Below are 117914 nucleotides of genomic sequence, written 5' to 3' on the forward strand. Positions count from 1 at the left end.
TTGTTTACCCGTCTGCCCCAGCCTCGAACTCAGGTCCTGTATGTATCTAACTGACCCACTCTGCCCATTCATCGCCATTTACCCATTGTTGTCTTAGCTCTCTTGATCAACACCTGTGATTGCTTTATGCCTCTCTCTAATGTCAATATGCCTTGTCTACTGTTGTCTTGGCTAGTTCTAATTGTTTTATTTCACTGTAGAGCCCTCAGTCCAGCTCAAAATGCCTTAGATAGCTCTTTTATCCCACCCCACACACATGCTGAGACCTCATCTGGCTTAACTGGTGCCTGCAGAGACGAAACCTCTCTCATTGTCACTCAACGCCTAGGTTTACCTCCACTGTACTCACATCCTACCATACCCTTGTCTGTACATTATGCCTTGAATTTATTCTCTACCACGCCCAGAAATCTGCTCCTTTTATTCTCTGTCTCCAACGCACTAGACAACCAGTTCTTATAGCCTTTAGCCATACCCTTATCCTACTCCTCCTCTGTTCCTCTGGTGATGTAGAGGTTAACCCAGGCCCTGTAGCCCCCAGTTCCACTCCTATTCCCCAAACGCTATCATCTGTTGACTTCTGTAACTGTAAAAGCCTTGGTTTCATGCATCAGATCACTGCCTCATTGCCTGCGTCTATGATGGGTCCACGGTAAAACGACCACCCCTCATCACTGTCAAACGCTCCCTAGAACATTTCAGTGAGCAGGCTTTTCTAATCGACCTGAAGTGTTTTAGGGAGCATTTGATAGTGATGAGGGGTGGTGGTCGTTTGACCGCGGACCCATTACGGACGCAGGCAATGAGGCAGTGATCGCTGAGATCCTGGTTGAAGACAGTAGAGGTGTATTTAGAGGGCAGGTTGGTCAGGATGATATCTATGAGGGTGCCCGTGTTTATGGATTTAGGGTTGTACCTGGTAGGTTTCATGATAATTTGTGTGAGATTGAGGGCATCTAGCTTAGATTGTAGGACGACCGGGGTGTTAAGCATATCCCAGTTTAGGTCACCTAACAGTACAAACTCTGAAGCTAAATGGGGGGCAATTAATTCACAGTCCTGGAAGGATATTGACCTCATTCCGTCAGTAGAGAATGACTGGTTATTCTTTAAAAGTGCTTTCCTCACCATCATAAATAAGCATGCCCCATTCAAAAAATGCAGAACTAAGAACAGATATAGCCCTTGGTTCACTCCAGACTTGATTACCCTTGACCAGCACAAAAACATCCTGTGGCGTACTGCATTAGCATCGAATAGCACCCACGATATGCAACTTTTCAGGGAAGTTAGGAACAAATATACACAGGCAGTTAGGAAAGCAAAGGCTAGCTTTTTCAAACAGAAATTTGCATCCTGTAGCACAAACTCGAAAAAGTTCTGAGACACTGTAAAGTCCATGGAGAATAAGAGCAACTCCTCCCACCTGCCCACTGCACTGAGGCTAGGAAACACTGTCACCACCTATAAATCTATGATAGTCGAGAATTTAAATAAATATTTTTCTACGGCTGGCCATGCTTTACACCTGGCTACCCCTACACTGGTCGCCAGCTCTGCACCCCCCACAGTAACTTGCCCAAGCCTCCCCCATTTCTCCTTCACCCAAATCCAGATAGCTGATGTTCTGAAAGACCTGAAAAATCTGGACCCCTACAAATCAGCTGGGCTAGACAATCTGGACCCTCTCTTTCTAAAATGAGCCGCCTCCATTGTTGCAACCCCTATTACTAGCCTGTTCAACCTCTCTTTCATATTGTCTGAGATCCCTAAAGATTGGAAAACTTCTGCGGTCATCCCCCTCTTTAAAGGCGGAGACACTTTAGACCCAAACTGTTACAGACCTATATCTATCCTACCCTGCCTTTCTGAAGTCTTTGAAAGCCAAGTTAACAAACAGATCACCAAACATTTAGAATCCCACCGTACCTTCTCCCCTTTGGAATCTGGTTTCTGAGCTGGTCATGGGTGCACCCTCAGCCACGCTCAAGGTCCTAAACGATATCATAACCGCCATCGATAGGAGACAATACTGTGCAGCCGTCTTCATAGACCTGGCCAAGGCTTTCGACTCTGTCAATCACTGCATTCTTATCGGCAGACTCAACAGCCTTGGTTTCTCAAATGACTGCCTCACTTGGTTCACCAACTACTTCTCAGACAGAGTTCATTGTGTCAAATCGGAGGGCCTGTTGTCCGGACCTCTGGCAGTCTCTATGGGGGTGCCACAGGGTTCAATTCTCGGGCCAACTCTTTTCTCTGTATATATCAATGATGCCGCTCTTGCTGCTGGTGATTCTCTGATCCACCTCTATGCAGATGACACCATTCGGTATACTTCTGGCCTGTTTTTGGACACTGTGTTAACAAATCTCCAGACGAGCTTCAATGCCATACAACACTCCTTCCGTGGCCTCCAACTGCTCTTAAATGCAAGTAAAACTAAATGCATGCTCTTCAAACGATCGCTGCCCGTCTAGCATCACTACTCTGGACGGTTCTGACTTAGAATATGTGGACAACTACAAGTACCTAGATGTCTGGTTAGACTGTAAACTCTCATTCCAGACTCACATTAAGCATCTCCAATCCAAAATTAAATCTAGAATCGGCTTCCTATTTCACAACAAAGCATCCTTCACTCATGCTGCCAAACATACCCTCGTAAAACTGACTATCCTACCGATTCTCGACTTCGGCGATGTCATTTACAAAATAGCCTCCAACACTCTACTCAGCAAACTGGATGTAGTCTATCACAGTGTCATCCTTTTTGTCACCATAGCCCCATATACTACCCACCACTGCGACCTGTATGCTCTCGTTTGCTGGCCCTCACTTCATATTCCAAACCCACTGGCTCCAGGTCAACAATAAGTCTTTGCTAGGTAAAGCCCGGCCTTATCTCAGCTCACTGGTCACTATAGCAGCACCCACCCGTAGCACGCGCTCCAGAAGGTATATTTCACATCCCCAAAGCCAACTCCCCCTTTGGCCGCCTTTCCTTCCAGTTCTCTGCTGCCAATGACTGGAACAAATTGCAAAAATCACTGAAGCTGGAATCTTATATCTCCCTCACTAACTTTAAGCGTCAGGTGTCCGAGTAGCTTACCAATCATTGCCCCTGTACACAGACCATCTGTACATAGCCCACCCAACTACCTCATCCCCATATTGTTTTTTTTGTGCTCCTTTGCACCCCAGTATATCTACTTGCATATTCATCTTCTGTACATCTATAACTCCAGTGCTAAATTGTAATTTTTTCACCATTATGGCCTATTTATTGCCTTACCTCCCTAATCCTACTAAATTTGCACACGCTGTATATATATTTTTCTATTGTGTTATTGACTGTACGTTTGTTTATCCCATGTGTAACTCTGTGTTTTTTGTGTCGCACTGCTTTGCTTTATCTTGGCCAGGTCGCAGTTGAAAATGAGAACTTGTTCTAAACTGGCCTACCTGGTTAAATGAAGGTGAAATAAAACACCCGGACAGCTGATGAAAATATGTGTTTGTACAACCAAAGAATTTGAGAACAGTCTCAGTGTTGCTCATCTGCGTCCTCTCATGGGTCTTGAACAAACTGCAGTTTGGCGTTGTAACAGACTTCAGTGGGCAAATGCTCACCTTTGATGTCCACTGGCACACTGGACAAGTGTGCTCTTCACGGATGAATCCCGGTTTCAACTGTACCAGGAAGACAATGTGTACAGCGTTGTGTGTGAGCAGTTTGCTGATGTCAATGTTGTGAACAGAGTGCCCCATGGTGACTGTGGGGTTATCGTACGGGTAGACATAAACTACGGACAACGAACACAATTTAATTTTATCGGTGGCAATTTGAATGCACAGAGATACCGTGATGACGTCCTGAGGCCCATTGTTATCCCATTCATCCGCTGCCATCACCTCATGTTTCAGCATGATAATGCATGGCCCCATGTTGCAAGGATCTGTACACAATTCCTGAAAACTGAAAATGTCCCAGTTCTTCCATGGCCTGCATACTCACCAGACATGTCACCCATTGAGCATGTTTCAGATGCTCTGGATCAATGTGTATGACAGCGTGCTCTTGTTCCCACCAATATCCAGCAACTTCGCACAGCCATTGAAGAGGAGTGGGACAACATTCCACAGGCCACAATCAACAGCCTGATCAACTCTATGCGAAGGAGATGTGTCTCGCAGCATGAGGGAAATGTTGGTCCCACCAGATATTGACTGGTTGCTGATCCACGCTCCTACCTTTTTTTTAAAAGCGATGGCCTAATGAATTTATTTCAATTGACTGATTTCCTTATATGAACTGTTAAATCTTTGAAATTGTTACATGTTGTGTTTATATTTTTGTTCAGTGTATGTAGATATCTTTGGTAGTATAGCTACGTTTACACAGGCAGGCCAATTCTGATCTTTATTTTACAAATTTGTATTTTTCCCAATCAGATAAGCTCTGAAAAAGATGAGAAAAGATCTAATGTGGAAAAGATCATAATTGGGCTACCTGTGTAAAAGCATCCAAAGAATACAATATTTCCTTCGATAGAGTGATGCTGAATGTAAAAAAATGGCTCAACATACCCCACTCTCCCGAACTGTCAATAGAACTCCAGCACGTGTCATGTAAAATGGAAGATATTTTTGGGTCAATCCACAGTCAGGAGAATGACAGGTAGTGGTGACATGCCTGAGAACCACTATCGAACCAATCTTTATCCAACCAATCAGACAGAAGTGGAGAGAAGGGCTGTTTGAGGGTGTAGTGCAGAGTTGATGTGAGTTGATGCCTCTAAAGGAGGTTAGTCAAGTTCATTGTGTGTCCAGGCTCTTGATCCGGTGATATAATTGAGAAAGGAAAGCTCTATCACACAGCAGACACTGCAGACACTATTGGTGTCCACATCACCAACCAACTATCATGGTCCAAACACACCAAGACAGTCATGAAGAGGGCACGACAACACCTATTCCCACTCAGTAGACTGAAAAGATTTGGCATGGGTCCTCAGATCCTCAAAAAGTTATACAGCTGCACCATCGAGAACTCTGGGTCTTCCTTTCATGTGGCAGTCCTCATGAGAGCCAGTTTCATCATAGCGCTTGATGGTGTTTGCGACTGCCATTGAAGAAACTTTCCGTTCTTGAAGTGTTCTGGATTGACTGACCTTCATGTCTTAAAGTAATGATGGACTGTTGTTTCTCTTTGCTTATTTGAGCTGTTCTTGACATAATATGCACTTGGTCTTTTACCAAATAGGGCTATCTTCTGTATACCAACCCTACCTTGACACAACACAACTGATTGGCTTAAACGTATTACAGTTTTTTACAATCGCTAGGACCCAATACTTAGGTCACTTTTTCAAAACTCATCACACAGTTCTCCTAATCGACTTTCAGCTTGGCACGGCAGTTAATTTCACATCCAAAATGCACTAAAGCTACCAAAACACTTCATACATGTTTCAAATCAACTCATTCTTCCAAAACACTAGCAAAGGTTGTCACCCAACAAGCACACTTTGTCACTCATAAAACAATGACCTAAAAAACACTAACAACAGGTAGCATTACACAATGTTTTCTTTTGTAAAATGTATTTTCAAAACAAGAATGACACCTCTATACTGTTTAGAATTCACCACAGTATATGTTACAGGAATGAATCAGACATGTTGCAATATGCTTCAATATGTTTTATGTAATTTTTTGGCATTGAGTGATTCCAAAATACAAGAATTTGTATTTTCACCATCTACCGATACAGATACAGTAGCAATACTAGTCAACCCTGTCTTCTGCATTTGGCCACAGGTTCTCATCCACATCACATCTTATGTGATTTTGGGCAATACACCAAGGAAATTATCTTTTGACATGCCTGGTCCATCCCTGGCAATCTTCTGCAGATATGTCCAGGTATCCAGCATTCATTGCATCTAGGAGGGACATTTGATCATGTAGATGGTGATCATAAACCTTCCACCTCCATGAGGAAAATAATTCCTCTATGGGGTTGAGGAGTAGAGAGTAAGGTGGGAGGAAAAGTGACATCATCCTGGGATGGGCTGCAAACCACTGTGACTGCATGGGAGTGGTGAAATGCCACGTTGTCCCATGCAATTTCAAACGTTGTCCGATTTCGCCTCACTGCAACCCTTTCCTCACCTGGCACAACCCTTCCATAGAGGTCATCCAGGAATGGAAGGAGATGCTCGGTGTTGTATGGCCCAATTAGCGGATTGTGTAACAGTTTTTTACAGTTTTGATAGTATTTAATTTTTTAGATTTGGAATATATTTCATTACGGTATTACTGTAGAAATGTAGCAAATTGCTGTCTTATTCAATTTTGTGTTGTATTAGGTTTTGAACTTAAGTTTAACAGTTTTGAAAATAGTTTATAAATGTGCAAATTGGCCTGTAGGTACATAGAGTTTTGGTGGTGGTTGTGTCTGAGTGAGAAAATAAAAGATTTGAAAGATTGAATGTAGTCATTGAATAGTCATTGAATGCATTTTGTGCCAAAGCAATGAAAAATGACCCACATTTTAGCCCACATAGACTGCTGTTGTGCTTACTGTGTGAAGAGTTTTGAAAAAGTGACGTAAGTATTGAGAAATAGGTCCTAGCGATTGTAAAAAAAAAACTGTAAGAAGGCAAGAAATTCCACAAATTAACTTTTAACAAGGCACACCTGTTAATTGAAATACATTACAGGTGACTACCTCATGAGGCTGGTTGAGAGAATACCAAGAGTGTGCAAAGCTGTCATCAAGGCAAAGGGTGGCTACTTTAAAGAATCTCCAGACTGTGTCACACAGAGACTCTGTCACACACTGCAGACTGTGTCACCCAGAGACTCTGTCACACACTGCAGACTGTATCACACAGAGTGTTACGGTTTTCTTCTATATCCTCCTCTGACGAAGAGGTAGAACAAAGATCGGACTAAAACGCAGCGTGTTGATTGAGATTCATGTTTAATAAAACAAAGAAACACGAACTTACACGAACACTACAAAAACAATAAACGAAACAGCCTATCTGGTGCAAACTAACCGAGAGTACACATAGGAAACTAAGGACAATCACCCACGACAAACTCAAAGAATATGGCTGCCAAAATATGGTTCCCAATCAGAGACAACGATAAGCACCTGCCTCTGATTGAGAACCACTCCAGACAGCCATAGACTTTGCTAGATAACCCACTAAGCAACAATCCCAATACCACCACCAAAACCCCAAGACAAACACACCACAATTACAAAAACCCCATGCCACACCCTGGCCTGACCAAATACATAAAGATAAACACCAAAATACTTCGACCAGGGCGTGACACAGAGACTCTGTCACACACTGCAGACTATGTCACACCAGAAGCCTGTTGTGCCCCTGCCTGGTATGCCACCGTGCCAGCCAGGGAGGCTTGTATTAGCTAATGACATGCTCACAAGTTGCAAGAGCTTGCTATGCCGATCTGACCAACAATACAATTAGGGCCTGTTAACCAACAGGTTGATAGGAGAGCAGTGGGGTTATTAATGACTCCCACCAAACAAATGTCTGGCTTTGACAGGACAGGAGTAGGCCAGATAGAGAGAGAGAGGGACCGCCCAGGGTCTAGAGCGTCTCAACCATATCCCCCTGTTTAAGTATTGCCTTTGATTGTGTGCAGTCATACTGTCACAGGGCCCATTTTTATACTTTATAAGCTTTATGATGCAACTGGTGCCATTCATAGTTACCCCTGTTCTCTCTCTCTCTCTCTCTCTCTCTCTCTCTCTCTCTCTCTCTCTCTCTCTCTCTCTCTCTCTCTCTCTCTCTCTCTCTCTCTCTCTCTCTCTCTCTCTGTGTGTGTGTTCACGGGAAAACAGGGCCTCCAACAAGGTAACATTTTGATCTGTGGAAAACAGGGCCTCCAACAAGGTGACATTTTGATTTGGGGGAAACAGGGCCTCCAAAAAGGTGACATTTTGATCTGGGGAAAACAGGGCCTTCAACAAGGTGACATTTTGATCTGGGGAAAACAGGGCCTTCAACAAGGTGACATTTTGATCTGGGAAAACAGGGCCTCCAACAAGGTGACATTTTGATCTGGGGAAAACAGGGCCTCCAAAAAGATGACATTTTGATCTGGGGAAAACAAGGCCTTCAACAAGGTGACATTTTGATCTGGGAAAACAGGGCCTCCAACAAGGTGACATTTTGATCTGGGGAAAACAGGGCCTCCAACAAGGTGACATTTTGATTTGGGGGAAACAGGGCCTCCAAAAAGGTGACATTTTGATCTGGGGAAAACAGGGCCTTCAACAAGGTGACATTTTGATCTGGGAAAACAGGGCCTCCAACAAGGTAACATTTTGATCTGGGGAAAACAGGGCCTCCAACAAGTTGACATTATGATTTGGGGGAAACAGGGCCTCCAACAAGGTGACATTTTGATCTGGGAAAACAGGGCCTCCAACAAGGTGGCATTTTTATCTGGGAAAACAGGGCCTCCAACAAGGTGACATTTTGATCTGGGGAAACAGGGCCTCCAACAACAGTGTGTATATTCGGTCCTATATTGAAGCTTGTTGGTAAATCTGTTTTCCTTTCTGTGTGTTTGGAGTGGGACGTCTATCAGCAGGTGCATGGAGACCGGAGGTACAGAGCTCTGTGAGGTGGGGATCGGGCCCAGGGAGGACAGCAAAGCTCACATAAAAATAATTAAGAGACAGTTGAAAGGCATTTTGATTTATTATCCATCATGGAAATGTTGGCAGGAGAACAGCCTCTGGTGGCATTTCATCTAGTCTCTCTTTGATATAACTAAACCCCCTGGGGACATTGGGACATTTCCTCACCATTTTGATCTGCAAACTTCACTTCCCAACTGACAAGAAAAAGTCAATAAACACACTCATCAAACTGAAGAGCTGCCAAATGTTTAATGGTTTTGCAACTGAGAAACGTTCTGTTTCAAGATGTCGGTGTGATCTGTGGCATTTGGATTTTTCATAGAGGGGTTGACATAACGATTGATAGAGGTCAGTGGAGGCTGCTGAGGGGAGAATGTCTCATAATAATGGCTGGAACGGCGTGAATGGAATGGCAGCAAACACATGGAAACCATGTGTTTGATGTTGTTGATACCTTTCCACCCATTCTGCTCCAGCCATTACCACGTGTGCATCCTCCTCAATTAAGGTGCTACCAACCTCCTGTGAAAGGGGAGGGAAAGGAGGGAAGGAGGAGTAGGTAGACTAAGAAGATACAGTACACTCATAAAGAAGAAACTCAACCACTCCACCCTGAATAATAATAATAGTAGTGACAACACAAACCTGCCCAAAGGCCCAATGACAAAGACACTAGAGGATGTAATTAAAGTCTGTGAGTGCTGCTGCGACATTCCCAAGTATTTTCACGGAATCTTCCTCTCTCAGTACACATAGCTAGGTTACATGACTTTGTGCAGTGGATCACACGCACACCTGGGACTCAGGTGAATGGGGGTTTCACAAACACCTGCAAACACAGCCAGAAAATCTGTTAAGATGCCATGAAACAACCAGCCATAATGTAGGTCCAATCAAACATCAAGGTGCCATTCACTATGCCAATTATAAATGGGCGAGCATGGGCAATAAATATCAACTTTCTAAAATATATACCGTATATTATTCAGAGCTGCTTGTTAAGCAGAGATGCTGAAATGTTATAGACTATGGCAATAGACTGATGGCAATAGACCGATGGTGTCATGCCCTGACCATGCCCTGTTGGTTGGGTAGTGATAGTGATAGGGTGGGTCATCTAGGTGATTATTGGTTTATGTTGGCCTGGTATGGTCCCCAATCAGAGACAGCTGTTTATCGTTGTCTCTGATTGGGGATCATACTTAGGCAGCCTTTTCCTCATTGTGCTTTGTGGGATCTTGTCTACGGATAGTTGCCTGTGTGCACACCAGTAGCGTCACGTTTTGTTTGTGCTTGTTAGGTGAGTTTTGATTAATTAAAATATGTGGAACTATACGCACGCTGTGCTTTGGTCCAATCATTATAGCGATCGTGACAGAAGATCCCACCAACAACGGACCAAGCAGCGTGCTCAGGAGGAGATGGCATCCTGGTCTATAGAGGAGGTTGAGGAGAGAATAGCCTGGACTTGGGAGGAAGTATTAGGGAGGTATGAAAGCCTGCCGGGAAATAGATGGAGGCCACGAAGGAGGATCAACGACGACTCCGGGGTTCTCAACCAAGACGCAAGCACGAGAGGCAGCCCTCCCCCCAAACACGGGGTGGTTGTGGGAGCCAGGTTCCAGACCAGAGCCAACTCCCCGCACTTGCTTTGAGGAGCGTGGGACCATTCAGGCACCATGTTATGCGGTGATATGCACTGTGTCTCCAGTGCGCATTCACAGCCCGGTGCGCTCGGTGCCAACTCTCCGCACTTGCCAGGCGAAAATGAGCATCCCAGCCAGGACTCGTTGTGCCAGCTCAACGCTCCTGGTCTCCAGTGTGCCTCCACGGCCCTGTATATCCTGCGCCGGCCATACGTACTGTGTCTCCAGTGCGCCTTCATAGTCCAATACGTTCTGTGCCTCCTCTCCGCACTCGTCCTGAGGTGCGTGTCATCAGCCCGGTGCCACCTGTACCGGTCCCACACATCAGGCCTCCAGTGTGCCTCCACAGTCCAATACGTCCTGTGCCTCCTCCCCGCACTCGCCCTGAGGTGTGTGTCATCAGCCCGGTGCCACCTGTACCAGTCCCACGCATCAGGCCTCCAGTGCGCTTCCACTGTCCAGAGCTTCCGGCGACAGTTCCCAGTCCAGAGCTTCCAGCGACAGTTACCAGTCCAGAACCTCTAACGACGGTCCACAGTCCAGAACCTCCAACGACGGTCCACAGTCCGGAACCTCCAACAACGGTCCGCAGTCCGGAACCTCCAGCGACGGTCGGCGGTCCAGAGCCTCCAGCGACTCTTGGCAGTCCAGAGCCTCCAGCGACGGTCGGCGGTCCAGAGCCTCCAGCGACGGTCGGCGGTCCAGAGCTCTCTCTCTTTCCGTCTCTCTCTCACTCACATGCACTCTCCTGCCCTCTGAGGTATGTGTAATGATGGATAAGTGATACAGTGGCGTAAGAAGCAGCTCCAAGATGCTTGCTCAAGACAGCACGTTCCTGGGTTGTAGGCAAGCTTTAAGCAGGCAGGTGTGTGTGTGTTCCTCTTCCATCTCTCTTCTCTCCTATCTGCTGGACATGAACATGAACTCATAGCTTCAGTGAATGGGAGTCTCCCTGAGGTTGTTAAGGTTGTTAAAACCTGTCTAGGACATACATCCGGCTAGGGGAACGTTTGGCCGGAAATTGCCTGATATGTCATTATTAAAAGTAGGGGGGTAGCCTTAACAGGTCAGTACTGACTTTGAAGCACTTGTAAATTGGAACACAGACCACACACATTCCAAGTCTGAGTAACTACATTGACAAAAGAGCATAAAGTACATGGACAAAATGGTACATTTCAAGAGCATTTCTGTACTATGTGTCAGGTATAATTTACAAGCATGAAGGCATGAAACATCATTGAGATCTGCAGAGAACAGTGAGACAGTAAGAAACACTGACATAAGTCAAGTAACCATACGTTTAATGGGGATTGTGTTGCATTACATCCTGTAAAAACATTTTAGGGTGATTCCATGCCAGCGGTAGCAGAAAATATGTTTGGTTCTTCTCACATTGCCCTGGCAATTCTCACATTACTTATTTGGGAGGAAGGATGTTTGAAATGCTTTTTACATATGTATCACAAACCATTTTTAGAAAATCATAATGAAAGTGGCCAATTCAGGCCCTTTTTAGACCTATACATGCCTCCTGTCAGACCCTATGATCTGTGAACTGTACATGATACAGACAATATCTTGAGCTTAGAGGGCCTAAAATTGCCAATTTCATTATGATTTTCAAAAAATATGTTTGTGATACAAATGCAGAAAGCATGTTTAACATCCGTCCTCCCAATAAATTGACTATGCCAAAACAATCTGAGATACCAAAAATATGTTTGGAATCGCCCATTACTCTTACACCTGATATTGTAATATCCAAAGTAGAGACAAATAACAAGAAGGGGGTGTCAGCTGAAATACTGTTCACCTCTTGTATCCCTCCTTCTAACCTGGAAATCCACATGTCCTGTATCACATCGGAATCGCTTGATTATTATCATCATAATCACTATAATTCAACTCACTTCCATCTATTTTATGGGCTACTGTATACCACAGCTTAGCATTAGTCACAGCTAAGCATTATTTTGTGGACTGTTCAATGGCAGTGTTAGTCATTGTCCTGGCTATTACTCATGCTAGAGGAATCATCATGTAATGTAGCATACCTGTCCATTTACTCACTGCTCTGTTTCTCTCTCTCTTTCTCCCTCCATGTATACACTAAACAAGTTGGTCCACATGAAGTTAACAAGGGGAGAGATGGGGATTGTCAGCTCCCCACCCATGCATGTGTTTCATCTTATCTTTTCTCCTCCTGTCTCCTCTCCTTTCACCACTCTCCTCTCATATCCCTTGACCACTCTCCTCTCCCTTGATCACTCTCCTCTCCCTCCGCCAGTCTCCTCTCCCTCCGCCACTCTCCTCTCCCTTGACCACTCTCCTCTCCCTCCGCCACTCTCCTCTATCTCCGCCACTCTCCTCTCCCTTGACCACTCTCCTCTCCCTTGACCACTCTCCTCTCCCTTGACCACTCTCCTCTCCCTTGACCACTCTCCTCTCCCTTGACCACTCTCCTCTCCCTTGACCACTCTCCTCTCCCTTGACCACTCTCCTCTCCCTTGACCACTCTCCTCTCCCTTGACCACTCTCCTCTCCCTTGACCACTCTCCTCTCCCTCTGCCACTTTCCTCTCCCTCAGCCACTCTCCTCTCCTTCCATCCCTCTCCTCTCCCCCACCACTCTTCACACCCTCCACCCCTCTCCTACATCACTCTCCCCCCTCCCACCACTCTCCTCTCTCTTTCCACCACTCTCCTCTCTCCTTCCACCACTCTTCCATCCCTCTCCTCTCCCCTTACTATTCTCCACCCCTCTCCTCTCCTACACCACTCTCCTCTCTCCTTCCACCACTCTCCTCTCTCCTTCCACCGCTCTTCCATCCCTCCACCACCCTCCTCTCCTTCCACCCCTCTCCTTCCACCCCTCTCCTCTCCTTCCACTCCTCTCCTCTCCTTCCACCCCTCTCCTTCACCACTCTTCCATCCCATCTCCTCTCCCCCTACTACTCTCCTCTCCTCACTCTTTTCTTTCCCTCCACCCCTCTCCTCTCCCTCCACCACTCTACTTCTTCCCAGTTCAACACAATCTCACACTTGATTTGTGCAAATGTATACAAAATGTTGTCGTGCCTTTGGCATCATTAAAGGTGAAGACTTATTCTCTCAAATCAATTCTCTGTCATTATTATTATTACGTGATTAAACTAATCATGTAAATGTAATTAACTAGGAAGTTGGCAACACGGAAAATCTTCAGATTACAAAGTTAGAATTTTCAGAATATAACTCTACAGATATTTTAATATCTGATCAAGTCTTGTATTAATGAATTATTCTTTACCTCACGTCAGTCTCATCTGAACGTCGTAAATTATTGGTTATCTGCACGAACCCAGCCTTTACTATAAATCATCCATACACCAATTGGCCTAATCATTTATTTACTAACTAACTGTAACGGTTTTCTTGACTTGAAGGAGAGGCGGACCAAAATGCAGCGTGGTTTCTATTCATGGTTCTTTAATAAAGACTCTACACATGAACAGACTAACAAAACAAGAAACGTGAAAACCTAAAAACAGCCCTATCTGGTGCAAACACAGAGACAGGAACAATCACCCACAAACCCCAACACCAAACAGGCTACCTAAATATGGTTCCCAATCAGAGACAATGACTAACACCTGCATCTGATTGAGAACCATATCAGGCCAAACATAGAAATAGACAAACTAGACATGTAACAGAATGCCCACTCAGATCACACCCTGACCAAACAAAACATAGAAACATACAAAACAAACTATGGTCAGTGTGTGACAGTACACCCCCCCCCCCCCCCCCAAGGTGCGGACTCCGGCCGCATCTGTCCGCGGTGGCGGCTCTGGTGCTGGACGTGGCCCCCACTTCACCATAGTCTTAGTCCGCCCCATTGTCCGCTTCCGTGGCCTCCTAACCACGGCGACCCTTCTAAATGGCAGCTCGGGACAGAGGGGCAGCTCGGGACAGAGGGGCGGAAGCTCGGGACAGAGGGGCGGAAGCACGGGACAGAGGGGCGGAAGCACGGGACAGAGGGGCGGAAGCTCGGGACAGAGGGGCGCTTCTGGGCTGAAGGGCTCTGGCGCCTCTGGGCTGAAGGGCTCTGGCGCCTCTGGGCTGAAGGGCTCTGGCGCCTCTCGGCTGAAGGGCTCTGGCGCCTCTGGGCTGAGGGGCTCTGGCGCCTCTGGGCTGAGGGGCTCTGGCGCCTCTGGGCTGAGGGGCTCTGGCGGCCACTGGCTGACTGGCGGCACTGGCGTCCCCTGGCTGACTGGCGGCACTGGTGGCTCCTTGCAGACTGGCGGCACTGGCGGCTCCTTGCAGACTGGCAGCACTGGCGGCGCTGGGCAGGCGGGTGGCTCAGGCGGCGCTGGGCAGACGGGTAGCTCAGGCGGCGCTGGGCAGACGGGTAGCTCAGGCGGCGCTGGGCATACGGGTAGCTCAGGCGGCGCTGGGCATACGGGTAGCTCAGACGGCGCTGGGCATTTGGGTAGCTCAGGCGGCGCTGGGCAGACGGGAAGCTCCGGCAACGCTGGAGAGGAAGGCTCTGGCAGCGCTGGACTGAGTAGCTCCGGCAACGCTGGAGAGGAGGAAGGCTCCAGCAGCACTGGACAGGCGGGAGCACCTGTAGGGATGAGCCGGAGAGACAGCCTGGTGCGGGGGGCTGCCACCGGAGGGCTGGTGCGTGGAGGTGGTACCGGATAGACCGGACCGTGCAGGCGCACTGGAGCTCTTGAGCACCGAGCCTGCCCAACCTTACCTGGTTGAATGCTCCCGGTCGCCCTGCCAGTGCGGCGAGGTGGAATAGCCCGCACTGGGCTATGCAGGCGAACCGGGGACACCATGCGCAAGGCTGGTGCCATGTAAGCCGGCCCAAGGAGACACACTGGAGACCAGATGCGTAGAGCCGGCTTCATGGCACTTGGCTCGATGCCCACTCTAGCCCGGCCGGAACGTGGAGCTGGTATGTACCAGGAAGTTGGCTCAGGTCTCCTACCTGGCTTAGCCATACATAGAATGCCAACTCAGATCACACCCTGACCAAACAAAACATAGAAACATACAAAGCAAACTATGGTCAGGGTGTGACACTAATTAAATAATCAGAGAAATGCATAAACAAACAGTAGATATTGGTTACTAACAATGATAGGGAATATTCCCTCGTGGGCTACACCAATATGGCGGCTTGGTGGGCAAAGGGAAAGGGGTGTGGACTGAGAAAGAGTGGGAAAGACTAAATGGATTCATTACACAGTCTATAATTATATACATTGAAATGCTAATCCTTCGCACATGAATGTTCGCTCATTCGAGAATAATTGAAGTACATATTTACGGTGTATGTCATTGTTCTCTGTTGGAATCCGGTCCGTCTGCTGGAGAGTTCATCCGAGTCTCTCTCTCTTTTTTCCCCCTGAAGATCAAAGTTTTTCAAGGTTAGAAAGAATACTTCAGAGTACCATTCAGAAAAGTTCTGACAGAATAGATGTTTAGGCAGTTGTCGGTATTCGCATCACAGGTTTATATAATTTCCAGCTGCAGACTAGTAATTAGTATCCAAGATTTGCTCTTAATCTGTGGGGATCAATAGTCTCAGAGTTTCCAAGGGTGTTGAGAGGTGTTGGGTTTGGGCCAGAACTATAATTTTCCTTGATGGCCAAAAGGTTCAATTTTAGTCTCATCTGACCAGAGTACTTTCTTCCATATGTTTTTCCAGACTCTCACATGCCTTTGGTGAACACCAAACATGTTTGCTTTTTTAAGGCACTGTAATAATGATACAAGTTATATCACCTTAAAAATGATTTATTTACAACCCATGGGGTATAAGATGTTAGGAATAGCGGCATAGGTGTAATGCCCGGGATGTAGTGGAGGAATAAGTCAGGCGCAGGAAACAGAGAGTTCAGGGTAGCGATACTTTTAATTCATCACACAGGAGAAACCGAAGCCAACCCAAACAAATGCCCCAAAACACGGGGAACTAAACAGTCCAGAAAATACACACATACACGGACAACCGTGACCTACAGTCGTGCACAAATGTACACAGAGAATAATCCCGCACACCCAGTAGGCGGGCCGGCTGGATAATAAAGCCCCACCAATAAACCTAATTAAACACAGGTGTAACTAATAAACAGACAAGGGGGAAAAAAAGGATCAGTGGCAGCTAGTAGGCCGGTGACGACGACCGCCGAGCGCCACACGAACAGGAAGGGGAGCCACCTTTGTTAGGAGTCGTGACAATAAATATATAAATAAATTTATTAAATATCCTAACCCTAAGCTATGTTCAATGTCAGCAGCAATTTCCAGTGAGTAATGGTCCGTCTGAAGCCATTCGGCTATGGGTTTCACAGCCCTATAATAATGGTACAAGTTATCACTTTAAAAAGGGTATATTTACATCCTCTGGTGTATAACATGTTGGGCAAAGTGGTATGAGAGAGTCTGACAATATAACGCCTAACTCAGTTAAGTAAAAATACTTTAAAGTACTACTTAAGTTGTTTTTTGGGGTATCTGTACTTTCCTATTTATACTTTTGACTTTGACTTTACTACATTCCTAAAGAAAATGATGTACTTTTTACTCCATACATTTTCTCTGATACCCAATATTACTCCTTACATTTTGAATGCTTAGCAAGACAGGAAAATTGTCCAATTCACACACTAATCAAGATGTCATCCCTATAGCCTCTTATCTGGTGGACTCACGAAACACAAATGCTTAGTTTGTAAATTATGTCTGAGTGTTGGAGTATGCCCCTGGCTATCCGTAAATGTAAAATAAAAAATTGTGCCGTCTGGTTAGCTTAATTGTAGTGAACACGAACGGGAGACAGAGCTGATTTCAGCTTTGTAAAGGACCACAGGAGGAGGCAGGTAGCTGGGTCCAGGGGCAGGCAGAAGGTCATACACAGGAGGTCCAAAAAGGCAACAGTACAGGCAGGGAAAAGGCTAGTAACGTCGTCCGGGTGATCAGGAAATAGATAACAGGAAATCTGATAGGCTGAAGTACAAGCAGGGAATAGGCAAAAGGCATCGTTAGTTTTTGCCTGCCTCACTATCATACACGGGAGGATTAAATTATGGGAAAAACAGATCTCTGAATAGAAGTGTGTCACAAAACAAACAATACCTCACAATGATGGGGTGCAAAGAACTGAACTAAATAGTGTGTGATAAATACATACAGGTGCGTGAACAGGTGATCAGAATTCAGGTGATTGGGATCTGGAGAGTGAGCTGTGTTCAGGGGATCTACGTGTTTGAGTGTGAATTGGAAGCAGACATTACATGAATATAAGGAATTTGAAATAATTTATACTTTTACTCAGGTATATTTTAGCAATTGCATTTACTTTTGATACTTAAGTATATTTAAAACCAAATACTTTTAGACTTTTACTCAAATAGTATTTTACTGGGTAGATTTCACTTTCTATGAAGGTATCTTTACTTTTACTCAAGTATGACAAATGGGTACTTTTTCCACCACTGCCCTAACTTGACTTCAGTCTTCACCAATGAGAACCAAGAGGTGCCTAGCTTTTTCCCTCATGACTGGAAAAGGTCTCGATTCTAAGCCTAGAAAATCCTACATCCATCTCATTAGATCAGAACAGGATGGCTCAACAGTGATTCATATTATTGATTTGCATCCTAAAAGGACAACACATTTACATTATTTGTCTACCCATATGATGTGGATCATTGTCAAGTTATTAGATGTATATGCTTCAGTAACAACAGAACACAATTGTTCTAATAACACTTTAAACAACTCCTTTGTAAATGTGTAGAATGTGTTTGTTTTGGGTCCACACTGGTAAATTAGATAATCACAGAGGATTTTCTTCTGAATAACTGGTCAGGACATAGCATTTTCCATTCCGCTTCAGGCAACTTTGATGTAAGGCTTGATCACACCTGTAGTGACTATTTCTCTGTCACACCCATTGCTGCTTATTCATTGTTCACAAGATATATCAATGTAATTACACCCAACACAAGGTTGAAAAACAAAATGCTTCCCACATAACATAACTAGATGAGAGCTGGATGTGATCCCAACGCTGCAACCAACACAGCGGAAGAGAGTGAAATCTGCAACAGGCTCTAACCAGCGCTCATACGTGGCAAAGTTAGCAACAGCCGTTGCCATGAAAGTAGGCCTCTGGGCAGAGGCAGTAGGCCTACAATGCTGGCATATGGTGTGTTACAATAGCCTAAGTATATAACATGATTGACACGACCGTAATAATCATCATGAAACGACCTTGGAAGTGCCATATGTGTAAGGCAACTTAATTCATTATTTTACATTAACCTGTTTAACTGCATTAATATGGTTAATTGATCATAGTCCAGACTCATTATAGTTGCAAATACCATGCAGTTGCACCAGGGGAATTTAAACCAAACAGGTCTTCTGTTTCCCCACATGTATTAATTAATTAATTTCCCATCATGTAAATGTATCCCCATTCCCCAAACAAATACCTTCATCAATACCACAAAAAAACAGCCAAATCAGCTTTTTACTCCAATCTGGCAAACCTCATAAAATCTGACAAAAGCAAAAACAAGCAGAGAACACTGAGAACAGAGTGGTATGTCTGTGCATGCCACTCTGATATTTCCTGCCCTTATCTCCTGTACCATCTTGTCCTGCATGCAGGATTTAAGCAGGATTTAACACTACTACGTGCCTACGTACCATGCATGCCCCTCCTGTGGCTGGAGAGAGGGGGGTAAAGGGAGAGAGGGTGGGAAGAGAGAGAAGAAAGCAAAAACAAATGTCACAATATCCCCAGGCAAGCTGAGGCTGAACAGTAGCACATGGGCATTTTTTTTTGCAAGTGTTATAATTACAGCTGCTTTTAATTGGTAGGTGGCGGTTGGGAGCTGGCTGAGAATCAAATGGGAATAAACTGTTCACACCTGACAGACAAAGTAATAGGCCTGTTGGCAGATTGATTTGTAGCCCAGTTTGATGGGACACTGGAAGGTAAACATCTGAGAACTGAGAGTCCAGGGGCTTTCTACTCCATCACAATAGATACCTAATCACATATCTATACTACAGTGTAGTTAAAGGGGGTATACTCTTCCCTTAACCATTATAAAGGGGTACGCTCTGCCCTGCACCTACCATGTTCCTCCACACGGCCCATCCCTCAGTCAGTCGTTAACTACCTAAACATAACAACGATACTTACTTTTACTTTACATAATCAAACTACTGATTTGCTGCCATTCTTCAGCGGGTTGATACAGGGCCAGGACAGAGAGCACTGGGTTGATTGACTGTATTCATCTCCTCTCAGGAGCAGGAGGCCTGCAGGGGGTAAAGTGAGGGGATGGTGCCAAGCAGTTAGTTAGACAGACAAACATAACGTTGCCTCCCCATATATGTTACTGTATAAGCTACTGGAGGAGGAGGTGGAGGTTGTTTTTCTGTTTGGGATGCTTGCCTTGTAGCCCCTGAGTCAGAGAGCTGAGGTGGGGTGGGTGGATGGGGAACACCAGGGCCCTGCGGGGACGCTTGTTTACTCAGGACAGGTAACACCCATGGGCATACACAAGCACACCAAAGCAGGGAGAGTCTATATGTTTATCACTTTCTGACTGTCACTCCCTCCCTCTCACACGCATACACATACCTACATCAGGTACCATACATAAACACACACAGGAACACACACACACAAACACTCAGTAAGGCTGAGTATTGCTCCATCGCCATGTGTACCATTGTCCTTGTGGCATGGAGCCCTCAGAGGTCGTGACCTGCGGTGCTGTGTCTCCTTGGTGGTTCCTTGTCACAATCTCCTGCTGTGTGGGGCGGTAGAGGCTCACAGGCCACCGGATTATAGCTTCTCCTTCATACAGCACAGGCAGGACAGCGACTGCACTGCAGTCAACATCACTCTCTCTCACACACTCTCTCTCCCAATCTTTTTTTCTCCCACACAATTATGCAAAAAAAAAAAAGAATTCTGAGCATACACAGAACGAAATAGTGTCAACCCAACATGCACGTGATCAGTTGAGATCAGGAATATTGTCAAAGAACACCCTTCCCAAGTAAACCACATTATTGTCCGGACCTGTGTAGTTTTGTAGTAATCACACACAGCATTAGCACCTATCAGGTCATCAAGCTTCTATTTTCCCCCTGCGTGTAATGAATCCAATGTGTCTGAGTCTTGGCATGTACAAATGATTAACTGGTGGTGAACACAACTGATTAAAAGATAAAGCCTTGGCACACAATGACTTTCAGCACTACATATGGTGGGTAGTGCCTGAGAGACCAGGCCTCCTCACGTAAAGAAGATATTGACCTTTTCAGTTCATTTCCCTCTTGCATACTCACACACACATCTCCCACATTGCACCTCCTATAAAGGCTAAATGTGGAAAAGAAAATGTGATGTCATGATGTGTGGGTGTCACAATTACATGGGTTACAATGGTAAATTTAAGTTCAATGAATTCTAAAGCTGAACCTAGAAACATATTGTGTACTGTTATACTTTGTTTGTTCACAACAAGTTAAACGGAGTAAGTCGGGCGAAGGACCACAAACCCCAGCGGTTATGAGAGAACTTTGGATCTGAAACACATGAAACAGAGAGGTGTGAGTGAGGGGCAAAATGAGTGTTGAATTTCACAAGCGGTAACCGGAAAGCGGTAAAAAAACTATCACAAAATGCTTGTGTGAGGTGAGAAAATAATCAGCAAAACAATAAACTCATATTGCTGATGATAACAGTCAGGACTATTGTCAGGACTCCTCATTTATCTAACGTTACTGAAATCTATAGCTGCTCACCTTGGGGCCACATCCTCAGAGCTGGTGTTGGGGGACCCGTAGAGGAAAGCTGCAGCCCCTACCACAGTATAACGGATGTCAGGGGTTCTGACACAATACACAATACTATTAAACCACATGCAATGACTCAGAAGACTGACTGTGTGATGATGGCCTTGATGATGGACTTAGTCACTTTGCTACCGCTGACTATTGCTATAGGAAATGTTTCATAGCACACATCATTACTGATTGATCCCTTTGACAAGTAGAGCTAGACCTAGTCTCTCGTGACTTATTTGGTTGTGGGTGCAGAGATGAATCTACAACAACATTGCGAGTCAAACCCCCAAACAGTCATAGTAGTGATAACACACATGTGTGAGTGTGTAGGCTGCTCGCACACATCCACCCACTCAGTAGCCAGTGGTGTCAGACATCCTGCCTCAGTAGGGTGAAAGGTATTGTTATGCTTGAACCGGGTTCAGTCCATTACTCAACAGGGCCCTGGGGATAAGTCTTCTTAGAAAAAGTCCAAGAAAAACACTGCATGGTGCCTGGCCACAACACCACACTCTCTCTTCCACACACTGTCCCACAGACTAACAGAATGCACACAAGATGAAACAACTCAGACGAGATTGTTTTGACCATCCTGTCTCTGTAGTATCACTCTTTTGGCAAAGCAAGAATGTTGAAATTATTCTAGGTAATTTAGTACATTTTCTGTGAGAGTAAATCTGCACATGGCACAGACCTTGACAAATATTAACACTTAAAGTGTAGGCCTAATACTACAAATATTAGGCATATTGAGCATTTGTGCTTCTAACATTAGTTAATCTATTTGCTTAGAAATATCCCTTTTTATTTGCTATTTATACAATAAACACAATTGAAGAATGTAGGGAGATCTTTCTGTAGGCCTATTTCAATATCTTACGATATTGAATATTTAATGTCCGTTTCTTTTATGGCCAAACACTGATTGAAATATGCATTATAATGCGCTGGATTATATAGAGGAAATCCACATTTGAGTCTGGCCAATCTCTGCAAACTGTTCTATTTACACAACAGTAGCGTGCTTCCCAAAAAACGGTCGGTGACTGTTTTGATAAAAGGGGTGACCCGCGAGGTTGGCTGATGCCTCCCCTGCTCTCTCTGTACACAACCTCGCGACCCTTGGCACAGCCAGAGAAAACACAGTCTGCACGCAATGCCGGGTCTGTGGCACAATGATTAACCCGTAAATGTGCTGTCAATCCGCTTCGTAGCCTGCAAAGCCCGCTGAGAGTTGGAGGGGGTAGACGAGGTTCATTTGTTTCATGGCTCGTGTTGCGTGTCAAGCATTATATATCTTCTTTCACTGTGTTGCTGTATGTCTGTCTTTGTACACGCGTTTCATATTTCCTTTCTTTATGATATCTCCTCTTTATTTTTTTCCCTCCCACAGTTTGAGTCAGCGTAAAAAAGCGCATGGCAGCTTCGTGCGTGACAGAAAGATGGATGACCGAGAGATTTCCGCACGCAACAATTGTTTTTCCCGGTGAGTATTTTGAACTTTGGCTTGCATAAGGACAGAGAGAGACCAGGACTGTTAGCTCAGTTACTAATGTGGTATTCACTCCAATCCGTGAGGGGAAGGCGATACAATATGGGGACCGGACCCCTCCTCTCCCTGTTCGGAACCCCAGCATGCCTGTTTGTGCACTTCGAGCCGGCTGCGGGCGCGAGCGAGGCAGAATGTTGCTCAATTACAGTTTGTGTATAGTGTAAGTGATTGCGTGTTGACTTACTCAAGCCAGAGGGGGTTTGTATGAGGTCACAGTCACACATTCATGAGTAGTGTCGTGGCCTACATTCGTAGAAAAAAAGGTTCCAAATGGGTTCTTTGTAGATGGATAAGGTTCTACCAATAACCTTTTACATCTGAATGAACCCTTTTTGGAAGACAAGGGTTCTTTGTTAAGCAAAGAGTTAAACCTAGAACATTTTTCATCATAAGAGACGATTTTGGAAGAAAGGGTTCTTTGATGATTCTTTGGAAGGCAAGAAGTGTTCTACATAGAAATCTTCTGAATCTGTATCAGCTATTTTATTGTATTTTTTCATTATTTTAAATTGTGCCTGAACAATAATGTTTGGAGTAATGTAAACCAGTTTTTAATCTTCAACATCAGGAGTTTGAGTAATCAGCTAAGTTTTAAAAGATAGCTGTGAGAATCGTTTTAACTGTATATGGGAAGATTTATGCATGTACTGTATCTGGTATTCACTTAATCATTTTATATATACAGTACTGACATAGTTGATATCTTTGCCATGATTTCTGTTTTTCAAATTAGTATTTTCTGTGAATTTACTGAGCAGAAAGTAGGAGAATAGAAGGGAGTATGTATAGTATGGTACACAGAAAGTTGGCCAGTTTTACCTAGTGTTGATTTTTCAGTGTAAAATGTCTAGTGTTGATTCAGGAGTTACATTCAACACTCAGTAGTGTAAAATAACCCTGTGTTGGTATTAATAAACAGAGTTGAGTGTGAGAGTCATTTTTATCTGTGTGGAGTAAAAACATTCAAACACACCCATCATTATCATATTTCCCAGCATGCTCTATTGCAAGTTGATTTTCAGAATTGTTTGTTTCAATGTCTGTATTTTGGCATGCATATTGATTGGTTGATTAATCTTATGCTACACAAAGATAAATAACATACATTTTATAAACTAATCCAATCTGTTAGTATTTGTACTTACTGCACCTGTTATTGAGATGGTTGTCCTGGTTTATCCAGAGTAACTTACAGTAGTGAGTTCGTATAATTTTTTTGTACTTGTTTTTTATTTGTGGTGTTGGTCCCCATGGGAATTGAACCCACAACCCTTGCGCTTCAAGTGCCGTGCTCTACCAACTCAGCCACACAGCTGATTTCCCACTGATCGATGCATCGCTCCCCGCACTTAAAAATAACTACACTTTCTTCCTTCTTAGAGTTTGGGCCGTCTTCAAGTCCAAAGAAAAGACGGAGGCAAACCCTCTCAGATGATCATCCCTAAAACCTAAAACATCTGCATAGTGCATAGTAGGAGGTGTCATTAGCTTTTTCAGGGTAACAAGTACTGCCCTAAGGGTTTACGTTACTCCATAGAATTGGTAATAACAAAAGTGGTAATACAGTAATAACATGGTAATAAAACACAGTAATAACATAGTATAAAAAGTAATAACATGTTAATAAATAAGTGTTGTGTGCTTTGGCATTGCGTGTATGAACAATGGTGATATTGTCTCTCTCTCCCCTCCTGTCTCTGTTCATGCATGTTTTATTTTGCTGAGAGTTCAAAGAAGACACTTCCAAACCTCTGGTAGCACAGACTGTTCTGTCTAGTGTTTACAGACTAGAATAAAAGACTGAGAGATGAGTGCACCAATCTGACCTGTCACCTGAGTGGTTAATTGCTCTAACTACCAGTCTGTGTACAGGGGTTAGTTGACCTCCTCCATAACATTCACAAACAACAACACGCCCTCACACACATGCAAACCCACTCACGAAAAATGCCCTCACACTCACACACACATACCTGGTTTGAAGGTGTGTGACAGGTGTTTGGTTGTTGCGTGCCAAAGAACTGAAGACTTCAGCTGCCTTTACAGTCATTACTCAGAAAGGAAGATTCTTCAAGGGAATTTCAATTTGCTGTGGGCTAAACAGTGTTTTGGTTATGATGTGAGCTCTGTAAATGGACATCATGGATGTATGTGTGTGACCCTAACATGACTAAATAACAGTCTACTCTAACATTTCTTATTGATATTTGTCACGTTATTGTCCTCAATGGCTGCCCTATATACATAGACTTGGAATCACTGGCCACTTTAATAATAGAACACTAGTGACTTTAATAATGTTTACATACTGCTTTACTCATATATGTACAGGATATACTGTATTATATTCTACTGGATTTTAGTCAATGCCACTCCGACATTGCTTGATCTAATATTTTATATATTTCTTAATTCCATTCTTTTACTTTTAGATGTGTGTATTGTTGTGAATTGTTAGATACTACTGCACTGATGGAGCAAGGAACACAAGCATTTCGCTACAACCGCAATAACATAAATATGTGTATGTGACCAATACAATTTGAATTGAATTCCATGTAATTGCAACGGTGATTGTTAGATAACCGAACCTGCGTTGCAATAAGAAGTCATGCAAATTGTTGGAGGTCATTGAGCAAGTCACTAATGATGAGCAGAGAGTGGCGTGTAAGCCATAGCCATATGAACAGAGAAGCCTATTTCAAACGGGTGTGATCCTGATGATGTTTACGTTGAATGCTGGACTTGTATGGAATAATGTCCGTCCCATGGCCTCTCACGCTATCGTCTCCCTCTCCCCTCACAAAGCTGTACGTAATGCTTAGTGTGATTATATACTGTGTATGCTTAATAAATCAGCCTTTGACTGTGTCATGCTGTAGCAGTCAACAGTCTCATTTGGAGAACTTGACTTTGTTTTTAAACAGCTCTTTGAAATGGCATAAAATGTTTTCCAAGTTCATACGCGAAGGTTATGCAGGTCAATTGGTATTTGGTGGATTTAAGCAGATGACCTCAGCCATGCCTGCGTGAAACCTGAGTGGCAGATCGCATGACTCCAAAGGCCAAGATCCTCGCATTTACAGAAGCTGTAGCGTGCGAATATGTGCACCTCCGTGAAAAAGAAAAACTATCACGTCCTTCGCTCTTTGTTCTGCAGCGTTTAAGACCCTTGTCTTTCCAGGGGCTGCTGCCTTCAATTGACTGACCAAGCAGATTTAGGATTGTCCCGAAGACCATGCCCACCCCTCCATGCCGGAGCTCCGCTTTCTCACTCGAACTGCAGGAGCAGGGACGCTGCGCTGAGGTGCAGGGGCGGTGAGTGGGCGAAAGCCCAGCGACTGACATTATCCATCATATTGAGTTTGGCAATTATACGGTGTGTAGGCCTATCTCGAACAAAAAAAGCGATTTAGAGCGTCTCTCAATGTTCATATGCCTCACAGTGGAAAATGTTGTCTATTGTTTTTCTGAATTTAAATTACACGTTGCGTCTTATCTTGGCTTTGGAGTTACACTACACTTTCCTCAAAAGCCTGCACATTTTGGGTTGCCTACTAGTTGTAATCCAGGATTCCAGGAATGATCATCCAAATGTTTAACTAATTAGGAAACGAATGATGAGGCTCTCTAATAGCCACACATTCATACACTGAAATCTGCACTTAAATGTCTTGAGACGTCTTCAAGTTGAATTATGCTAATGATTTAAATTGAACAATAAAGTTAACCCATTGTGAATGATACAGTCCTACAACCCCAAACCGAATGTATAACTGTTATGGCTGTTGAAAGGAGCGGACCAAGGTGCAGCGTGGTGAGTGTACATGTTCTTTAATTAAGAAAAGAAGCCAAACACTACACTACACTACACTACACTACACTACACTACACTACACTACACTACACTACACTACAAAACAAAACAAAACAAAACAAAACAAAGCAAAACAAAACCGTTAGCTTAAGACTAAGTGCCATAAAGAAAGTCAACTTCCCACAAAGATAGGCGGAGTAAGTATGGTTCCCAATCAGAGACAACGATAGACAGCTGTCCCTGATTGAGAACCATACCCGGCCAAAACATAGAAATAGAAAATCATAGAAACACAAAACATAGAATTGCCACCCCAACTCACGCCCTGACAATAACACATTAGGTCTTGGAAGTTGAAATACAGGCATACCGCAAGACAAGAAAATAGAGGCATATTGTCAAGTAGACAAAAGCCAATTCATATAAATCCATTTACATGATGAAAATTATGATATAGAAAACAACTTAAATAAAACAACAAAAGAGATAAGCGAATGCTTAAAATATAGCCTAATTAACCATATCTGTCTTCAATAAAAACGTAATAAAACATCCATTCCTTTTCTATGGCCTATGCCTACAAACCAATAGTAAACCATTTCAGCATGTTTATTTGTATATGGACAGGCCATTGTGGCCCGAATGATAGAGACATGCGTGCATAAAAATGGTTTGGTTAAATGTCTAATTATGCATGTGGATATTAATTTAGGAATTTGTCGAGTGAGATTTCTCAGCAACAAGTTATGTTTATCAATCAAAGCATATAGGCTAACAGCCAGGCTAATATGATGCTGGTTAACAGGAAAAGCTTATATGTATCCAAAATACGTTGTTGAAATAATATAATTTAATTCTGAGTCGATAGGCTCATTACCGCTGTTTCAGTTCATGGTCCAACTATGTTGGAAATCCCTCGTATTGCTGTGCAGAGTCGATATATATTCACTGTCAGTAGGCTATCTGGAATAGGATGTACATTTCCTATAAGAAGAGAGACTGTAAGGGTAATGATGAACTCATTCACCCTTTCACCCCTGCAGTGCTGACAGAATACTCCCCCACCCCCACACCCCAGCATCCTTAACCAAGGGCTGGGGGAGGCGAGGGCTTGGCCAAAACGCTCCCACGCAACTTGGCCAATCATTAACTTGACTGCTAACAGGTACACGCACGCAATGGCATTTGACAGTTTTTATCACGACTTGTTTCAAAACAGACCCCGCTCAGAATGGTGTGTTGTAGATGCTGAGGTCTAGAAGACTCGATTCTGGGTCTTAATACATATAACTTACATTTGAGTAAGTTCCAATTGGGATATTGATTAACACAACAGGGATCCGAAGTCAAACACTTTGGATAGCTTACACAAGCAGACAAGACAATATAGTCTCTTATCTCAATCGAATGTTTTATCCTCCATGACACACTTGATAGGTTGGCTACATTTGTTTCCTATAAGTTAATAAGACGCACACGTCTTCCCATTGTCCTTATATGCACCACTGTTATACTGTTGACAGGTTGGTTGAGTGAGATTTATCAAACTGTCAAAGATGAGTCTCTTGATTAAAAGTACTTCGGGGCTGTAAATTCTCCCGCTTGGGATAGGCTACACCTTTGCACGCTATCGAAATCTGTTGCAATGAGTAGGCCTAAAGGAAAGATTGCCAAAGGGTTTATGACTTAATAACCAATGCGTAACAGTTTCCTGTTAATTAATTTATGGAACAAGTATTCAAAGAAGAAATGTTGATGTTTGCTAATAATAAAATATAAAAATGAATACCACTGGAAACAGACTAGACACTGATGGTACATTTACTTTTGAAAATATTGTGGGCCCAAAGTGATTAACCTTGTGTCCTTAAATTAGTTGTGGAAGAGTTCATGTTCAATAGATCATTGAGAATAAATATTTGGATCAGGCCCTAAAATACTGTCATCCTTATACAATGTGCTTTATATAACTGTTTTCATGAATATGTTCCATATACTTTTAAGATAAATAGTTCATAACATGATAAGGAGTGGATGAATTGCCTTTTTTTCAATATGGCTTATTAGCCTACTGCCTACCATAGCCTGCAATATTAAGCCCAATACCATAACATTCATGGTAATAAATTAATAATAAAATACATATAAATATTTAGGCCTAAACAAATAAATAAACAAAAAATACAAATATAATTACCACATCTATAACATTATAAGTAAAATATGTAGTATGATGAATAGGTATGATAGTGATTATAGGTCTACATCTACATAGTTGTGCTTATGATTATGATGATATATTATGATTAAAAGTTAGTCTGATTGTATTATTGTATTGTTATTACACAATAACACATTTAACATGTGCAAATATAATCGGTGATCATTCCACAAATCAATGTATTCCTCTTACCTAACTGGCTTCTTCTGTATAGTGTGTTTTATAACTCCCTCCAACAGGCTAATGAACATCTGAAAAGAGACTCATCCAATCATTCTGATATGAACCTAAAATCAAATCTAAAAATGTTTAAAAATTCAAAATGTAAAAAAAGAACGTGGAATAGCCTACTGAGAATGACTTGTTCGAAAATTAAATATGCAGTCTATTATATTTCTCTATGGTTAGACGTTCTAAAATATTTTTATAACAAACTATATGACATTTTATGTATATCTTTTTTCAATAGGACCCATCAATGATATATCAGTGAAAGCATGCACCTCTAGAAAAAAATCTTGCTCCTTAGACGTTTCTTTTTATTATAAAGGCAAGCTTACATTGTATATACACTACTCATTGATGTTTCCGCTTGATATTTTATTACACCTCTCCTTCAGAGGCAGCCGCTGCTGTTGGCAAGCCAAGAGAGAGCGAGCGAGGGTACGTCACTCAGACATCAACCAATGGAGCTGAGAAGCGCTCTATAAAAGAAGTTCCCATTCTTACTTTTAAGTACAGAGAAACGGAGTTATCTTATAGCAAGAGAAAAAGCTTGGTATAAATATAACATCAACTGCAAACTTCTTCGATCTCCCTGCAAGTCGGCTCATTTGGCTCATAACGGAAGGTAATAAAAATGACTAATTCTGCATGTAATATATTTACATTTAATAAGGAACAATGAAACATATGTTGGAATAGCAGGTGTCTTTTTGTTGTGAATGAAGTGTCGAAATAACATTTATTAATTCGTTTGCGCATAATATTAGTACAGTTTTTTTCTTCTTTTTTTTCAATATAGCAAGCTCCAACACGCATTATATACTGTTATCTTGTACCGTTTATTCTTGAGTCTTCTTTTTCGTATAATCTATTCGAAAAAAATTTGCGTACGTGTAGGCAATATAACAGTTAAGGTCTTCATTTTTATTTTATTTTTTACACTATACAGCCTTTTATGTAGCCTATGTTTAATGGTACGAGACTGGTAGAGTAAGGATGTTTGCAAAAGCGTGAAAGGTGTGAGTGCACCATGCGTAAAATTCATGCAATTTTCGAACAATGTTTTCAAGCAATGTTTATTACTCAGCTGGAGTGTCTTTCTCGCTCACTATTAATCACCAAAACATCTACCTCTCTTTACAGATTGTGCAGAAGCCACAAATAAAACATACAAATGGTTCTCATGATACTACCCATTATCGGCTCAGTCTCTGTGTCTGAGGGGCTGGTGGCCATGGTAACACTATGCCTGGTGTACATGATCATGAAGTACATGCACACAGAGATCCCAGAGGGACTGAAACGGCTCCCAGGACCAAAGCCCCTGCCCATCATCGGGAATGTGCTGGAGGTGCACAATAACCCTCACCTCAGCCTGACTGCCATGAGCGAGCGCTACGGCTCAGTCTTCCAGATCCAAATAGGGATGCGGCCTGTGGTTGTTCTGAGTGGCAATGAGACAGTCCGCCAGGCTCTTATCAAGCAAGGGGAAGACTTCGCCGGGAGGCCCGATCTATACAGCTTCAAATTCATCAACGACGGCAAGAGCTTGGCCTTTAGCACCGACAAGGCTGGGGTGTGGCGCGCCCGCCGCAAGCTAGCTATGAGCGCCCTCCGCTCTTTCGCCACCCTGGAGGGATCGACCCCAGAGTACTCCTGTGCCCTGGAAGAGCACGTCTGCAAGGAGGGAGAGTACCTGGTAAAACAGCTGACTTCCGTCATGGATGTCAGTGGCAGCTTTGACCCCTTCCGCCATATTGTTGTATCGGTGGCCAACGTCATCTGTGGAATGTGCTTCGGCCGGCGCTACAGCCATGATGACCAGGAGCTGTTGGGCTTGGTGAACATGAGTGATGAGTTTGGGCAGGTGGTGGGCAGCGGCAACCCTGCAGACTTCATTCCCATCCTTCGTTACCTACCAAACCGCACCATGAAGAAGTTTATGGATATCAATGACCGTTTCAACACCTTTGTGCAGAAGATTGTCAGTGAGCACTATGACAGCTATGACAAGGTAAATAATACATTGCATCATGTTTCAAAAAATGTTTGATCTATTGCTGTTTGTTGTCTGTGATACTGATTGTCCATTGTTCTGTTTTCAGGACAACATCCGTGACATCACTGACTCCCTCATTGACCACTGTGAGGACAGGAAACTAGATGAGAACGCCAACGTCCAGGTGTCTGATGAGAAGATTGTGGGCATTGTCAATGATCTGTTTGGGGCAGGTGAGTTGAGTTAAAATAACGCAACAGTTATGCTGAGTCACTCCATATCATTGAATTTTTTTTACATTTGTAGGATGTTTTAATTACGCAATGCGGCTTCTGTCTCCCTCTCAAGGTTTTGACACCATCAGCACAGCTTTGTCATGGGCTGTTGTGTACCTTGTGGCTTACCCAGAGATCCAGGAAAGACTGCATCAGGAACTGAGTAAGTTGAAACTTGCTAGTTTTAACAGATAGTTCTGTTCCCTAAATGAAATGAGTCATTCACAGAGATCCTATAAATCAGTTCTATATGTAATTATATGGAGTCATGATTCAAAATATTGTGGCTTACTGACCTGTCACTACGCATCCCATTCTTTTTTGATAACCAATGTTCTCTATTGTCCTCCCAACAGAGGAAAAGGTGGGAATGATTCGCACTCCCCGTCTCTCAGACAAAATCAACTTACCTCTGCTGGAAGCCTTCATCCTGGAGATCTTCCGGCACTCTTCCTTCCTGCCGTTCACCATCCCACACTGGTGAGTTGCACTTGCATCTGCTAAAAAACACAAATGTACAATATCAGCCAAACAGACATTTACAATATCAGCCAAACAGAAATTTACAATATCAGCCAAACAGACATTTACAATATCAGCCAAACACACATTTGCAATATCAGTTACACATTATAGACACATATGGCATGGTCTGACTCTGGTATTGTCAATATTTTTTCAGCACAGTCAAGGATACATCGCTCAATGGCTACTTCATTCCCAAGGACACCTGTGTCTTCATCAACCAGTGGCAGGTCAACCATGACCCGTGAGTAGGATTTTCAAACTAAAACTTCTCAACTCCATTACTATGCAACTACTGTGCAACAACAGTGTTGTTACTGCAGTAATTACAGTGTTACTACACAGGTATAACAATAAGCTAATGTAAAATGTTACCTTTGTGCTCTTCAGGGAGCTGTGGAAGGAGCCTTCTTTATTTAACCCTGACCGTTTCCTGAGTGCTGATGGCACAGAACTCAACAAGCTGGAGGGGGAGAAAGTGCTCGTATTTGGCATGGGCAAGCGCCGCTGCATCGGTGAGGCCATCGGACGCAACGAGGTCTACCTCTTCTTGGCTATCCTGCTCCAAAGGCTGTGCTTCCAGGAGAAACCTGGGCACCCGCTGGACATGACCCCAGAGTACGGCCTCACCATGAAGCACAAGCGCTGTCAGCTGAAGGCTAGCCTGCGGCCATGGGGGCAGGAGGAGTGAGGGCCATGGTCACATTTATGATTCTCAACATCACTATAACTGATTTATAGTTAGCCCTACATACTTGATGGCATAAGCTGAGATCAGATATAAAAGCCAGAGGGTACATTTTCTCTCTAGGAAAGACTGGGCTTGACATAGGAGACTTAACAGTGAGGGAAAACTGAGTCAAATTGTAGACCATTTGAAATCGATAAAATTATAATCTGAAACACGGTTTGTAGATGGATTCCAAACAAGTGTTGAATTGGATAAAGGACCTTCACAAACTCATAGAGGTGATTGGTTTCTATGACCAGCATACTACAGGCCCTACTAGAGTTTGTCAGGTGTTTCTTCAGGAGATATCAGGAGAGACTATAGCTGTTTAGCTGCCTTTTTGTTCTACATCATCGTGTTTTACTTCTCCTCTTGCTTTGATCACAGCTCATATACTGTATCAGATCGCTTTAAAGAGGATGAATCTATAAAACATACACATAAACCCATGGTGGGGTGTTAAAGAGCATTGTTTTTAGTTCCATGTTTGGGTATAATTTTTTGCTACATATTTTTTTGTGGCAAAAATGTTACAACCTACATGATAAAGTGCCTGTTCCCGTACTTTTGAGTTATTGTTCAGGTGGTCATAGATCACAGGCAGTTGAATGGATGTATCCTCCCATTTCTAAGCTAGATATTTTTTATTCCACTGAATAAATCAGTAAAACGTGGACACAACACACTGAAGCTATGTTTGTATGCCACCAACATGTGATTGATTGTTTGTGTACATATTTAAGCCTAGATGTATTTTGGAAAGTCCTTTTTTGAAATGTGCCTAAAATGTGTATATATTGTGGTGACTTATTATGGTGGCTTTGTATGACTTTATCAGGATACTAAAATACGTATGTATTATTGACTGTGTTATAAATGTCAACATTTTATGATGTAACGAAGGACTCTTGTAAACTAAAGCCCAAACTGTACACACTATGCATTGTGTTGTTGATAGCTATCTAGGTAGCTACTGAAATAAAAGTTGAAAATGAAAGAAAATCAATTAACTTGTGCTCTTTTTCTTGAGTGTGTTGGCCTATCTCATTGGCAACCCATGCAACAATTCACAAGCTAATATACACAGGCCAACCATTAGGAGAGGACGTCGGTATTTGGCTGACCAAAGAGTAAATCTGTGACACTACTAGATAAGATAGGGTTGGATATCATCACTTACCTGTGTACAAGACTTGGACTTCTACTATAAAAACAATCAGCACACAAACTGAGCACGTTTTATGAGTACATAAGCTATAAACTTGCCATTGGTGCAATGATTTAAAACAACCTTTGTTGGCATTATAAATAATGCCTTAATTGTTTATAATAATTGCATTTACCTTAATACACCTTTGCAGCAACATGTGCCCTCATTGGTGCCCCCCTCCCGCATAAACAATGAATGAACGCTGGTGGGGAAAGCTAAGGAAGTGACGTTGTGAACAGGAAACAACACTGATTCTTCGAGTTCAGAAAGTTTTGTTAGCAAACTAGCAAATTCATCACAAAAAACTCATCATACACAAAAACAAGGTATATTCTTTTCAATTTTACCTGACAGCGTTTAATGAATAACAAAATGGTGGAGAGGATGGCTATATTAATAACCGACGTTAGCCATGATCTCTGATTTAGCTACGCTAACGTTATTTAGTCAACGTTACCGTTCACAGCAATTTGCCAGTAGCTACCTATTTAGTTAGTTAGCTAGGTAGCGTTAGCTAGCCATCTTCTCGAATGGAACAGCTAGCCAATTACGTTATTTGGTTAGTTAGCTAGATACCGATTTAACACAGTGATAGCTAACTAGGGTATTTGACAGCTACATTGCCAGTTTGTTTCCTACCTACCTAGCTAGCTAGCTAGCTAACGATGTAATTGCCAGAGTAGGTAAGTGATAAGTGAGTAGCCAGTTTACGTTAGATAGCTAACGTTAGTAGTAATCTACAAAAGTCGATGGTTACCCCCTGCTGTTAGTCCATTGTATAGCTAATGTAACTGGTATGGAACTCATATTTTAGACCTGTAACCATGTCCTTAGACTGTGTTCCACCATTAATGTCTCATTAGTCAGAAAGCTATAATGTATTTGTGAAGTTGTTGTCTGTCTTCCATATATGCCTAGATCCAGAGAGAATGGCTGCAGACTGGCTGGGAAGTCTGGTGTCAATAAACTGTGGACCAACCCTGGGCATGTACCAGGGAGAAGTGTCATCTGTGGACCAGACTAGTCAGACCATCTCTCTCAGACAACCTTTCCACAATGGGGTCAGGTGCCCTGTCCCTGAGGTCACCTTCAGGTAAGGCTTTCACATGGTGAAGTACAGAAAGATTAGCTTGCGTCACAGATTTCAGGAAATAATTTGCGGTGACAATGACATAGGAGTTGGCATTTGGCAAGACGGCACAAACAGATCTGAGACTCAGGCTACAGACATACTAGTTACATTCTGTGCATTGATCTAGTTATTTCACAAAGACATAGGGGCCTACTTATTTGTTTTAAGCAATCTGCTGTTAACATGTCAATGTTTACATTCTGTGCAGTGCTATGGACATCAGAGAGCTCAAGTTCCTGGATATCCAAACACAAAGTGGTGTCAGCAGAACCAGTGCTGGACAGGGGATCTTGTCTGATTCAGGCGTCATATCTTCAGGGCAGAGTGGTCAGAATAGCAGAGGTGGTTACCCTGCCAACAACACCCATTGCACCACCGCTCCTATTACCATTTTACGCAAAGGTGAGATGAGAGGACTAGTTTGGGAGTTTTATTTTTCAAACTGGTTGCAAGGCCTAGACGCAACATCCCCTCAGGTAACAACAATTGTGCTGGGGGACTTTTTATACACTGGTGGTGGAACACCACCTTCTATCAGCAGTTCTCCAGAAGCCACAAAGAGTGCTGTCTGACTGAGTGCATTTGAATAGGCCACAGCCTTTCTTCTTATGTACAGTGCAATCGGAAAGTATTCAGACCCCTTGACTTTTTCCACATTTTGTTACGTTACAGCATTATAAAATGGATATAAAAAAATCTACACACAATACCACATAATGGCAAAACAAAAACAGGTTTTTAGAAATGTTTGCAAATGTATTAAATATCAGAAATACCTTATTTAAATATTCAGACCCTTTGCTATGAGACTCAAAATTGAGCTTTGGTGCATCCTGTTTCCATAGACCCCCCCCCCCCCCCCCAGTCTAAACTGAGCAATCGGGAGAGAATGGCCTCGGCAGGGAGGTAACCAAGAACCCAGTGGTCACTCTGATAGAGCTCCAGAGTTCCTCTATGAGGAAGGACACTCCATCAATCAGCACTCCACCAGTCAGGCCTTTATGGTAGAGTGGCCAGACGGAAGCCACTCCTCAGTAAAAGGCACATGACAGCCCACTTGGAGTTTGCCAAAAGGCACCTAAAGGATTCTCAGACCATAAAAAACAAGACTCTCTGGCCTGAAGAAACCAAGACTGAACTCTGGCCCGAATGCCAAGCGTCACGTCTAGAGGAAAGAGACAAATGAAGTGTACAGCCTGCGAAAAAACAAAGGAGGGCTCATGCCTTTCAAGCAACTTTTTTTCAAGTCATCATTAGTCGCATCGTGCAGCCTTACAATGTATTAAAAATCAAAACATATAGCCCAACGTTTGTAGAACAACTAAAGTTACATGAATAACTCTAAATTAAGCATATAGGAGTAGCTATTTCTTTGTTAACCGCTCAACACAGAATAGCCGCACGTGCGCACTCCCTCAAATCATTTGGAGAAAATATTTATATTTTATTCAGCTATGTTCAATTGTATTCTTCATACTATAAAATAATGGCACAGAATTCTAAGCAAATCTTGTTGCTAAATGAACTAGTGTAGACTACAGCTATTTGGCATATCCAGATCAGGGCCTAACATAAGAATAATTCAGAGTATGTGTTTCTGTTCTTCTGAAATAGACTACTTTTTCTTCATATCATGTTTCTTTAGACCTGTTTAAAATAAATAATAGATTTATTGTGAAGGTGTAGGCTATATTACATGGATTTATTAGACTTTTTCTAAAGGTCTGCAGCAGTGGCTTGTAGGCTATGTGTGGAAGCCAGGAGATGCTAAATGTGTTTGTTAGTTAACGGTCAATTACCGTGAGACCGACCAGTTATTTGTTTGACAATCACCGGCTGATTAAATTTCGTGACCGCCACAGTTCTGGTCATGTAACAGAATGTGGAAAAAGTCAAGGGGTCTGAATGCACTATATATTGCACCAGACTCTTACACCATTTATTTAACCTTTTTATTTAACCATCACACTCAATGACTACATACATTTTTATCTCTGCCTCTGTTGCTTATGTGTGCTAGATGTAGGCTAATGCATTTGACCTGCACTATATTTAGCCACTTCATGTGTTTACTCATTGAATTTGGTGCCAACTGTAACAGTTAATCCCATTTAGAAAGTACACTCAACACATTATCACATTGGGAACGAGGCTATTTCTCAATTATGACATGTTTACATAAGACAGTTTAAGCACAGCCATGAACGTATTTCCCGCTATCTGTGATTATAGAGCAGAAAGTTCTCATTGTTGATCTTTTTCCTTATTCAGTGACAGGAGGAGATGTGAAACTACAAGTATCAGTGTCACATGTAAACCCACTCACTAATCTCTAGGATCTGCACAGTTTGTCAGCAGTCATTGAAGCCGAGCCAACACATTGCTTCACCTGGCATTTTTAAATATTTTTGATTATAGTAACATTTATGCACTTGTCTTTTCTGAGAGACACCTAGGCTCTGTGGGTAGGAAGGGAAAGGTTACACTGTTTTACCTGACCGGCACATTCATACATTTAGAGCCTTTGTTTCTTTTGTTTGGTCCCTGCTCTGTTATTTCTGTTTATCAGACACAGAAATCCCTGCAGTGTTTTGGGCACAAATGTTTTAGTAAATGATTAACTTTGATGTACTATGAGAATACTTTTCTGTCATTTCTGCCAGGTAAAATGACCACAACCATAATCAAATCAAATTTGATTAACAATACAACAGGTGTAGGTAGACCTTACAGTGAAATGATTACTTATGAGCCCTTAACCAACAATGCAGTTAAAAAAAATATGGATAAGAAATAAAGTAACAAGTAATTAAAGAGCAGCAGTAAAATAACAATAGCGAGACCATATATAGGGGGGTACCGGTACAGAGTCAATGCGCGGGGGCACCGGTTAGTTGAGGTAATATGTACATATAGGTAGAGTTATTAAAGTGACTATGCATACATGATAACAGAGAGTAGCAACGGTGTGGGGGTGTGGGGGGGGGGGCAGGATGCTCTCGAAGGTGCCGCTGTAGAATCTTTTGAGGATCTGAGGACCCATGCCAAATCTTTTTAGTCTCTTGAGGGGAATAGGTTTTGTCGTGCCCTCTTTACGACTGTCTTGGTGTGCTTGGACCATGTATGTTTGTTGGTGATGTGGACGCCAAGGAACTTGAAGCTCTCAACCTGCTCCACTGCAGCCCCGTCGATGAGAATGGGGGCGTGCTCGGTCCTCTTTTTCCTTTAGTCCACAATCATCTCCTTTGTCTTGATCACGTTGAGGGAGAGGGTGTTGTCCTGGCACCACACGGCCAGGTCTCTGACCTCCTCCCCATAGGCTGTCTCTTTGGTGTTGTGTCATCGGCAAACTTAAAGATGGTGATGGAGTCGTGCTTGGCCGTGCAGTCATGAGTGAACAGGGAGTGCAGGAGTAGACTGAGCACGCACCCCTGAAGGGCCCCTGTGTTGAGGATCAGCGTGGCGGATGTGTTGTTACCTACCCTTACCACCTGGGGGCGGCCCATCAGGAAGTCTAGGATCCAGTTACGGAGGGAGGTGTTTAGTCCCAGGGTCCTTAGCTTATTGGTGAGCTTTGAGGGCACTATGGTGTTGAACGCTGAGCTGTAGTCAATGAATAGCATTCTCACATAATGTTAAATTTGTCCAGGTGGGAAAGGGCAGTGTGAAGTGCAATTGAGATTGCATCATCTGTGGATCTGTTGGGGAACTATGGAAATTGGAGTGGATCTAGGGTTTCTGGGATAATGGTGTTGATATGAGACATGACCAGCTTTTCAAAGCACTTCATGGCTACAGACATGAGTGCTACGGGTCGGTAGTCATTTAGGCAGGTTACCTTAGTGTTCCTGGGCACAGGCACTATTGTGGTCTGCTTAAAACATGTTGGTTTTACAGACTTGGACAGGGAGAGGTTGAAAATGTCATTGAAGACACTTGCCAGTTGGTCAGCACATGCTCACCGTACAAGTCCTGGTAATCCGTCTGGCCTTGCGGCTTTGTGAATGTTGACCTGTTTAGAGGTCTTACTCACATCTGCTGCGGAAGGCATGATCACACAGTCTTCCGGAACAACTGGTTCTCGCATGCATGTTTCAGTGTTATTTGCTTGGAAGCGAGCATAGAGGTGGTTTTGCTCGTCTGGTAGGCTTGTGTCACTGGGCAGCTCTCGGCTGTGCTTCACTTTTGTAGTCTGTAATGGTTTACAAGCCCTGCCACATCCAACGAGCGTCAGAGCCGGTGTAGTACGATTCAGTCTTAGTTCTGTAATGACGCTTTGCCTGTTTGATGGTTCGTCGGAGGGCATAGCAGGATTTCTTATAAGCTTCTTATAAGTCTGCTCCTTGAAAGCGGCAGCTCTAGCCTTTAGCTCAGTGGGGATGTTGCCTGTAATCCATGGCTTCTGGTTGGGGTATGTACTACGGTCACTGAGGGGACGATGTCATAGACGCACTTATTGATGAAGCCAATGACTGATGTGGTGTACTCCTCAATGCCATCGGAGGAATCCCAGAACATATTCCAGTCTGTGCTAGCAAAACAGTCCTGTAGCTTAGCATCTGCTTCATCTGAACACTTTCTTATTAATCTAGTCACTGGTGCTTCCTGCTTTAATTTCTTGCTTGTAAGCAGGAATCAGGAGGATAGAATTATGGTCAGATTTGCCAAATGTAGGGCGAGGGAGAGCTTTGTATGTGTCTCTGTGTGTGGAGTAAATGTGGTCCAGAGTCGTCCCCCCCCCCCCCCCCCCCTCCCCCCCCCCCCCCCCTCCCCCCTCCCCCCTCCCCCCCTTGGTTGCACATTTAACATGCTGATAGAAATTTCGTAAAACGGATTTAAGTTTCCCTGCATTAAAGTCCCCGGCTACTAGGATCGCCGCCTCTGGGTGAGGGTTTTCTTGTTTGCTTATGGCGGAATACAGCTCCTTCAATGCTGTCTTAGTGCCAGCCTCAGTCTGTGGTGGTATGTAAACAGCTACGAAAAATACAGATGAAAACTCTCTAGGTAGATAGTGTAGTCTACAGATTATCATGAGATACTCTACCTCAGGTGAGCAATAGCTCGAGACTTCCTTAGATATCGTGCACCAGCTGTTATTTGCAAAAATACATAGTCCGCCGCTCTTTGTCTTACCAGATGCCACTGTTTTGTCCTGCCGGTAGAGTTTATAACCAGCCAGCTGTATGTTGAATGTATCGTCGTTCAGCCACGACTCCGTTGAGCATAAGATATTACAGTTTTAAATATCCCGTTGGTAGTTTAATCTTAATCTCGATTTTTTTCTACAGAGATTGCATGTTTGCTAACAGAATGGAAGGAAGTGGGGGTTTATTCGATCGCCTACGAATTCTCAGGAGGCAGCCTGCCCTCTAGCCACTTTGTCTCAGCCACCTCTTCACACAAATAACGGGTATCTGGGCTTGTTCCCGAGAAAGCAGGAAATCATTCGCATCGGGCTCCTCAGACTCGTTAAAGGAAAAAAAGGATTCTGGTGAGTAATCGCAGTCCTGATGTCCAGAAATAATTTTCGGTCACAAGAGACGGTAGTGGCAACATTATGTACAAAATAAGTGAAAAAGTAAGTTATAAACGAACAAAAAAACACAATCGGTTGGGGACATGTAAAACGTCAGCTTTCTTCTCCGGCTCCATTGTTACATAAAACAGCGACCAATTTAAAATAGCTACTTAATAGTTATCTGCTTAATCAGTCTAGTTTATTTCTGTCTGTCTGGTGAACCGTTGTCCTTTCCTCTAGTCTATGGTTTCACTAGGTTACTGTTAACAAGCCTGTGCGTGGAAGCATCCTGGCACTGTTTGCAATGCTGTGACTTCCCCAGATTCCCATAGCGTGCAAAAGGCTTGTACCAAAGTTCCTCTTTACAATACGTGTGTGACTAAGATCAATAAACATTCCCCCCTCGCTGTGTCTGCTCCTAAAGAGGTTATGCAAGGCCTGGCTTACGTGCCCTTCTGTTCTCAGTATCCTCACCCTCCCTCTCTCCTGCTCAGCACAGGACCCCCCCACAGGAAGCCATGTTGTCCCAGTGGCAGTGCGCTTGGAAGGGGCCAGGCCATATCAATTGTGGAAGCACTGTTTACCTTTGGATTTTTTATTTTAATCTCCAGATTCTTGGGCCAACAGCCAAGGGAGCTAATGCACAAATTGCATGAGCCTGAAGTTCTGAGTGGCAGGGGCTGGGCTGACCCTTTCACATCAATGCCATGCCCCAAACCAGCCCCTTAGCAGGGGGCCATAGAAAGAAAGGGAGGTGGGGTTACGGACTACTTATTCAAGAACATGGGCTGTACAAATGATTTGTAATTATCTGACAGTATTTATGGGAGATTTAGGATGGGAATGTAGGAATTAAATGAATTATGCATAGTCCTCTGCAAATCGAGTGGATTATCTTGGATCCAAACAGACCTTGATAAATTAAGAGGGTAATTGGGGGAAAAAATAGCTTAAAAAAAATAAAAATGAAATCCATATAAGCATGTTCCTATACATGCTATCAGTCCTTTGTTTTTCCTGTGCCCCTGGTACATACCATTAAGTGTACAGTAAAGCTCTTCCTTTCTGTTCTTGATTGGACTGACACACACACACACACAGAGGGAGTTGTTGCGGGTGACTGACATGGTTTTCCTTCTGTCAGTCTTACCTTGCATGTGAAGACATTTCTCTCCACACAACACAGCAACATGTTGACAAGCCTCACACGCTTTCACAGCACGCTGTCATTCACTTCAGTTTTGCGCCTGTGTGTTTATCTCACCGGTGTCATTGTGATTCATTTTCCTGTACGAGTATTGGCCAACATTTGCTTGTAACATGTGTAACTTTAGTATGGGTCATGTTTAATCATTGTTTGAAATGTAGTTCACCGTGTAGTTTCAGTCAATTATTTTTCACATGGCTCAAGTTCATGTTTTGTTCAAATATCTCAGCTCTCCTTGAGCCTAAGATTCTTACACCTCTCCACATTTTCACATCAATTCTATCAGACACTAGTACTAACTTGGTGTTCATTATTCTCTGCTTGACTTGGAGCATTGCCCAGTGCATTCAGGCATCTGATTCACTGAGATTTACAATAGACCTGTAGGTAATTACACTCTGTGTGGTCTCATTGTAAAATGTTTGCCTATGTTGAAAAGCCAATGCACACATATGAACAGATTTTTTTTTTTAAGCAGTCCCTCACTCCCCTCCATTGTCGAAAATACATTGATATAGTAGCAGGTCTCGGATCAGTCGGTGTGATCGGGTGACAATGCCATTGTGACAACAGTAGTGTGTACGTGACTTGACTGAGAGTCTTGGTGTGTATCTTGCGTGAGAGCCTAAAGTACCTAGCTGTCAGTGTGACACATGCGTGCGGCTGTGCCTCTCTCTCTCTCTCTCTAGGTTAGCGTGAGACCTCATCACAGTTAGGGTTGAACACCCGGTTTTTCCAGTTATTTTTTTTCCAGTTGGTTCTTTTTGATTTGTTAGTGCGCCATGCATGTATCTAAACATTGTGTGTTGAGGATTGTTTGTTGGTAGAAAACTACTAGCCTGTATTATTAATGTGCTATTGATGTTGCTTGTTATATAACTGTAGCTCCTGATACAGCCATAGGATAAGATCAGTATTGAGGACACATTAGAGAGCAGACTGGAGTCCTGACAGAGATTAATGGACTCCAGTCTGAAATATTACCCTCTTAACTGGGATTAATGTGCACCATAATTTCTAGTCAGGCTATAGGCATATGTATTGTAAAAAATAATTTGGAGTTAATCATCCTCCTAATGTCTTGATTCATATTCTTCAGGTCCTCCAGCATCATCTAGTAACCGAGGGCCAAACCAGGCCACGCCGAAGAAGAACGGAGTGAAGAACGGAGGAGGTGGAGGGCAGATGAGGCTCGGGGATGACGAGTGTTTTGGTGTTGACATGGACGAGGGTCTGGACACAGACTTTGACTTTGAGGCAAACCTGGCACTGTTCGACAAGGCAGCCGTGTTCTTGCAGATTGATGGCACAGATTACAATGGGGTACGTTCCCGTGGTACGCCCGGTGGCGAACGTGGTACACCCACACGTTACCGTCACGACGAGAACATCCTGGAGGTCAAACCAGTCATCTACCGGCAGATCACGGTCCCACAACACGGGGGCAAAGAGTACTGCACTGGTAAGAGAGAGAACACAACACATTGGCTCCATTCACATTCACCATGAGAGAGAGAGCGCGCACCCTCCTCCATTCACATATATATCACACATCCACATCTAGAAACCTGCTGCCCTGAGGGTTAGACAGATAGAGCACTCTCCATTCACATCTGTCATCACACATTCACTTCCAGAGGCCTGTCTGCCAGTGCCCTTAGGCCCTGAGTGTCTCTCATCCCAGCCGCTGGATCTATTGAGGCTACAGTAGACCCATGGGTTTGGCTAAGCGAGCCAGACTAGTGGAGAGACAGGACATTGTGTACAGTTCTAAAATAGGCCTTAAACTAACATGCAAGAAGAAAAATGCCCCAGTAATTGGACGCAACCGTGAGGAATTACAACGGTGTCGGTATTCTCAGTGAAGCCCATCGGGCTGGAGATGTGATGGGGGAGAGATATAGGTTCCGGTCACAGCCCAGCCCGTGTGCAGCGTGCGGTGAAGAGGCTGAGCCTCTCCCTCTCAGTAATCACTGCTTGCTTCTCCCTAAGGAGTGACACACCCACCTAATGAGCTAGTCTTCTCTGTCCATACAGATACTAGAATGTTTTTCGTGTAGCTCAGAGATGGGAAAACCACTGTAGATTGGTGACTCATTCAACCAAAGAATCGGGATTAAAAACATCTTTTTTTTTGTCCCTCTGTAAAATTAAAAGAATTGATGACCGACACAAGTTCTACCCTCAGGATGTTTTTTGTTGCATGCGTGTCTTGCGGACCGGTGACAATGATTGTTGTGTTTCCTTTGGAAACTAGTTGAATTCCCCCTCCATGTCAGTGACTTTAGACAGAAATAGTGTAAGTTCTCAGAGTGACAGTGTGGGTCTAATGTAGGCCTACCTCTTGTGCTTCTGTGATGCAACACTGAAACTCTTTGCTGGGTGTGGGTTTGACTGTCTCCTATAGGCCAGAAAGGGCCTCTCACTTCCGCAATGTGCTGGGCTGGCTGGGATCCTACTCTGGTTGCTCTTTTGATTGTGGCAGCAGGTGACTTTTGAGCTCACTGCCACACCACACCATGCAGTCCCAGTCCATCTCTGGGAAGAGGAGCTGCTCTTCCACACCTCAACAACACTCTTTATAAGTGTGTTATATAATTGGTTTCATACAGGAGATAAGTGAATGGCACACTATGCTAGGCCCCTGGCCTGGATTCCAAGGTGTGACAAGAAGAGCAACACCTATCACTCTGGCTCTGCTGGACCAATCACTACACTGTAAGGATAGGGGATCAGTACCAGTCAAATCTGGTTTCTGGTGTTGGCATAAAGTGGTATAGGTCTTAGTGGAACACAAGCACACACACACACACTCACACACATGCTTGCGCTCTCATTAGGGAAAAGAGGATAGCGATGCCAATACCATCGCTATTAGTCATAGAATGCATTTTGTGCCCCCATGGAGATAGGAGTGTTTTGCTTCTATTACCAGCTGACTAAATACTCCCAGACGAAGATATTACACTGATGCACCTCGCTGGATAGCTTAATCCACCACATGACTCACTACATGCATGTGAGCCCTAGCCTCAAATAGCCCGCTACACTACAGTACATACTGTACCGACATACAGGTATGTGCAAAGTGCAGCAGTTCTTAGAAAGGGTTATGACGTTGGCACTTTTTTCTAAGAAGCCTAACATGGCCGCCAGCCAGCGTTATCATGGCGACAGCAGTGCAGTGACTATGAAGACAACAATGCGGGCCAGGTGGCCATTAAAAGCCTTGCCCCTGGTGCTGAGAACTGGGAGCTGAATGTGGACGCTTTTCTCTTTTTACCGAACGGGCTGGGCAGGTCTGCTACCTCTGCCTCTTTCTGCCTGAATGCTGTCATGCTAAGCCCCATCCTCTGTACCTTGTAATTATCAGACCGCTCTGAGCTTTACATAAACAGCACCTCTCATAGTCACACACAGGTTACCACTCAAATGGCACCCTATTCCCTATATAGTGCTCTAATTTTGCTAAGGGCCCATAGGGAATAGGGTGCCATTTGGGATGCAACCACACTACATGTGGAACAAACCCTTACCCTACTCCAGGCTGCTCTCACCTGAATCCATTCCTATCCACTGTAAACATTTAAATCAACAACATGAGACAACAGAAAAGGGGTTAGGAAAACAAATGTTTGGCGTTGGGATAACATATTGTCTGTCTGCACATAGACATGTATGTGGTGCATCATTGGCCTTATTATTCAGTTTAGGTGGAAAAGGCATAGGTCTACTCTCCTTTGCTAATTCCTATGCGTGTTAAACCACTCCTCATCTACACGTTGGCACCTTAATTGGGGCGGACGGGTACATGGTAATGGCTGGAATGGAAAAAATGGAAAGGTATCAACAACATCAAACACATTCAGTTTGCTCCGTTCCAACCATTATTATGAACCTTCCTCCCCTCAGCAGCCTCCACTGCAACACATGTACTCAAATCTCTTCACTGTAAACACACTAAAGCCACAGAACAAATCACTGCCCTGCAAACTACCTTTGAATTAGAGAGTGACAGGAGAGCGAGCTGAGAACAGGTATTTTATTCACAACTATTGATTCCACTGGTCCGGTGGCATGAGAGCAAATGGAACTTTATATTTAAATTCTTGTACCTTTTTCTCCCTAATTTCGATTTTGTCTCATCGCTACAGAGCGCGATGAGCCAAGTAAAGCCGCCCGGCCAAACCCTCCCCTAACCCGGACGATCCTGGGCCAATTGTGTGCCGCCCTGTGGGACTCCCAGTTGTGACACAACCTGGGATGCAGTGCCTTAGACCGCTGCGCCACTCAAGAGGCCCTCAAATGGAACTTCCTAATCAATTGACCTGCATTAATCTTAGTTATGAGGGCTGAGGTTTTGGAGGGTCTGGAATGTTAGAGGCTCACAGCCCCTTGGTACTGCAGCAGTAACAGGCCTGTAGTCTGGAGGGGCCTTGTGAAACCTCGCTCCTTGTTCTCTCTCTCTCTTTCCCCCCCCCCCCCTCCTCTCTCAGCACCAGCCCTAATCACCCATGGCCCGCTTCCACCCTGCGTGTGTGTATTGATTTCAGCTTCAATGTTGTCATGCTTGAAGGATTGCTTCCAGGTCAGTTTATTTTACTGCGGCTGTGTGCTCCTGGCTACCCGGTTGAGCATTGCGTGTAGTGGAGTGTGAGAGAGAGAGAGAGTACACCGGATCGGGGTGGGGTGCTCTAGCAGGGGAATTCCTTACAAACACATCTAGCTGGGGGGGATGGTCAAAAGGCAATTCGATCATAGTGCAACTCCCACCTCTCTCTCTCCCTTTCCCTCTCCTCAGTGGCAGGTTGCATAACAAGGAGAAGTTGACTTTGCTGTGTGCTTTTCGCTCACATGATTGTCCGAAGAACGGCGCAGCAGTGTAGACTGGGTTTCTCCCACCCCACTGTAGTATATTACCTGTCTTTGGATTGGAACAGTGGGAGGGATGTGGAGATACGAACAGGAAAGGGATAAGGTTAATTTCACCCAGGCACGACATCCGTCTATCTGCTGTTTGCAGGTGTGTGTTTGCATGTCACACTGCGTGTGTTATGCCCTGAGTGATATGCCTGTGTGTTTCTGATAGCTGCATACGTGCCTGCATGCACACAATACATGAGGAGCGAGGCCACGCTGAGCACTCAATAGCCAGGCCAACACTTACCTGCTTCACTATCAAAGGGATATTGAGCCGTGCAGCCCCTTTAGCCAGTCTTTGTTCCTCTCTAGACTAATGTGCCATGGGCTATAGGTAGAGATTAGCACAGGGCTCTTTAAAGGGCTCTGTGAGCAGCTACCAGAATAATGACATGGTTGTGGCAGTACCTAGGAACCATGTTCCCTGGGCTGGTCTTTCCTAGATATCCTCTACTGTTGTTGAGACTCAGACTTGACCAGAGTAGTAGAGATATAGATAGATATCTATATAAACACACACACACACACAGTGTATTCGGAAAGTATTCAAACCCCTTGACTTTTTCCACATTTCGTTACATTACAGCCTTATTCTAAAATTGATTAAATATTGTTTTTCCTCAATCTACACACAATCCACCACAATGACAAAGCAAAAACAGGTTTTTAGAAATGTTTACTAATTTACAAAAAAATTGAAATATTAAATTTACATAAGTATTCAGACCCTTTACGCAGTACTTTGTTGAAGCACCTTTGGCAGCGATTACAACGTTGAGTCTTCTAGTCTTCCTGACTAGTCTCCTGCTGCTGAAAAACATCTGCACAGCATGATGCTGCCACCACCATGCTTCACTGTAGGGATGATGCCAGGTTTCCTCCAGACGTGACGCTTCGCATTCAGGCCAAAGAGTTGTTGGTCATCGGGTTGTTGGTCACCTCCGTGACCAGGGGCCTTCTCCCCCAATTGGTCAGCTTGGGTGGCCAGCTCTGGGAAGAGTCTTGGTTTTTCAAAACTTCTTCCATTTAAGAATGATGGAGGCCACTGTGTTCTTGGGGACCTTCAATGCTGCAGACATATTTTGGTACCCTTCCCCAGATCTGTGCCTAGACACAATCCTGTCTCGGAGCTCTACAGACAATTCCTTTGACCTCATGGCTTGGTTTTTGCTCTGACATGCACTGTCAACTGTGGGACCTTATATAGACAGGTGTGTGCCTTTCCGAATCATGTCCAATCAATTGAATTTTCCATATGTGGACTCCAATCAAGTTGTAGAAACATCTCAAGGCTGATCAATGGAAACAGGATGCACCTGTACCAATCAAAAGTTTACCTTTATTTTTACTATTTTCTACATTGTAGAATAATAGTGAAGACATCAAAACTATGAAATAACACACATGGAATCATGTAGTAACCAATAAAGTGTTAAACAAATCAAAATATATTTTATATTTAAGATTCTTCGAAGTAGCCACCTTTTACCTTGACAGCTTTGCACACTCTTGGCATTCTCTCAACCAGTTTCATGAGGTAGTCACCTGGAATGCATTTTTTTTTTTTCAATTAAACCTTTATTTAACTAGGCAAGTCAGTTAAGAACAAATTCTTATTTGCAATGATGGCTTACCCTGGCCAAACCCGGACGACGCTGGGCCAGTTGTGCACCGCTCTATGGGACTCCCAATCACGGCCGGATGTGATACAGCCTGGATTCGAACTAGGGTGTTTGTAGTGATGCCTCAAGCACTGAGATGCAGTGCCTAAGCCGGCTGTGCCACTCGGGAACCCAATTAACAAGTGTGCCTTGTTAATTTGTGGAATTTCTTTCCTTCTTAATGCGTTTGAGCCAATTGGTTGTGTTGTGACAAGGTAGGGGTGTATACAGAAGATAGCCCTATTTGGTAAAAGACCAATTCCATATTATGGCAACAGCAGCTCAAATAAGCAAAGAGAAACGACAGTCCATCATTACTTTAAGACATGAAGGTCAGTCAATCTGGAACATTTCAAAAACTTTGATAGTTTCTTCAAGTGCAGTCGCAAAAACCATCAAGCGCTATGATGAAACTGGCTCTCAGGAGGACCGCCACAAGAAAGGAAGACCCAGAGTTTCCTCTGCTGCAGAGGATAAGTTCATTAGAGATAACAGCCTCAGAAATTGCAGCCCAAATAAATGCTTCACAGAGTTCAAGTAATAGACACATCTTAACATCAACTATTCAGAGGAGACCGAGTGAATCAGGCCATCATGGTCAAATTGCTGCGAAGAAACCACTACTAAAGGACACCAATAAGAAGAAGAGACTTGCTTAGGCCAAGAAACAAGAGCAATGGACATTATAATGGTGGATATCTGTCCTTTTGAGATTTTTGGTTCCAATCGCTGTGTCTTTGTGAGATGCAGAGTAGGTGAACGGATGATCTCCGCATGTGTGGTTCCCACTGGGAAGAAGAGTATTCAGGGAAAAGCAGCCAACAAGTACTCAGCCTACGTGGGAACTCCAAGACTGTTGGAAAATCATTCCAGTTGACTACCTCATGAAGCTGGTTGAGAGAATGCCAATTGTGTGCAAAGGTGTCAAGGCAAAGGGTGGCTACTTTGAAGAATCTAACATCCTAAAATATATTTTGATTTGTTTAACACTTTTTTTGTTTACTACATGCTTCCACTTGTGTTATTTCATAGTTTTGATACCTTCACTATTATTCTACAATGTAGAAAATAGTAAAAATGAGTGTGTGTGTGTACACACAGTTGAAGTCGGAAGTTTACATACACTTAGGTTGGAGTCATTAACTCGTTTTTCAACCACTCCACAAATTTCTTGTTAACAAACTATAGTTTTGGCAAGTCGGTTAGGACATCTACTTTGCATAACACAAAAATAGTTTACAGACAGATTATTTCACTTATAATTCACTGTATCACAATTCGAGTGGGTCAGAAGTTTACACACAAAGTTGACTGTGCCTTTAAACAGCTTGGACAATTCCAGAAAATTATGTCATGGCTTTAGAAGCTTCTGATAGGCTAATTGACATCATTTGAGTCAATTGGAGGTGTACCTGTGGATGTATTTCAAGGCCTAACTTCAAACTTAGTGCCTCTTTGCTTGACATCATGGGAAAATCTAAAGAAATCAGCCAAGACCTCAAAAAAATTGTAGACCTCCACAAGTCTGTTTCATCCTTGGGAGCAATTTCCAAACACCTGAAGGTACCACGTTCTTCTGTACAAAAAAATAGTACGCAAGTATAAACACCATGGGACCACACCGCTCAAGGAGACACATTGTCTCCTAGAGATGAACGTACTTTGGTGCAAAAAGTGCAAATCAATCCCAGAACAACAGCAAAGGACCTTGTGAAGATGCTGGAGGAAACAGGTACAAAAGTATCTATATCCACAGTAAAACAAGTCCTATATCGACATAACATGAAAGGCCTCTCAGCAAGGAAGAAGCCACTGCTCCAAAACCGACATAAAAATGCCAGACTACGGTTTGCAACTGCACATGGGGACAAAGATCATACCTTTTGGAGAAATGTCCTCTGGTCTGATAAAACAAAAATAGAACTGTTCGGCAATAATGACCAATGTTATGTTTGGAGGAGAAAGGGGGTGGCTTGCAAGCCGAAGAAGATAGATGGCATCATGAGGGGAAATTATGTGGATATATTGAAGCAACATCTCAAGACATCAGTCAGGAAGTTAAAACTTGGTCGCAAATGGGTCTTCCAAATGGACAATGATCCCAAGCATACTTCCAAAGTTGTGGCAAAGTGGTTTAAGGACAACAAAGCCCTGACCTCAATCGTATAGAAAATGTGTGGGCAGAACTGAAAAAGCGTGTGCGAGCAAGGAGGCCTACAAACCGGACTCAGTTACACCAGCTCTGTCGGGAGGAATGGGCCAAATTTCACCCCAACTTATTGTGGGAAACTTGTGAAAGGCTACCCAAAACCTTTGACCCAAGTTAAACTATTTATAGGCAATGCTACCAAATACTAATTGAGTGTATGTTAACTTCTAACCCACTGGGAATGTGATGAAAGAAATAAAATAAGTCACTAGTATTATTCTGAGATTTCAAATTCTTAAAATAAAGTGGTGATCCGAACTGACCTAAGACAGGGAATTTTTACTCTAAGGTGTATGTAAACTTCTGACTTCAAGTGTGTGTATATATAATGTGTGTGTGTCTTGGAACTGAGTTTTCACTCAAGTCAAACTGCAACTCTCCCACACACACTAGCCATCATCATTGCACACAGGTGTACCAACGAGTACACCTTAACCACCTGTTTTCAAGTTTCCCCTTTGTCATGGTGTTACGCACGCCTCTATGAAGAGGGAACGCAACACCCTGCTACAACTAAACTCTCCGTGAAGCGAAAAAGGTATGGACTGTAGGTGCAAGTAAGGATGACAACAGGCAGAATGTGGTACCGTTTACAAGGACTTTATTCCTTTACACGGTAATATGGGGAAAAGGGGCTGGACGGAACCAAAGCAAAGAAAGTAAATCTCAAAGCCCCCCCTCTCCTATCTTACCTGCCTACCCACTACTTACCTAATTTAGCACCACCTGGTGCCCTAACCAAAATACAAGGGGTGGTCCGCCCAGGTCTTACCTAGTGTGCCTAGACAGCGAATATGCTATGGGTATATGTATGCCCGCGGGCCTCTTGCCTAAACACTCCCAAGGTGCCTTCCCCTTCCCCCCTGGGAACAAATGAAACAGAATATTAAACAATTTCACAAACAAACTAAGAAACAAAGGACGTCAAATAAGCTAAATCTGAGCAACAAACTCACAGAACATACCACTTTCCAGCAATGTACTCCCAGCAAAATCAACCTCTATCACAATCAATCTCAGCAATCCCTACCTCCAGCAAAATCTCTCTAGCAAAATCTCTCTAGCAAAATCTCTCTAGCAAAATCTCTCTAGCAAAATCTCTCTAGCAAAATCTCTCTAGCAAAATCTCTCTAGCAAAATCTCTCTAGCAAAATCTCTCTCCAAAAAGATCTTCCTCCTGAACAGAAGTCTGGCTTTTATATAGCTTCAGAAGGAATGGGTAATTGTAGACAGCTGCGTCTTGACGAGGGGGCGGGGTCAGCTCTCCAATTAGCCCTGGAGTCGACCAATCAGCTGCTTGAGGGATTTCAGGAAGCCATTTCCTAAAATAAACACATATAAATACACAAACTACAACACATAATCTGGGGAACGTAACACATGGTACCTTTACGTTTTGGGTGAGTCCTCTGAGGTGTGACGGTAATGTGTGTGTGGGCCTGGGGGGCTGCTGCTGGTGTCTTTCTCAGCCAAAAGCTCTGGTTATGGGGATGCTGAGGGATCTCAGCAGGGATGAGCTGGAGCGTGTGAACCCAGCCCCTCCAGAAGGCCGTGGTGGATAGCTAGGAGAGGCAGTTCACAGTTTGCATCCTCATGTTTGTCATATTTTGTAAAAGGCTGCCAATCTGTTTGTTGTTGCGTCGGACAACAGTGACAAATGAGGGGAAGAAAGGAATCCTTCCTCCCTCTGTGATGGGAAAGAGATCAGGTCAAGGGAACTGGCTTTCCCAAGGGAACTGGCTTTCCCAAGGGAACTGGCTTTCCCAAGGGAACTGGCTTTCCCAAGGGAACTGGCTTTCCCAAGGGAACTGGCTTTCCCAAGGGAACTGGCTTTCCCAAGGGAACTGGCTTTCCCAAGGGAACTGGCTCCTCGCGTGAGGGGGATGTGCTGCTTTTACATAAACTCCTACTCCTTGAAAATTTCCTGTGTGTGTGTGTGTGTTTGTCCTCATCGTGAAAGTTCATGCTGTTGGTGAATTAGGCCTTGTAGTTCCTTTTGATAATGTCTAGTCACACTGATTATGAGGATTCTATACAGTTCTATTTTTAGTACCATTTCCATATATTTTGGGGGAAAATCTGGAACTTTAAAAAAACTTCTAGTCTCTTCTCATAGCTACATATATTATAATCTGGCACAATAACAACTAATACATGTTTATTTTACCATCTTGTTTCTCTCGCTCCTCTGACTGTAGACTCTGGCCTGGTTGTCCCCAGTGTGTCCTATGAGCTTCACAAGTGTCTTCTGGCCTCAGCGGAGCGGCATGGCCTGTCTCTGGACCGGAGGCTAGAGATGACTGGTGTGTGTGCCAGCCAAATGGCCCTCACTCTACTGGGGGGCCCCAACCGGTGAGTGGCTGGGTGGGCTCCCTCTACGGTGGTGACATCACATCACATGCAACAGGCTTCATTGATATCAGAGTTGTGTTCAATAGGCACAAAACTAAAGAAAATGGTTTGAAATGGGGAGGTACTACAATATCTGAACTTGCCCAATAAGAAATGTTAGTTTTTGCTTTCAGTTCCAAGACATTTTGCTACGGTGTGCCCTAATGAACATGACCCAGGTTTATACAAACATGCCTTTGTCCTCCTATTTAAAAAAAAAATTTGTTTCTTGTATTGTTGCCATGGTGATAAACTGTAGTGAGGTGTATTAAACAGGCAAATAACCTTGGGGTGCTCCCTGTAAAACACTGATCAATGAAACTCTGGATGTATTGGCCTATTAGAGGTTTTGAAGCCACCGGTTGGACATATTGGTAGTCCTCAGAAGAAGCAGTCCTCCATAGGAATGAATGGAATTATATGTATTTTGGGAACGGGCAGAAAGCCAAATAATGCTTAGATTTTTTTTATATTCAAAAGCTTGAATAAGTAGCTACTGGTTATCCAATGTGATGCAACCGTAACAATATTGCACCTTTTAGCTTCAGCTGAGAACCCCTCTATTTGTTGATTTTAATTTTACTGTCGGATTGGATTTTGTGCTGCTCTTAATGAGGGACTTGTTTCCGCCTGTGAGGAGGCGTTGCTACAGTTCAGGGATATTCTAACGGGTAGTGGTATGATGGCTAGCTAGCTGAGCCCTTGTCCACGCTTGGCTAGCAGAGATAGCTAGCTTACAGACCTGAGGGACAAACAACCTGACCCAGCAGCAGCTGCTACTCCATCTAAGCCAAAGAAACTGAGAACTTTGGAGAGCTGACAGGAGAAAAGGGAAAACGATAGAACCCGGGCCGAAACTAGAGTAAACCTCGGATTTGCGTTCACACAGTGGAGAGAACAATGAGAGTTGAAGGGATTCAAAACTGACAGTTTCCAGTTTTTCAACTGAAAAGGTAAGACATTGTTAGGTAGATAATAATCTTTCTAGATATAAAGTGAAATGATGGTTTTGATATTTAGTTATAAATATGTATGCAAGTGTTTATTTTGGATTACTTATTTTGATTGTTATTTTCAAGCCACACATCCAATAGTTTGTAAACTCAGCAAAAAAAGAAACATCCCCTTTTCAGGACCCTGTCTTTCAAAGATAATTTGTAAAAATCTAAATAACTTAACAGATATTCATTGTAAAGGGTTTAAACACTGTTTCCCATGCTTGTTCAATGAACATCCTGTGGCGGACTGCAATAGCATCGAATAGTCCCCGTGATATGCAACTGTTCAGGGAAGTCCGGAACCAATACACGCAGTCAGTCAGGAAAGCTAAGGCCAGCTTCTTCAGGCAGAAGTTTGCATCCTGTAGCTCCAACTCCAAAAAGTTCTGGGACACTGTGAAGTCCATGGAGAACAAGAGCACCTCCTCCCAGCTGCCCACTGCACTGAGGCTAGGTAACACGGTCACCACTGATAAATCCATGATTATCGAAAACTTCAATAAGCATTTCTCAACGGCTGGCCATGCCTTCCGCCTGGCTACTTCAACCTCGGCCAACAGCTCCGCCCCCCCCGCAGCTCCTCGCCCAAGCCTCTCCAGGTTCTCCTTTACCCAAATCCAGATAGCAGATGTTCTGAAAGAGCTGCAAAACCTGGACCCGTACAAATCAGCTGGGCTTGACAATCTGGACCCTCTATTTCTGAAACTATCTGCCACCATTGTCGCAACCCCTATTACCAGCCTGTTCAACCTCTCTTTCATCTCGTCTGAGATCCCCAAGGATTGGAAAGCTGCCGCAGTCATCCCCCTCTTCAAAGGGGGAGACACCCTGGACCCAAACTGTTACAGACCTATATCCATCCTGCCCTGCCTATCTAAGGTCTTCGAAAGCCAAGTCAACAAACAGGTCACTGACCATCTCGAATCCCACCGTACCTTCTCCGCTGTGCAATCTGGTTTCCGAGCCGGTCATGGGTGCACCTCAGCCACACTCAAGGTACTAAACGACATCATAACCGCCATCGATAAAAGACAGTACTGTGCAGCCGTCTTCATCGACCTCGCCAAGGCTTTCGACTCTGTCAATCACCATATTCTTATCGGCAGACTCAGTAGCCTCGGTTTTTCGGATGACTGCCTTGCCTGGTTCACCAATTACTTTGCAGACAGAGTTCAGTGTGTCAAATCGGAGGGCATGCTGTCCGGTCCTCTGGCAGTCTCTATGGGGGTGCCACAGGGTTCAATTCTCGGGCCGACTCTTTTCTCTGTGTATATCAATGATGTTGCTCTTGCTGCGGGCGATTCCCTGATCCACCTCTACGCAGACGACACCATTCTATATACTTTCGGCCCGTCTTTGGACACTGTGCTATCTAACCTCCAAACAAGCTTCAATGCCATACAACACTCCTTCCGTGGCCTCCAACTGCTCTTAAACGCTAGTAAGACCAAATGCATGCTTTTCAACCGGTCGCTGCCTGCACCTGCATGCCCGACTAGCATCACCACCCTGGATGGTTCCGACCTAGAATATGTGGACGTCTATAAGTACCTAGGTGTCTGGCTAGACTGCAAACTCTCCTTCCAGACTCATATCAAACATCTCCAATCGAAAATCAAATCAAGAGTCGGCTTTCTATTCCGCAACAAAGCCTCCTTCACTCAAGCCGCCAAGCTTACCCTAGTAAAACTGACTATCCTACCGATCCTCGACTTCGGCGATGTCATCTACAAAATGGCTTCCAACACTCTACTCAGCAAACTGGATGCAGTCTATCACAGTGCCATCCGTTTTGTCACTAAAGCACCTTATACTACCCACCACTGCGACTTGTATGCTCTAGTCGGCTGGCCCTCGCTACATATTCGTCGCCAGACCCACTGGCTCCAGGTCATCTACAAGTCTATGCTAGGTAAAGCTCCGCCTTATCTCAGCTCACTGGTCACGATGGCAACACCCATCCGTAGCACGCGCTCCAGCAGGTGTATCTCACTGATCATCCCTAAAGCCAACACCTCATTTGGCCGCCTTTCGTTCCAGTACTCTGCTGCCTGTGACTGGAACGAATTGCAAAAATCGCTGAAGTTGGAGACTTTTATCTCCCTCACCAACTTCAAACATCAGCTATCTGAGCAGCTAACCGATCGCTGCAGCTGTACATAGTCTATTGGTAAATAGCCCACCCTTTTCACCTACCTCATCCCCGTACTGTTTCTATTTATTTACTTTTCTGCTCTTCTGCACACCAATATCTCTACCTGTACATGACCATCTGATCTTTTATCACTCCAGTGTTAATCTGCAAAATTGTAATTATTTGCCTACCTCCTCATGCCTTTTGCACACATTGTATATAGACCCCCCCTTCGTTTTCTACTGTGTTATTGACTTGTTAATTGTTTACTCCATGTGTAACTCTTTGTTGTATGCTCACACTGCTATGCTTTATCTTGGCCAGGTCGCAGTTGCAAATGAGAACTTGTTCTCAACTAGCCTACCTGGTTAAATAAAGGTGAAAAAAAAAAAAAAAAAAAAAAAAAAAAACCATAAACAATTAATGAACATGCGCCTGCGGAACGGTCGTTAAGACACTAACAGACGGCAATTAAGGTCCTTAGGACACTAAAGAGCCTTTCTATTGAAAAACACCAAAAGAAAAATGCCCAGGGTCCCTGCTCATCTGCGTGAACGTACCTTAGGCATGCTGCAAGGAGGCATAAGGACTGCAGATGTGGCCAGGGTAATAAATTGCAATGGCCATACTGTGAGACGCATAAGACAGCGCTACAGGGAGACAGGACGGACAGCTGATCGTCCTCGCAGTTGCACGTGTAACAACACCTGCACAGGATCGGTACATCCGAACATCGCACCTCCGGGACAGGTACAGGATGGCAACAAAAACCTTTCTGAGTTACACCAGGAATGCACAATTCCTCCATCAGTGCTCAGACTGTCCGCAATAGGTTCAGAGAGGCTGGACTGAGGGTTTGTAGGCCTGTTGTAAGGCATGTCCTCACCAGATATCACCGGCAACAACGTCGCCTATGGGCACAAACCCACCGTCGCTGGACCATACAGGACTGGCAAAAAGTACTCTTCACTGAAGAGTCGCGGTTTTGTCTCACCAGGGGTGATTGTCGGATTCACGTTTATCGTCAAAGGAATGAGCGTTACACCGAGGCATGTACTCTGGAGCGGGATCGATTTGGAGGTGGAGGGTCCGTCATGGTCTGGGGTGGTGTGTCACAGCATCATTGTCATTGCAGGCAATGTCAACACTGTGCATTACAGGGAAGACATCCTCCCCCCTCATGTGGTACCGTTCCTGCAGGCTCATCCTGACATGACCCTCCAGCATGACAATGCCACCAGCCATACTGCTCGTTTTGTGCATGATATCCTACAAGACAGGAATGTCAGTATTCTGCCATGGCCAGTGAAGAGCCCGGATCTCAATCCCGTTGAGCAAGTCTGGGACCTGTTGGATCGGAGGGTCAGGGCTAGGGCCATTCCCCCCAGAAATGTCCGGGAACTTGCAGGTGCCTTGGTGGAAGAGTCGGTTAACCTCTCACAGCAAGATCTGGCAAATCTGGTGTAGTCTATGAAGAGGAGATGCACTGCAGTACTTAAAGCAGCTGGTGACCACACCAGAAACTTACTTTTGATTTTGCCCCCCCTTTTTTGTTCAGGGACACATTATTTCATTTCTGTTAGTCACACGTCTGTGGAACTTGTTCAGTTTGTTTCAGTTGTTGAATCTTGTTATGTCATACAAATATTTAGTTTGCTGAAGATAAGCGCAGTTGACAGTGAGAGGACGTTACTTTGTTTATTAGCTTTTGCAGCTTATTAGCTGACTTTGACAATGTTATATTCAAATGAAAAAAAAAACTTTTAGCTTCACTAGTTAGTCCTAACTAGCTACCTAATTTATGTGTGTAACGTTGCTTGACCTGTTTGATCGGAAGGGTCTAGTTTTAGAACCTGTAATTTCATCGGCTGGATTTTCCAAGATTCATTGACGAAACGGTGTCAACTTCACGTCTCTTCTTGATCTGAATGCCCTGTCTTTAGTCAGCTGTTGTACAACACCACATTCTAAAACTATCTAGTTTTGTCTCCTGTTGGCTGTTGTATCTGAACTGGACTTCATTGCTTGACGTCAAAGCTCTTGAAAATATCTTTAAACCTGAAATATTATTTTTCAGTCATGAAAGGAATAAATTGCCATCAACACCAAGCAAGCCTGTTTCCAGCCCCATCATCGTTGAGTATTGAAGCAAAATCAGATCGGTAAGCACAGACTTTAGCTAAATATTTTTGACCATGTTGTCTGTTCCATCATGTTGTTTCCCCTAGCTAGCTAAGAACAATAAGTAGCATCTTTTAATGCTATGCATCTATCTAGCTAAGCTGTTTAGGAAAATGAACTGCACAGGATTTACTTTCATTATTGATGACATTTTAGCCCAACTGCATAGAGATGTTACTATGTTATTCCCCGTTGGAGCTGTCTGGCTGAGATGTAAACAGACAGCCCAGATTCCAAGAACACAGGATGAGATGTTACTATCCTTTGTGCAAGCACTTCCAAGAGTTAATGAACAGTGAGCGTGGTGAAATTTGGGGAGCGCATCGTCAGTAGTGTACCTTTGGTTCCTAGGGTGTTTCGGCCTTTCAAACTATACACCCTCCCCAAAGGCGGCCAGCGACAGGGTGATCAATCCTACGCTTGCGTCCCATTCCCAATTAGTCATAGGAGTTGCCTTGTTGTTGATAGCCAACATCCCATGGGACTATGCATGGCAAGGGCGTCCTCCTCCCTGAGTCAAGCATTGTTGACCGCATACCTCCTGGCCCTCTCACTTCGGGGCCCAGCTGGGGTCTTTCCTCTTCATCCAGAGCCACTGACTGCTGCCTTCTGCCGCCTCCGATACAGCTTTGATTGCCGAACGCTGGCTCTGGCCCTTAATTCCCAGGTCTCTAAGCAGTCTGGTTGTAGATGTTGCCACAAAACCTCTGCAGCCCACCTCCACTGGTCGGACATCTGTGTTCCAGCCATGATGCCGTGCTTCGGCAGCTAGATCAGCATAGCGCAGATGTTTTCGCTCATAAGCCTCATCTACTGAGTCCTCCCAGGGTACTGTGAGCTCAATGATAAAGACCTTATTGAGCGAACGGGACCAGAGCACCATGTCAGGTCTTAGGGTGGTGGTTGCGATCTCCGGAGGAAACACAAGTTGCCGGCCAATGTCAGCTAGCATTTTCCAGTCGCGGGCCAAGCGCAGCTGGTCTCGCTCTAATGGTGTAGTGCCGCTCTTCGGTGGTTTAGCCCCTTCGCGGACAACGTTTGTCCGTAAGGACTGTGATGCTGCTGTGGGTGGTAGGGAGTTGGTGGCAGCTCGCTTGTCCTCCAGGGTGGACGCAAGGTTTTTAAGGACTTGGTTGTGACGCCAAGTGTAGCGTCCTTGGGTGAGACTTGTTTTACACCCTGTGAGAATGTGCCTGAGGTTGGCTGGCATGGAACAGAGGGCACAGTCCGGATCTTCACCATATCATTGGTGAAGATTAACTGGTGTTGGAAGGACGTCATATGTTGCTCTGATGGAAAAGCTCAACCGCCTCGCTTCCATGACCCACAGATCCTTCCAGCTGATCTTTCTCTTCTCCACACTGTCCCATCGAGTCCACTGTCCATGTTTGGCAAGAGAGACTGCCTTGGCCCACCTTGCAGCCTCCTCCTGATGGCGTACTTCCTGCACTACCATCTTCCGCCGCTCTGGTACAGTGGCCTTACTCCAAGCAGCACGGCTAGTTAGCCCAAGGCCTCCCCTCCCTTGCTGAACATGACCCACAATGTCAGCATGTCTGAGGGCTGCTGTTGCCTCCTGGACTGCTTTTCCTGGCCTCCATTTGCGCCCAGTTGCCAAGGTCAGTGCATTGTTGCTCACCACTGGGTTTCGAGATTCATTCAGTGTCATCTGGAGCCTGGTTTTTGCACACTTGAATTCCTCTGTTAGACTGGTGAGGGGCAGCTTGAGGACACCATCTCCATAGAGGCCTATGGTGGTAAGGCATCGTGGAACTCCGAGCCACTTCTTAAAGTAGCATGTGACTCCTCTTTCCATCTTCTCCACTGTTGAGATTGGAACCTCATACAGTGCTAAGGGCCACAACACCCGGGGTAGGAGACCAAACTGCAGACACCAGGCCTTTAACTTTCCAGGTAGCTGGGTGTTGTCGATGGACTGTAGGCTACTACTGATGTCTTTGCGCAGCTGTTGCACCTGGTCTTTGTCCTTCAGGCTTGCATCATACCACCTTCCAAGGCTTTTTACCGGCTGCTCAGACACTGTTGGGATTTGGTCATCTCCGATTAAGAATTTCAGGTCAGAGAGTACTCCCTTCACAATCGAGATGCTGCGTGACTTGGATGGTTTAATCTTCATACGGGCCCAGATTATGTTCTCCTCGAGTTTTCTGAGCAGTCTCCTGGTTCATGGGACAGTGGTGGTCAATGTTGTAATGTCGTCCATGTAGGCTCTGAGTGGAGGGAGGCGGAAACCAGAGTCGACTCGCTGTCCACCAGCAACCCATTTTGAGGATCTGATAACCGCCATTGTGAATGCCAACGGAGAAATGGTACATCCCGCCATTATACCTACATTCAGGCACTGCCATGAGGTGGTGAAGCAGAACTGCAGATCCTGGAAGTACGACTTCACCAGGTTTGTGATGGTGTCCGGTATGTGGAAAAATCTGAAGGCAGACCACAGGAGTTCATGGGGCACAGAGCCAAATGCATTGGCGAGGTCAAGGAAGACTACATGGAGGTCCCTTTTCTCCACCTTGGCCATTTGGATCTGGTGCCAGATCATGCTGGAATGTTCCAAGCAGCCATAGAACCCTGATATTCCAGCCTTCTGTACAGATGTATCGACGTACGCATTCCTTTGCAGGTACTCGGCCATCCTCTGGGCAATGACCCTAAAGAAGATTTTACCCTCGACATTCAGTAAGGAGATTGGGCGGAATTGGCTGATGTTCACTGCATCCTTCTCCTTAGGGATCAGGACCCCGCCTGCCCCACGCCACACTTTGGGTATTATCTTCTTTTGCCAAGCAGTTCTCATAAGCCTCCAGAGGAACCTCAGGACGTCTGGCGCGTTCTTATACACTTTGTACGGGACTCCATTTGGCCCCGGGGCTGATGCTGTTCTTGCCCGCCGAACTGTGTTTTCCACCTCTTTCCATGTCGGAGGGCTGGTCTCAATATGATGTTCCGGGGGTTCAATGGGTGGGATATCTGATGGGATGGCCAGATGTTCATGTCGCTTTGAGTCAAAGTTTGTTGTTCTCAGGTGCTCCTCTACGTCTTTCTTTGTTGTTTTTAGAGCTCCACTTTTTTCCTTCGTGAAGAGACTTTTAAGGAACTTGAAGGGATCTTTATAGAATCTAGTTCTAGTTTGTTCTTTCTTCCTTCTGCGTTTCCGTAGGTTCTCTGCTCTACGGAGGGATGCCAACCGGGTTTTGATGTCAGCCTGAAGTGCCTCTATGCCCTCCTTTTCCACTTCCGAGGCCTTCTTCCACTGTTTCTTAAGCTGCCGCCTTTCTTAAACGAGGCGCTTGATTTCTTGTTGCCTCCTGGAAACTGGTGGGGTTGGAACCTTTCTCCCGCCTTTTGCCTCTTCCACTCCAAATCTTTCTGTCCCGTACTCATAGATGATGTCCCCCATCCTCTCCAACTTCTCCACTGTGCCTCGAAGTTTCTTGAGGGTCAAGGTAAGGTCAGTATTCACTGTTTCTCACAACTTCTTGTCACTGGCGCCAGGCCACTTCACATACGGTCTGTGCCCTGGTAGTCTCCTCTCGACTGCAGTTCTGGGAGGCTGGGTGAGTTCCACTCCTGTTGTTGGTTCCACCTCAGTTGCTACTTCGGTGCTTGAGTTTACGTCCTCCATGACAGTGGTACTGATGCACTGCAAACTATGGTTTGCGTCCAGTTGCTGTGCTTCATTCGACTGATTTGATCGCTTTCGCAGAAAGTAATCAATGCGAGGCCTCTGTCTCTCTTTACCCAAACACCCCTTCTTCCCCTGGTGGATCCTCAACCCATGGTGTGATGTAACTTTCCTCCAAACACAGACACATACCTGCATCTGTTTGTGGCCCACTGTTGCAGCAGAACTTGTGACAGTTGCTGTGGTGTTCTCTTGTGCTGTGCTCTCATTACTCGTAGTCGTTTCCGGTCTAGTCGTTACCATGTTGTCTGCCGATGAGTCATCTTCCGCCCCCGCTCTCGCAGACTCTAGGAGTATTCTCGTATGTTGACCAAAATATATACATGCATTGAGTGTACGACTGTAACATGACATTACATGAAATGACTGGAAACATGAAGTCCTCATTCTGTCTAATATCCTACTTCTCCCATGAATGTATTTACTCGGAATATCTAAGACTGATGGTTATCAAAGGCAATTATTTCATAGTTGTCAAATGGTAAAATTGTATTCCAAATTGGAATTGATGGGGAATGTTTTATTTGATGTCTGTCTAGGTCAGGGATGGGCAAGTCCAGTCCTCTGGGGCTTGATTGGTGACACACTTTTGCCCCAATAGGTTACGGGACTCATCCGATGGCATTGAGGAGTTTACCACGTCAGTCACCGACTTCATTAAGTGCATTGATAATGTCGTCCCCACAGTGACTGTACGTACATATCCCAGCTAGAAGCCATGGATTACAGGCAACATCTGCATCCGCACTGAGCTAAAGGCTAGAGCTGCCGCTTTCCAGGAGTTGTACACTAACCCGGAAGTTTATAAGAAATCCCTCTACGCCCTCTGGCGAATCATCAAACAGGCAAATTGTCAATACAGGACTAAGATCGAATCCTGCTACACCGGCTCTGACGCTCCTTGGATGTGGCAGGGCTTGCAAAACAGATCTGCGTTCTTACAAACATGAATGCATATCTTTTAAGCAGGAAGCAGGAGAATGGAGTTATGGCCTGATTTGCCTAAGGGAGGCCATTGTATGCGGAGTAAAGGTGATCTAGAATTTTGTTGCACTCTACAGTTCTGCACTGATGGTAATGAAAATCTATAAGACAAAATACTCACCAAATATTATTCTGTCTTTCAGCTAAAGGAGACTACAATAAGTCTTAAATGTGGAGTGTCTACGCATTGAAAACTGCACAGGACTACACCTACATCCTTGAACTTCAGGGAGCAGTGTTGAGAACACTGGGTTCTCAATTGTGGATACCAAGGGGAATGATACTGAGATCAGATGAGCCAAGACTCCCTGAAGTGCCACCACCAACAACGGATGACCTGCTACAACTTTGAGGAGACGTTGACCTGCAACACAGGATGCAGCTTTGAGCGGGGAAGGACCTGAGCTATCCGTTTAGTCAGACTTGGTCGTTCCCGGGAAGTGTGAAAACCTCAGAAATGTTGTTCAAAGAGTTGGAACTACAACCAAACATATAGAAATAAGGGATGTTAGTGTGGGCAACAATAAACTTGTGTGAGAAACAAAATTTGTGTATTCTTTATCTTGCAAATTGGTGTCATTATTGTATTTTTGGAATGGTTTTAGAATGATTTACTTAACTGTTCTGTTTTCCTGGATATGCTCTTGTCAGTTTTCACTTCAAATTAGCAGACCCACAGGTCACAGATATCCAGAAAGATGGCTGGACCACAGTGGTGTAAATACAGTACAAAACAAGTCGGTCTGATTACACAGATCAGGTCAATTAAAGTTTAATTAGGGAAATGAACAAAAATACAAGGTAGTATCTTTAAACTTCTTGAAATAACAAAGGCACTGTGTCATGAAAACCTTCTGATAAAGTACTGAACTGATGTCACCCAGACCAAGGACAAAATTAAAAAATGACTTCTAAAAATGTCACCAAATTGAGTATTTTTCTTAATTGGGATCCAAATGAAGAATAAAGTACAGTGTTGTCATGGAAAGTGTTCAACTGTTATGTAAACATACTTGGTAATAAATAACTGAAATAGTGCAGTTGTTAAATGGCAACAGTTTTGTTGTACGGTGCAGGAGTCTCCCTGCAATTCAGGCAGTTGCACCAGTGAGATTGTCCGCGTTGTGGGATGTCTGGAGATCCTAGGATAGCTCTCCGGTACTCCATGATATCAAAAGTAATTCCAGTTAGACTGGAAGCATGAACTTAATTACAGCGTGCAGCCAAATGTTGTGTGATATGTTGTGAAACAGGTGAACAGTACCACAGGTGAAAGGTTTTTACTAACCTTCATCTCAGCCAGCCTCTCTTCTTGCAGTCGGGCAGATCTTTTCAAGTTCTTTCTGCAGCCCTGCCTGTGCCCCTGGACAGGCTGCGGCTCTTCAAAACTGGAATCCTACAGAAAAAAAACATGTACACAACACTATTAGGATTGTATTGTAATGTTCACAACATTGTGTTTTTTTAATGAATAACCAATATTGATTTTCATGCAGAAGGGTCGAGTATCACACTTCTGCAATCACTGCACAACATCTTCATATGTAGCAATAGCTCTCGAGAATCAAGGGGCCATCCCAATAATGTTATTAGCTCGCTAGTATAGGAGTCCGAAGGGCAATGGAATGAATGCATAAAGTCAAGATTATTTTGCATGAATGCAGGTCTATGAAGTCAAAAACAAAACATTTTACAGTGCTTTTTGTAAGTTAACTTGCTAACTATCATCAGATTGCTATTTAACATTGTACCAGGCATGGCAATTCACAGTAACTATTCTCAACCTGCTAGCTACCTTGACATTGCTAACATTAGCTGCCTTTCTGGCTGAAACAACGAAAATATTTTTTATTCTAATATAAAAATTTGGATTATTGACGGCGTATAAAAAGCCCCCTAGGGGGCCCAGGAGAGAGTTTGGGAAACCCTGCACTAGATAACACAGGAGGTTGGTGGCACCTTAATTGGGGAGAACGGGCTCATGGTAACGACTGGATCAGAATCAGTGGAATGGTATCCAATACTTCAATCACATGGTTTCCAGGTCTTTGATGCCAGTCCAGTTTCTCCTTTCCCGGCCATTCTTATGAGCCGTTCTCTCCTCAGCAGCCTCCCCTGCTTGATAACACCGCCACAACGGATGTTGATGCCAAGTCATCCCATCTGTGACTACCGATGAGTACTGGGGTTTCTGGGAAATCGGGTTAAAATCTTGAAAGAATACAGCATTCTTGCCAGAAGGGTCTCCAAAAACATCTGTACACACAGTTACACAGTAAAGATTTAAGTATATATTTTTTTGTAGTGGGGACAATAACATTATTACTTTGTAAAAATGATACTTTACAGAAATGTTTATATATATTTTTTGTATGGTTTTGTTTAGCTCACAAAATATAATAAAAAAATAATAGAATAAACATTGTAAAAACAAATGTAGACATTAAGAAATGATTAACATTTTTTACAATGGTGGGGGAGCACCAAAATGGAAGCGTGGCTTCAAAACAGTGCCCCCCCTGTTCGTCATCTAGTGTATCTAAAAATTCATTCTCACTGTTAAGTCAAGAATGTCTGACAGGCTGTGAATCTTCCATTTCCCCACTGCTTTAGGCTTTTTTCTTTGTGCGTGTGAAGGAGTCAATGCAAACGCCATATTTATGATGAATAGACAGTAGCTTTAGCAATTAATCATGACAGCCAATACTTTGCATGGAAAGGTGTAGCAGCCTATTGAAAGCGTGAGGTGTTTATGGACACAATGCTCCACTGATCTTGATTACAATGACTGCAGATAAAGGCTTCCTCTGGTGTTTATGCTGTAGTTGAAGAGTTGTGTTTTTATAAGAAAGGGAAACCCTTCCATAACAACCAGTTTATTACCCATGCACGCCTGAGGTGATGATAATGCTCCTTTTGTTTGCAGTGTGTGGAAACTGCAGATCATGATGTTCAGATCAGTCATGATTGTATTCTGCACAATTAATTATCTCAATGAGGACAATAAAGTTTGTCTAATCCACCAGTAATCACATATCCCAGGCCTTGGCTTGTACTATTTGTATTGATAAGAAATCAAAATAAGACAACAAAATCACATTTGTCTCTTGGATGTCCCCAGGCTGACACCTAAGAATAATCACCAGCGTCCCACGGTGGCCCTGCTGTGTGGCCCCCATGTCCAGGGGGCCCAGGGCATCAGCTGTGGACGGCACCTGGCCAACCACGAGGTGGAGGTCATCCTCTTCCTTCCCAACTTTGTCAAGATGCAGGAGTCCATCACCAACGAGCTCTCTCTCTACAGCAAGACCAGCGGCAAGCAGGTGGCCAGCATCAAAGGTACCGACTTATCCTGACTAACAGATTTGTTCTCTGTTCACAGATATTATCAGCTTTTGAAATCATTAGATGTGATGAGACTGTAAATGGAAAGGTAAATGAACTGTAGATAGTGAAGATGGTAAATCCACTTCCTTGTGTTTTTTTTGTTCGCATGAGCTGAATAAAAAGTCCATTGTTTTCTAATCTAGAGTAGACACTTCCCTCTGTTATATACTGAACAAAAAATATAAACACAACATGCAATAATTTAATAGATTTGACTGTTTATATAAGTAAATTAGTTAATTGAAATAAATTCATTAGGCCCTAATCTATGGATTTCACATGACTGGTCCAGAGCATCCCAAACATGGGTGACCTGTCTGACTGTGCAGGCCATGAAAGAACTGGGACATTTTCAGATTCCAGGAAGTGTGTACAGATCCTTGGGACATGGAACATGCTGAAACATGGTGATGGAGGCGGATGAATAGCACGACAATGGGACTCGTCACGGTAACTCTGGACATTCCAATTGCCATCGATAAAATGCTGTGTTTGTTGTCCGCAGCTTATACCTGCCCATATCATAACCCCACCGCCACCATGAGGCACTCTGTTCACGACGTTGACGTCAGCAAACCACTCGTCCACACACCAAATTCTCAAAAAAACATTTGAGGCAGTTTATGGTAGAGAGATTAACATTACATTCTCTGTTAACAGCTCTGGTGGACATTCCTGCAGTCAGCATGCCAATTGCACGTTCCCTCAACTTGACATCTGTGGCATTGTGTTGTGTGACAACACTGCAGATTTTAGAGTGGCCTTTTGTCCCCAGCACAAGGTATAGCTGAGTAATGATCATGCTGTTTAATAAGCTTCTTGAAATGCCACACCTGTCAGGTGGATGGATTTTCTTTGCAAAGGAGAAATGCTCACTAACAGGGACGTAAACAAATGTGTACCCAAAATGTGAGAAATACGCTTTTCTTTTGCGTAATGAACATTTCTGGGATCTTTTATTTCAACTCATGAAACATGGGACCAACACTTTACATGTTGCATTTATATTTCCGTTCATTATAGTTAGACACAAGGCAAAATTAGCTAGACACTGTAAAATCTGTGTTGCTTGTCTGCTTTTAACAGCGGTACACTGAAACAATGTTGCCCTCTGCTGGAGAAGCTTTCAGTTCAAACCCTGATCTCTGTCCCTCTCTCTCCTCCCAGACCTGCCTGTCAGCCCGGTGGACCTGGTCATCAACTGTCTGGGCTGCCATGAGAACGGCTTCCTAAGGGATCAGGCCTGGTACCTGGCGGCTGCGGACTGGGCCAACCAAAACAGGGCTCCAGTACTCAGCATTGACCCTCCAGTGAGTGGCCAGAAGCAGGCCGTGGAGGCCAAGTGGACCCTGTCTTTGGGCCTGCCCCTGCCTATAGATGGTGGGGAGGCTAGGGTCTACCTGTGTGACATCGGGGTGCCCAAGCAGGTGTTCCAGGAAGTGGGCATCAACTACCATTCGCCCTTCGGCTGCAAATTCGTTATTCCTTTACACTCTGCATAGCAGGACCTGCTACAACCAGCCCTGGTTGTGAACAGGATTTTGTTGTCATTCTAGTGGAATACAGAAGGCCTTCTTAGAGGGTGATGTGTACAGTTACTGAATAAAGGTTATGGGGGAATTTCAGAATGTGCACTTAATTGTATTGCTGGTTGGTATATGTTTTTCCTTTGCTCCCGGTGGACCCCTGGGAGTATATCGTGGGCCACGGGAGAATGGTAAAGCTCCAAGAGGAGGGCTTCCTGATAAGGGCTGTGTGTGTGTATTGCCCTCCTCTAATAGCCAGTCTGAGTATGTTATGTTTACAGAGAGCTGACTAACCACTAGGAGTCGGTCTCTATCTATAACCCCTGACCATGTGACCAGCCCTGGGTCTGAGACATAGTTCCTGTTTCCTACTGTAGATTGTGTGGACTGGAGACCACAGGACCTGGCTGACCCAGTGCCCCAAAGCAGAGCTCAATCTCTCTCGCCTCTCTGGGAAAAGCACTATGATCTGAATTGGAGGTTTTGGTTGAAATGCCATATTCTCACTAAATTCAATTGGTGTGTTTTTCTTAAATGGCACTTTTTGGTCAACATCGATTGTAGCGATATTGAATTGAAATGTGTAATTTAGCTAGCACTAGTATCAATTCGAAACACACTAATTTGTTTGTCCTCTTTTCTCTATCTATGAAAATGTTTTAAGAATTTGTCTGTTTTTGAATATATGGAAAACGTTTTGGATTTGTTTGAGTGCATATATTTTCTAAGCTGCATCTGGGCTATATTTTTAACAACACTGCAATGCAAGATGTAAAGTGGTGCTCAACACTTTTGTTTCAGTGTATTTGTGTTACCATACAAACATAGTTTCTCCGTCTTTTACACTTCTCATATGAAATCATATCTGTTTGACACCTGTCAGATAAGGCCACATACAGTCTTATAATAGTTTACACGGGTATGCATATGTATCTGTTAAGTAGCTATACACAGTAGAAAGGTACACATGCTCTACCTCTGCTGCCGTAACTGTATTCTTGCTTCAGGTTTTGTAAACATGTAATTTGCCAAGCAGTACCATTTAGTTTACACTGAGTATTACAGCATTTGTCAAGAAACAAAACATTTAAGTTACTTTTCCTATTAGTAGCCATTGTACAGTTTTTAATTCACGTTCAGATAGGCTTGGGTTTGGGTTTATTTAATTTGTGTTGGCAATATGCCATTTCAATTCTGAACACAAGCGTTAGATGTGTAGCTAAACAGAGGGGCCACAGCGGATCTTTAAATTCGCTTGAGCCAGACTTGGATTTGTGTGAGACGTTCGGTGGTTGTGTAAACAGATCTGTGATTGCAGACCTGTTTGGTCACGTACTGGCCAGGATGTCTGAATTATGTTTGCAAACGATTAGCCATTTTTGCAAACACTCGGTGCATCTTAGTATGGAGTGCAGACCAAGTGTTTTAGGGAGCTTTTGTGAATGGGTTAGATTTAGGTTTGGCTATGTTTCTCCATGGGCATTGAGGCTGACTGCTTTCTTAAACTGTATTATACACTTTTTTATTCTAAATACAATTATTGGTGTGTTTGCACATGTTTACTTTCATGGGTAGTCGATGAGGATTGATCTGAATTGATCGGGTTACAACTTTGCAAACATTCATTTGCAAACATTCATATGACTATGTCTTGCCTGTGTATCTGCTCTACATTTCCAAACGACTAAATCAGACTATTGTTAATAGTGCATATATAGTGAATCAATGGCATCTGTTGCCAATTGTGTTCTAGCTGGTAGGACTGAGTTTTCATTTGTTTTTGTTTATCTCTGGTAATGTTGCTCAATAATGCTGTGTTGCTCAACAATGTCGCGCAATGAGCTTTCTCACTTATTACAAGTGTATGTAGCCTATTTTTGTAAATGTATGCCATCTCACTTGCAGTATCTGTAGTAGGCACTGCAGTATTGACATAACATGTTATGATGTGAGAATAGAACAAAAAAATGTATATTTATAAAGCATCCAAATCACTTATTTTAGCCTAGTTGTTGGGCTCCTTGAGGCTGCTGCTGTTGTCAGCTTTGAGAGGAATTGCCATCAGATGGCCTGTTCCTGCATGCGATGCCAGAGAGTTATGGATGCTGAGGTGAGAAGTCTTACAGGAGATTTTGTGTCACCTAAAAGTGCTACTTTCAGAAATATTTCCCATGGAAATGATGGTCTTGTATTGTGACACTCCAGCCCAGACAGATATATTTTCAAGTGATTTATGGTCATATTGTTACAAAAGATTTGCCAGAAAACAGGCCATGTTTTCACACGGCCAGTTAGTCATATTCTTAAGGACTCACAGTAATTGTTTTTGGGAAGTGTCCTCTTGGTAGCTAGCAATGGGATAGTGGCTAATCTCATGATGTCGGAACTAAACCATTTTTGTTTGATCAAGTCATTACAGATTTATTTTTATTTTTTTATGTTGTTTACTTAAGTTTATTTTTTAAGGAATTGGTGTGTAAACTGGAATAATAAACGTTTTCCTTTATCATAAAGGAATTTCAGCAAGGCAGATGAAGCATGTGACACCACAAGTATTTGTAACTGTGTATGCAGGTCTGGTCCAAGTTGACACTGTTCTGTATACTGAGATCAAGCTTGAGAATTCTTGACTGATAAACATTAAATGTGACACTGCATAGAAAATATTCAATTTTTTCAATTCCATTTCAATTGCTGTTAACCTGTTTGTTGTAAAAAATTAAATAAAAAGACCACTTCATCCATTTTTATATAGAAAATACAGGGGGGCAGAATGTGCCACATGCACTACTTTTGTAGGAATTGAATCTTGAGAGCACATTTGATTTATTTAATTTGTGTTATAGCTAACCCACAGACCACATCTACAATGTTGTTTTGGGTGGAAAAACGTTTGTTACAAGATCATGTGTGGGAGTGTGTATAGTAATTGTTACGGTTCTCCAAGCCACACTTTTTATGAAGCTGCGGCAAATGTACAGTGTTTTTGTTTATTAAATGGACATGTGGTTACTCTGCACGTTTGTGTTCACATATCATTTGTATGGTGGGAGTACTGAGGATGTATTTTCACAGGTTGTCCACCAGATGGTTCTATGTAGCCACAACCTAAGGAAGCTACAAGGTAGCCTATGTGCTGTGCTGGGTGATTGAGCGATGTCAAAAGTTTGCCTCTGGGAAACCCAGCCATTTTTAATGATGCTTCGTGCTGGCAGCTTTGAGATGAATGCATAAATGCAATAGATGGCAAAAGTCATTAGAATTGATACTGCCTTGGAGAAGATCAAGCATTTAATTCAAATTGTAAAAAAAAAAATAAACAAAAAAGAGAGTTAATGACATATCAGTAGTGGAGGACCATAGCATTAGGTATTCTTCTCTCGATATATTTTTCCTGCAAACTGCAACTTGGCCGCATTCTGTTGGAGATATAATTTTTGCTTCCACATCACTGGTTTGACCACAAGGTTGTACTCACAGCGCACACGTCTTCAGTCAGCTGAAATTCCCTTGTGTGTTGCTGACAATAAATTAGCGCATGCGTACTGCTGCAGGTTGGAAGGAGGGGGAGGCCATCCATTTCATTTACGAGGCCTGTGCGAACTCCGCATAGAGCGAGCGTCCAATTGGGATATTCTTCTTTTTACTTCAGACAAACTGGATGCTCGCAATAACATACAGCATCTTCATGGCCTGCCGCTTTAAGTTGTAAAGACATTTGGTCAACATAAAGCGATAGCTTACGGTGAGTTGTTGTACACTCAAGCAGTGTCTCTAGCGCTGTGCTGCAATACCATCTCAGCCCGGAAAGCTTCCCAATAATTTGAAAGAAAATGTCAAATTAGGCGGTTTTGTATTTTTGTAATTAGTTTCTTACAGCCGTTATAACTACATCTATTAGCTTAATATAATTCCAAGTGTTTTTTTAATGGCTCCACCCATTTAACCGGTGCTATTAGCTAGCTACATTAGCGACCGCGTTCCTTCGATCAGTCGTATTGACTGACTGGTGCCGGGACGAGAAGGGTCATCCAATTGATGGAACCAACGGGTTATTTGACGGGGAGCCGGTCTGAGTTTTCTGTGTTGTTGTGGCCGCTGATAGCTCAGCAATAACGACAAGCAAGACAGGACGTGGGTATGTTACTGTCCGCAAGGCAGTGTTACTGGATGCCTGAATTATACTAATCGCCTGGGTTCGTGCACAGCTCAATCTAGTTACACCGTTGTGGGTGACTGGTTCTGTGTACGTACTAATATCTGTCAATTTGAGATGTGTTAATTGTTGTCATTTAGGATGTTGTGGTAATCAATCCTCTATCTACACATGTTTTGTAATATTGTTGTCCCTAAATGTTGCAATGTATCGCGTGCTGTGACATGTCTGTCCGAAACCATGTAGCCTCAACTCACTGCTGTGCCACATTTCGCTACAACCATGTAGCCTCAACTCATTGTTGTGCCACATTTCGCTACAACCTTGTCTAAGTCATTATGAGCCGTAGCGATAATCGGAAGCTATAGGATTTGGTTAGTTCCAGATGTTTTGATTATCTTCTTGTGTCATTGGATAGGCTTACATGCAATTGAAAGTATAATATTGTGACAGAGCACCAGAATCTCGTTGTACTTGGCATGATGTGCTTTCAGTTAAAATTTTAAAGAAACAGGAGTCAAAAGTCTAATGAATGCAGTGTGAAGTATTTGGATTACTTTTTAGGGGTCATGGGCGGTCACATGAACAATTTGGGCATCACAGAGGAGTAATTAACAAAATCACTTCTTTGCCTAACAAATGCCCCATCTTCCCTATCTGGTTATTAAGTGATGAAATGATCAGCTACTGTAGCTTTGGGTTTTCCATTAGAGAAAAATCGGTTATCAAGATGGTGGGAGGAGATGATCCTGGCATTCATTATCCTCCAAGGTATTTGGAAACCAGACTGCAACATGTTTGGGAATCTGTATGTTGTCTGAGCTAGGCCTTCTGCTGCCTTGTTGGGGTGTCCACCTGGTGCATGGAGGCTGAGTGAGTGTTTGCATCCCAATTATCCCAAAGTGTGCTCTTGTGCTCTCTGCTCCTCAAGGTAAGTGAACAAGTGTGCACTTAGGGCATAAGGATAGGCTGTAGAATTGGTATGCAGTGAGTGAAGACAAAGCTGTCCTCATCTCTATCTGTAAAGGCAAGCAGGCCATCTACTGATACCCTGATGAAGGCAGTTGTTGAAAGGCACTGTTTAAAAAGTTTGCTTGCAAACTTTCATTGTGCTACCCAGAGTTGTAGAATAGATAACGTCATGAAAATGACGTGCATGCTTCCATGAGGCAGAAGTCAGCGTGTTGTGATTATGGATGGCCAGATTGCTTGCAAGAATGACAAGAAATGACCATATGGGAATTGTAAGTGGCTCATTTCATCTTATTGATCCCATGTCTTTGTTTTGAGGTGTTTTAACTGATTTTATGTTGGTGCTAATATGGCTGAAATTCTCTAGCTAGTTAACCAACAACTGTAGCAATGCATTTGAGACAACTGCTCATTGTGTAATTATTTTATAAACATTGGACACAAAATATACACGTTGTCTACCCTGTCGGTTTGGCTCCATAGTTGAGCTTGCCTCAGGTTTTGTTCCTAAACAACCAACCAGTCTGTCATTCACTTTGCTCCAGTGTTCATGCACCTTGGTTTGATAGTGAGATAGGGACAGACCCCACCTACTGAGGCAGACCATGCAGGTACGGAATACATCGACCACACTAACCACCTTCCTCTGCTCTTTGTCAATAGCTCACTCTGCAGTATTGATTGACTGACGGTAGATTGCATTAGCCACTGCTGAAGAAGACTAGAGGTGTCAGCTGACGCTAATTTCTGCTCTCCCTTGTCTCTATGTAGTATTTAGTGTCTCAGAGCTCAGCTTACACACAGCAGGAAGGGAGGTAATGGCTGCTGCTCTGTCTTCCGTACACTCTCTCATTAGACATCTTTTTCTTTTTTCCCATTTTTCTCCCCAATTTCGTGGTATCCAATTGTTTAGTTAGTAGCTACTATCTTGTCTCATCGCTACAACTCCCGTACGGGCTCGGGAGAGACGAAGGTTGAAAGTCATGCGTCCTCCGATACACAACCCAACCAAGCCGCACTGCTTCTTAACACCGATGTCATCCAACCCGGAAGCCAGCCGCACCAATGTGTCGGAGGAAACACCGTGCACCTGGCAACCTTGGTTAGCGTGCACTGCGCCCGGCCCGCCACAGGAGTCGCTGGTGCGCGATGAGACAAGGATATCCCTACCGGCCAAAAACCCTCCCTAACCCGGACGACGCTAGGCCAATTGTGCGTCTCCCCACGGACTTCCCGGTCGTGGCCGGTTACGACCGAGTCTCTGGTGGCACAGCTGGCGCTGCAGTACAGCGCCCTTAACCACTGTGCCACCCGTGAGGCCTCTCATTAGACATCTTAAGCCTGGCCAACAGGCCAAGGACCCTGACCTTTAAACAATTGCCACATTCTATTATTTTCTTTCTCCTCTGAAATGCATGTTTTGTTTTGTAGATTTGTGTAGTCCTCAATTGAAAGTGGCATTAAGATGATCTGGTGGGCACTAGACTAGCGTACCTAGATGTTCCTGTTTTTATTCCCTTTTACCTCCATCCTCAGTCAGTTTAAGTTGGCTTGGCAAAGTTGCTTTTAGAGGAGAAATGTCGTTTTGAGATTAATGAGTTGGTTAGTTGTTACTTGTGTCTGAGCAGTGCCTGTGCGGGTTGTTAGGGGCCGGGAAGGAAAATTGCCCCACACCCCCTGCTGTTTCGTTCAACAAGGCACATCTGGGGCATGCATTTGAGCTACATTCTGTTTCTTGAATATCTAGCAGTAAAATGGCGAGAGAAGCAGCCTAGGCCTAGATGGTGTTTGTTGACATGCACTCTGACCCCTGGCTTCTGCATGTGGTAGATCATGCTAGGATCAATTGAAGTTATCCAATCAGAACCATGTCATACTAACATAACACATTTATTAGCACCACCATAAGTGTACTACAATGCACTATAATTATTTTCACACACTGCAATCAGTGTGCAGCTTTCAAAGAGCCTGGCCTTGTAGCCATTCAGCTTCATATTATTCTGTCATTAAAACAACCCTGGCACTGTGGTCTCTATGTAACATGGGTGAAGAGGTGGCAGAGAGCCATATTAGCCCTGCTCTCTTTTCTCCCTCTGGTGCTCCTATGTCTCCTTCTCTCTGTTCAGCAGCTGTGGAAGGAAGGAGCAGTGTTGGGGTCCACAGGGAGGGCGAGACCCCTCCGGCCCTGCCTACCGCCCAACAGAATGGGGGCATTGTGGTGGTGGTCTGAGTCACAAACACAGTGGGCTAGCATCTCCATCTGGGCAGCGGCTGGCAAGGCAGGCTGCTCCTTGAGAGGGGCATGGATCTCCTGCTACTGGGCCTGCTGGACAGCCACAGGGACCTTCACACTTCTAAGGAGAGCACAGCTGCTGGCCTGACACACACACACACACTGAGACCCAGTGAGACACTCACTCCCTGCTGAGAAACATTTTACACCAATCTGACCCAAAACCCAGATTAGAATAACTGCCTACGGTGTTATTTGTGTAATTGAGTGTTTGCGTTGGTGTGTAAAAGCACACATCTGCTTTACTTCTATAAAAGGTCCTACACAGATTTTGGTAGAATGTGGTTATCGTTTTAAGACACTCACAGGTTTACTGACTAAGAATCACATTCACACCACTACTTTCAGTAACTGTTGCCTTCCCAGGTCAACAGTGTGTGTATGTCACCGAGAAAGGGTGACATGGTGAGAATGCCCCCAGAGGTGAGGGTAGTTAACTTGACAAGCCGACAGCAGCGCTGCCTGCCATATCTGAGACCTGCTGCAACCCAAACCTTTGTTTTATCTCAGTAATCTCTCTCAACAGGAAGTGATGATTTAAAGACAGCACTGAGAGACATTCCACAGCTCAATATAGTTGACAGATTTATAGGAGAGGTGATTGAAGTTGTCACTGAATGCCATCTATCCCTTGATGCCTTTCTCTCCTATGTTTCCAACCTGTTTTAAGACACAAACCTGTTTTAGAGAACCATTGCGACCTCCTATTGTGTTAACTGTCAGGTGGCCACAGTTAATTATTCAAATGTTGGGCTTTGGAAGGCATCAGTAAGGGTTTTGTTTGTGGGAGCTGATTTGAATTAATGAGCAAAAGATAAATGTTGAGCCGATGGGAACGTAAGGTCACTTCCTCCTCCAGACGGAGCCATGCAGAAGGGCTCACATTAAGACACTGTTACATATTGGGCTGGCTGTGGCTGACTAACCTGACTGACTGGCTATTAAACTGATGAGGATAATGGCTGACCCTTGTTTGGCATCATGGACTCTGATCGTGGCATTTGATCTGGGAGCGGGCATATCATAGAAATGTTATCAGTAGCTAGGCATAGCCTATACCTCAGCCATATTGAGTGTTTTGTCAAATTGCTCTGGTCTGGGGGGGCTATGCCTGTTTTAGACTTTCTATTTTTGTTGGGGATGTGGTATTAATAAGTGACCCTCATTGTCTTGTCCACACAGGGCTGAGGTTGTTCTGGCCCTGTGGTCACCAAGCTAGCAGGAAGTGTTGTGAAGTCACTGCAGGGAAGAGATGTATGCTGCTTGCCTGTCCTGTATTTTAGCCTGGGGTTTCCCCTGCTTTCCCCGCACTTCCCTAGGAGCAGCTCTATGGTAGATGTGTAACTTTGGATTTTAGGAGCCCTCAATGAAAGGGAGAGAATATGATGTTGGTGGTTATGTAACTGATGGGGCCGTGGGGGGTAGACTCGTATAGCCTAACTATACTGTTGTTGTTGACAGACTGGCCTGTTTGTTTGGAACACGGGATAAGTCCTAGATGATACATCTGTCTCAGTGGGGAAGCCACCTCCTACTTTCATCTGCTGTTTTATGGATTTCAGGCCAACTTGGATAAGCTAACTTCAAATAAAAACCAGCATCAAAAACAGTGGCATTCTCAACAATGGATCAGTAGATGCTTATAAAAGTCTACTTCACACCATCTTTGAGCTCTTTGATAATAATGCAGATTACAGGCTAGGTTTACTTCCTGAAAGCAAATAGGCATATTTGTCCTGATATGATTTCAATAAGGATTTTATCAGCTTACAAGTCACCTCTGAACTTGATGTAGCACGTTTGACTCAACAGCAGTCCAATCAGGCCAAAGGCAGCCCTCATCCAAGGGCTAGCTGGCCAATCAGGGTGAACCAAGAAGAGCTCAAACGAGAACATTTCCTAGGAAAACAAGGAGAACTTGCATCAGCTATTGATTAATACAAAAGGAGGACCATTGCTCTGGTAGTCTGAGCATGCTTAGTGATGTGCTTGTCTGCAGTCTATCTTTCAGACGACTCTGCTATGGTGCCATTTATTAAGAAAAGCAGCACTAGTTTAATTCTCTAAAAGCTCTCTTCAGTCCTTGACTGGGGTACTGTGTGTCAACTAGCAATGTCATTAACACTATAGTTACCATTTGCAGTAATTGTTACTACTTCAAACGCAATTCCTGGAACGTCTTCAATTTTGAGTATGCTAATTTGGTTTCCTGTGTCTAAGAAAAATAGCTTCAGGAAATGAGTCGACTGTCAGACACTGCTCTTGTAGTGGTTTATGTCTGGTATTGGACAGGCCTCCTAGCTGGGGTAGAGAGCTGCTGTCCAGTCTGAACAGTGCTGCTCTGCTATTTACACACACACACAGCATTCTGCTGACCGGCTGCCTAGCTGTTGCATCTCTCCAGGCCTTTGCGTTACTATATCAGGGTCAGCTTTGGGGAAAATAAACCCCTGCCGTCGCCTGTTTCTCCTCAAACAACTCCTCTGAGCCTCTGGGAAATGTAATGTGCCAGACAGTCATTCTGTGTGTTCTGACCCTGGTAGATGTTGATTGGTTTGTTTTACAGCATTAACCTCATTGGGGTGAGGCAGGGACTTAGGTAGAGTTTGGGTAAATGTTAAAGCTCAGACACACCTGTAGGATTGTCAAACGTTTGCCTGCCGACAGTACTTAGCATCTCTCAACAGTGTCGGCGGTCAATCCCTTTTTTTGTGTTGTCGTGTCTTTGACTTAAGTGATTAAGTGATATGACATGCTATTCTATAAATTGTATCCGTAATTAATATTACCTAATTGAGCTAATCATGTAAATGTAATTAACTAGAGAGTCAGGCACCACAAAATAATATTTATAGAGCTGTTATCTTCCGAATAAACTCTTAAAGACCTAGTAATATTTTACATCAATAGCAGTCAATATTAATCGTCATAATTCGGTCTCATCTGAAAGTTGTAAATTCTTGGTTATCTGCATGAACCCTGGCTAACAATTTGAATCAGAAATACAAAATTGGGTTTATTTATTTACTAAATGCCTAACTAATCACACAGAATTACACATACACATAATTAAATCATAACTTGATTACAAATGACGTCAAAGGAAAACGTCCCTAGCGGGCGGAACAGATATGACAGCTTGTTACACAAAAGAAAAGGGGCTGGGTTTGAGTGAAAGAGCCGGAAGACTGAGGAACAAAGGGAAGAAGCTGTGCTATTGTAAATAGAGTATCTTATGCATTCTAAATTACTGCCCATTTGGAAAAGGAAAATGCAATATTTACTCTGAGCTGCTCTTAGGTAGGTTGGTGGTAGATGGGAGGCCGTGTTGCCCAACCGAGTCCTGTGTCCTTTGAAGAATGTCTCTGGTTGTCAATTGGTTACGTTGACGTAACGTTGTTGGGTGATAGACGGGATACTTTCTCTTCCTTCCTAACCCTCGTTTTCAGTGGCTGTTGCTAACTCAAAGGCTAGGAGGTATCACTTCTGTTGTGAATAAGAGTTCAAAGTTCATTCGCAACCAAAGCTAACACTGTTGGCTTCATTCTGTAGTTATTATCTGAACCATTCTGACATAGGACCGTCGTCCTCGGAACAGGAGGTTATACTGTTGTCAAGGGCTTATATAGGAAGGGAAAGGAGGGCGTGTTTGAAAAGTTTTATAGCCCATGTCCCTTCACAGGGGCGGGCCACTGATTGAGCAGAGCCCTATCTTATGAAAACCCAAATCTCACATTTTAGAAGCTAAAATCACATTTCATCCCATCACAAATAATTTCATATTCAAACATTTAAATTGAACAACAATTCCATGTGAATCCGATAACTGATGTGTAGACTTTCCACTAGAGTTTGTCGTCTTATCATTGATAAGAATGTCTCAGATGACAACCGAACTGACATCATATTCATTAAGTACCACCGCATATGTTCAATTGGTCTGATTACCAGAATATAGTACATTTCCCCCCACCTTCTGATGTTCCCAGAATCTCTGTTAACCAAGGGTTTTGCAAATGTAACCTCAGTAGGGAAGAGCGAGGAAAAAGGGGGGGAAGAGGTATTTATGACTGTCATAACCCCCCCCCAGGCCAACGTCATGACAGCGTTCACACAGCAAAGACCTTGGAATTCATCAGCCACTCGGCCTTAAAATATTCCAAACCAGAAGGTTGCAGTAGCATTGTTTGGCAATGAATATCTGTGCTTATGGTCTAGATTCCAAGCTCTGCGCTAATGTTCCTTTTTTTTAAATATATATATTTTTTAATCCCTTGTTGATACTAGCCACATGGCCACAGCTAGATAACTACCTAGCAAGATGATGATGAAACAATTTCATTCACTCTCCATAATCCCATTCTGCAGTGCCAGCCCATAGCCAAATGTTTTGCTAGCTAACGTTAGCATATTTGCTAGCACATCAGTGCAGTGTCCTTAACTAGCTAACACGGGCAGCTGTTTAATGGAAACGAGCTAATACATTGTGATTTAATTACGTCAATACTAAACTCAACAAAAAAAGAAGCGACCCTGTCTTTTAAAGATAATTCGTAAAAATCCAAATAATAAATCTTCATTGTAAAGGGTTTAAACACTTTCTCATGCTTGTTCAATTAACCATAAACAATTAATGAACATGCATCCATGGAATGGTCGTTAAGACACTAACAGCTTACAGACGGTAGGCAAATAAGGTCACGGTTATGAAAACTTAGGACACTAAAAATGCCTTTCTACTGACTCTGAAAAGCACCAAAAGAGATGCCCAGGGTCCCTGCTCATCTGCGTGAACGTGCCTTAGGTATGCTGCAAGGAGGCATGAGGACTGCAGATGTGGCCAGGGCAATAAATTGCAATGTCTGTACTGTGAGACGCCTAAGACAGGTAGACAGGGCGGACAGCTGATTGTCCTCGCAGTGGCAGACCACGTGTAACAACACCTGCACAGGATCGGTACATCCAAACATCACACCTGGGGGACACGTACAGGATGGCAACAACAACTGCCCGAGTTACACCAGGAACGCACAATCCCTCCATCAGTGCTCAGACTGTCCGCAATAGGCTGAGAGGCTGGATTGAGGGCTTGTAGGCCTGTTGTAAGGCAGGTCCTCACCAGACATCACCGGCAACATCGTTGCCTATGGGCACAAACCCACCATTGCTGGACCAGACAGGACTGGCAAAAAGTGCTATTCACTGACAAGTCGGGGTTTGTCTCACCAGGGGTGATGGTCGGATTTGCATTTATCGTCGAAGGAATGTGCGTTACACCGAAGGTTGTACTCTGGCACTGGATCAATTTGGAGGTGTAGCATCTGTTATGGTCTGGGGCGGTGTGTCACAGCATCATCGGACTGAGCTTGTCATTGCAGGCAATCTCAATGTTGTGTGTTACAGGGAAGACATCCTCCTCTCTCATGTGGTACCCTTCCTGAAGGCTTATCCCGACATGACCCTCCAGCATGACCCTGATTTCCTGCAAGACAGGAATGTCAGTGTTCTGTCATGGCCAGCGACAAGCCCGGATCTCAATCCCATTGAGCACGTCTGGGACATCCGGGAACTAGCAGGTACCTTGGTGGAAGAGGGGGGGTAACATCATCTCACAGCAAGAACTAGCTGATATGGTGTTAAGTTTGCTGAAAATAAATGCAGTTGACAGTGAGAGGACGTTACTTTTTTTGCTTAGGTTAGCTGCAGTGGTTAGCTAGCTTGAAGGAAGTTGGTAGTGTTTTGTTCATTGCGTCTGTAGACTTAGCTAGCTACCATCCGATGGCCTACATTGTATATGAAGTGTGACTGTCTCATCTGTAGACGTATGGAATTTTTTTTATGTTGGATTTTTACTCTAGACCCACTTCAATTTGCTTACTTCCCCAATAGGTCCACACACAATGCAATCAATGCAATCGCCATCACACTGCCCTATCCCATCTGGATGAGGAATACCTATGTAAGAATGCTGTTCATTGACTACAGCTCAGCATTCAACACCATAGTACCCTCCAAACTCGTCATTAAGCTTGAGATCCTGGGTCTTGACCCCGCCCTGTGCAACTGGATCCTGGACTTCCTAACGGGCCGTCCCAAGGTGGCGAAGGTAAGAAACAACAGCTCCGCTGATCCTCAACACTGGGGCCCTACAAAAGCGTGCGTTCTCAGCCCCCTCCTGTACTCCCTGTTTACCCACGACTGCATGGCCATGCACGCCTCCAACTCAATCACCAAGGTTGCAGATGACACTGCAGTGGTAGTCTTAATGACCAACAACGACAAGACAACCTACAGGGAGGAGGTGAGGGCTCGCAGTGTGGTGTCAGCAAAACAAAAGAGATGATCATGGACTTCAGGAAACTGCAAAGGGAGCATCCCCCTATACACATCGGCGGGACAGTAGTGGAAAAGGTGGAAAGTTTTAAGTTCCCTCGGTGTACACATTACTGACAAACTGAAATGGTCCACCCACACAGACCCGTGTGGTGAAGAAGGCACAACAGCGCCTCTTCAGCCTCCTGAGGTTTAACAAATTTGGCTTGTCATCGAAAACCCTCACTAACTTTTACAGGTGCACAATCGAGAGCATCCTGTCGGGCTGTATCACCGCCTGGTACGGCAACTGCATCACCCACAAACGCAGGGCTCTCCAGAGGGTGGTGAGGTCTGCACAATGCATCACCGGGGGCAAACTACCTGCCCTCTAGGATAGCTACAACGCCCAACGTCACAGGAAGGCAAGAAAGATCATCAAGGACAATAACCACCCGAGCCACTGCCTGTTCACCCTGCTATCATCCAGAAGGTGAGGTCAGTACAGGTGTATCAAAGCTGGGACAGAGAGAAGCTCTTGAACAATCTGATGGCCTTGAGATAGATTGAAAAACAGCCATCTCTAGTACAGAGAGGGGCGGCTGCCTACTTTCAGACTTGATATCATTGGCCACTTTTTAATAAATGGAACACTAGTCACTTTAATAACACTTTTAAGAATGTTTAAATATCTCATGTGTATACTGCATCCCACACTATCAATTGCATCATAGCCGAACTCACTACCTCATCCATATATTTATATATTCTTATCCCATTCCTTTACTAGATTGTGTGTATTAGGTTTTATTGTGGAATTGTTGATATTACATGTTAGTTACTGCTGCACTGTCGGATCTTGAAGCATAAGCATTTCGCTACACTCACAGTAACATCTAAGAATTTGTTCTTAACTCACTTGCATAGATAAAGGTTAAATTAAATCTGCCAACCATGTGTATGTTATTTTTATTTCATTTAACTGCAGTGCAATGCTTTGTCTTGAGCTGTCATGCATTGCAAAGCACATAGCTAACAGTCTAGCTATGGTTCCATTGTAGACATGGAAATGCCAATGGCCTGTATTTATGTTAAGTCTGGACCAGTGTTTGTGAATGAGGTTATCTTCACCCACAGTATGTGAGACTATTGTACAGTCATTAACAACCTGTTGGCCTTGTCTCTATGCTCTCTGTTCCACAGGGCTGCCTGCAACTGCTGCCTCTGCAAACATTTGCAGGTTACTTTGCAGAAATCCTCTCTAAGCATCTCTCACTATGCTTATGATCTCAGATTTTCACACACACATTCTCCGATGGCCTCTTTTTATGCACGTCAGACAAAAACAGGCCTCTCAGTGAAGCACACATTCCATTTCTCACCCTGGGGAATCTCATGTAGCCTATCCCTCTTCTCCTAATGGGATCAATTCTGCTTGCCACTCAAGTCACTTCAATACAGTCAGTGGGTGTAGGATAAGATGTTTTCTCCAACCCTACCTGTCTTCACCCCCTTGAGCATTGAGACATCTGCTTGCTTTTCCCCCCTAATATTGTTAATGTGTTAATGTTGGTTGCTTGACATTCAAATGAAGACTTGTCCACACATTACTTAGTGTCTTGGCACATCTGTGTGAGGAGACTGCATGCAGCCCCGTGTGGTATTATGTTATTGAGAGAAGGATTCTTTATATCAGTAATGATGAATGGTTTGCTTCTGAGATGAGTTCTTCACAGCTCTGCTCATACAAAGTCGGTATTAAGAAAATAACTGAATACCAACGCATACGATGCACGCGTGCCTGTTCTGGTATATCTTTGTGTGCATCTTTCTGGCTGTGTGACAGTATGTTGAGTGTGATCTGACTTGATGTGGGCTGGGTGAATCTAGGCCATATGTAGAGACTAGAGGAGATATAACACACTTCAGCACACTGTCCTGACCTGGAGCTCAAGGACTTGCAGTGTGGCACTCACTAAACCCTAATGTCTGCACCATATATGACCACTTTCATTTCCCTATCAAGAATGCGTTGTCTTCATTACAATGAAGCATGTTTGTTCATTCTGATTTTAATTTGTTGAATATCTTTATTGACATTCTTTGTCTCACAACGATTTATATTAGATGTATTGTAGCCTACCACAATTTCCTTTTATCTCATCAGGAGTCTAGTCTGTCTTTTTAAAGAAGATATATGAGGAAGATAATTCAATACCACTCAGTGTGAGCGTGCATGTGAGACTCTGTCGAGGGAGCTAATGGAAGTCTGTTTAGGGATTCATTATTCGCAGTGCTGGCTGGTGTACAGTAGGGTCCGATGGCCGCGGGGTGTGGCTCCATTGTTCATGTTTAGTGCCCGAGTGAAACAACTCTCACGGGACCAGTACAGAAAAGTATGAAAATGTATGCACTCGACTAGAGGTCGACCGATTATGATTTTTCAACGCCGATACCGATTATTGGAGGACCATAAAAGCCGATACCGATTTTCTTTAAAAAAAACGTTTTAAAATTTATTTATTTATTTAACTTACATTTTTTGGGTGTAATAATGACAATTACAACAATACTGAATGAACACTTAACTTAATATAATACATCAATAAATTCAATTTAGCCTCAAATAAATAATGAAACCTGTTCAATTTGGTTTAAATAATGCAAAAACAAAGGTGTTGGAGAAGAAAGTAAATGTGCAATATGTGCTATGTAAGAAAGCTAACGTTTCAGTTCCTTGCTCAGAACATGAGAACATATGAAAGCTGGTGGTTCCTTTTAACATGAGTCAGAAGTAAGTAATAAGTTTTAGGTTGTAGTTATTATAGGACTATTTCCCTCTATACAATTTTGTATTTCATTAACCTTGGATGTTCTTATAGGCACTTATAGGCACTTTAGTATTGCCAGTGTAACAGCTTCCGTCCCTCTCCTGGCTCCTCCCTGGGCTCGAACCAGGAATACAACACAGTCTGTCAGTTGGAGATGAGTGATTTGTGTTGTTGTACCAGGATCCTGCTCTGCTAAACCCTCTCATTGCTGTGTGTGATGAGGCTCTTTGTCACCTATTACTCTGGCTTTTCCTGTAGACGGAGTGGGGAGCTGTGCAGTGCGATGAGGCACATTGACTGAGGCAGGCAGACTGCTTCTCTGCGTGTTTAAGACACTGCAGCAGTCTATTTGGCTGCTAGTGCCGGTACCCTGCTGTCAGGACCGAGCGCAGTCATTTCTATCTAACTCGCTTTCACACTGTCTCAGCCTCTCAAATCCCCTTTCATGGCTCAAGCTCCTTCTCTCAATTTGTCTCTGTTCAAGGATCTCCTTCGTCACCCACTCCTCTCCTTAGTGTGCATTCCTCCCCTCGGCCTCCATGCTGCTTGACAACTAGGGGTTCCAGCCCCCACCCCCTCCAGCTGTCTGCCCACCTTCCCCAGAATTTCCTTTGTAGCATCTCTGACAGTCTGTGGGTGGAGAGAATCCCCTCATGTACACACACACACACACACACCTACCTAATGTATGAAATAATGAAAAGGAATGCAGTCTCACTTTGCCTGGATATGCAGAGGCTATAAATAGAATGAGATTAGCAAATTGCCTGCATGTGCTGAGATTCAGACAACTGCTAAGAGAGCTGCTCTGCAGCTGCTCTGCGGCTGCTCTGCGGCTGCTCTGCGGCTGCTCTGCGGCTGCTCTGCGGCTGCTCTGCGGCTGCTCTGCGGCTGCTCTGGCTCTGCGGCTGCTCTGGCTGCTAACACAATAGACGGTCGCGCTCGCTCTCTCTTTCGTCTGCAGCTTCTGAAGGGAAGGGGTTTCTTGCTGCCTTCACCTTTTATGACGTGCTGTCAAAATAGGCTACACATTCACTCAGATCAACCCCCTCCATTTCTTCTGCATGATGTACTGAACTCAAGTGCATACTGCTGCCTACCTGTCATTCCTGTGAGACTTTCTGACACTCTCACTCCACACCATGTTTTTCTACAAATGGAATAGAGGATGGGGAATTTATTAGTGATGGGGGGGGGGGCAGGTTGATATACAGCTGCTTATCACAATATTATTTTGGAGGATATTTTGATACTTTGATGCCGTGTGTGTGTAGCCTAGGCTAAATAAATAATGCAAATAAAATGTATATATTTTTTGCATGATTTATTTAGCAAGGTAGAGCTAGTCGGCTGTACCTCCGCCAAAACTCCGGTATGTTGAATCCTATGGCTTGTTCTCCATAATATTTTAAAATGGGGAATCAACATGTTTTCAGCACTTGTATTTCCATGACCGATCAAAACTTTCTCATGCAGTCTCTTGTTTCTCTGCAGCAGTGAGCAATATGTTTAGAACATCAAATCGCACTATTGAATTGCAATACATATAGAATCGTAATACATATCACATCAGCACCTAAGTATTGAGATAATATTGTGAGTTCCATGGCAATTCCCAGCCTTAGAATTGATGGTGTTATATTGGAGGTACTAAATGCCCAGTGCAGTCATAAACATGCTTTTGCTGTATTATATAGTTGAAGTTGGAAGTTATTTTTTTGTTTTTTTTTGGTGTGTTTTCAAATATTTGTAAACACACAGAAGAATGGTGTATAGGTATACAAGACAGGTATACAATTCTTATCTAAACATAAAGGAGCATACAGGAACAACAAGACCCAGAGTTCTGGGTGCAAAACAAATAATACAAATCACGACATACAAAACAAGGACACGTAGAAAGAAAGAGGGAAGATGTCCGTGTCCCCCCCCCCCCCCCCCCCCAACTGCTCGGGTGGCAGGGCCAGCACATGCTGCCCAAAGGTAGATTAAAATATTACAATTGAGAGTGCGTTAATAAGTACAAATTCACAGCGCCGACTCGTCCAAGTGGGAGAGGAAAGGCTGCCAGATTTGATCAAATGTTGATAATTTATTGTTCAGAATATATCAAATTCTTTCTAAGTGTACAGTGTTTGCCAATTCACTGAGCCATAATTTGGTAGAGGGCGCTTCCCTCTTTTTCCAAAACAACAAGATGTTTTTTTTGCCGAAATGAGACCGTACGAGATTAGTTGTTTTTGGGGGTTGGTTAATCCGTTTAGGGACTCTGATACTCCCAGGATTATCAGAAGCGGGTCTGGATCTATTGAAGTCTCCAACTTCAGAGAGGATCCCAAAAATTCCACACCAATAACCATGCAAGCTAGAGCATAGGGCAAAGCAGTGGAGTAGTGTACCCTGCCTGCGCAGCCTGACATTTATCACATGTAGGGGATGTATCAGGAAATATCCTATGCAGTTTAGTTTTGGAATAGTGTAATCTGTGTAATACTTTGAATTGTATGAGACGATGTCTGGAATTAATGGAGCATGTGTGGATATACTCCAAGCTCTCTTCCCAGTCTGCCACAGAAATGTCAGTCCCTAGCTCTTCCTCCCATTTTGCCTTGATGGCATCTGTAGAAGGTGTGCTAACAGATTGAAAAGCATAATATAGACGCGATATCAGTTTATCTGAGGTGGGGCATATTTTTATGCATCTGTCAAACATGGAAGGTTTAGCATTCCCAAATGTTGGGAGGTGTTTTCTAACGTAGTCTCTAATTTGTAGGTATCTGAAAAAATTACTTCTGGGAAGATTATAAGTTTCCCTCAGCAACTCAAAGGAAGCAAAGGTCCCTTCTATGTATAAATCCCCTATGGTACTTATCCCCAGCTCTCCCCATCGCTCAAAGGTGTTATCAAGGTTAGAAGGGGCAAAGGAGGGATTCCTGGCGACAGGGAGCATGAATGACATTGGTCTAAGCTCAAAGTGGACTTTGTTTCCAGATTGGAACTGTTCTATGTATAATAGGATTGTTACAATAAAGTGACATCGCCAGATTGACAGGCGACAAAATCACAGCGCCAATAGAGAAGGGGTGACACTCCTCACGCTCCATAGTAAGCCAGCTGGATGCCGGAAGTGCGTCAACGCGGAGGTTAGCGGCCCAGTAATAAAATATAACATTTGGGAGAGACAATCCTCCTTCCATCTTGGATTTACAGAGGTGTTTTTTACCTATCCTGTGTGTTTTATAATCCCAGATGAAAGGATTGATATTGAGTCCAGTTGTTTATGAAAGGATTTAGGTATGAATACTGGGATGTTCTGATATAGGTAGAGCAGTTGTGGGAGGAAGACCATTTTAATGGCATTAATTCTTCCGAGCAGAGAAATTGAGAGTTCTCCAAAATAGTATGTTAGCTTTGAGTTTTTGTATCAGAGAGGGGAAATTCTCTTTAAATAGTAAGGAGTATTGTTTGGTAACTACAATTCCTAGGTAGGTAAATTTTTCTGAAGAACTTAAATGGGAGATGTTCTAGCCAGGAGGTGTTTTGCGACCGTATGTGCATTAATTCACTCTTGTTCCAATTTTATTCTGTATCCCGAGAAGGTGCCAAACAAATTGATCACATCAAGAATAGCTGGGATACTAGCCTGGGGTTCTGTTACATAGAGGAGGATGTCATCTGCGTATAGGGAAATCTTATTTAGAGTATCTTTAGTATTATAGCCGTGTATTGCTGCAAGAGATCTAATCGTCTGAGCGAGCAGTTCGATAATTAGGGCGAAGAGCATAGGCGACAGCGCACAACCCTGCCTTGTCCCCCTGTTAAGGTTAAATCGGGGTGACAATGATTGGTTAGTGAGTATTCTGGCACAGTGGTTCCTATATAAAAGCTGGATCCAATTTATGAACTCATCTCCAATATTACATTTCTGTAGGACCTTGAATAGATAGGGCCACTCAACTTGGTCAAAGGCCTTTTCGGCTTCGAGATGACGGCAAGGTCCACGTTGGGTAACCTCTGAGAATACATAATATTGAAGAGGCGCCTAAGATTGAAGAATGAGTTTCTGTTAGGGATAAAGCCGGTCTGATCCGAATGGGCCAATTAAAGTGCTAAGCCTGTTAGCCAGAGTTTTTGCTAAAATCTTTTGGTCTGTATTAAGGAGAGATATTGGTCTGTATGACCCTACCTCTTCTGGATCTTTACCCTTATGTATAACTGTAATGAACGCTTCGTCCAAAGTAGAAGGGAGAGCTCCATCCTCATTGGCCTGAACCAACATTTTGTGCAGGTAGGGAGAGAGCATGTTGCTGAATGTTTTATAGAATTCACCAGGGTATCCATCTGGGCACGGGGTCTTGCCACTCTTTAGAGATTTAATTGTTTCTTGAATTTCATCGAGATATTTCCTTATTCAGGAAGTTAGAATCTTCCTGGTTCAAGGCAGAAAGATTACAGTCCTCCAAAAATGTTTGCATAATTAAGGGGTTAGGATCCGCTTTAAATGTGTATAGAGTCTCATAAAACTGCCGGAATCTGTCATTGATGTCTTTGGGGGAAGAGAGTAATTCCCCAGATGCAGATTTAACTTTGAATCATTCGGTCACTCACATTTTTTCGAAGTTGTCTGGTGAGTAATTTGTGTGGTTTGTCACTCAAAATATTTTTGCTTGGCATAGAGAGAGGATTTAGCCATTTTAGCTGAGAGAATCTGATTATATAAAAATTTTAGAGGTACATTTTTTATGTTTCTCCATAGATGGGTGGCTAGCATTCTCCCTATCCAGTAAGTGGATTTGTCCCTCCAGTTCTTCCAGTTTTCCTCTGTTTTGCCTACTCCTGGCAGCCTGAAAGGAGATGACACAGCCTCTCAGATAAGCCTTCAGTGTTTCCCACAATAATGCTGGGGAGGTCTCTGTTGTCGTTGGTATCAAAGAAAAATGTAATTTGGTCTTTAAGATATTCACAGAATGTTGGTTCTGTGAGGAGCTGAGGATTCAACCTCCAGACCCTCTCGTTTGGTACAATGTCACCCAATCTCAGGGAGAAGGTGAGTGGACTGTGGTCCGAGATTATAATATCATGATACCTCACATTACAGGTATAGGGGAGTAGTCTAGCATCCAACAAAAAGTAGTCAATTCGAGTGTAAACCTTGTGAACATGAGAGTAAAAGGAGTATTCCCTACCCGTAGGGTTAGCCATCCTCCATATATCAAATAAGTTTGAATTTTTTTATGTAGGTATTCAAGAATTCGCTTGAATAGGAGGTAGGGGTTCGCCGGGTAGAGGATTTATCAAATACTGGTCTAGCACACAGTTAAGGTCCCCTCCAATGACCGGGTTAGTATGGGAGATATCTGGAATCAGGGCAAGGACTCTTTTGAAAAAAGAGGGGTTATCAATGTTTGGCCCATAGATATTTAGTAGAGTTACTGAGGTAGAGTGGATTTCTCCTATTAAGATCACATACTGACCCTCTTTATCCGCAATAGTGGTTTTATGTAGAAAGGGAATTACTTTCCGTACCAGAATCGCTGTGCCTCTCGTTTTGGCAGAGAAGTTAGTGATACACTCGCCCCACCCACCTACACTTAAGTCTGCTATGAGAGTTATTCTTCAGATGGGTTTCTTGTAAAAATATAATATCAGACGAGAGTGCTTTCAAGTGGGCTAGGACCTTTGCCTCTCTCAATTGGTTCGTTTAAACCCTTGACATTCCAGGAAGTGAATGTAAGCCCCGCCCTCCTCTCGTTTGTAGTTCCTATGGTGGCCTGCATACCATGTAACTTGATAAAAAGGTAAGTGCACCAAACCATCACGATCAGCATATATAGCACCTACACCCGAGCAGTATCCAACCCCCCCCCCCCCCCCCCCCCCCCCTCCTGCAAGCACCTTTACTTCCCACCCTGTTCCCCTAATTTCCCCAACGAAGTTGGAAGTTTACATACACTTTAGCCAAATACATTTTAAACTCAGTTTTTCACAATTCTGGACATTTAATCCTATTTCCCTGTCTTAGGTCAGTTAGGATCACCACTTTATTTTAAGAATGTGAAATGTCAGAATAATAGAGAATGTTTTATTTTTTTCATCACATTCCCAGTGGGTCAGAAGTTTACACGCACTCAATTAGTATTTGGTAGCATTGCCTTTAAATTGTTAAACTTTGGTCAAACGTTTCGGGTTACCTTCCATAAGCTGGTGTAACTGAGTCAGGTTTGTAGGCCTCCTTGCTCCCACACACTTTCATTTCTGCCCACACATTTTCTATAGGATTGAGGTCAGGGCTTTGTGATGGCCACTCCAATACCTTGACTTTGTCGTCCTCAAGCCATTTTGCCACAACTTTGGAAGTATGCTTGGTGTCATTGTCCATTTGGAAGACCAACTTGCAACCAAGCTTTAACTCCCTGACTGATGTCTCGAGATGTTGCTTCAATACATCTGCATAATTTCCCCTCATGATGCCATCTATTTTGTGAAGTGCACTAGTCCCTCCTTCAACAAAGCACCCCCGCCAGGCTGACGGTGTTCTTCGGGTTGCAAGCCTCCCTCTCTTTCCTCCGAACATAACGATGGTCATTATGGCCAATCGGTTCAATGTTTGTTTCATCAGACCAGAGGACATTTCTCAAAAGTACGATCTTTATCCTTACGTGCAGTTGCAGACTGTGGTCTGGCTTTTTTATGGCGGTTTTGGAGCAATGGCTTCTTCCTTGCTGAGTGGCCTTTCAGGTTATGTGGATATAGATACTTTTGTACCTGTTTCCTCCAGCATCTTCACAATGTCCTTTGCTGTTCTGGAATTGATTTTGCACCAAAGTACGTTAATCTCTAGGAGACAGAACGTGTCTCCTTCCTGAGCGGTATGACTGCTGCGTGGTCCCATGGTGTTTATACTTGCGTACTATTGTTTGTACAGATGAAATTGCTCCCAAAAATGAACAAGACTTGTGAAGGTCTACAATTCTTTTTTAAATATTTTTATTCTGAAGTCTTGGCTGATTTTCTTTTTGATTTCCCCATGATGTCAAGCAAAGAGGCACTGAGTTTGAAGGTAGATCTTGAAATACATCCACAGGTACACCTCCAATAGATTAATTGACATAATTTGAGTCAATCAGAAGCTTCTAAAGTATGACATTTTCTGGAATTTTCCAAGCTGTTTAAAGGCCCAGTCAACTTGGTGTATGTAAACTTCTGACCAACTGGAATTGTGACAATGAATTATAAGTGAAATAATCTGTCTGTAAACCATTTTTGGAAAAATGACTTATCATGCACAAAGTAGATGTCTGAACCAACTTGCCAAAACTATAGTTTGTTAACAAGAAATTTGTGGAGTGGTTTAAACACTTAGGTTGGAGTCATTAAACCCGTTTATGTAAACTTCCGAATTCAACTGTATCTACTGTAGATTTCCACACTGAGGTTGGAGTAATACTAGAATGGTGAATGTCCTTTTTTAGTGTAAGAGCTGTTTGGAAATACCGCCTACATGTCTGTCGGTTTTGATGGGATGGAGTTTTGGCCTGCCTGGTGACATCACCAGGCAGTAAAGTAGTTAATAGACCAGTAAGAAAGCATTCCAAACCTCTCTGCCAGTAACAGCTAGTTTTGTTTTTCCCTCCCCACTCGGAATACTCCCGACAGTTCTAGCAAAATCTTGCTTGAGAAATTGTTTGTTTGTTTTCAAACACAATGGTCAAAAATAATCACAGTAAATTATTTAATTGTTACCCAGAAATGATTTTGATATGGAGATAAAAATGGCTGCTCTAGGCCTTTAATACAACTACAGTACCGTAGGCCTTTAATACAACTACAGTACCTTAGGCCTAGGCTATTTGCTGAGTAGGTCTCACGCTCAGATGGCCACAAGAAAAGCATCAGCTCTCTTGTACTGTCTCAACCTTCAACCTGTGGGTAATAGTAATATGGTGAAGGTCTAGTGGTGAGTATTTGTATGGGCTTGGAATACGTAGCCTAGTGTACTGATGGGCCTGGATGAGATCCAGTCAGTCCAGGCTGACAGTTGAGCTGAAGACTGAAGCGGTCTGGTCAGGACCTCGGCAGTTTGAACACGAGCTCTCTCTCCTGCTCTCTACCTCTCCTCTCACATGTAGTCAGCCTGTTGTTCATCTGTCTATCCCCCTGAAACTAAGAGTAGGAGAACAAGATAAACAACAGATGGGTCCAGCCGTTTCAGTGGGACTGTGAAGAACGGACCATGTCTAAAAACAGAGAGAATTGAGCGATGGAAAGGTGGCGTGCAGCAGATGGCAGAGCCAGACGTGCTCTGTTTAATGAGGTGGAGGGGAGCACTACGAAGGGATGCCCACATACCTCCCTCTCTTTCTATTTTGTCTCTTTTCCTGAAGGCCCCTCGCTTGCGCTCTACCATCTTTTCCTCTGTATTTTCCTTTCTCTCCCTCAGATGGATTTCTCCTCCCATAGCTGCTCCACATGACTCTTGAACAGGAATTCAGATCTAGGCTGATCATTTCACTCAAATATAATCATTCTCTTCTCGCTGTTGCGCTTGTTCCACTTTTAGCTTTGTGTATTCCCCACAATCAAAGGCTTGTGTTTTCTATTTGTATACCGAAACTAACCCAGCTGTAAGTATAGTGTGTCCCTTGTGGTGCCTTTTATGTAGACGTTGGCAAACACCTACCCTGAGGAAGCTTTCCAGCATTTAAAACAGTATTTTGCTAGAGAAATTTCCATGTGAGATATTCTGAGTCACCTGTGTCTGTCTTCTCTGTGCTAGGGGTGCTGACCTGGTCCTGTCGTGGAAGTCAAATAAAATTGTATTTATCACATACACATGGTTAGCAGATGTTAATGCGAGTGTAGCGAAATGCTTGTGCCATGTTACTCATGAGCTCACGTTGTGCCGTTTGTCTGTTCTCTCTATGCTACTGGGGCAGTGGGACACAGGGTTAGGGCAGACACAGATGAAAAGAACAGAAGGGCTTATTAGACTCTGGGAGCGAGGCTGCTTTATCTCAGGGCACATCGTGTCTCACTGCACTAACACTAATTGTAGCCCACTTCCTGGTTCCTGCTACTAGGGACAGTAGGAGGGAGGCAGCAGACAACACCGTGACAGCCAGGCTTGTGCTTTGTCTGACTGGAGCACTTTAGCACCCTGATACTGTCTGTCAGTGCCCTGCTTTAGAACTGCCAACACTCATAACAGAGCACAATGCCTCAAACTTTCACTGTGCACTCTGCTCTGCAAGGGAGGGTCCATGTTCAGTTCTCCTCACTCAGTTAGGCTAAGGCTAGTAGAAAGTAGATGCTGTGAGGACCCCAGTCACAACACTGGACTCACTGCTTTTCACCATAGGATTGTTTCCACTATGCTTCTGTGCAGAGACAAATGACATCTCACTTGTGATATCCATACTCTGTGCAATGACAATGTTTTTTAGTTGGCCTATATTGTGATTTTGGTGTGGTTAGGCTAATCAATAGTGTAAAGAATTTTTCACATTCAAAACTTAACTATTGAGTCATCTGTTGTGGACAGTTATGCACTTGTTGTCTCGTCAACATCGGACCACTCCACTGAACTGTGAATGTGTGAGCTGTTGCTCTGTATTTGCATAGTCAGGAGGTCACATTTCCATATTTCTCCCCGTACCTTTCTTTGCTGCCAGTAAACTCTACAATACAAACTCTGTGCTACAGGCCCAGCACACACACCTGCAACCTCTGAGCCTACCATGAAACTCCTCCCAACATAACATCAACATGTCACCAAATAATTGATAAAAAAACACTGTTGCAATGAATTTCTACAGTAGCCTCAACAGCACCCTCTATGGTAGCACCATGGTGTAGCTGGAGGACAGATGTTTTCAAGCCTCTGGCTACTCTGACTTGAACAACTAGTAGGCTCATGGTTCTCATCCCCTTCCATGGACTTTCACAGTAATTATGACTTCTGAAGGAAGTCATCCAAGCGATCAGACCCCTTGCAGTATGAATTAACTTCTTGTGTCGAGCCATCCCGGATCGTGAATACAGCCTCAAGCTCATTACCATAACGCAAAGTTAACTATTCATGAAAATCGCAAATGAAATGAAATTAATATGCTAGCTTTCAAGCTTAGCCTTTTGTTAACAACACTGTCATCTCAGATTTTCAAAATATGCTTCTCAACCATTGCAAAATAAGCATTTGTGTAACAGCTAGCGTGGCTAGCGTAGCATTTAGCGTTAGCATCAACAGACAACATTTTCACAAATCATTCAAATAAAATCATTACCTTTGAAGAACTTCAGATGTTTTCAATGAGGAGACTCAGTTAGATAGCAAATGCTCAGTTTTTCCTGAAAGATTATTTGTTAGAGAGAAATTGCTCCGTTTGGTGCAACGGAGCTACCAAAAAAACCTGAAAATTCAGTCTTCAAAACGCCGAGCTTTTTTCCAAATTTAACTCCATAATATCGACTGAAACATGGTAAACGTTGTTTAGAATCAATCCTCAAGGTGTTTTTCACATATCTCTTCATGATATATCGTTCGTTGAAAGCCTCCTCTCTCCTCTCAATCACTGGATGACTGCGTGCAGCTTGTAGATTACGCACCAATTTAGACAAAGGACACTGGGCGGACCCGTGGTAAATGTAGTCTCTTATGGCCAATCTTCCAGTGATATGCCTACAAATACGTCACAATGCTGCAGACACCTTGGAGAAACGATAGGAAGGGCAGGCTCATTCCCGGCGCATTCACAGCCATATAAGGAGACAATAGAAAACAGAGCTTTGAAAATTCTGCCCATTTCCTGGTTAAGGTATCATCTTGGTTTCGCCTGTAGCATGAGTTCTGTGGCACTCACAGATAAGATCTTTGCAGTTTTGGAAACCTTAGAGTTTTCTTTCCAAAGCTGCCAATTATATGCATAGTCGAGCATCTTTTCGTGACAAAATATTGCGCTTAAAACGGGCACGTTTTTTTATCAATAAATTAAAAGTCATCCCCCTATATCCAAGAAGTTAAACATACAAATAAAGAAACTTCTCCTTAATGCAACCGCTGTGTCCGATTTTCAAAAAGGCTTTACAGAGAAAGCACACTTTGCGATTATGTTAGGTCTGCACCTATCCACAGAAACCCATACAGCCATTTTCCAGCCAAGGAGAGTGTCAAGTCAGAAATAGCATTCAAATTAATCACTTAACTTTGATCTTCATCTGGTGGCACTCCCAGGTTTCCATGTTAGACAAATGTTTGTTTTGTTCGATTAATGTCCCTCTTTATAACCAAATGCCTACCTTTTTTTTTTTTCGCGTTTTGTCCAGTGATCCGAATGCTTAAGGCACATGCACTAATAAGTCCAGAAAGTACAATAAAAGTTAGTAGAAATAGATAGATTATTTATTTCAACCGGACAAAAGCTTTGTCAATAGGAAAGGAGAAACAAAGGCGCGTTCCCGATCAGGCGCATGGCTTATGAATGGAAATTTCCACTGGCCACTGATTGAAAGTGCTGTATCTCCCTCCATTTTTCAGAGTAAAAGCCTGAAACAATGCCTGAAGACTGACCACATGTAGAGAAAGCCACAGAGCTTGTGAACTGGGTCCTAAGTCTTTGTATGGTGGATAGGCTTTCAATAGAAAAACAGCCTTTCAAAATAATAGTACTTCTGGGTTGGCTTTTCCTCGGGTTTTCGCCTGCCATATCAGTTCTGGTATACGCACAGACATTATTTTAACAGTTTTAGAGAACTTTTAAGTGTTTTCTATCCAAATCTACTAATTATATGCATATCCTATCTTCTGGGCCTGAGTAGCAGGCAGTTTAATTTGGGCCTGCTTTTCATCCAAAATTCCGACTGCTGCCCCCTACCCTAGTCAAGTTAACATCTTGTCCATCCAATCAAAGTATCAGGTTATGAATCTAATACAGCTATAGCTTATGCTTGCAATCTAGCACTGTAGTGCATACATTCTGGTGAGCAGTTGACTCAAAGATGATAGTTGAACAGTTTTGAACAAATTCATTTCTTCAAATTAAGGAGAAGAGGCAGGGAGAGGGAGTGCTAGCTATATATTTCTTAGTTTACCTTTGATTTACCAACTATTGCAGTTTAATTAAATCAACTCAACAACCTGATTCTGAGAGGAATGCTATTTATGTTTGCTAGATGGCCAAGGCTATCCAACACGGCAACTCTTCCAAGCCAGTTTCAGTTGTATTGCCACCGGGGCCTGCCGGTGTAACTGCTTGTTGTACATTGTACTGTGTGATTGTCCACTTGGATTTGACTGTGGGATTACTAACAGTTAAGTTCTATTTGGTTGACTATAACGTTAATGTTTACAACTAGGGCTGGGATGATACAAGTATTTAGATATCATTAGTATTGTGGCAAGGAAGCTAAGTGGATTTAAATTATTTTGGAAAACATTGTCATCCAGAGTCATTTTCCAGGCTATCGCACACAATTGAACATACAGCAGGTTTTTAAAGGACCAAAAGGTCAGGGGTGTATTCATTCTGCCAATTCTGTTACAAACATTTCTTAAATAGAAGCAAACAGAATGATACTGGGAGGGACCTACCTGAATTTGTCCAATGGAAAGTGATTTTTGTTTTCATTTCGACTAATGAGTGTTCAAGGCGGTATTGAACGTGTCACTGTCTCACCTTGATTACTCCAATTTTGTCTCTTGACCTGTGTACCTATGTTATGAACTTTAATTTGTAGGCTACGTTGTAGCAACCTCGTGATGGGTAAAAGGTACATTTAGAGTATCATTTAGTAGCCTAAACCTATCAACGTTACGTTGATGTGGAATACGAAGAACAGTCAGCCAATATGCTTTAATATAAATAAGGCCACGCTCAGTAAAAACAAATGTTCCTCCCTAATCTTGAACAGCACCGACCGCCACTGCCAGACACTCAGGTCATGTAAAGTAGTTGAGTTCTGAAATGTGAACTCTGTGCACCATCCATTTCTACCTGGAGCAACCTGTCATGTATATGCTGTTGAGAAACATTAGCTTACTACTCAGAATAGAGTTTTCACAATGCGGTACATACGCAACACTCTTTCTGTCTCTCACTGGCATAGTTGTTACATACTGTAGGCCTAATCATGATTGTGTGGTTGTTTTTGAAAGTGTGAATTACTGTCCACTTCCGACCAGCTGCAGCCATGGAGAGTTCAGCCAGCACAGGAAAACAATCAGTAGCACGCTGACTGCACAAGCAGAATGATCTCTCTCCACCTGAAGACTTCATGAAGCTGATGCAATGCTACCCATCTGGGGAGGCTCTTCTGGCAAACATATATACCGGTCCTACTTGCTTAGTACTTGTTGACTACACAAGCATGACATGGTAGAAATAATAGATTTGCTGTGGATACTATGTATGTGTTCATTCAACACTAGATGGCTAGAGAGGAGTACTGAGAGGTTTTGGATGGATGGTTTTCCTTTCAGAGATGTGTTTTTTACACTCACTGGAAAGTGGCGTAATGTTTTTCCAACTAGATACCTCAGCAGAGCACTGTGCTTGTAAAATGGAGGAATTGATGTAGACCTAGTGTGAATGGAGCCTAAATGGAGCACCTAATGACTGTCATTGAACTCAGCAGAGAAAGGAGAATTCTACTATATGAAGAGGTAGTTATCATGGTTTTATAGTGTGTTACATCACTTGGTGGATTTCCATGGTAGCGATATCAGCAGGGCGCCTGCGAGAGCTGAAAAGAATAGAGGGGATGTCTGGGAAAGGAGGAGATTACGCTCTGAGGTATAGAGCATCACTCACATGGCTGTGTGTGTAGGCACCTTCAGTGAACTTGATTTGCTGAGTGGGCTCTAAGCAGCTCTGTCTTTGACCTCAGTACGTCAGCACTGCTGCTGGAGTTGCGCTCATTTCTCAGACGTAATCCGCCTTCCTACCTTGGTTCAGAAACCTTGCCTGGATTTCTTCACCGGCTCTGTGTAAATCATCTCCTTTCACCAGCACTATAGGAGCCATGGATGATGGCATATGGCTGTTTCACACACATACGGTGACTGACACTGAAGTGAGGAGGATATTCAGTCCCTCTTAGAGGACGATGGAAGTAGGCTCGATTTAGAGATGCGTATTTATTATTAAAAACTGTTTTTTGTTGTGATGCTTTCCCTTTGCACTAACTGACACTAATAATGGCAAATAGAAAAGTGGGTGGCCTCTGGGTATACCAGAGCTGCTATATTTGGCTCTGTCAGTTTGCATACAGGTCTGCAGCAGTCTGCAATTAGCCAACTTCCTGTTTTAGAACAGGATGTAGAACTAGCAGTGCTGTGCTGTGAGGCCATTGATACACTGTAGTGGTTGTCTGGATGAGGCCCACCCAGGCCTTCTGGACGTGTAATTTAATATCACTAGAATTCTACAGTACATTTATGGAGTTCCGAAAGCACTGTTACAGTCAGTATCTGGCTGGATGGGGCTGCTGTCCACAACATTGACAGACTGGACACTACCCACCATTGCGACCTGTAGGCTCTTGTTGGTTGGCCCTCGCTTCATACTTGTCGCCAAACCCTACAGGCTACAGGTTATCTACAAGTCTCTGCTAGGTAAAGCCCTGCCTTATCTCAGCTCACTGGTCACCATAGCAGCACCCACTCGTGTGGGTAGCAGCACCCCCAAAGCCAATTCCTCCTTTGGTCGTCTTTCCTTCCAGTTCTCTGCTGCCCATGACTGGAACGAATTGCAAAAATCTCTGAAGCTGGAGACTCACATCTCCCTCACTAGCTTTAAGCACCAGCTGTCAGAGCATTTTACAGATCACTGCACCTGTACTTAGCCTATCTATCTACCTACCTCATCCCCATACTGGTATTTATTTATTTATTTATTTATTTTGCTCCTTTGCACCCCAGTATCTCTACCTGCACATTCATCTTCTGCCGATCTACCATTCCAGTGTTTAATTGCTATATTGTAATTACTTCGCCACCATGGCCTATTTATTTCCTTAACTTACCTCATTTGCACTCACTGTATAAAGACTTTTTGTTTTCTTTTGTTCTACTGTATTATTGACTGTTTATTCCATGTGTAACTCTGTTTTATGTGTCGAATTGCTATGCTTTATCTTGGCCAGGTCGCAGTTGCAAATGAGAACTTGTTCTCAACTAGCCTACCTGGTTAAATAAAGGTGAAATAAATTTAAAAAGCAGCAAAACAGCAGCACTATTAAAACAGGTTGACTGTAAATAGAGTCCCTGGTGAGGGACTCTATTTTGTCTGTCTGTAGTGAGGTGGGAGGCACTGATTGCCCCCCCACCACACCAAGCCATCGGGGAAAATACAAGTCAGCCACTTCCACTTCTCACTTCCCCCTCACTTCCTGTTCTCGGGCGGTCTGAAGTGAGAGGCGCGTTAGATGAGGTTGTGAGCTACTGTACTGGCCCTAATGTGGGGAATTTACCATGCTGTGTGTGCCTTTGTGTGATGCAGCATGAACCGTATGGCCTTGTGTGCCTCCAGTATTTTCTCTGCCCCCTCTTTCTCATCCTCAGGGACAGACCACCGAGACACCCTTCAGGCCAGGTATCTGCTGTGTTCTGCCTGCATACTGTAGCCTAGATCTAGCCAAACAGATCATACTGCTCACTACTGTAGCCTAGATCCAGCCAATACAGGTCATACTGCTCATTACTGTAGCCTAGATCTAGCCAGAACAGATCATACTGCTCACTACTGTAGATCATTCAGCTCTCGCAGCACAGAGGCCTACCTGACACCGATGAGCTGAGATAGTGGTGGGTTTAGCTTTAGAGATCAGAGCAGTGGGCAACATTTCCTTTGGGAGGATCAACTCTCCTGCATTCGCCTTGCACTGAAGGTCACCGTGGAGAGGCACAATTATTGGCGCTTAAATGCTTATCTGCATTTTGTCCTATATTTCACTCATTCTAGTACGTAGGCTATTATTGCAGTCTATAACAGCACATTAAGTGTTTTTTTTGCAGTAGGTGAGGTTGTTCCAGTGTTCGTGTACCTTGGTCAAAAAACAAGGTAGTGACAGGCTATTTTTCCTCTGCATGTGAATCTTATTCACAGCAACTGAGTTGAATTGACAAAGTAAACTGCAGATTGAAGCTGTGTAACAGAACTAAGCAGAGTTTCAATCTGGGTCTCTTTTGCTTAGTGACCAGACCACATGTGGTTGTCTACCAGGCTGAGCATACATCCTGTTCCAGTGTGGTGTTAGTCTGTCAGAGGGAACCACAATACGTGGTGATTGGCTGACTATCTTCTCTTCTGTTGTCCTGCAGCTCTGATGGTACCAGCTGACCAGTGACACCTGCTGAGGACACCTCCCCCACCCCCTTTACCATGTCTGGGATCCAGGTGAGAGGAACACATCTACACACGCGAGCTAGTAGTCGACAAGTCAACTGTTTGTTCACCCCTGCTTGCAATTGCTAATAACCCATCCGCAACCATATGTGAAAGTCTGAGGCCCAATAGCATTTTGCACATGTTCTTGATGACTGTTAATAATCTCACTGGTTTGAGACCACACAATCAACCGAAATAGTGCTGCTAATAGCTCTATATTGCAAATGATGTGGTTGAAGAAAAACAAATCAGCGATTTAAATGTATAAGTTTGTCTTCATTTCTACACACTTTCTACCTGGCCATTTTCATTTAGACTGGAGTATTTCTTCATAAATTATAACACGTACGAACCATTCATAACCACCCACCAGTTGAGAACCGCTGCCCTAGAAGACTAAATAAATCCTTGCTCACCATAATGTCTTAAATCGATAGAATGAATGCTTCAATCTAGTTGACATCGGTCAAGTTCTGTCATCCCTGCTTCTTTTGCGGAGAAAAGACATTTAGGGACCAGGTTAGGGGGGGGAAATTAAATAAATTGAGATGGATCTCGCTATCTATATCTAAAAAAAAAAACTGGGAAGATTGTCTGTGCAAAGTTTCCAAATGACATCAGTTTGACTGGTTATAAGGAAATAGAAAGCTATGAATACGACCCATTGTGTTTCTGATCAGATTTAGTTCTGCTTGGTGCATAATTTGTGGTTGTAATACTATCTGCTTTTATGATTCCAATAAATATACCCCCTGTAGAGATGTGATCAAACTGCACATTCGCTGAAAGAAAATCAGATTTCTCCACTCCTGTTCCTGAGTAAAAATGTTGCCAACATTTGCATAATTTTATTGCAAGAAATGCTTCTGCAGGAGTTAATTTTAAGGCTATGAGAGGTAGTAGTGTCCAGATTTCAGTGTCCATTTAACCCATCTGAACAGTAGGCTACAGTTCCCTTGACGTACCATAGGCCTATTTGATGTCCCCATCTTGTGACTGTCGAATTTGTACAGATCCATCGCACAACACTGCTATCCTCGTACCACTTAACCAAATCTTTCCCAAACATACCTTTCTGGCCTTCGCTTCTCTTTATTTTCTACTCTCCATTTCACAGCTTTTTTCTTATTGAATTAAACTCAAAGTTTCTCTGCCCGTTCTCGAAAGTATTTTGTGATTGGCGTGTAGGCTATTAGACACGTGTACAGCTGGGCCCTAAAGCTCAGGCTGACATGCTAATGCCATATAGCCTAAAATAATGAAAGAACATCAATGTAGCCTATTGATATAAATTGCACAAGAATTATACCTTTAAAAAAAATAATAAGGTATTTTCTCTTTATTCAACCCGCCACACAATGTCATGACCCTAAACGCGCCAGACCTGCAGATATAACAATGGGGGCTGCAGTTTGAGTCAACTCATGCATCACTAAAGAACGCATGCATCCTACTTACACACACATTCTAATGTGCCATGCCTCTTTCAGAAGTGTCATATTTCCTGACTGACATTAGTGCTTCTGCTTTTCATCTGCCAGCAGCAGCAAAGCATGACTGACCGGTGGTCTTTTGCTTATCAACCCAAATGATTTTAATCTTTGGCACACAACAGTACATAACTCTCACATCGCTCCCCCTGTGACACTCGTCTCTCTTTGACTCCTATCGGGAAATGATCGAGGGATGTGTGTCCTGATAACGATATCAGACACACAGCTGTGTGTAGTGCATTGCTTCAGGAATACACCAGGTTATATGAGGATAGTGGATGCGTCCCACCCTATTCCCTATATAGTGCACTACTTATGATCAGAGCCTCGAGGGAATAGGGTGCCATTTTGGATGCACCTTGACTCTCTCTCACACACACACACACACACCTGCTGTTTGTACTGTCATTGCCTCTAACTGATAACGTCTTCACAGGGGTCATGGTTGTATGTTATTCACAACACTGATGCCACAACACCACCGGTTAGACGTGGGAGCCTGTTAATGCCTATAGAATAGGCCCACATGCTATATGGTCTGAACAGCGTATAGGACAAACCAGCATAGCTACCTTTTGAATATTAGACCTTTTTATATGCTTGTAATAATGTGTTATTTGATTGTAATGTGTTACTGTAACCCAATGGCAATTTAATTTCTCCCTGGAGTGTCAATGGCGTAAATGCAATTCACTTGTCCAAGCTATGACTATCTGTAACCTTTCACTGTAGTCACTCTCAGTGTTTATAACAGCGCCTCTCCTCTTCACTCGTGACCTAGGTGCCATGGTTGCCTGGCACAGAGTGTGTAGCCAAGTACAACTTCCAGTCGACGAATGAACAGGACCTGCCTTTCTGTAAAGGAGATGTGTTGACCATAATCGGAGTCACCAGGGTAAGCACGGCTCACCTGTCTATACTGTGTGAAACCGTTATGACATAGATTTGGGTAACTGCCTGTAGCTCAGGACCTGAAGCAAAGAGATGCATATTCTTGATACCATTTCTGAAAGAAAACACTTTGAAGTTTGTGGAAATGTGAAATAAATGTAGGTGACACTTTATATCTGGTAAAAGGTTAACACAAAGAAAAAAATGCATGTTTTTTTTGTTCCATCTTTGAAATGCAAGAGAGGCCATAATGTATTAGGCACAATTTAGTATCAGGCACAATTGGCCACTAGATGGCAGCAGTGTGTGTGCAACGTTTTAGACTGATCCAAGGAACCATTGCATATCTGTTCAAAATGTGCATAATTGGTTTATTAATACATTTTCATGTTCATAATTGTGCACTCTCCTCAAACAATAGCATGGTGTTCTTTTACTGTAAATTGGACAGTTAGATGAACAAGAATTTATGCTTTCTGCCCATATCAGATATGTCTATGTCCTGGGGAAATGTTTTTACTTACAGCCTCAATGCTAATCACATTAGCCTACGTTAGCTCAACTGTCCAGTGGGGGGGGCACTGTTTTAAAGGGTGTTTCTGCTGCTATTTCAGGATCCCAACTGGTACAAAGCGAAGAACACAGTGGGCAGAGAGGGAACCATCCCAGCTAACTACGTCCAGAAAAGGGAAGGGGTCAAGTCGGGGGGGAAACTCAGTCTTATGCCGTAAGTACACGAGTACCTTGCTGATCTGTCACATAGGATATGCCCTTACCTGTGAAGTTCCCATGTTTCACTGTATAATAAAGGTATGAATATGGGGCTTAGTTCATTAGAGTTCGAGTGTTACAAAGACCTGATAGGAGACGTTGGTAATTGATTTATTTATTCTGTCCCCTCTGCTCTCTGGTTGGCTGCCTGCCACTCCGGGTGGGGCTAACTGGCGCTGCGATTTGAATCGGCTCTTTGAAGGGACAGCTATTTCAAGAGGGAGAAAAAAAATGAGACTTATGCAAATGGGATAAAACTGGAGGCCAGGAGGAAATCAGAGTTCTCATACACACACACACACACACACGCACACACACACGCACACGCACACGCACACGCACACGCACACACAGGACAAGGCTGAGGTTGCTGCACTCAAACGTGTTGGACCAAAACACACTGATGGGGATGTGTGTGTGTGTGTGTGTGTGTGTGTGTGTGTGTGTGTCTCTCTCTCTGTCTCTCACACACACTGAAGACTCTCTCCCCCACCATCCCCATCTTCTGAGCTTAACCACCCAGCTGAGCAGAGGAAAACTTCTAGGAAGTTTTTCCTAGCCACCGTGCTTCTACACCTGCATTGCTTGCTGTTTGGGGTTTTAGGCTGGGTTTCTGTACATCACTTTGAGATATCAGCTGATGTACGAAGGGCTATATAAATACATTTGATTTGATTTTGTGGGGAAGGGTGACCAGTCAAGTGTTACAAGGAAGGACAAAGGCAAGGCTACTCCACTGGACAGGGAACTGGCTAGAGGGAGTCGGTGGGTTTACTGTCCTTATGAAGTAGAGGTCACCAGTTCAGGGACTGTAAGAGAGTCAACTCTCTGTAAATACAGCTAATGATGCATCAACCTCAGAGAGCGGTGGTTAGTGGCGAGAGTCCGAGGGGGGTTATTATGTTTTTACGAATTGGTAACAGATGTCTTGTGGAAAACGCTCCCTGTTGGCTTATATAACCAACAGTGTCAGCTGTGTTCTTGGTTATGTTGGTCTACACACCCTGAGAGATGCTGCTCTTTGACCTCATAGCTCACTGCTGCCACCTGCTGGTAATCTTCTACTCTGTTGGTAATGAGGGAAATACGGCACCACCCTAAAGAAGACTGGCAAAAGGCCTCAGTTCCCTCCTCACTGCAGTCTCTCCTACCTCCTTCCGCACTGTCCTTCCTTTCTCTATTTTCCCCTTACTTCTAGCAGCCTGTTTTCCCTTTCTCCCATCGTATGACTAATGAATAGCACAAACGGCAACATAAATGACATATTACATGCCCTGCTTCCTCATTAAATGGTCTGACTGATTGCTTCTGTGTGCTCCTCCTGTGTTTGACTGGTTGGTCATATGTTTGGCTGGTAGCTCCTGTGTGCTCCTCCTGTGTTTTGGCTGTTGGTTACTCAGTGTCTGGCTGACTGCTGGCTTACTGGCGCCTGTTCTCAGATTAATGGGAGTTAAGGAGGCTGCTGACCATGGAGAAGCAGCTCCGCTGATCTAATCAACTCAATCCTCTCTCCGCATTAAGCCGCTTTGCACAGGCCCTGCTCTGTCTGTCTTGGTGCTGGGCAACAGAGGGAGGGAGGGAAGTGTGTAAATCAATTACACACTTTGATTACCCTTAACTCACCAGCCCCCAGAGAGACCCCTGTGGACCTCCTGCTGCTCCTGTTTCCATACTGCTGGGGGATTCTGTGTTAGGGTCTACTACAGATAAGAGATTAATGATCCGAAGGTAAAAGCCAAGAAAGGGCTTTTAGAAGCCAGTAGAAGCCTGTAGATCTTGTACATGAGGTGAGATGGAGGCTGTGTTTTAATAGCTTGAGCTAAAACAAAGAAGGGAACCGCGTGTGTTTTCCCTAAGAGAGCTTTTTAAGTCCTGTGCCCTGCAGCTTGCCTTGTGGTCAGCCGTGGCAGGTTTCATTGACTGTGTTCTGAGGGGATGAGACTCTATGCTGCTCTCTCTAAAAGCCTACTCCTCAGTGAGGTCTCACCTCTCTATGATAGAGGGGTCTGGTAGGCCCTGCTCTGTGTCTTGCCTGCCCTGTGCTGCTTTTCATTTTCCTGTTATTGCAGAGCCTGTGCCAGTTTCAGACTCTACCTGCCTGTGTGTTTTTGTTGCCGTTTCCTGTTTACATCAAGGCACTTTCTCACTGGCTCCTTGAGAGACAGTACAACTGCCTAGAAATGCCACTGCCTTACATTATGCTGATCTACTGCTGTTGTCCCCTCTACCTTGTCTATGACTGACTGTTTATCAACTCTTTAATACAGGGCTTTGTATGTGTATTACATGGCCAACATTGCATGCTTGCAATAATAATAATAATAATGAGTAGATCTCTCATCTACTTATAAATGGTCTTTTTGCCCTTTTAATGACCAAGGTATGGTAATTTTCTGTAGTCCACTAAGGCCCTATCTCTGTGTCCTGTCCCTCCCCCTCTCTCCTCTCCTTCTCGTGTCCATCTCCAGATGGTTCCATGGTAAGATAACGAGGGAGGAGGCAGAGCTCCTCCTCTACCCCCCAGAGACTGGTCTGTTCCTGGCGAGGGAGAGCACCAACTACCCTGGGGACTACACCCTGTGTGTCAGCTGTGACGGTAAGGTGGAGCACTACCGCATCATCTACCACAACGGCAAGCTCAGCATCGACGAGGAGGAGTTCTTCCAGAACCTCATGCAGCTGGTGGAGGTAAGGCGGTGTCCGCCTGTCAGTCCCAAACGCTCCCTATTTCTTACTGTTTAGGCTACTCCCTCAGCTCTCGCACTGCCTATCCTGTATGGTGGTCAGGTACTCGTCAAGGATGCTTAGTCACATAGTTAGAGAAGGCAAAGGGGGTGGAGGTTATTGATGGGAGAGCGATCAATATTATTTTGGGAAATGTATTATATTGATACTTTGACTCCAAGTATGGATTTAAGTTAACGTTAGCAAGCGCTAGTCGGCTGTACCTGGTATTTTTTTCATCCTATAGCTTGTTCTGTCTTTTTAAATAGGGAGCCAACATGTTTTCAGCACTTATTTCCATGACTGATCAAAACTCATTTTCTTGTGCTCTCTCGTCTCTCTGCAGCAGACCTATAGTGAGCAATATGTTTGGAACATCAAATGGCAATACAAATATAATCGGCACCTAAGTACCATAATATCGTTCGGTTCCTGTAATTTCCCAGTCGTAGTGGAGGGAGACCTCCGTCTACTGCGTGGTCTATTAGACAGCTTCCTCCACAGCAGTAGGGCTGAGTTAGTGTGTTAAGGGAGGAAGGGGGCCATGGTGGGAAAGGTCTCTCTTCCCCAGAGATAAGACGCTCCATCAGGCTTCTAGCTAGATTGTTTGCAATCGCACTTTAATTAACGCTCATCTCTTTCCCAGAGGCGCTGCTGGGATTTAGGCAGGAATCTGCACACTGGCATCGAGGACCATCTGTCTAACTGGCACACTCCAGCTTATTATCACTCCACCACAATCCTCCGCTTATTCCTTCTGCGCTTTCTCGCTCTCGTCTCCCCGCTCTCTCTCTCTCGCCTTACCCCCCCGCTCTCACATTCTTGTGATTTTTAGCTCCTTCTTTTCCCCCTTACTCTCACTGGCCTGTCACAACAGGCTCCACATTGGTACACACAAGTTGTCCTTCCCTGTCAAAAGACCCACATTTGTGGTGTTAACCACATAATGGAAATCTAACACTGTTGCGTTTAAGGGATTAGTCAATCACATGTTAAGTACTTGGGTTATTATGGATGGTGGGTACTTGTGTGAAGATTCAAGTGTGTATTCAGGCACATTGAGTATTTTTATATTGTCCAAATATCAGTTATATAACCTTGGTTTCATAACTGCAACTATTCAGAAATGTGTTAATTTAATGGGTCTTTAAAGCTCAAATACAGTGTTGACATGAATATATTTATTTAGTAGCTTGTACAGAGGCAATAGTTCCCATACCATGCTGCCATCTGGTGGTTGTGGCAGTCAGATTACACTATGACTGGGTGCTTCTCCATTGATTTAACTAACTAATCACAGGTAAAAAAGGATGGCTGGTGTGTTTGACTGGTTAATATGATCACATGTAGACCAGTTGGTGTCGACAGGATTATGTGAGTGTATCAAAAGTGAAGGTGTGGTTAGTGACCACCAAACACACCATTTCCATGCTTCTCCTGTTAACTAGCAGAGTCCCCACTAGCCCTACAATCCCAGCATCCTTTTCACCCCAGACTGCTGAGAGCCTTCTTGACTCACGTTCTTTGTTGTCTGGTCTTTGACATACGGTTGACAACGCAGTTCTACCTTCTCAGTGTGGCTATGCAGCTACTGTTAATACACACACTATCCAACTCACCATGTTCTCTCTCGCCGATCTCCATTCAGCACTACACTAAAGATGCCGACGGCCTCTGTACCAGACTCATCAAGCCAAAGCTGATGGAGGGAACGGTAGCCGCCCAGGATGAATTCTCCAGGAGTATGAACACTTTACTAACCTTGTGTTTCCATTCTCTGAGTCACTCTTGGTCTGTAAGAATACACAGTGACTCAGTCTGTCTTCATCTTCTGTAGTACAGGAAACCTGGGCTTAATCAGCAGTAAGTCTTTAACCTTGTGCTTTGCTCTGTCTGGGGAAGGATGATGTTGCATTAGATCTGCTGGAACCTGAGTCTGACTTTCTCTCTGTTGCTGCTTCACAGGTGGCTGGGCCTTGAACAGAAAGGAACTCAAGCTCATCCAGACCATTGGCAAAGGGGAGTTTGGAGGTAAAGATCCTAACTGAGACCAGCGCTGATAAAGATGTCTCTTTCCATCCCCGTGTGAGATCTGTGTGTCGTTGTCCAGTGTTACATCTCTATGTATCTGTTCAGATGTGATGGTGGGGGACTACAGAGGGACCAAGGTGGCAGTGAAGTGCATCAAACACGACGCCACGGCCCAGGCGTTCATCGCCGAGGCCTCCGTCATGACGTAAGTCTCAACCATTCTGTTTTGCCTCCCGGGTGGTTAAGGGCGCTGTACTGCAGCGCCAGCTGTGCCACCAGAGAGACTGGGTTCGCGTCCAGGCTCTGTCGTAACCAGCCGCGACTGGGAGGTCCGTGGGGCGACGCACAATTGGCATAGCGTCGTCCGGGTTAGGGAGGGATTGGCCGGTAGGGATATCTTGTCTCACCAGCGACTCCTGTGGGCCGGGCGCAATGCATGCTAACCAAGGTTGCCAGGTGCACAGTGTTTCCTCCAACACATTGGTGCGGCTGGCTTCTGGGTTAGATGACCGCTGTGTTAAAAAGCAGCGCGGCTTGGTTGGGTTCTGTATCGGAGGAAGCATGACTTTCAACCTTCGTCTCTCCCGAGCCCTTACGGGAGTTGTAGCGATGAGACAAGATAGTAGCTACTAACAATTGGATACAACGAAATTGGGGTAAAAAAAAATCGCAAAAAAAACCCATTCTGTTTTATGGTCTTACCCACTTTCTCTAAAACCTTCTGACTGTGTCTGTACACCTTAGTGCGTATCTATGTCACTAAAACCCTCTTCCCTGCAGGCAACTGAGGCACAACAACCTGGTTCAGCTGCTGGGGGTGATCGTAGAGGAGAGGGGCAGTCTCTACATCGTCACAGAGTACATGGCCAAGGTACTTCAGTCTAGTCTATTGCTTGTCCAGGGACTACTCTATCTAGGCCGTGGGCTGGAGTCCACTGTCCCTTTACGATAGGGTCTGTTCCTACTTCCCAACTTCACAGCCGTCCCCCTCTCCCCCCACCACAGGGCAGTCTAGTGGACTACCTCCGTTCTCGAGGACGGACCGTGCTGGGAGGAGACTGTTTACTCAAATTCTCACTGTAAGTCATCCTCAGGAAGTTCTGCAGTATTGGATTTCTTTATTCAATTATAATTTGATTTCCCTGGAGAGGATGCCAGAAAACAAAGTATTTTAAATAGATATTGGTATCACTTATCTACAGTGAAATTAGTTTTGTCTTGGCTGAGTGATCCCATTGTTTCTCTCTCTGTCTCACATCTCCATTTGGTGACTCCTCCTCTCCTCGTTCTCCCCTGCTGTGCAGTGACGTATGTGAAGCCATGGAGTACCTGGAGGCCAATAACTTTGTGCACAGAGACCTGGCAGCCCGGAACGTGCTGGTGTCTGATGACAACATCGCCAAGGTCAGCGACTTTGGTCTGACCAAGGAGGCCTCGTCCACACAGGACACTGCCAAACTGCCTGTCAAATGGACCTCCCCCGAAGCCCTGCGAGAGAAGGTAAAGGTGGAAAAAGAGAGAGGATTGGACGGAGGGAGGGAGCATGTTTAAATAGTGTAGCCTAAGCTCTGGCTTTGTCTGTGGTGTCTTGTGTAGTTGACCTCAGCCTCTCTTTCTGCCCCCTCCACAGAGGTTCTCCACTAAGTCAGACGTGTGGAGTTATGGTATCCTGCTATGGGAGATCTACTCCTTTGGACGTGTGCCTTACCCCAGAATTGTAAGTATGACATTGTAAGGTGACTCCAGCAAGGGGCAGCAGCCTTATCTGTATTGCTTTCTCCAATGCAAGGCAAATGGATATATCTCGATGAGTGATGTATCATTTAATAGCTGTGGAGCTTATGCACAGGCAGATAGGTTGATGCCACTGTTCAGACAGTGGATGTTAGAACGTACTAGTAGAGTATGTGGTTGGGTTGATAACGCCCTCCTCTCTGCTCCTCAGCCCCTGAAAGAGGTGGTGCCGCGGGTGGAGAAGGGTTACAAGATGGACGCCCCCGACGGCTGCCCGGTGGTGGTTTACGACGTCATGAAGCAGTGCTGGACCCTGGACGTGGGGCTGCGGCCCTCCTTCCGCATGCTGAGAGACAAGCTGTCACATATCAGAGCCAAGGAGCTCTACCTGTGAGGGGCAGAGAGGGAAGACACAGCAGACTAGAGCGGAGGGAGGGAGGGAGCGAGCTTCCGGGCTGGGGAAAACTAACTGAAGCAGGACCGGAACTCATCTGCCTGCTTCACCTGTAGACCACACCCTACCTGATACCTGAGCTGTACCTGTTTTCCTCTGGGACTGTAGTAAACCCTCCCCTGTGTTACATTCCCCCTCTACTCTTCTGAAAGAAAGGAACGGAAGTCCTGTATGTGTTGTATAGCTTTCTGTCAGCTGGTTGTTTTCCTCCTCTGTCCAGTCCATCATCATCCCTCTACCCCCTTCCTCCTACTCTTCTCCCAGTCTCTTTACTGTGACGTTGTCACCTCCTCAAACTCTTATTTTCTTCTTCTCAAAAACGTGATAATGGGGAGGCTGGCCTTTTCCTCCACATGTTTGTCAGGTGCTCTCAATTTCTCTCGGTCTGTCTCTCTGTGCCTTGATCATTCCTGTATCTGTGTTGATTGGTAGTGTGGCGCTGCATGCTGTCTGTCTCACTCTCCTGTATGGGGCCTTACTTAGGGCCTTGGCTATGTGCCAAAGTGCTTTCAGTATACAGAGCTCCAGATCCCCTCAGCTTCCAGAACCTACTCCTCCACTCGGACTATTCAGTTTTTATTCATTTTTTTAAAGAAATATTTTTTAAATAATTTTTCTGGGGGAGGTTGGTTGTGCAGTTCTCTCCCTCCGGCTCCAGAACAGGTTCTTCTATGTCCGTTAAAGAGAACATTTCAGAGGAAAAGAGGCCAGTACATAAAGAGCCTCCGCTGGGAAGCGCCTATCTCCAACGCCACACAGGACAGGGGAGGGAGGGGCACTTCTCAACATAGTCGATTCATCATATGTGGGCTTGTTTTATATTAAAATATAATTGAAGGATAAAGAAGCCAAGGAAAGACAGACTGAAGGATATAAGAACGTTTTAGTGTAGCGAATGCTGGGGTTGGGTGTGTGCATGCCGTGCCAGAGGCCTTGGGTTTAACTGTCAGTGCTTTCAATGTTTATTATGCCACCATGATTATGAATAAATCATTCCGTCTGAACAGTGTGGAAAGAACGTCAACAGTCCACACTGACATCACAGGGAGAGGGGGCTCCCCTCTGAAAGCACCTGGGTACTATTCAGTCATGTGAATGTCCTGGATGATAGAGGTAACAGCAGGGCAGTGGGCCACTGGGGATGCCCTGGGTGTTTGTTCCATATGAAGTGAACCTTTAGTCATTATGCTATTACACACATTCCCACACGGTAAATATTCATTTACACAGAGGTAATCCAGCCATTCCACACACTTTACATACTCCCTGGGTTCATACATACACTTGGGCCAATGAATCTTATTTAACTGAACTGTGAATAAGGTATTTTAACTATGGCTTGTTCCTGTGGTCTTCAAATCACATTTTATTGGTCACATACACATGGTTAGCAGATGTTATTGCGAGTGTAGCGAAATGCTTGTCAGAACCTGTGACTTCACAGATTGAGCCTAAAATAATTCTCTCACACAGCTCTGTGTTAGATTGTAGAAGTGTTTGAGGGTGTGAAAACCGATATAGCTGACATGCCAAAAGAGTCTTCAAGCTGTGAAGCTGCAGTGTTCTGTGTCAGCTGATCTGTTTCCATTTCCAATGGTCAGTCAAACAGACTAAAGCTCTTCTCATCATGTCATTCTCGTCTCCATTCTTTCCCCTGGGGTGGCTGTTCCTCCACTCGCCTCCAGTGATATTCTGCTGCAAACAGGGCACATACACAGAATGACTCTGAGCCTTAACTGAGCAGAGCTCAAATGGAACAGCTTTAAGGGCCTTGTCTGTGTGACCGTGTATTTTTTTGTTTTGTAAAGAAAGAAACATGATTCAATATTTTCAGCTTTTGTCTCTTTCTTTGTGGCTCAAAGCCTTCCTCTTTCGCACATGTTTCCATCCCTCATCCTGTCTCGCCAGCCCTGTTGCTTGGACAATTGTCCATGGTCCGGGCTGGCAAGCTCGTTTTCGATTCCTATGAATCTTAATGGCGCTGACAGTCCAGAGTGGTAACAATGGGCTGGTTACACAACACAGGGCGCTCTCAGCCAAGGCTGTGTGCCTCTGCTTAGCTGTCAGAACCCATCATTACACTGGGCCGTCACTCCATCTCACATTTACAGTGCTTCTGAAAACACAGGAGGAGCATTGCTGGAGCAGGACCTCAGATTTAGATGCATGTTTTGATGTGTACTGTGGCTATGGCTTAGGCTACTACAAGAGTGCAGCAATTAATCCTACTCACCCAGTCGTGATGGTTGTACCACTACCATGGATCACCACCAGCTGGCACTGTGTAGTCTACTCCAGTAGAACTCATGGATGGATGGAGATACATGTTACGTCAGGCCTTCATTGTAAATAAGAATTTCGTTTTTAATCAATCTGCCTGGTAAAATACAATACATTGATTAAAAAGCCTGTATGTGATATACTGCTAATGTTATAGTGGTAACACCATAGTTAGTCACCCCTCTTGCGTGTTCAAATGTAGCCGCATTAGGCTACTTGTGAGTTATAGAGATGTCATCCTACCTTGGAAGGGTCATAAGTTCATTCCAGGACTTTTGTGTATGATTCTCATCTCACTGTCACACAAATTCACAATTAAATGCCCCAATCCTGTCAACTACACACACACAGTTCAGTGCCTGTTCTTCACTATCACAGATGAGTGGAAGAGGATGCATCCTGTTTTATTCAGCTTTTGTTACGTTGTCAGCTGAGATCCATAATGTATCTCCTAAGCCTGATATTTCTTGACAGCAACAAATTAAAACCCACCATGAATTAATCTGATTACACAACAATTTTTGTTAAATCCAGGAGGATCCTGATGTTTGCAGGCTAGAGGCTAGTGTAGATTGTAGTGCCTGAGCCTCTGGGCCATTTGAAGTACCATCAGCTAAATCTGACTTTAAAATACCTTTTCACTCTGTTCCATATGACTGTGCAATCCACTGTTTTATCAGCCCAGCCAGGTGATTTATAAACTTGATCTCTACTATCAAAAACATCTAGACATTTTCTCCCATTTCTTTTAGACTAACATTTAGTTTTCAACAGCGGAGATTTGTATTAACCTTGCTGTCTGTCTCTGACATTTGCAGCATTGTTTCAATATTCGATTTCCAACTGTCGCATAATAATGAACGTGTCGGGATGAGAGGACACAGACAGGCAGGCAGCTTTTCTCAGCCATTCGAAATCATGACTCAGTATATTTTTTATGGATCTATCAATAGAAAACAAGTCGAACGAAACAGTGCAGCTATTTTGCGGTCTTTCCAGACTGAGTGATTTGATTTAGCTCTTTTAGCTAGCTCCTGAACAACAGTGTCCTGACATAGAGCACATGTTCTATGCAAGGTGAAGTCGTGCCTCATTAGCTCATTGTTATGGATGTATCCAAATAAATGTCACTAGAGAATAGTTTATGCAAATGCCGCTACTTTGTTGTTATTCTGGCTGCACCGTTTGACGTGGTTGTAAATTAGACGTAGTTGGCTAGCTAGCAAGGGATAAGAACGTTGTCAGCCAGTAGGGCATTTAGAACGAACGACTGGGTAGCGTCCATAGATTCAGAATAAATAAATTCATCAAAATAACACATCCGTGGTATACTTAAGTGATAATGCCCGAGAAGCCGTTATTCGGATTATATATTGGCACGGTTTGCCGGCACTCTACTTTGTCTTGGGCCTGACAACACTCGTGCCAGTATATCCTCCAAACACCGTCTTCTCGGGCATTATCACTTAAGTATTCCACGGCATGACAAAAAAAATACTAATTACATTGGTAACCAGTTTATAAATTGAATAAGGCAGCTCCGGGGGTTGTGGTATATCACCAATATACCACGGTTAAGGGCTGTATCCAGACACTCCGCGGCTAAGAGTTTTGTCCAGTTAATCTGCGTTGCATCGTGCAAAAGAACAGCTCTTAGCCTGGTATATTCGCCGTATACCACACCTCTGGCTTTAATGCGTAATTATTTCACCTGACATGGTTGCCATAACTCTCAAGACTGGAGACACTGAACATGTTCTAGAATATAGAAATAGAAGCCTTAGATAAGATATATAATAATGCTATGCTTTAAACAGCACAGAGGAGGTTATTTTACTGGGATAAATATGCAGAGAACAAAGACACATGCCAAAATGGGTTAATTTGTACTGGCACAGCAGCAGGACATGTGGGGGAGTTTTCAGATTCCAGCCCAATTCGGTGAGGACAGGAACTTTGTGAGGTGATTGGTGCTGAAGGGAGTAGTCAGGCCAATGTCAGGCTGATGTGGCTGCGATGTGTGGCTGTCCACATGGGCCCACTGTGCTCCCCACTCTGTTGCTCCCTGACAAATCCCCTTCCACAAAGCTCCATCAATTCCCTTCCTTCCCCTTCGTCTGGTCTGGGATCAGATCTCTCACTCCGCTGAACAGACCCTAAAAATAATCTGTTGCTTCAGCTGATGTCTCAGCAGCAATTAGCTTCTATTTGTGGCCATGCGTGCAGACATCTCAGATAGCTACGGGTGTCACTGTGGTCCTGACTGTCTGGCCGGGGCATTGTTTTGTGTCTGCGGACTGGGAGGTTTATGCCCAGTGGTCTATTGGCTTGGCAGCTTTTGGCTTTGTTATAGAAAGGCTTAATAATGCAGTTCTTGGTGTCTTTTGGCAGCCTTGGTTATTATTAGTTGGTCGTGGTGGTAGTAGTACGACAGCCTTGTGCCACATTAATGATTGCAGAATCATTTTTCTGGAATCACATTCTGAGGTGGTTAGATGGACTAAACGGCTGAGTAATATTCTATAACGCTATTCAGTTTTCAAATTTTATTTGTCACATACACATGGTTAGCAGATGTTAATGCGAGTGTAGCGAAATGCTTGTGCTTCTAGTTCCGACAATACAGTAATAACAAGTAATCTAGCTAACATTTCCAAAACTACTACCTTATAGACAGAAGTGTTATTGTTGTAATTGTGCTTTTCAGTATGGGAATTTGTTCTTAACTGACTTGCCTAGTTAAATAAAAAAAGTTAGATTCTTAGTTCAAATCAAATTTGATTTGTCACGTGCGAATACAACAGGTGTAGATCATACAGTGAAATGCTTACTTACAAGCCCTTAACCAACAATAGTTTCAAGAAAAATAAGAAACAATGAAGGAGCAGCTGTAAAATAACAATAGCGGGGCTACAGTGCCTTGCGAAAATATTCGGCCCCCTTGAACTTTGCGACCTTATGCCACATTTCAGGCTTCAAACATAAAGATATAAAACTGTATTTTTTTGTGAAGAATCAACAAGTGGGACACAATCATGAAGTGGAACGACATTTATTGGATATTTCAAACTTTTTTAACAAATCAAAAACTGAAAAATTGGGCGTGCAAAATTATTCAGCCCCTTTACTTTCAGTGCAGCAAACTCTCTCCAGAAGTTCAGTGAGGATCTCTGAATGATCCAATGTTGACCTAAATGACTAATGATGATAAATACAATCCACCTGTGTGTAATCAAGTCTCCGTATAAATGCACCTGCACTGTGATAGTCTCAGAGGTCTGTTAAAAGCGCAGAGAGCATCATGAAGAACAAGGAACACACCAGGCAGGTCCGAGATACTGTTGTGAAGAAGTTTAAAGCTGGATTTGGATACAAAAAGATTTCCCAAGCTTTAAACATCCCAAGGAGCACTGTGCAAGCGATAATATTGAAATGGAAGGAGTATCAGACCACTGCAAATCAAAGACTGATCAGAGATGCAGCCAAGAGGCCCATGATCACTCTGGATGAACTGCAGAGATCTACAGCTGAGGTGGGAGACTCTGTCCATAGGACAACAATCAGTCGTATATAGCACAAATCTGGCCTTTATGGAAGAGTGGCAAGATGAAAGCCATTTCTTAAAGATATCCATAAAAAGTGTTGTTTAAAGTTTGCCACAAGCCACCTGGGAGACACACCAAACATGTGGAAGAAGGTGCTCTGGTCAGATGAAACCAAAATTGAACTTTTTGGCAACAATGCAAAATGTTATGTTTGGCTTAAAAGCAACACAGCTCATCACCCTGAACACACCATCCCCACTGTCAAACATGGTGGTGGCAGCATCATGGTTTGGGCCTGCTTTTCTTCAGCAGGGACAGGGAAGATGGTTAAAATTGATGGGAAGATGGATGGAGCCAAATACAGGACCATTCTGGAAGGAAAACCTGATGGAGTCTACAAAAGACCTGAGACTGGGACGGAGATTTGTCTTCCAACAAGACAATGATCCAAAACATAAAGCAAAATCTACAATGGAATGGTTCAAAAATAAACATATCCAGGTGTTAGAATGGCCAAGTCAAAGTCCAGACCTAAATCCAATCGAGAATCTGTGGAAAGAACTGAAAACTGCTGTTCACAAATGCTCTCCATCCAACCTCACTGAGCTTGAGCTGTTTTGCAAGGAGGAATGGGAAAAAAATTCAGTCTCTCGATGTGCAAAACTGATAGACATACCCCAAGCGACTTACAGCTGTAATCGCAGCAAAAGGTGGCGCTACAAAGTATTAACTTAAGGGGGCTGAATAATTTTGCACGCCCAATTTTTCAGTTTTTGATTTGTTAAAGTTTGAAATACCCAATGAATGTCGTTCCACTTCATGATTGTGTCCCACGTTGTTGATTCTTCACAAAAAAATACAGTTTTATATCTTTATGTTTGAAGCCTGAAATGTGGCAAAAGGTCGCAAAGTTCAAGGGGACCGAATACTTTCGCAAGGCACTGTATATACAGGGGGTATCGATACAGAGTCCGGGGGGGGGGGGGGGGATGCAAATAGTCTCGGTAGCCATTTGATTAGTTGTTCAGTAGTCTTATGGCTTGGGGGGTAGAAGCTGTTTAGAAGCTTCTTGGACCTAGACTTGGCGCTCCGGTACCGCTTGCCGTGCGGTACCCGAGAGAACAGTCTCTGACTGGGGTGTCTGGAGTCTTTGACAATTTTTAGGGCCTTCCTCTGACACTGCCTGGTATAGAGGTCCTGGATGGCAGGAAGCTTGGCCCCAGTGATGTACTGGGCCGTACGCACTACCCTCTGTAGTGCTTTGTGGTTGGAGGCCGAGCAGTTGCCATACCAGGCAGTGATGCAAC

At 43.9% G+C, this 117914-nt stretch overlaps 3 protein-coding genes across 7 annotated transcripts; all 3 read left to right on the forward strand.

The window, feature by feature from the left end:
• The first annotated feature begins 29267 nt into the window (after positions 1-29267).
• On the forward strand, positions 29268-33574 carry LOC109895321 (cytochrome P450 1A1). Its single transcript, XM_020488935.2, has 7 exons — positions 29268-29664; positions 30183-31053; positions 31145-31271; positions 31387-31476; positions 31670-31793; positions 31996-32082; positions 32229-33574. The coding sequence occupies exons 2-7, from the start codon at positions 30214-30216 to the stop codon at positions 32527-32529; spliced, it is 1569 nt and encodes a 522-aa protein (XP_020344524.2). The 5' UTR covers positions 29268-29664; positions 30183-30213; the 3' UTR covers positions 32530-33574.
• Positions 33575-33993: 419 nt separating this feature from the next.
• Positions 33994-70754, forward strand: LOC109895320 (enhancer of mRNA-decapping protein 3-like). Of its 4 annotated transcripts, none has more exons than XR_004210899.1 (8): positions 33994-34104; positions 34697-34871; positions 35119-35312; positions 42735-43097; positions 52624-52777; positions 65944-66161; positions 67377-67791; positions 68495-70754. XR_004210899.1 is itself a non-coding variant. In XM_031831181.1 (8 exons), exons 2-7 carry the CDS (start codon positions 34708-34710, stop codon positions 66631-66633), a joined length of 1161 nt encoding a protein of 386 aa, XP_031687041.1. In that variant the 5' UTR covers positions 33994-34104; positions 34697-34707; the 3' UTR covers positions 66634-66659; positions 67377-67475. The 4 variants fall into 4 exon arrangements, 3 of the variants coding, with proteins under 3 accessions (XP_031687041.1, XP_031687039.1, XP_031687040.1); XM_031831181.1 differs by lacking the exon at positions 68495-70754 and adding an exon at positions 66566-66659 and having other exon boundaries at positions 67377-67475; XM_031831179.1 differs by having other exon boundaries at positions 67377-70754.
• Positions 70755-71271: 517 nt separating this feature from the next.
• LOC109895319 (tyrosine-protein kinase CSK-like) lies at positions 71272-112607 on the forward strand. 2 transcript variants are annotated; one of them, XM_031831189.1, is made up of 13 exons: positions 71272-71480; positions 100618-100693; positions 102959-103072; positions 103683-103795; positions 106308-106527; positions 108212-108305; positions 108529-108594; positions 108700-108799; positions 109375-109465; positions 109600-109673; positions 109899-110094; positions 110225-110311; positions 110540-112607. In XM_031831189.1, exons 2-13 carry the CDS (start codon positions 100679-100681, stop codon positions 110720-110722), a joined length of 1353 nt encoding a protein of 450 aa, XP_031687049.1. In that variant the 5' UTR covers positions 71272-71480; positions 100618-100678; the 3' UTR covers positions 110723-112607. The 2 variants fall into 2 exon arrangements, with proteins under 2 accessions (XP_031687049.1, XP_020344522.2); XM_020488933.2 differs by lacking the exon at positions 71272-71480 and adding an exon at positions 71723-71873.
• The last annotated feature ends 5307 nt before the right edge of the window (positions 112608-117914 follow it).

This window comes from Oncorhynchus kisutch, linkage group LG8 (assembly GCF_002021735.2).
Source record: "Oncorhynchus kisutch isolate 150728-3 linkage group LG8, Okis_V2, whole genome shotgun sequence".
Taxonomy (NCBI): Eukaryota; Metazoa; Chordata; class Actinopteri; order Salmoniformes; family Salmonidae; genus Oncorhynchus; species Oncorhynchus kisutch.

Coding starts and splice junctions, on each gene's coding strand:
- LOC109895321 (XM_020488935.2), top strand. CDS start 30,214: ATGGTTCTCATGATACTACCCATTATCGGCTCAGTCTCTGTGTCTGAG. Junction 31,272..31,386: donor CAATGATCTGTTTGGGGCAG/GTGAGTTGAGTT, acceptor CTCCCTCTCAAG/GTTTTGACACCATCAGCACA. Junction 31,794..31,995: donor CCGTTCACCATCCCACACTG/GTGAGTTGCACT, acceptor ATATTTTTTCAG/CACAGTCAAGGATACATCGC.
- LOC109895320 (XM_031831179.1), top strand. CDS start 34,708: ATGGCTGCAGACTGGCTGGGAAGTCTGGTGTCAATAAACTGTGGACCA. Junction 34,872..35,118: donor GTCCCTGAGGTCACCTTCAG/GTAAGGCTTTCA, acceptor CATTCTGTGCAG/TGCTATGGACATCAGAGAGC. Junction 52,778..65,943: donor CTACTGGGGGGCCCCAACCG/GTGAGTGGCTGG, acceptor GGATGTCCCCAG/GCTGACACCTAAGAATAATC.
- LOC109895319 (XM_031831189.1), top strand. Junction 108,595..108,699: donor TGGCAAAGGGGAGTTTGGAG/GTAAAGATCCTA, acceptor GTATCTGTTCAG/ATGTGATGGTGGGGGACTAC. Junction 109,466..109,599: donor TCACAGAGTACATGGCCAAG/GTACTTCAGTCT, acceptor CCCCCACCACAG/GGCAGTCTAGTGGACTACCT.